At 41.9% G+C, this 116725-nt stretch overlaps 3 protein-coding genes and 1 long non-coding RNA gene across 7 annotated transcripts in view; 3 read left to right on the top strand and 1 right to left on the bottom strand.

Moving 5' to 3' along the window:
* LOC111957684 (uncharacterized) overlaps positions 1–7188 on the top strand; it is a 32192-nt gene extending 25004 nt beyond the window's left edge. The window contains exon 3 of the long non-coding RNA XR_002876432.2: positions 4673–7188. This is a non-coding gene — a long non-coding RNA (uncharacterized lncRNA). The remainder of the gene's footprint in view (positions 1–4672) is intronic.
* Positions 7189–45441: 38253 nt separating this feature from the next.
* LOC111960527 (glucagon receptor) lies at positions 45442–82028 on the top strand. 3 transcript variants are annotated; one of them, XM_023982554.2, is made up of 14 exons: positions 45442–45617; positions 67387–67551; positions 68035–68131; positions 68549–68656; positions 72968–73089; positions 74667–74773; positions 75237–75390; positions 75529–75688; positions 75800–75860; positions 75956–76025; positions 76969–77057; positions 77840–77978; positions 78196–78237; positions 78706–82028. In XM_023982554.2, the coding sequence occupies exons 2-14, from the start codon at positions 67504–67506 to the stop codon at positions 79060–79062; spliced, it is 1554 nt and encodes a 517-aa protein (XP_023838322.1). In that variant the 5' UTR covers positions 45442–45617; positions 67387–67503; the 3' UTR covers positions 79063–82028. The 3 variants fall into 3 exon arrangements, with proteins under 3 accessions (XP_023838322.1, XP_070294202.1, XP_023838323.1); XM_070438101.1 differs by lacking the exon at positions 45442–45617 and adding an exon at positions 47556–47896; XM_023982555.2 differs by lacking the exons at positions 45442–45617; positions 67387–67551; positions 68035–68131 and having other exon boundaries at positions 68549–68673.
* On the bottom strand, positions 81921–90237 carry LOC111960528 (cytochrome P450 2M1-like). Its single transcript, XM_023982556.1, has 9 exons — positions 89965–90237; positions 89076–89238; positions 88777–88926; positions 88349–88509; positions 84313–84489; positions 83963–84104; positions 83416–83603; positions 83176–83317; positions 81921–82376 (listed from the first exon to the last, which is right to left on the bottom strand). Exons 1-9 carry the CDS (start codon positions 90154–90156, stop codon positions 82177–82179), a joined length of 1515 nt encoding a protein of 504 aa, XP_023838324.1. The 5' UTR covers positions 90157–90237; the 3' UTR covers positions 81921–82176.
* Positions 90238–92172: 1935 nt separating this feature from the next.
* Positions 92173–107688, top strand: LOC111960526 (CAP-Gly domain-containing linker protein 3-like). Of its 2 annotated transcripts, XM_023982552.2 has the most exons (15): positions 92173–92262; positions 94760–94912; positions 95824–95963; positions 100997–101090; positions 101241–101402; positions 101964–102082; positions 104284–104520; positions 104802–104861; positions 105651–105786; positions 105975–106124; positions 106604–106738; positions 106860–106983; positions 107215–107282; positions 107405–107477; positions 107611–107688. In XM_023982552.2, exons 2-15 carry the CDS (start codon positions 94780–94782, stop codon positions 107663–107665), a joined length of 1686 nt encoding a protein of 561 aa, XP_023838320.1. In that variant the 5' UTR covers positions 92173–92262; positions 94760–94779; the 3' UTR covers positions 107666–107688. The 2 variants fall into 2 exon arrangements, with proteins under 2 accessions (XP_023838320.1, XP_023838321.1); XM_023982553.2 differs by lacking the exon at positions 104802–104861.
* Positions 107689–116725: the final 9037 nt, after the last annotated feature.

Genomic DNA, 116725 nt, shown 5'->3' with positions numbered 1-116725 from the left:
CTAACTCTTTTAAGGGGGGGGGTTAGAAGGATTACTTTATCCTATCCTAGGTATTCCTTAAAGAGGTGGGGTTTCAGGTGTCTCCGGAAGGTGGTGATTGACTCCGCTGACCTGGCGTCGTGAGGGAGTTTGTTCCACCATTGGGTGCCAGAGCAGCGAACAGTTTTGACTGGGCTGAGCGGGAACTGTACTTCCTCAGAGGTAGGGAGGCGAGCAGGCCAGAGGTGGATGAACGTAGTGCCCTTTGTTTGGGTGTAGGGCCTGATCAGAGCCTGAAGGTACGGAGGTGCCGTTCCCCTCACAGCTCCGTGGGCAAGCACCATGGTCTTGTAGCGGATGCGAGCTTCAACTGGAAGCCAGTGGAGAGAGCGGAGGAGCGGGGTGACGTGAGAGAACTTGGGAAAGTTGAACACCAGACGGGGCTGCGGCGTTCTGGATGAGTTGTAGGGGTTTAATGGCACAGGCAGGGAGCCCAGCCAACAGCGAGTTGCAGTAATCCAGACGGGAGATGCAAGTGCCTGGATTAGGACCTGCGCCGCTTCTGCGTGAGGCAGGGTCGTACTCTGCGAATGTTGTAGAGCATGAACCTACAGGAACGGGTCACCGCCTTGATGTTAGTTGAGAACGACAGGGTGTTGTCCAGGATCACGCCAAGGTTCTTAGCACTCTGGGAGAGGACACAATGGAGTTGTCAACGTGATGGCGAGATCATGGAACGGGCAGTCCTTCCCCGGGAGGAAGAGCAGCTCCGTCTTGCCGAGGTTCAGCTTGAGGTGGTGATCCGTCATCCACACTGATATGTCTGCCGACATGCAGAGATGCGATTCACCACCTGGTTATCAGAGGGGGAAGGAGAAGATTAATTGTGTGTCGTCTGCATAGCAATGATAGGAGAGACCATGTGAGGATATGACAGAGCCAAGTGACTTGGTGTATAGCGAGAATAGGAGAGGGCCTAGAACAGAGCCCTGGGGACACCAGTGGTGAGAGCACGTGGTGCGGAGACAGCAGGAATGTCCCTAGCAACTGCCTAGCAACAGATAAACAACTTAGCTAGCTAAGAAAACGGTATAATTTTATGAAAAATTGTTACTTTTTCAAAAGCCTTTCTTCTTTGTTWGCTGCTTGTTTGGTCTCCTATTCAGTTTGCAGTTTTCTTTTGATTTTTTTTCGATGTACTTTACTCAAAAAAAAACATTTAAATTTCAATATTTGTAGGAGCTCATCTTTTCAGCTGCTGCTGCTTAATTTGGAACTCCGGAACATTTCTCACACGACTGCCAGGATGTGTTCTTTTTACCTCCTGAAGGAGTCTGTTCTTGTATCACCACGAGAGAGGATAACAAGTCTATTCAGTGGTTCCATTAAGAGGGTGGTTTGTGTATSGAGGATGAGTGATGCTCCGATTGTGCTGGCTGCCTGGATGCAGCTGTGTACTGAGCGGTGGGCCTGTTTGTATATCTCCCTCACTGCAGACTTTTATTGGCAATGCACATGCTCTAATTATCCCTCTGCTGGCTGTTTGCAGTTATTTACTGTGTGTACCCAAAAGCCACAGAATTTACACCACTTTATATAAGGGGTGGGTCTAATCCTGAATGCTGATTGGTTAAAACCGCATTCCAGCCGGTGTCTATTCCACAGGTTACCACCGGCTAAATCTATGACTTTAAAATGCCTATTTACTCTGTTCCAACTGACTGCGCAATCCACTGTCTCATCAGCCTTTCAGGGAATTTATAAACTTGATCTCCATTATAAAAGCATCTAGACATTATCTCACATTTCCTTTAGACTAATATTTCGTTTTCAACAGCAGAGATTTGTATAAACCTTTTTGTCTGTCTCTACAACATTTGCAACATTGTTTCAATATTCAAATTTGTCCCATAGTAATGAACGTGTCGGGACAAGACAGACCAGCAGGCAGCATTTCTTAGCCAGTCAAAATCATGAATCAGCTGGCATCATTATTATGGATATATACAAATATATGTAAATTGAAAAAAGGTAAAATGAAACGAAATGCAGCTAGTTTGCAGTCTTTCCAGCTTCAGTTTCAATTGATTTTGTTAGCTGTGTTGTTGGCTAGCTCCTCTGAACATCAGTATCCTGACTAGTAAGCACATTTTCAATGCCAGGCGAAATTGCGCCTCATTAGCTCATTGTTATGGATGTATCCAAATAAATTCACTAGAAAACAGCTTAAACAAATGTAAATGCAGCTACTATGCTGACATTCTTGCTGCACTTTTTGATGTGACCGTAAGTTAGCTGTAGTTGGCTAGCTAGCAAGCAAGGGATAATAACATTTCCAGCCAGTATGGCAATGGAACATTTAGAACAAATGACTGGGTCACGGCCATAGATACAAAACAAAAAGACCGAACGACTGGGTCGCGTCTCTAGCAACCGAACGGATAGAACGAATGATTCTAGCAACCCTAGATTTGTGTCGGGACTACAGTTGAAGTCGGATGTTTACATACACCTTAGCCAAATACATTTAAACTCAGTTTTTCACAATTCCTGACATTTAATCCTAGTAAAAAAAATCCCTGTTTTAGGTCGAGGTATAGGATCACCACTTTATTTTAAGAATGTGAAATGTCAGAATAAATATAATAGAGAATGATTTATTTCAGTTTTATTTCTTTCATCACATTCCCAGTGGGTCAGAAGTTTACATACACTCAATTAGTATTTGGTAGCATTGCCTTTAAATTGTTTAACTTGAGTCAAACGTTTTGGTAGCCATCCACAAGCTTCCCACAAATAGTTGGGTGAATTTTGGCCCATTCCTCCTGACAGAGCTGGTGTAACTGAGTCAGGTTTGTAGGCCTCTTTACTCACACACGCTTTTTCAGTTCTGCCCACAAATGTTCGATAGGATTGAGGTCAGGGCTTTTTGATGGCCACTCCAATACCTTGACTTTGATGTCCTTAAGCCATTTTGCCACAACTTTGGAAGTATGCTTGGGGTCATTGTCCATTTGGAGACCCATTTGCGACCAAGCTTTAACTTCCTGACTGATGTTTGAGATGTTGCTTCAATATATCACATAATTTTCCTGCCTCATGATGCCATCTATTTTGTGAAGTGCATCAGTCCCTCCTGCAGCAAAGCACCCACAACAATGATGCTGCCACCCCCGTGCTTCACGGTTGGGATGGTGTTCTTCAGCTGCAAGCATCTCCCTTTTTCCTCCAAACATAACGATTCATTAGGCCAAACAGTTCTATTTTTGTTTCATCAGGCCAGAGGACATTTCTAAAAAAGTACGATCTTTGTCCCCATGTGCAGTTGCAAACCGTAGTCTGGCTTCTTTATGGGGGTTTTGGAGCAGTGGCTTCTTTCTTGCTGAGCGGCCTTTCAGGTTATGTCGAATAAGACTTGTTTTACTGTGGATATAATACTTTTGTACCTGTTCCTCCAGCATCTTCACAAGGTCCTTTGCTGTTGTTCTGGATTGATTTGCACTCTTTCGCACCAAAGTACGTTCATCCTCTAGGAACAGAACGCGTCTCCCTCCTGAGCGGTATGACGGCTGCGTGGTCCTATGGGTTTTATACTTGCATACTATTGTTTATACAGATTAACGTGGTTACCTCCAGGCGTTTGGAAATTGCTCCCAAGGATGAACCAGACTTGTGGAGGTCTACAATTGTTTTCTGAGGTCTTGGCTGATTTCTTTTGATATTTCCCATGATGTCAAGCAAAAGGCCCTGAGTTTGAAGATAGGCCTTGAAATACATCCACAGGTACACCTCCAATTGACTCAATGATGTCAATAGCCTATCAGAAGCTTCTAAGCCATGACAATCATTTTTGTTTAAAGCACAGTCAACTTAGTGTATGTAAACTTCTGACCCACTGGAATTGTGATACAGTGAAATAATCTGCTGTAAACAATTGTTTGGAAAAATTACTTGTGTCATGCACAAAGTTAGATGTGCTAAACCGACTTCCGAAACACAAGTTGTTTAACAAGAAATTTGTGAAGTTATAAAACAAGTGTATGTAAGCTTCCAACTTCAACTGTATATCTTGTGGAATGATGAAATATAGTATGATTAAATTCAGCCAAAATAATTTTTGAATATGTTTGGTAACCCGTTGTGTAAAGTGATAATGCCCTCGAAGCCAGCGTTTGGAGGATATTGGATGGCACGGTTTGGACGTTTGTCTCGGTCCTAACAACACCCGTGCCAATACTGTATATGCTCCAAACACCGGCTTCGAGGGCATTATCACTAATTGACTGCTTAACGAAAGCCTGCCGTCACAGGATACTTGATTTAGTTGTTTGGGAGAGGAGGCAGGTTCAGTGAAGGAACCAATTCCACTTCCCCACTTGGTTAGGTTAACATACATTTATTGGACTGTGGTCTCTGCTGTATTTTTGTGATTATTACTATGTCCCTACCTTTTGGCTGAACCCCATTGCTTGTACATGTTTAGTATAGGGTGTCAGTAGGTACACTATAACTGTACTGTCATGTAAGTTTAGTATAGGGTGTCAGTAAGGTACACTATATACTGTACTGTATATAAAGTTTATTATAGGGTGTCAGTAGGTACACTATATAACTGTACTGTATATAAGTTTAGTATAGGATAGGTTGTCATGTATGTTCACTATATAACTGTAGCAATGTTTTTTCCTTTCAGGACACTGCGGCACTCTCTTGGATTGGCTGGATCAGCAGTAGGGGACACAGAGACCACAGGAAGTAGAAGTGGGCTCCGAAACCAGACTTTATCTAACATTTCTTTATCCAATAAACTCCCCCGTTCATTCCATGCCTCTCCTTGTGCTGCGACCACAAACAAATCGGTTTCGTAAACCCTGTTGCATTTTGAGTTAATCTTAGTCTGTTATTGATGCTAATCATTTCAATCTGTTCAAAATTATGCTGAACAGAAAGGTTCAGGTTTATTTAAAAAGTGTTTTAGGTGTCAATATGCCAAAATGCAATAGAAATATTTGAGAAAAATTGCACCGGAGTGATGCTTTGTATGATGGAATGTGGCCCAGTGTCAGACGAGAGGACGACTCACTCAGTGAGATCAAATACTGTATATTGTACTGTATCTTGAGGAATATGACAATATCCTGTGGCTTTAGAGGGCAAGAGATGTTTTTGTGGAGCATTATCTTCGGAGGGGAAAATGAATGTTCTGGCGGAATAACTCATTTTGGCGTTGATGATGATATTATTTGCTCTTCCAGATCACTGTCTTTCATATCAAATCACAAGTGAACACAAATGTTTTTGTTTGTTTGTTTTTTGGTGCCTTTTCTTCCTGCCGCCAAGCCAACCCAGACAAAGCCACTGGTCCAATCACTTTGTGAAGCACCAACCGTGCTCAATGATCCATGCTGCCAGTCTGTTGATGAGGGCTGGACTAGATTAATTGACTATCTGTCCATTTCAAGGGAAACCTATCCCTTCCCATCAATATCAGCATTTAGAACAGTTAGTGAAAACAAAGCTGAAGCTCTTTTCTCAGATATCGGGTCAATGCCCTTCATTACGCAAGTGTACACTTACCCTAACCCTAACCAAGTGCATTCGGAAAGGATTCAGACCCCTTGACTTTTTCCACATTTTGTTACGTTACAGCTTTATTATAAAATGTATTACATTTTTGTTTTTCCTTCAGCCTACACAAAATACCCTATAATGACAAAGCAAAAACAGGTTTTTAGAATAATGTAAAAATGGAAATATCACATTTCTATAAGTATTCATACCCTTTACTCAGTACTTTTTTGAAGCACCTTTGGCAGTGATTACAGACCAAAAAGGTGCTTCAACAAAGTCTCCCTGACCAAAGTACCTTCTCCCCTGATTGCTCAGTTTGGCCCCGCGGCCAGCTCTAGGAAGTGTGTTGGTGGTTCCAAACTTCTTCCATTTAAGAATGATGGTGGCCACTGTGTTCTTGGAGACCTTCAATTGCATATAGTTTTTGGTACTCTTCCCCAGATCTGTGCCCTCGACACAATCCTGTCTCTGAGCTCTACGGACAATTCCTTCGACCTCATGGCTTGGTTTTTGCTCTGACATGCATTGTCAACTGTGGGACCTTATATAGACAGGTGTGTGCCTTTCCAAATCATTTCCAATCAATTGAATTTACCACAGGTGGACTCCAATCAAGTTGTATAAACATCTCAAGGATGATCAATGGAAACAGGATGCACCTGAGCTCAATTTCGAGTCTCATAGCAAAGGGTCTGAATACCTATGTAAATAAGGTATTTCCGTTTTTAAATTTTTCATAAATTAGCAAACATTTCTAATAACCTGTTTTTGCTTTGTCATTATGGGGTATTGTGTGTAGATTGATGAGGAACAAAATGTATTTAATACATTTTAGAATAAGGCTGTAATGTAACAAAATGTGGAAAAGGGAAGGGGTCTGAATACTTTCTGAATGCTCTGTACTACACTGAGTGTACAAAACATTAGGAACACCTTCCAAATATTGGGACAATTCGTCGGGACATGGACTCTACAAGGTGTCAAGCGTTCAACAGGGATGCTGGCCAATGTTGACTCCAATGCTTCCCACAGTTGTGTCAAGTTGGCTGAATGTCCTTGGGTGGTGCGCTATTCTTGATATACACTGGAAACTGTTTAGCATGAAAAACCGAGTAAGTAACATCAATAAGGGATCATAGCTTACACCTGGATTCACCTGATCAGTCTATGTCAAGGAAAGAGCAGGTGTTCCTAATGTTTTGTACACTCAGTGTACAAATTACAGTATGAGCCTGTCTTGACTGCAGCTGTACAGAAGACCCCCAACCTTACTAATGACAATATGCCCCGATGCATACACTCTATTGATGCAAGTCCACTGCCTTGGGTGTGATGAAAGTGCTTTGCAAATTAAATGAATTATTATTACTCACAGTTCTTTCCCTCCTCCTCATGCTCTTTTCCCACATGGCCATGCCACACTTCTCAGATGGCTGGTCAGAGAGACTATGCTTGCCATTGCTGGAGAGGGGCCAAAGGGACCCCTGAAGGACTCCCACCTGCAGGAAAAGTGCTCTAAACAGGCAAAAATAAATCTCAGCCTCATGTCAAAATGTGTAATAGCAAAATGTTCTCTCACTCATGGCAGGGTGTGTAGAATAGCAGGATATTGACAATAAAACTGCACATTTCTTTCTTTGGCCCATGGCAAAATGTGTAGAACTGCAGGAATTTTGCTGTTTTCTTTTGGGGTTGCCCCCCCCACACACAAAACTGTGCTACACCACTGGTGTGTGTGTGTGTGTGTGTGTGTGTGTGTGTGTGTGTGTGTGTGTGTGTGTGTGTGTGTGTGTGTGTGTGTGTGTGTGTGTGGTGTGTGTGTGTGTGTGTGCATAAGTGTGTGTCTGTGGGTGTGCATAAGTGTGTGTCTGTGGTGTGTGTATGGCATGTGAAAGGAACTGTAGCGAAGACCCACAGCTTAGAATGGAAATCCATTATTATGTGTGTTCAGGATACAGTATTATCTCACATTCACAGATACAGCGATAATGACACAATTGCTCTTTCTTTCATCACGTCATTAGCTACACTGGAGTGTTTGACAGGACCCCAGGCCTAACAACAATCCAGTGAAGAAGTGTGAACGTGAATAAGAATATGAAGTCAATGGAAGAGACCAGCTTCACCCACAGTGTTTACATGCTGGCTTTGTTCCAGCACTCCAGGGCCACTACTATGACTCTTTGCATTTGGCGTGGATGCCCCACTGTGCTGCTCCCGGAACACCGGACTGTCTACATTTAACATCCAGGAGCTTAACAGGGTTGCTGAAATGCCTCTGAGCACTGCTGCTCAACTCCACTCCAAAGCACCAACACCAGCCTGGTCTCATAGGCTGGACGTAACATAGTAAATGTAAATCCGGGACACTCAAATTAGTATGATATGTTACGTTTGGTATGGTTACATGAGACAGAAGGTTACTTAAGGCAAAAACAAAAGTTGTGGGGTTGGTTGTGTATAATGCAAATACCTAGCAACCCATAGGTTGCGTGTTCGAATCTCATCACGGATTACTTTAATATTTCAGCTAATTAATAACTTTGCAACTACTTAGCATGTTCGCTAACCCTTCCCCTAACCTTAACCCTTTAACCTAATGTTTAACCTTAACGTCTATTTATTTTATTTATTTAACCTTTATTTAACTAGGCAAGTCAGTTAAGAACAAATTCTTATTTACAATGATGGCCTACACCGGCCAAACCCAGACAACGCTGGGCCAATTGTGCGCGGCCCTATGGGACTCCCAATCATGGCTGGTTGTGATACAACCTGGAAAACCCCTAGCCTAGTTTCAAGTTTTAATGTCACAGTGAAATGCCTTACTTGCAAGCCCTAACCCTAATAATGCAGTAATCAATAACGTAACAATGTAACACTAAAAATAACAAGGTAGAACAAAAACACAAGCTGTAAGAATAAGAAGAACACAAAGTAAGTAAACATACTATATACAGGGTCAGTTCCAGTACCTTATTTACAATGTGCAGTGATACTGGATCGATAGAGGTAGATACAGTTGAAGTCGGAAGTTTACATACACTTAGGTTGGAGTCATTAAAACTTGTATTTCAACCACTCCACCAATGTCTTGGTAACAAACTATAGTTTTGGCAAGTCGGTTAGGACATCTACTTTGTGCATGACACAAGTCATTTTTCCAACAATTGTTTACAGACAGATTATTTCACTTATCACAATTCCAGTGGGTCAGAAGTTTACATAAACTAAGTTGACTGTGCCTTTAAACAGCTTGGAAAATGGCTTTAGAAGCTTCTGATAGGCTAATTGACACAATTTGAGTCAATTGGAGGTGTACCTGTGGATGTATTTCAAGGCCTACCTTCAAACTCAGTGCCTCTTTGCTTGACATCATGGGAAAATCAAAAGAAATCAGCCAAGACCGCAGAAAAAAAATTGTAGAACTCCACAAGTCTGGTTCATCCTTGGGAGCAATTTCCAAATGCCTGGAGGTACCACGTTCATCTGTACAAACAATAGCACGCAAGTATAAACACCATAGGACCATGCAGCCGTCATACCGCTCAGGAGGGAGACGCGTTCGGTCTCCTAGAGATGAATGTACTTTGGTGCAAAAAGTGCAAATCAATCCCAGAACAACAGCAAAGGACCTTGTGAAGATGCTGGAGGAAACAAGTACAAAAGTATCTATATCCACAGTAAAATGTGTCCTATATCGACATAACCTGAAAGGCCGCTCAGCAAAGAAGAAGCCACTGCTCCAAAACCGCCATAAAAAAGCCAGACTACGGTTTGCAACTGCACATGGGGACAAAGATCGTACTTTTTGTAGAAATGTCCTCTGGTCTGATGAAACAAAAACAGAACTGTTTGGCCATAATGACCATCGTTATGTTTGGAGGAAATAAGGAGATGCTTGCAAGCCGAAGAACACCATCCCAACCGTGAAGCACGGGGATGGCAACATCATGTTGTTGGGGTGCTTTGCTGCAGGAGGGACTGATGCACTTCACAAAATAGATGGCATCATGAGGCAGGAAAATTATGTGGATATATTGAAACAACATCTCAAGAGGTCAGTCAGGAAGTTAAAGCTTGGTCGCAAATGGGTCTTCCAAATGGACATTGACCCCAAGCATACTTCCAAAGTTGTGGCAAAATGGCTTAAGGACAACAAAGTCAAGGTATTGGAGTGGCTATCACAAAGCCCTGACATCAATCCTATAGAAAATGTGTGGGCAGAACTGAAAAAGCGTTTGCGAGCAAGGAGGCCTACAAACCTGACTCAGTTACACCAGCTCTGTCAGGAGGAATGGGCCACAATTCACCCAACTTATTGTGGGAAGCTCATGGAAGGCTACCTGAAACGTTTGACCCAAGTTAAACAATTTAAAGGCAATGCTACCAAATACTAATTGAGTGTATGTAAACTTCTGACCACTGGGAATGTGATGAAAGAAATAAAAGCTGAAATAAATCATTCTCTCTACTATTATTCTGACATTTCACATTCTTAAAATAAAGTGGTGATCCTAACTGACCTAAGACAGGGAATTTTTACTCTGATTAAATGTCAGGAATTGTGAAAAACTGAGTTTAAATGTATTTGGCTAAGGTGTATGTAAACTTCTGACTTCAACTGTATGTATAGGGGTAAGGGGACAAGGCACCAGTATATATGATAAACAGAGTAGCAGCAGCAGCATATATAAGGATTGTATGTGAGTGGTTGTGTGTAGAGTCAGTATAAATGTATGTGCATATTATGTGTGTGTGAGCAAATGATAGAGTGAATGTTTATGTGTGTTGGGGTATCAGTGTGCATAGTGTGTAGGGCCCTTTGTGCATAGATTAAAATACAAAGGTCAACTCAATCCATGTAGCCATTTTGTTAGCTATTTAGTTAGCTAGTTAGCAGTCTTGTGGCAATGTGATAGAAGCTTTTCAGAAGCCTGTTGGGATCAGACTTGATGCACTGGTATCGCTTGCCGTGCGGAAGCATGGAGAACAGTATGGCTTGGGTGGTTGGACTCTAATGATTTTTGCCAGTGATTAACTTCTTGTACGAAGTGCAATTCGCAACATATTGTAGGAATTGTAATTCGTAACATATCATACGAAATGGATGATGGACATCCACAAATTAATATATACCAAATGAAACGTAACATATCATACTATTTGGAGTGTCCAGGGTTTACATTTACTTTGTTACGTCTACCCTGGAGTCCAGGTTGCTAACACAAACAATAAAGCTTGTCTTCATGCATTATGGGCTGTAAAATGTGTTTTTCTAAAAACCATTAGCCGAGGCTGGTTATTATAGAGGGGGTTTGTATGTGTGGAGCAGAAGGGCTACCAGGCATGAAGGAAGACCAGATTCTAGACCCGTCACGCTCTCAGCAGGAGACTGGTCTGAAGCAGACAATACTGGTTTTAGGAATGCGCGTTTGTCAATATCTTCCCCCCTCTGTTGGTTCATTACTCTTTGATGGGGTGGGAGATACGTTACAGTAGCAGTGTGTGATAACCCATAATGGCCCTCCACCACATGAGCTGCATTAATACTGCAGAAGACGCAAGCAGTGCAAGGGGAAAGCCTAGAACACTGGCCAGTAGCTAGCTCGGTCAGTGCATCACAAAGGGAATGAGTCTGCCTCAGAAAACATGCAGGCGTTTTTTAAAGGGTCACTGTCAAATTGTGTACCTGAGCGCTGATAGTGTACTACGGTCTACAAAGAAAAAAGACTTTAAATTACACTACTCTCTTTAACTTTTACCTCTAACAAAATACCTGTGTATACTGTACGCTCAGGGCAAATTGAAATGTACCAAATTTTGGCACAGGGATGGTAATTTCAACAATGACTATTTCTGACTTTGACAAAGGTCCGAGAAATACTGCTACTCACTGACCACAGACACCAAATCCAGTCAATGAAAAAGATTTAGCTGGATTACCTTGTAATTGAAGCAAAATGTATTAAGCATTGTCTCTCGACTCTCTACATCATGGTTGACTGGTGGGCAATCAGCACGCGTAGGCCCACACAAATCTGCTCCATGCTGGACCCATACTAAGTTAACTAAGAGCCAGGTCTCTTTTGGACAGATGTGTTAGTTGGATGGTACGCTGTGTGATCACTGATCAGAGCTGGGCTAAGGAGATCTGGGGCAGCCCCGGATGAAGCCCTTAATTAAACCTTTATTAACGAAAAGCTACTGAGGGTTTCATGCTAATGTGAGCTGAGGAACAGGTGATGTTGAATAATGAGTGTAAATCACTTTTAATCCCGTTTTTCTCTTGTGCAAGTGAAGAATTAATTATAAATTATAAAAAAAGATTTTTGCTCTAAAGAATGCATGACAAGTAGGCGTGATTGTTTTTTGTAATCTGTAGCTATAGAGAGCAATGGTAATAGCATCTTTCTGTAGGCACTAACTCTGCCGTGGCTTTTTGAACAAAGCCTATGGGGAAATGAATGGGCTTTTGTAAGGGTTTTGGATAAACACTGAAAATACGGTCTGTGGTAAACACAGACTTAGAAAATCTTATGTTTTGTTCTATGAGATAATCTTCATCAGGGACTCAAATTTTGAAGCATTTATGTAATCAAAACAAGCACATAAAGGCTTCATATTTCATAATGGTCATGTTAACTGGCTGATATTATCTGGCGAGCATTTGACAGCTCGACTGTACAGTAGCTGTCAAATGCTATGTGGTCCTATGGCTATTCACATGCATAGATGTCATGACATACTGAACTTTTACTTAACTCCTAGTGGAGCAAAGGGCCTCTGCGTAGATGTAAACAACAACATACAAGTGATACCATGTGCCTAACCTCTTGATGTGCTTAACAGTTACATTGAGGACAACTAATGTCCAATTTCACTGTGACTGCTTATGTTGTTTGGCTGTTTGCTCTTGATTCCATATACACTTGAAACATATGGGCTGATTACATTTAATTAAGATCATTTAATGGCAAGTATTAACCAGTAAATTTAATGCGGGCAACAAGAGCTGTGGAGAGTGAAGTGGAGGACAGCACTTTAAAAACAAGATTTAATGACTGATAGCATAGTAGGCCCCAACTGATATCTGTTGAGCCACTGCCAGGCTCCATCTCATAACACTGTAGCTTTGTGGCTTTGTGTCAATGCCACAGTGACAATGAAACACTAACTCAAACATAAACCTCACCAGAAAGACAAAAGCTTCTCAGAGGGATTTTCCATGTGTCTGATAATTTAATGTGGGTATTTTGGTCTGTTCCACATTGCATAATGTACAGTAGACTATTATAGGAGACAAGGGCTTTCCCGTACATAGACAAATGACTGCTACCTTTCTCAATCATCATAGTGGGAGTCCATAAAGCTTGTGACTTTTGTTTGAACCTGTTCACTTCACAGCAGTGCATATTCAGATCAAACAAAGTGTGGTAAGGCGAGCTTGTAATTGAACATGTTTGCACAAAGAGGCTTGTCAACGAGTGGTTGAGTTGGTCACAAACATTCACTACAGCCGAGAGGCAACAGCTGAGAGGTGCTTGCCTGAAGACATATTCTTCCTGCGTGCTGTGAATCATTCTGGATTAGAGACTAATTGATCGCTGAAATATCTATAGCTTCTAGTCAGGCGAAGGGGGAATCCGTCTATCAGTAGGCTACATCCAGATATTTCAAATGGTTGCATTTCACATGAACATCCTGTCATTTTCTAAAGACTGCTTTTACAGAGTCAGGTCCTTTGCTGTTAGTTCATTCCTGCTTGCACTGTATGTGTGTTTGCTTCTGTGGAGCAGAATACAGGACAAACAGAATTTAGAGTATGCCGCTAAGAGGAGGACGTAGTAGTAGATGTTGATGGCTTGTAGTTGATGTTTACACAACTGAATTACTTTTCTGCATCTTTTGCTTTTGGGTCAATACATCTGTGTGTGGCATTAAGAGTTAGAGTTATGATTGAATGGCAAAGACACACCCAAGAAACACCCACATCAAACCACACCCCCAAGACAACTCTCGTTTTCCTTCAGTCATGGCCGCTAGCATTTTTAATGAGCATTAATGAAAACGAGGCCAAATCAGAAGTGCAGTGGCTCTTAAAAGATAATGGATTTATTTTTGACTGAGTCACTATGTTTTAGGAAAACGTAGAGGATTGGTTATATGGAAAAAAAGATTGTGGCTTCTTTCTGTTGAAATTCAAAGCAGATCTTTTTCCATGAAAATGTTTTGATAAACGTAAAATGGCTGGCACTCCATTGCAGACAAAGATTTGATTTGATTTTAAGTCATTCAACATGTTGTACACATCAGTACCTGATAGATACTCCATGAAGGCATGCTGTTTTTAGATACAGTAAATCAACAACTGTCCCTCTCTGATTGACCCTTGCCATGTACATGTGGTTAAATTCCGAAATGGAGCCTACCACATTGTTTTGGTGACAAACAGGACGTTAATGAGTTATAGGACATGAGTGAGGATCTTGACCTAAGAAATTATTCTATTCCATTTTCTTGCCACATTTGGTATTGCTCCACTCCCGTTTGACTACTATCCTTGGGTAATGATCAGAAGAAGTGTTTATAAATGGAAAAAAAGTGTCACAGAACATAGAAATATTTCTTATGTAGTGTGTTTGGTGTGACATTCCAGCCATTTTCTGTTTTGGCATCCCATTTATGAGGTGCATTATATAAGTATTGAGTCATTTCTGGAACAACATGGACACATACTTGCTCTCAGTCTTTCACATGTAGAAGCATGATTATAGAGCACACACTCTGCCTAAATACCCTCACACTGCTGGTTTTGAACTTCGACATATTGTAGAGCTGTTATATATTCTCTATCTCTCCCCTATAGTTTCCTACACACACACACGCCACTCAGACGCGGTTTCAGCTTTTCCTGAGTGGTGACACACCCATAGCTTTTCTCTCCTGTCACATCTGTTGCTAATGCCCAGGGAGCAGAGGGGGTTGGGAGAGGATCATAGGGTCACCCCGACAGACTGCACTCAGGGTCCCCATCCTCTCACTCTGGGTCCCCTTCTGAAAGGAGTACTGTGGCCCCTAGACAGTGGTGGCCATTATCAGCTCTGTCCATTTAGACACAGGGATGGAGGATGTACCGCGGGACTCTAATGTGCAGTGGTGTGATAGGAGTAAAAACTGGATATGGACCGAACCAGAATCCCCAGTAGTCTATACACGTCCTGGGACTGACTGTTCTGACTCCTGACACACATTTCATTAGAAGTGATTTGGTTATCTAGTGGAGAAACTCTATACTGTTAAATGGGTTCTTAGAGCCCTTGCTGATGTTGTGATGAACTAACAACTTACTGGTCATATGACATGAAAAAAGAGCTCTTCGACCAAGCACACCAGTGGTGGGTTTGGCCTTCGAAGGAACAATGCATCTGCAGAAAATAGCTAATACCTACTGTAAAATATGGTGGTGGATCTTTGATGTTATGTGGTTATTTTGTTTTCACTGGTCCTGGGGCCCTTGTTAAGGTCAAGGGCATAATGAACTTTACCCAGTACCAGGACATTTATATGTGTATATAGACTTTTTGTTTTCTTTTTTCTACTGTATTATTGACTGTATGTTTGTTTATTCCATGTGTAACTGTGTTGTTGTATGTGTCGAACTGCTGTGCTTTATCTTGGCCAGGTCACAGTTGTAAATGAGAATTTGTTCTCAACTAGCCTACCTGGTTAAATAAAGGTTAAATAAATCAAATAAATAAATAAAAATTGCCAAAAACCTGGTTGCATCTGCCAGGAGGCTGAAACTTGGCTATATTCTGTGTGGAGGAATGGTCTAAGATCCCACCCAACATGTTCTCCAATCTCATAAAACATTTTTTGAACTTTGACCCTTATCTTAAAAAAAAATGTATCACTTGTTAATCAAAATCTCTTTCTCTGGGCAATTGTGTTAGTATAAAATAATATCATAATATCATACAATAAAGCTAAGTATTTTTATTATTTATTTTGTACAGTTTTTTTTGCTCATCTTTATCAAGGGAGCCAATAATACCACGCCCCCATGATACACACTGTGTGTGTATCATGGTATCCAGGAACCCTGCGGGGGTAACAAGCTAATGCGTTTAAGAGGTTACCTGTCATGCTCTGCTTTTGCCTGTGATAACAAGGTGGGAACACACTTGCTTACCGGTATTCATCTTACGGTACACTGTGTTATAATCACTCAATATCACCGCTGGTCCCAACCCACAGGTGAAGGGTGGGGCATGCCTCAGTGTGTGTTCATGGGGGCGTGCTGATTGGTTATGTATGTTTGATGTTTGAACTGTGCCGTTGTGTGTGGTGTGTGTTATGCAGCCTGCAGTGTTTGGTCTTGGTGTGAGTCTTTGACAGCTCGTCACGGACACTAAGCGAGTTGTTGCACGGAGTACCCAGCTAGCACATAACTTTCTGAGAACCATACATTTCTTAGAGCTTGGTGAGAGCGTGGTTGTTATTTTGTATACAACTTTCCCACAACTTTCTGGAAATGGTGCAGGATAGTTGCTTAGCTATGGAACATTCTCTGCGCATTTAAGGAACTTGACAAAAAAATGCTATTTTCTTGGTATTTCATTACTTTAACAAAATGTTTCCTGAAAGTTCAAACATGGTTACATTTCATTTACATTTTGGTAATGTTCTAGAAACGTTTTCCAACTGGTTTGACATTGGGACTGTTCTCAAATAGATCAGAGAACGTTAAGAAACAACATTCTTCCGTGGGAATGTCAGTACTTCAGCATCCCGTATTTTACAGGTTTCCTCATGGTTCTGTTTAAAGTCATGTTCTCAAATTGTTCCAACAACATTAAAGCTGAAATATGTATATTTTTGGACGACCTGACCAAATTCACATTGAAATGTTAGTTAGAGATCTGCCATTCTCATTTAAAGCAAGTCTAAAAAGGGTATATCAAATCAAAGTTCAAATCAAAGTTTATTGTCTCATGCGCCGAATATAACAGGATTAGACCTTTTACAGTGAAATGCTTACTTACAGGCCCTAACCAAAAGTGCAATTTTTAAGTAAAAAATAGGTATTAGTTGAACAATAGATAAGTAAGGAAATGAAAAACAACAGTAAAAAGACAGTGAATAATAACAGTAGCGAGGCTATATACAGTAGCGAGGCAATAACAGTAGCGAGGCTATATATAGGCACCGGTTAGTCAGGCTAATTGAGGTAGTATGTACATGTAGGTATGGCTAAAGTGACTCTGCATATATGAAAAACAGAGAGTAGCAGTAGCGTAAAATAGGGGTTGGTGGGTGGTGGGACACAATGCAGATAGTCCGGGTAGCCAATGTGCGGGGGCACCGGATAGTRAGGCTAATTGAGGTAGTATGTACATGTAGGTATGGCTAAAGTGACTCTGCATATATGAAAAACAGAGAGTAGCAGTAGCGTAAAATAGGGGTTGGTGGGTGGTGGGACACAATYCAGATAGTCCGGGTAGCCAATGTGCGGGGGCACCGGATAGTCAGGCTAATTGAGGTAGTATGTACATGAATGGATAGTTAAAGTGACTATGCATACATGGGAAACAGAGAGTAGCAGCAGTGTAAAGAGGGGTTGGTGGACACACAATACAAATAGTCTGGGTAGCCATTTGATTACCTGTTCGAGAGTCTTATGGCTTGGGGGTAAAAGCTGTTGAGAAGCCTTTTGGTCCTAGACTTGGCGCTCCGGTACAGCTTGCCATGCGGTAGTAAAGASAACAGTCTATGACTGGGCTATGTGGGGTCTTTGACAATTTTTTGCCCTTCCTCTGACACCGCCTGGTGTCAGATGTTGCAGCTGTAGAACCTTTTGAGGATCTGAGGACTCATGCCAAATCTTTTTAGTTTCCTGAGGGGGAATAGGCTTTGTCGTGCCCTCTTTACAACTGTCTTGGTGTGTTTAGACCATTCTAGTTTGTTGGTGCTGTGGACACCAAGGAACTTGAAGCTCTCAACCTGCTCCACTACAGCCTCGTCGATGAGAATGGGGGCGTGCTCAGTCCTCCTTTTCCTGTAGTCCATAATCATCTCCTTAGTCTTGGTTACTTTGAGGGATAGGTTGTTATTCTGGCACCACCCGGCCAGGTCTCTGACCTCCTCCCTATAGGCTGTCTCGTCGTTGTCGGTGATCGGGCCTACCACTGTTGTGTTGTCTGCAAACTTAATGATGGTGTTGGAGTCATACCTGGCCACGCAGTCGTGGGTAAACAGGAAGTACAGGAGGGGACTGAGCATGCACCCCTGTGGAGCTCCAGTGTTGAGGATCAGCGTGGCAGATGTGTTGCTACCAACCCTCACCACCTGGGYYCGGCCCGTCAGGAAGTCCAGGATCCAGTTGCAGAGGGAGGTGTTTAGACCCACGATCTTCAGCTTAGTGATGACCTTTGAGGGTACTATGGTGTTGAATGCTGAGCTGTAGTCAATGAATAGCATTCTCACGTAGGTGTTCCTTTTGTCCAGGTGAAAAAGGGCAGTGTGGAGGGCAATAGAGATTGCATCATCTGTGGATCTGTTTGGGCGGTATGCAAATTGGAATGGGTCTAGGGTTTCTGGGATAATGGTGTTGATGTGAGCCATTACCATCCTTTCAAAGCACTTCATGGCTACGTACGTGAGTGCTATGGGTCTGTAGTCATTTAGGCAGGTTGCCTTAGTGATCTTGAGCACATTGACTATGGTCTGCTTGAAACATGTTGGTATTACAGACTCAATCAGGGACATGTTCAAAATATCAGTGAAGACACCTGCCAGTTGGTCAGAACATGCCCGGAGCACACGTCCTGGTAATCCGTCTGGCCCTGCGGCCTTGTGAATGTTGACCTGTTTAAAGGTCTTACTCACGTCGGCTATGGAGAGTGGGATCACACAGTCGTCCGGAACAGCTGATGCTCTCATGTATGCCTCAGTYTTGCTTGCCTCGAAGCYAGCATAGAAGTGATTTAGCTCGTCTGGTAAGCTCGTGTCACTGGGGCAGCTCGCGGCTGTGCTTCCCTTTGTAGTCTGTAATAGTTTGCAAGCCCTGCCACATAAGACGAGCGTCGGAGCCAGTACGATTCAATCTTAGCCCTGTATTGGCGCTTTTCCTGTTTGATGGTTCGTCGGAGGGCATAGCAGTATTTCTTATAAGCTTCCGGGTTAGAGTCCCGCACCTTGAAAGCGGCAGCTCTACCCTTTATATCAGTGTGAATGTTGCCTGTAATCCATGGCTTCTGGTTGGGGTATGTACGTACAGTCACTGTGGGGATGATGTCCCCGATGCACTTATTGATGACGTCAGTGACTGATGTGCTGTACTCCTCAATGCAATCGGAAGAATGCCGCAACATGTTTTCCGGTCTGTGATAGCAAAACAGTTCTGTAGTTTAGCATCTGCTTCATCTGACCAKCTTTTTATAGACCGAGTCACTGGTGCTTCCTGYTTTAAAATTTTGCTTGTAAGCACGAATCAGGAGGATAGAATTGTGGTCAGTATTACCAAATGGATGGCGAGGGAGAGCTTTGGACGCGTCTCTGTGTGTGGAGTACAGGTGATCTAGATTTTTTTCCCTCTGGTTGCACATTTAACATGTTGATAGAAATTAGGTAAAATTCATTTAAGTTTCCCTGCGTTAAAGTCCCCGGCCACTAGGAGCGCTGTCTCTGGGTGAGCGGTTTCCTGTTTGCTTATTTCCTTATACAGCTGTCTGAGTGAGGTCTTAGTGCCAGCGTCCGTCTGTGGTGGTAAATAAACAGCCACGAAAAGTATAGATGAAAACTCTCTTGGCAAATAGTGTGGTCTACAGTTTATCATAAAATACTCTACTTCAGGCGAGCAAAATCTAGAGACTTCCTTAGATTTCGTGCACCAGCTGTTGTTTACAAATATGCACAGACCGCCCCCCACCCCTCGTCTTACCGGAGTGTGCTGTTCTATCTAGCCGGTGCAGCGTATATCCTGCTAGCTGAATATCCATGTCATCATTCAGCCACGATTCCGTGAAACATAAGATGTTACAGTTTTTGATGTCCCGTTGGTAGGATATTRGTGATCGTACCTCATCTAATTTATTGTCCAATGATTGTACGTTGGCGAGTAATATTGACGGTAACGGCAGCTTTCCCACTCGTCTTCTCCAGATCATTACGAGGCACCCCGCTCTGTGTCCTCTGTACCTGCGTCTCCTTCTCTTGCCAATAACAGGGATGTCTGCATTGCCGGGTGTTCGCAGTATATCCTGTGCTTCCTGCTTGTTGAAGAAAATYTCTTTGTCTAATCCGAGGTGAGTGATCGCTGACCTGATATCCAGAAGCTCTTTGCCGTGAGATATGGTGGCAGAAACATTATGTACAAAATAAGTTACAAATAACGTGAAAAAAACACATAGTAGCACAATTGGTTTGACGACCATAAAACTGCTGCCATTTCTTCCGGTGCCATTTTAGCATCTTAGTTCTATATGCTCTATTTCTATGCTTTCCATTCTTAAGTTTTGCTTTTGCGTCTTTTACTTTCAGTTTTGTACACAGCTGAAAATACAATATTTTTGTTTATTCAAAAGATATTTCACAGCGGTTTAGATTGTACAATGATTGTTTTGTCACAAACTGAAATTAGGCAAACTATTAGGATTTTAGCAAGCAGGAAACGGTGGAGTGATTTCTGCAAATTACACCTTAAAGAAACAATGTTCTTCTGTGGGAAATTCAGTACTTATGTTTCCTTATGATTCTATTTAAAGTCATGTTCTCAAATTGTTCCGAGAACGTTAAGAAAACTTTCTATAAAGAATGCAAGGGAACTTTAGTAATGTTCAGAGAACATTCTAATAATGTTATTTAAAAACATATACATTCCGTTCTCAGCKWAAACAAAATGCTCTATCCTCTATCGTGTGTTCAGGTGTGTTGGCCACACCCACTAATTGGCCGCACCTGATCTTARTGAGAGCTTGTTTCCTTTGAAATGGGGTCTGTTTGAACAGACTAAAATGAACAACTTTGGATGCGTTAAAAAACATGGACTGCAAGTCCAATCCGGGGGTGCAATGGAGTAATTCCATAGATAGAGAACAGAAGATCATAGGTTCAAATCCCTCTTACGCTATGTCACAATGAAAAATATATATTTGCATGATTAATTCCTAAGGAAATGAATTTCTATTTATGCTTGGAATTCAAAAKAGTTAACAAAAAATAAGCTAGCAGTGTTATTAAAAGTCTTATTGAAACATTCAGTGAAAGTTTTAAGGAAGTTACTCAAAAACTCCAAATAACCGATAATTTCTGTTCTCAGGGCGTTAATAAAACTTCCCAGGAAAACTTTCAACGAACCAGAGTAACATTTCTCAGAACCTCCCTGCAGCCTAAAAATAAACGTTTCCAGAAAAAAAAAGAAAAAAGAAACGTTTCGGTTCTCAGAAYATTTTTAAAACATTCTGTTTTACCGGTCAGGAAACCCATGGCTTTGTTTCCATAACCAATGTGAAACCAAAAACATACGTTCTCACAACTTCCAAGGAACTAAATTTGCTAGCTGGGTAGGCTGCTTGTTAATACTGGAACATTTCCACGATGATGACTCACGGGTTTKATTTAGCCTCTACTCCTCTATGGTGGGGATTCTTCTAATTCCCCACAGTTTAATATTTTAAGAAGCAGCCTTTCTCAACAGTCAATCAGGAGTCTCGCTGAGTTTCTGCTGTGCTTGAATAATGTTAGTTGATCCCTGGAGTCCGAGATGTCCCTTGTCTTTAAACTATTATGTCTTATAGAACAACAACAAAAAAACATAACATTCTAGTGTTATAGTATCATGGTGGACCCATGGACAAATGAATCTATAGAATGATGTCTAACTCAGGGTCATTCATTGCTCAGTGATCTCTGTGTCCACTGAAGCAGCTCTCTGTGTCTGGACATAAACTCCACCATTGCATTCCTCGGAACAAGCAATATGTCTGCAATACGTCTGCTTTACCCATACTGCCTTTACACAACACTAATCTACAGAGACGCCAAAATGAGCAATTCTGCATGGTCAGAATAACTGCAGCTGGGGAGAGAAGACATGGCCAGAAGCCATAGATGCTGCACAGTTGAGACTGTTTGCTTGTGGAATTGTTCCGTTATGAACCAGGTTCTATAAATACACCTGCGTTTAAATGTTTTAAAAACACGATTGATACCACCCAGTGCACCGCAATAACTCCAGCTTATTGGTTTCCCCCTGTGCTTGTTTGCTCATTGAACTCTGGGTGAATGGAGGAAGAGTTGAAAGAGGAAGGCGGCAAGAGATTTAGTAGGTTGTGTGCTTGAGATAAATTTGGAAACTACCTTGCGTCTTAAACATGGAAAGTGGCCATGCCCATGCCTATGAAACGATGCCAGTGCCTGTCCCTCCAGTCCCAAAAGCAAGGCCATGACGTAACAGGCAGCATTTGGGACCCAGGCTGGTATGGCCAGATTTGAATGTTGACTTGGGGAGATATTGAGAAGGGTGTGGTCCGCCACGGCCATCTGCACACATCTAGGGTAGGATACTGAGGGCAGCTGCTTGGTCGAGTCAACAGACTTTCCAAGTCAGAAACGGGCAGCAAGGAACGTGCTGGGTAACCAGGCAGCATGCTTGAGTAGGCACAAAGTTCAGTGTCGTGAATGATTTACATCAAACTCCACAGCCCCTCATTGAGTATCCTTTACCTGTATGTGTATACACCTGGCTGTTAGATAATAACTACATAATAATTACAGCTCTTGCAGTGGAAATGTGTGGAATTGAGAGTTTCAGGAATAGTACACAGAGGCAGGTGTCCTGGCTTTAATGTTGACTTGTAGTGTATTTGTATGCGCTCATGCACTCTTGCACAGTATACAGTATGTACTTAGTAAGGCATGCGCAGGTAAGGGTGAGTATGTGCAAGCTCTTCTTGCAATGTGCAGGCAGTTTGGWGGCTTACCTTTCTATTCATACATTGAGCTGAATTCTGATGTTGTAGAGAAAGTGGTTAGGCTACATTCAAAGCTGTCACCACCTCGCTCTCATTCCCTGCCAAGCTTCCATTAAGGAAACATTAAGGATTTTTTTTACCTTCGACTAACAACACTGTTCTGACACATTCAAATACTACCTCTGGGCTATTTTCAAAGTACACCACCCACACAATCTACACAGTGTCCTTCGGTAGTGGTTAGAATCATAAYAATGTATCAAGACCGCTTGAAGACTAAACCAAAGGTTCTCGGCGGTACCTCTTTTACATTTAACAGTACCATGGTTCATTTGATGGGTATATTGCTCTCAACAATATAAGTCCCCATCAGCCTTGGGCTATATTTTTCTTTGCTATACTTATGTGCTATATATTAAGAATGTGTCTTTGATTTGTCCAATCCCATTTCAGTTGCAATGCAATATTTTGGGGTTTAAGGCAATTGTGTCATAATGTATTGCTTGGCTATTAGGATCCTTCCGGTTCATATGATCCTTTATAACATCATGGCCACCTAATCATCCCTAGCTTACAATTGGCTCATTCATCTCCCCTCCTCTCAACTGTAACTATTCCCCAGGTCGTTGCTGTTAATGATAATGTGTTCTCAGTCAACTTACCTGGTACAATAAGGGTAAAATATATATATATATATGTATCTAAATTCTCATCAGCAAACCGTTAAAGATTAACAGACACCTGGACATAGTGGTTTGACAGATGTAATACACTGCTTATTGCTCATCTGTTATCATTGGTTAGACTACAGTGGAATTCTTCCATCCTGTTATTTGATTTATGAGTRTAGATGGATGTTGTAATGTTGTGATGCACTACATTCCTCAGCACCTAAAACAAGCTCTTATCTCGATATTCGCCAGTGACCATCTATCTATCCATTAAGCGTTCCTCTTGTCCCATAGACAGTGTATCACCCATAGAGCCCCTCTTTAAACCATATGTGCCTTCCACACTGGCCTGGGGCCCCGCTATGGCCTGCAGGTGACACCCCTATGGTGTGGTCTAAGACGGGTGCAGATGATAGTTCCTTTCTGCCTCCTGGGAAAAAGAAGGGTGGAGGAATGTGTCCATCATGCTTTACCTACCGAGATCTTGAGAACTTGTGATAACAGGCTACAGGCAGTTCRAGAAATACCAGCGAGGCATATTTACTATGATATGTAAGCCCTTAAAACTCGGTTTTCACTACACCAGAAGYTAAGTACAGTATTAACACATGGGAGAATGTGCGAAGGAGGGTGTGAAGGAGAGAAAGAGAGAGAGAGAGAAAAAGAAAAAGGGAGAGAGAATTAGAGAGAGCATACTTAAATTCACACAGGACACCGGATAAGACAGGAGAAATACTCCAGATATAACAGACTGACCCTAGCCGCCCGACACATAAACTATTACAGCATAAATACTGGAGGCTGAGACAGGAGAGGTCGGGAGACACTGTGGGCCCGTCCGACAATACCCCCGGACAGGGCCAAACAGGCAGGATATAACCCCACCCACTTTGCCAAAGCACAGCCCCCACACCACTAGAGGGATATCTTCAACCACCAACTTACTATCCTGAGACAAGGCCGAGTGTAGCCCACGAAGATCTCRCCCACGGCACGAACCCGAGGGAGGGCACCAACCCGGACAGGAAGATTACGTCAGTGACTCAACCCACTCAAGTGACGCACCCCTCCTAGGGACGGCATATTTCTTGAGTTATTTTAGATTCATTCTGGGGATTTTGAGGAAGTGAAATACGCTTCCGCATCTACAGTGTTTCATGGGGGACAAACATCATCAACCGAACGCGGAATCGGTCAGGAAACTGTGTTGACTCTCTTTCAGTTTCATGTCTGTACGCTTTTCCTGTTTCTTGTTTTGTACTATGTTCTATTTATTTATTAAATTATTCACTCCCTGTACTTGCTTCCCAACTCCCAGCGTACACGTTACAGAATAACACCTCACCAAAGGGGAGCATCAGGGAGTGTATTTTTTTCTGGTGACTTCGGGTCCAAATGCCGTTGCCAAAGCAACCGGGGATCAGCAACATCAGGCTTTCATGCCTCAGCTGGCTCGTCAGGTTTTCAAGACTCGGTTCGCTCGAAAGGCTCCCCATGCCTCAGCTGGCTCATCAGACTCCCATGCCTCAGTTGGCTCTACAGGTTCCCGTGCCTCGGCCGAAGCAACCGGGGATGCCTCAGCTGGCTCGACAGGTTCTCAAGACTCGGTTGGCTCGGCAGGCCCCCATGCCTCAGCTGACTCGCCAGGCTCCCGCACCTTGGCCGGCTCGTCAGGCTCCCGTGCCTTGCCCGGCCTATCAGGCTCCCATGCCTCAGCCAGCTCTACAGGTTCCCATGCCTCGGCCGAAGCAACTGGGGATGCCTGGCTCGTCAGGCTTCCTTGCCTCAGCTGGCTCGACAGGTTCTCAAGACTCGTTTGGCTCAGCAGGCTACCCATGCCTCAGCCAGCTCATCAGACTCCCATGCCTCAGCCATGAGCCTGTTCGTCAAGCTCCCATGCCTCAGCTGGCTCGTCAGGCTCCCGCGCCTCAGCCAGCTCGTCAGGCTCCCGCGCCTCAGCCAGCTCGTCAGGATCCCGCGGCTCAGCCGGCTCGTCAGGTTCTTGTGCCTCAGCCGGCTCGTCAGGTTCCCGCGCCTCAGCCGGCTCGTCATGTTCCCGCGCCTCGGCCGGCTCGTCAGGTTCCCGCTCCTCAGCCGGCTCTACAGGTTCCCTCGCCTCAGCTGGCTCGACAGGTTTCCGTGCCTCAGCAGAAGCGACTGGCTCGTTCCTGGTCCTTGAGACTGTCCCTCTGATCYGCGTCCTGCAGCTGGAGCCGTGAGTCAGGGAGGGGGTACTGTCACATCTACTCCCGCTCCTCCTCTCTGGCGCTCGTTGTTGCCAGTTGTCTAATCATTACGCACACCTGCCACCATCGTTATGCACACCTGGGCATCATGACACTCACCAGGACTCCATCTCTTTCTTGATTACCTCCCCTATATCTGTCACTCCCCTTGGTTCTTTCCTCAGGTGTTATTGACTCTGCTTCGTTTTCATGTCTGTACGCTTTTCATTTCTCTTGTTTTGTACCATGTTCTATTTCTTTAGTCAATGATTCACTCCCTGTACTTGCTTCCCGACTCCCAGCGTACACGTTACATCGGTCACATCACTTCCTGTTAAAGCCTGATTGGACAGTGTTCTGAGGCAGGCTGCTGGCTAGGAACAGATGGTGATGAGATACCACTGGCCATTGGGGCATTATGGAACCCGCTGTAATTGTTTACTCATCATAAATAAAGAAGTGCTGCATAGACAACACTGCCTTAAGGGACACCTTGAGTGTTCTTTAGATCTGACTACACATGAGTCATTACATGAATAACCAAGCAGTAGCCTAGGCTATAGGTCATTCTAATCAGCATATCCCTCGACCTCTGTATCATCAAATGACTTTTGACTTWAAAAAATGCACTCTCAAACTTTTATATAATTTCAGCCACTAGTTTTAAAAGTGTGGATCACAAGCCAAAAAGGGTCCCCGTTTTTTGAGTACTAGGTCATCCATTTGTGTACTACGTCATCCATTTCACGTTATGTTAACGAATTTAGCAATTTGTATSATATCATAAGATTTTTGCAATTCTTGTGATATTTTACGAATCCAATTCGTGTAATATGATATGAATTTGTTGTGCTTAAGATCCCACAGTATATCTTTAAGTGTGACTCTATGCAGTATGTACATATGTATGCTAATGACAAAGGTTTCCCAGGGTGCAAACTTGCGTTAGTCAATAGCACACTACAACCTCTAAGACTGGTTCTTGTCCCCAACAGTGCCAGACTGTGCCTGACATGACTAGTCACTGTAATGATAGAGGGAGCCATGTTGATGGTTAAACTGCTAATATGCCRCAATAGAGGAGGGGTGTGTGCAAGGCTGACGGTCCAAACTAAATAGCAAAAGAGAACAGTCTCACGGTTGAAAATAATCATTTAATGAGGTAATTTGACTCAAGTAAATCAAAATCGACAAGCCATGACATGTTTTTATTCCTCTGCAATCCAGAATGTGTTGSTCTGTTTGGTAATGTGTGTAAATCTTTGAGATACATCAGTACAATTACGTCATTAAATGTGTTTTTTTAACTGTATCTTATTTTTCATGTGTAGCAGACGTTCTAATAGAGAATCTGACCAGCAGTTGTTAAGTCCAGCCCTGGTTTCAACAAGGCTTACATTTGTGTGTTTCTGGGAAAGTGAGGACCAAATTACAGTTACTATGGATAGATGTGATTATAACATTCCCAGTACAAAAATGTATGCACTAAGTCGCTCTGGATAAGAGCATCTGCTAAATTACTGAAATGTAAAAATGTAAGTAGACAATATTCGTTTTGTATAAGTCCTTGATATTGGATGTCAGACGCCTSCCAGCAAATCAGGAACGTTCCCAGAACAAGTTCTAGTTAGGGTTTTATCTACTGTAACYTTAGGATGATGCCAACAAATGTTAGCAAATTAATGTACATATGAATGCTAATGACAAAGGAATAACCTTGGAATGTTCTCCTGAGGTTCACTAAAATGGTGTGCACAACATCTGTAACAACCACCACCGAACGTTCCCCAAACGTTCTCATTAGGTTTCCAGGTAATGTAATAACACAATGCATCAGTTATGTTTTTAGGACATACTGTGACAACAAAATGTCAGAGCAATCAAAATGATTCTGAGAAAACACTATGGGAACGTTCTGCTAATGTTGATGGAAATGTAATTAAAAACGGCCATAACAACAAGCAGGGAATATTCCTACAATGCTCTCATAAATATATACTGTGACGTTATGACATGATTTTTCCAGTAAAGTTCCCCAAAAACTATTCAGCAATCATGTCTGGATGAAATTGGTTCTGAAAAAACATGACTGGAAAGTTCCGATCGCAGTGCTACAGGCGTCACTACAGACCCGGGTTTGATCCCGGGCTCTATCACAACCGGCGCACAATTGGCCCAGTGTCGTCCACGTTTGGCCTTACAAGTAGGCCGTCATTGTAAGTAAGATTTTTTCTTAACTGACTTGRCTAGTTAAATTAAGGTTAAATAAATAAACAAAATGTGGGAGCAATAGAATAACAAGCAGGGAATATTCCTACAATGGTCTCATAAAGTTATAGTGTGACATTATGACATGATGGCTTTAATAACATTTCCTGAGCATACTTCAGCAATAAAATGTTAGAGCAATAGAAGTTGTTCTAAAAAAACATATTCAGCTAATGTTGATGGAGATACTAACAGAACAAGAATAAGAACAAACAAGAAACATTCCTGCGAGACTCTTAGAGTTTCTCTGTAGAGATGGGAGAACCTTCCAGAAGGACAACCATCTCTGCAGCACTCCACCAATCAAGCCTTTATGGTGGTGGCCACACAGAAACCACTCTTCAGTAAAAGGCACATGACAGCCCGCTTGGAGTTTGCCAAAAGGCACCTAGAGGACTCTCAGAAACCGGTAGGCATTATGATAGTAATCTTATTAGACCTATTAGATGTCGCTCTCCTTTTGTTCTCCCTTCTCCCCTCTCCTCTCCTCTTCCCTTCTCACCCCTCTTCCCTTCTCACCCCTCTCCCCTCTCCCTTCTCCCCCTCTCCCCCCATGTGACTCCACATTAGGGGTCCAATCAATGCTGAAATGGTGAAATCTTTAAACCCCCCCTTTCTCACAGGCTGGAGTACCTTCCACACAGCCTACTTACAACCTCCGGACATTAATAACATGGGGAAAATGCATGCGTGCCACCCAGGAGAAAGGTATTTGCTGAAGGATAGGACGGCCTATAATGAACGGCTAGTGATTGGCCTTACGTCGTCATCTGGTGCCATGCCTCCACTGTCTGCCTGACATTAATTTCCAAAGGATTGAACCTTATTAGTGAGTGGTTTCTAAATGTAATACATCATCGCTAAGAGTCATATACTGAATATAATGCACCTGCTTCATCACATCCTAATGGACAACTTTCAGCAGTGCTCCATCCATTTATCTGGAGGGTTTGGCGTGTGGCTGTGGCTGTGGCCAGGACAGTGCCTTCAAAAAGCGATTGGCTGAGGAACACTTTTTACACCCCTCCTCCCCTTTCCCTTCTCACGCTTGCTTTTGAATTATGTGTTTATATTCACTTCTGAAAGGGAAAGGAGCCTGTCCTTCCCCCTCCATCTCCACTGAGAAAAGATTCCTCAGGGACTCTGGCCCTTGTTAAACCAATCCAGCAGCATTATTACATAAGTAGCAAAAGCACCAAACTGGCACATTCAGGAGTCATTCCTCTGCTTATTAATCACCCCACTAATTCCAATCACATGAAATGGGGGCTTAAACCGGGGGTGGGTGAGTTTGACAAAAGGCGTGGTTGGTTTGAGAGCCAAACTTGCATAAGCTCACTTACTAAGCAATGACATTTCTCTGGTACATTTAACGACAATGGTACGTTTTATGGCTCCAGTCCATGGCCAGTCTGTGGCTAAAGTCTGGGGAAGATCYGCTCTGAGTTCTCTCACAATGATTAAGCAGTTTAAACTAAGTTGTCATAAATTGACCAGAGTCTGTAGAACTGCTTATAGTACAGTGCAAGCTCCTGAAATGCCTCATTATATAAAACATTGTCAATCAACACTGAATAAGCCGCCACAATAATCCCAGTCTTAGAGTGGCAAACAAACACTTGACGGGGTTGACCTATGACCTCATTCTGATGAAAGAAACACCAGTAGTTTTAAAACCATCTTAGAGAACGTTGGAGAAAATAGAAGGTTGGTGTATATTTGTTTAACCTTAGTTTCAGTGGTGGTTGAAATGTGGTCCATGAGAACCAAAAATCTATCCAATCTCTATGTTTGTTTGTAAACTGACTAGGAATATAAAACTGTTGCAGGTATAAGACAGTGGTTATGGACTGGTGGTGTTCACATTTGCAAAAACTAGCACTCCTTGCTCTAAAGCCATATTATGGCTGTGCCTTGCTTTACATAATAATCCAGGATATGTGACAGAGAGGTGAAGGGAATTAGCCATGCAATGTGAAATGTTATATATATCCAGCCCAGTAAGCATGCCCCTGGATGACGGGGTATTTCGGCAGCCTGTTTGTGTTCATGAAGCTCATTAGGCTTACAGCAATCAAGGCTTGGATCACTTCCACCTCAGCCACAGCTATTATGCAATGTCATGGATTGTTGCAATGGCCACTTTTCATTACTTTTTTCACAGGTTATCCATTTGTTATTCACCTACCCCTTTAACGGCTTGGATAACCTTCACACTGTTTTTTATATTTATCAAAGGTAATATTGTGCCTTGCAAAAGTATTCATCCCCCTTGGCATTTTTCCTACTTTGTTGCATTATAACCTGTAATTTGAAAGGATTTTTATTTGGATTTCATGTAATGGACATACACAAAATAGTCCAAATTGGTGAAGTGAAATTAAAAAAAGAACTTGTTTCAAAAAATAAAAAATGGAAAAGTGGTGCGTGCATACAGTGGGGAGAACAAGTATTTGATACACTGCCGATTTTGCAGGTTTTCCTACTTACAAAGCATGTAGAGGTCTGTAATTTTTATCATAGGTACACTTCAACTGTGAGAGACGGAATCTAAAACAAAAATCCAGAAAATCACATTGTATGATTTTTAGTAATTAATTTGCATTTATTTGCATACATAAGTATCTATCACACACACAAACCAGTAAATTCCGGCTCTCACAGACCTGTTCGTTTTTCTTTAAGAAGCCCTCCTGTTTCTCCACTCATTACCTGTATTAACTGCACACTGTTTGAACTCGTTACCTGTATAAAAGACACCTGTCCACACACTCAATCAAACAGACTCCAACCTCTCCACAATGGCAAGACGAAGAAGCTGTGTAAGGACATCAGGGATCAAATTGTAGACCTGCACAAGGCTGGGATGGGCTACAGGACAATAGGCAAGCAGCTTGGTGAGAAGGCAACAACTGTTGGCGCAATTATTAGAAAATGGAAGAAGTTCAAGATGACGGTCAATCACCCTCGGTCTGGGCTCCATGCAAGATCTCACCTCGTGGGCATCAATGATCATGAGGAAGGTGAGGGATCAGCCCAGAACTACACGGCAGGACCTGGTCAATGACCTGAAAGACTGGGACCACAGTCTCAAAGAAAACCAATAGTAACACACTACGCCGTCATGGATTAAAATCCTGCAGTGCACGCAAGGTCCCTCTGCCAAGCCAGCGCATGTCCAGGACCGTCTGAAGTTTGCCAATGACCATCTGGATTATCCAGAGAGGAATGGGAAGAAGTCATGTGGTCTGATGAACAAAAAATTGAGTTTTTTGGTCTAAACTCCACTCGCCGTGTTTGAGGAAGAAGAAGATGAGTACAACCCCAAGAACACCATCCCAACCGTGAACATGGAGGTGGAAACATCATTCTTTGGGGATGCTTTCTGCAAAGGGGACAGGACGACTGCACCGTTATGAGGGGAGATGATGGGGCCATGTATCGCGAGATCTTGGCCAACAACCTCCTTCCTAAGTAAGAGCATTGAGATGGGTCATGGCTGGGTCTTCCAGCATGACAACGACCCGAAACACACAGCCAGGGCAAACTAAAGGAGTGGCTCCGTAAGAAGCATCTCAAGGTCCCGGAGTGGCCTAGCCAGTCTCCAGACCTGAACCCAATAGAAATCTTTGGAGGAGCTGAAAGTCCGTATTGCCCAGCGACAGCCCCGAAACCTGAAGGATCTGGAGAAGGTCTGTATGGAGGAGGAGTGGGCCAAATCCCTGCTGCAGTGTGTACAAACCTGGTCAAGAACTACAGGAAACGTATGATTCTCTGTAATTGCAAACAAAGGTTCTGTACCAAATATTAAGTTCTGCTTTTCTGATGTATCAAATACTTATGTCATGCAATAAATGCTAATTAATTACTTAAAAATCATACAATGTGATTTTCTGGATTTTTGTTTTAGATTCCGTCTTCACAGTTGAAGTGACCTATGATAAAAATTACAGACCTCTATATGCTTTGTAAGTAGGAAAACTGCAAAATCGGCAGTGTATCAAATACTTGTTCTCCCCACTGAATGTATTCACCCTCTTTGCTATGAAGCCCCAAATAAGATCTGGTGCAACAATTACCTTCAGAAGTCACATAATTTGTTAAATAAAGTCACCTGTGTGCAATCTAAGTGTCACATGAATCTGTCACATGATCTCGTAGTATATATACACCTGTTCGAAAGGCCCCCAGAGTCTGCAAGGGGCACCAGGAAGACCAAGGAGCTCTCCAAACAGGTCAGGGACAAAGTTGTGGAGAAGTACAGATCAGGGTTGGGTTATAAAAAAATATCAGAATTTTTTAACATTCCATGCACCATTAAATCCATTATTAAAAAAAGGAAAGAATATGGCACCACAACAAACCTGCCAAGAGAGTGCCGCCCACCAAAACTCACAGACCAGGCAAGGAGGGCATTAATCAGAGGCAGCAAAGAGACCAAAGATAACCCTGCAAGGCTCCAAAGCGGAGATTGGAGTATCTGTCTATAAGACCACTTTAAGCCGTACACTCCATAGAGCTGGGCTTTATGGAAGAGTGGCCAGAAAAAAAGCCATTGCTTAAAGAAAAAAAATAGCAAACACTTTTGGTGTTCGCCAAAAGGCATGTGGGAGACTCCCCAAACATATGGAAGAATATCCAAACATATGGAGACTAAAATTTAGCTTTTTGGCCATCAAGAAAAAAGCTATGTTTGGTGCAAACCCAACACCTTTCATCACCCCGAGAACACCATCCCTGCAGGGACTGGGAAACTGGTCAGAATTGAAGGAATGATGGATGGCGCCAAATACAAGGAAATTCTTGAGGGAAACCTGTTTCAGTCTTCCAGAGATTTGAGACTGGGACAGAGGTTCACTTTCCAGCAGGACAATGACCCTAAGCATACTGCTAAAGCAACACTAGAGTGGTTTAAGGGGACACATTTAAATGTCTTGGAATGGCCTAGTCAAAGCCCAGACCTCAATCCAATTGAGAATCTGTGGTATGACTTAAATATTGCTGTACACCAGCGGAACCCATCCAACTTGAAGGAGCTGGAGCAGTTTTGCCTTGAAGAATGGGCAAAAATCCCAGTGGGTAGATGTGCCAAACTTATAGAGACATACCCCAAGAGACTTGCAGCTGTAATTGCTGCAAAAGGTGGCTCTACAAAGTATTGACTTTGGGGGGGTGAATAGTTATGCACGCTCAAGTTTTCTATTTATTTTTGTATTATTTCTTGTTTGTTTCACAATGAAAAATATTTTGCATCTTCAAAGTCGTAGGCATGTTGTGTTAAGCAAATTATACAAACCCCCCCAAAATCTATTTTAATTCCAGGTTGTAAGGCAACAAAATAGGAAAAATGCCAAGGGGGGTGAATACTTTCGCACGCCAATGTATGTCATCTGTAAAAGGTTATTGTCACAATTATTTATTTCCCACAGAGTGTCTGACGTGGCATATTTTGCTTATGGAAAAGACTCCTGTTTCTTTAAGCACTCTTCATGTTACATTAATGTATAATCTATACATGTACTTAATGTATACTGCATCATATTGTTATTACACCTTGTATGCTTGCCATATTKATCCTTTAAGTAATAGCTACACAGTGCTATAATGCATTTGAATGTCACATTGTTCATGTTTGATTGTTCAATAGTACAGTCGTGGCCAAAAGTTTTGAGCATGACACAAATATTAATTTTCACAAAGTCTGCTGCCTCAGTTTGTATGATGGCAATTTGCATATACTCCAGAATGTTATGAAGAGTGATCAGATGAATTGCAATTAATTGCAAAGTCCCTCTTTGCCATGCAAATGAACTGAACCCCAAAATAATTTCCACTGCATTTCATCCCTGCCACAAAAGGACCAGCTGACATCATGTCAGTGATTCTCTCGTTGACACAGGTGTGAGTGTTGACGAGGACAAGGCTGGAGATCACCCTGTCATGCTGATTGAGTTCGAATAACAGACTGGAAGCTTCAAAAGGAGGATGGTGCTTGGAATCATTGTTCTTCCTCGTTCAACCATGGTTACCTGCAAGGAAACACGTGCCGTCATCATTGCTTTGCACAAAAAGGSCTTCACAGGCAAGGATATTGCTGCCAGTAAGATTGCACCTAAATCAACCATTTATRGGATCATCAAGAACTTCAAGGAGAGCGGTTCAATTGTTGTGAAGAAGGCTTCAGGGTGCCCAAGAAAGTCCAGCAAGCGCCAGGACCGTCTCCTAAAGTTGATTCAGCTGCGGGATCGGGGCACCACCAGTACAGAGCTTGCTCAGGAATGGCAGCAGGCAGGTGTGAGTGCATCTGCATGCACAGTGAGGCAAAGACTTTTGAAGGATGGCTTGGTGTCAAGAAGGGCAGCAAAGAAGCCATTTCTCTCCAGGAAAAACATCAGGGACAGACTGATATTCTGCAAAAGGTACAGGGATTGGACTGCTGAGGACTGGGGTAAAGTCATTTTCTCTGATGAATCCCCTTTCCGATTGTTTGGGGCATCTGGAAAAAAGCTTGTCTGGAGAAGACAAGGTGAGCGCTACCATCAGTCCTGTGTCATGCCAACAGTAAAGCATCCTGAGACCATTCATGTMTGGGGTTGCTTCTCAGCCAAGGGAGTGGGCTCACTCARKATTTTGCCTAAGAACACAGCCATGAATAAAGAATGGTAKCAACACATCCTCRGAGAGCAACTTRTCCCAACCATCCAGGAACAGTTTGGTGARGAACAATGCCTTTTCCAGCATGATGGAGCACCTTGCCATAAGGCAAAAGTGATAACTAAGTGGCTCYGGGAACAAAACATCAATATTTTGGGTCCATGGCCAGGAAACTCCCCAGACCTTAATCCCATTGAGAACTTGTGGTCAATCCTCAAGAGGCGTGTGGACAAACAAAAACCCACAAATTCTGACAAACTCCAAGCATTGATTATGCAAGAATGGGCTTCCATCAGTCAGGATGTGGCCCAGAAGTTAATTGACAGCATGCCAGGGCGGATTGCAGAAGTCTTGAAAAAGAAGGGTCAACACTGCAAATATTGACTCTTTGCATCAACTTCATGTAATTGTCAATAAAAGCCTTTGACACTTATGAAATGCTTGTAATTATACTTCAGTATTCCATAGTAACATCTGACAAAAATATCTAAAGACACCGAAGCAGCAAACTTTGTGGAAATTAATATTTGTGTCATTCTCAAAACTTTTGGCCACGACTGTATAATAAAGGGTTCACCCATCAAAATATATCCCATATTTTGTATATTTTTGTCTTTCCACTCTTGCTTGGATTGTACAGCAGTAATTAAATTATGTATTTGACAGATATAATACAAATGGAGCCACATAATTGCCTCATCATCTCCGAACGTTTCTCTTTTTTCTTCTGAGAGACATTCTAAGTGATATGGATCAGATTGGAAATGGAATCATTTGTTTTGGTTATCAAATGAAGAGTACATAGCATTAGCACCTGGCTGAGATGAGACATTCATACAGATGATTAAAAAGATGTTGCTTTGTTGTGAGCCTAGAGAGGTCATACTCCTTCTTCTCATGTAGCCAATCACGATTCATCATGGCACAGCAATGCACTCGAGACTGCAGAGACAAAGCTGTTTAGCATGCTTGTTGAATGGTTTGCTTCTTGGAATAAGTTATTTTTTATTGTTTTTATATTGTATTACTTAGTAATGGAATTGTTGTCATGCTAGAATTGTTGTCATGCTAGAATTGTTGTCATATTAGAATTGTTGCCCAACAAACCATAGTAAATGTATTTGCCCAACCTGTCACTTATCAAGAGACACATGATTTAAGATATCATTCACCAAGTACTTTTAACGGGACATTTCTTAGTCTTCACAAACCACTAGTTGATAAAGATTTCACATCCATCCATACGAAGTCTATAGAAATTGGATTATGCTACATACTGTGCCTGGGAGAAATTGGCTTGTCAAAACTGGTAGATGTTGATTCGAACATAACACATGCAGTATATTTATCCAGCCACGTCTATCACAGGTGTGTATGCATCTTGTCACAGCTCTGTGTAGCGCTATTGCTCTGTCTTTGCACTCTCTTCAGTCAGAATCCTCTTGTGGCCATCTCTTTGGTTTATATTGGCACAGTGTGTAAAAATGTCAATAGTGTGAGTGAGAGTCTATGGTGAACTGTGCCAAGCACCTGTCTCTGAACTCAGTGTCCCTCAATGTTGTGAAATGGTTATCCTCGTGGAAGGTTTCAGACCAAGTGAACCCTTGAAAACTATAGGCTGCCATAAGTCTGCAGGATAAAAATCTACCACTCCTCTCACAGCCCTAAGTCTAGATTTAAAGCTATGAAACTGGACTCTGGAGTCTGTATGCCTACATTATGCTATTTTGATAGCCCATGGACACTGTTTTTCTGCAATCTGAGAACGTGGTACAGGTGTGCTGTATTGACTATGGCCATGTCCGAAATCTGGCTTGCGTTTACTTAAACTGCATACTGTTTACTAATTTTACTACATACTACTTAGAACGTCCTGTTTAGTACAAAAGTATGCAGTAAGCAACAAATATCAACATACTTCTCATCCATATTGAGAAGGCGTCATCGAGCGTGCAATTGTGCTTGTTCCCCACCATTTGTTCATTTTTGTGGAGCGCATCCCCTATTCTGATGATCAGCTGTTGTTGAACACACATCCCGCTGGGCACAGACGTTAGTTCAACGTCTACTTTTGATTTACATTTACTTGAGTTGTCAACTAACGTCAATTCAATTTGAAATCAACAAATACATTTACCATGTCGTTGGACTTAGGTTAAAAAGTTAGGGGAGGACCTTTTCAAATCCAATCAGTTTTCTACATTGATTCAACGTCATCACATGACATTGTTTTGTTGCAACGGCGTGAAAACAACGTTAATTCAACCAGTTTGATTCCCAGCGAGGTGGTGTGGAAAGATGGTTCTCTTCCTCAATAGTCAAATCAAATGAAAAAAATGTTTTTTGTCTCATGTGCTGGATACCACAGATGTAGACTTTACTGTGAAATGCTTACTTACGAGGCCTTTCCCAACATTGAAACAGTTAAAAAGTATTTTTTATTTGTTTTGCTAAATAATGGTAACTCAATAAAATAACACCAGCAAGGCTATGTGTGTGTGATATGTAGTGTGTGTGTGTGTGTGCGTGCGTGCGTGCGTGCGTGCGTGCGTGCGTGCGTGCGTGCGTGTGTGTGCGTGCATGTGTTGGAGTGTCAGTGTAGTATGTGTGAGTGTGTGGGTAGAGTTCAGTGAGTGTGCATAATAGAGTCAGCGCAAGAGAGTCAGTGAAAAGAAAATGTGTGCAGCGAATTCTACTAGATGAAAAGCCGAAATGCGTATGATATTTCAACAGGAGAACGGCAAGATGACAGAAATCTGTCAGTCATTGTGAGAGGACATCATTTCTGTATGTGAATCCATGACAACAATGACGGAAAAATCGGATTATCTCGAGGGACAATCAAGGCGGAAGAACATTGTTGTGGACGGAAAACCCACCACCGGCCCAGGTGACAGGCCCAAGCCAAAAGTGGTCAAGTTTCTGAGGTCCAAGGACAAGGTAGCTGTTCTGGAAAGAGCCAAGAACTTGAGAGGAACGTACATAATCCTCAAAGAGGACTATCCTGAAGCTGTGCGCCAGAAGAGGAAAGAACTTATCCCAGCCATGAAAACTACCAGAGCGCTTGGGGACATTGCTTACATCAGCTATGACAGGCTCATTGTCCACCCTCCCTCCCAGAAGCCTGGAAGGGATGAGAGAGCCAAGCCTATGGGTTCATAGCTTCAACCCCGCAGCACACACACACAACCACACACTTACACACACCAACTGATTATTGGACTGCTGAATGTATATTTATTTTCTCTTGCTTTGTCTGCTCTTTTCCATATTATGTCTATCTCTGATAAACTACCCAGGAAAGGGCTAAAAATAGCCCATATGACAATAAGAAGATTGTGGGAGCTGTATAGTTACATTTCAGTGCAGCCTTTGATATTATTGACCATAACCTGTTGTTGAGAAAACGTATGTGTTATGGCTTTTCAACCTCTGCCATATTGTGGATTCAGAGCTATATATCTAATATAACCCCTTTTCTTTAATGAAAGCTTTTCTAATGTCAAACATGTAACGTGTGGTGTACCGCAGGGCAGCTCTCTAGGCCCTCTACTCTTTTCTATTTTTACCAATGACCTGCCACTGGCATTAAACATTATTCAACCATACTGTATATACCCATCAGCAACCACAGCTAATGAAGGCACTGAAACCCTTAACAAAGAGTTGCAGTCAGTTTTCGAATGGGGTGGCCAGTAATAAACTGGTCCTGAATATCTTTAAAACTAAGATAATTGCATTTGGTACAAATCATTCCATAAGTTCTAGAACTCAGCTGAATCTGGCAATGAATGGTGTGGCTGTTGAACAAGTTGAAGGGACTAAATTACTCGGTGTTACCTTAGATTGTAAACTGTCATGGTCAAAACATAAGGATTCAATGGTTGTAAAGATGTGGAGAGGTCTGTCCGTCATAAAGAGATGCTCTGCTTTATTGAAACCACACTCCACAAAGCAGGTCCTGCAGGCTCAAGTTTTATCTTATCTTGATTATTGTCCAGTCATATGGTCAAATGCTGCAAAGAAAGACCTACAGTAGTTAAGCTGCAGCTGGCCCAGAACAGAGCGGCACGTCTTGCTCTTCATTGTAATCAGAGGGCTAATATTAATACTATGCATGCCAGTCTCTCTTGGCTAAGAGATGAGGAAAGACTGACGGCATCACTTCTTGTTTAAAAAAACAACATTAATGTGTTGGAAATTCCAAATTGTTTGCATAATCAACTTATACACAGCACTGACACACACACTTACTCAACCAGACATGCCACCAGAGGTCTTTTCACAGTCCCCAGGTCCAGAACAAATTCAAGGAAATGTACAGTACTATACAGAGCCATGATTGCATGGAAATACCTTATATCTCATATTGCGCAAGTGAACAGCAAACTTGATTTAAAAAAACAAATAAAGCAACACCTCACGGCACACCGCCTTTCCCCCGCGTGACCTACTTGTTGTGTGTATGTACTGACATGTATGTGTAACTGATAGATGCGCACACACACACTACATGTTACTGTTTTTAAATGCATTTTTTGTTATTTGTCGGACCTCAGCAAAACTAGCAGTCGCCATTGGTGTCGGCTAATGAGGATCCTAATAAATCAATCAAATCTAAAGTATACTCGATTTTCTACATTTCATATACTATAACACTTTGTTTCTATGGGGTATTTGGGTATTTGGACATGGCCAATTCCATGAGGAATTTCATCAGTGCAGTACCCTTTAGACTAAATGGATGAATTTCCTGTATTTAGTCCTTATGTTTGTTCTTTCTCCATCTGTGTTGCACTGTCACATTGAAATCCCACAGGGAAAAGTATGTTTATTGTTGACTTCAACACTGTTGTTGGCTAAATCCAACAAGTTGAAGGACCAATCGATATGGCCTGTCACTTGAAATTATATCAACAAATTTGACATCCAAATGTCATGACACCTTGGGACCACAACTTGTCACATAGTTCATAGAACTGCAGAGTCTAATGTGGCGCATTCCTAATCTACATGGCTACAGCTTCTAACATAAATTCATGGTCATTCGTGTTCCAGGCTGTATCACAACCGGCTGTGATTGGGAGTCCCATAGGGTGGCGCACAATTGGCCCAGCGTCGTCAGGGTTTGGCCGGTGTAGGCCGTCATTGTAAATAAGAATTTGTTCTTAACTGACTTGCCTAGTTAAATAAAGGTTACATTTAAAAATGTAAAAATTAAAACTCCATCAACAAAGAACAACCAATATTTGCATTGTTTTTCAGTCAGAGGTTATTTAACAGTACAATGGCATTTTGACTTGGTAAAACCTGACAATAAATCAATTTAGGATCTTTGTTTCCATTCGCAGGTATTATATAATGGTGTTTGTTTGCTTTATCCATGGTTTCTTCCAGGGGACGACATGAGAAATGTAAACCGTTCTTTACTGTACAAACACAGCTTAATCACCATGAACACTTGAGATTCAGGGTCTAGGAAGGTGCTACAGTTCAATATCTTTGAATATGAGGCATGAAGGGTAGACATGGCTGGGGAGGCACACAGCACTGCCACTTTATTTGTTTCATGCGTTGTCCCCCCTGCTTAAGATTTATCACTTTTACTCTGCTCACTGGCTGGTTCCTATAATGGAAACCTCAGGAAGGGAAGGAAAAGAGAAAAGAGAAAGGAAAGGGGATACCTAGTCAGTTGTACAACTGAATGCATTCAAATGAAATGTGTCTGCCGCATTTAACCCAAGAGGGAGATGCTTTAGTAGTTTTATCTCTGTTGTTAAAGGAAGTCAATCGTCTGGATTCTGAGGATCCAAACTAGAGAAGTACCATATGTCTAATTGGAGAAGAATTGGTTTGTCTTTTTATTTGTCTGAGTTCGACACATGGTTAAGACTTTGAACAAACAGCAGAGAGCGACAGTATGTTCTCATGGGTAATTCATAGATTGTGCTTTGTCTTACATTAGGGGTCTTGTATGCCATCGCAATGAATAAGGAATGCACTACACTGGATTGTCATTAGTGTGGCAACGAGACTCATTGGAAAAATGCCTCCCCTGCTGTGTTCTTACAGCAGGGGAGGCAACGAGACCGACTGTATGCTAATGAGGTCATTGTCACCATCTGTTGTGTGTCAGGTAGGATGGGCAGCACTTGTACAAGAGACCCCGAGAGGAGCTTTTCCTATCCAATTTCCTTGAATGGATCTGAATCTCGAACATCTAGAGTCCATTTGAATGTATGGCACTCAATCTCATTTCAAATGAGGCAGAAATGGGAGCGGCTGCTGCTGTGTGCTCTTACACTTGCCCCGGAGCCCAAACGRTGTGCAACCAGCAGTGTGTTTAATAACCTGCAGCCGACATGCTGTTTTATGGGCGAACAGGGGTCAATTGCCCTATCTTTCCCTTGACTATTAAGCATGAGCACTCCTGTACTTCGTTTTGGGACATTTATGAGACAATGTCATTGTAGAACCTTGAATAGAGTCAGTGAGGATAACATACACTTTGTCATGTAGCCATGTCACATAGACAGGATGTCATTTATTCATTAGGTATGATAAATAGATATTCCCTGGATTTCTCATGGGCCAGTGGAATAATCAAGTGAAACATTTCTCAAAGAAAACACCAGAAGAACCATAACCACACACCATAAAAGTTGTGTCAACCCCATGACATGTATGATTATGGAGCTGAATATCCCTCTTTGTGTGGTGCATCTAAAAATAACAGTGACTTAACCCTGGCACTTTAAATAGTGGTGACCTCAATTAATCTCATCATAACTCCGTTTAAATACACCTGATTAACAGCTGTATTTATTTTCCTACGAGGCACTGTTGACGGCATAATCTTAAGCAACGCAGTTGCCTTATTAAGAAAATACTGAAAAGAAAGCGTGAAAAATGTCCGTGTTAAAGGTTGCTTTTAAAACCTCTGATCAAAACACAACTATCCTACTGTCTTTTCCTAGAGCGGGGCTGTCCAACCCTGTTCCTGGAGAGCTACCCTCCTGCAGGTTTTCACTCTAACCCCACTTGTAACCAGGCTGATTCAGCTTTTCAACCAGCTAATTATTAGAATCAGGTGCGCTAGATGAGGGATGAAGTGAAAACCTACAGGACGTTAGCTCTCCGGGAACAGGGTTGGACAGCCCTGTCCTAGAGCATTTATCTCCTGCGGCAGAGGTCAAATTCCAGAAAAAGTCTGAGGCATTTTATTTAAGATTGCAATCAATGAGAAATGCCACATTTCCCTGTGACAGTACAGTCCTGGATTTGCGCGAAACATAAACATTTTGGTCTTCACATGATGGACCACTCTTTAACGTCTGAGCCCTATTTACGAAATATCTGAAGTATGTACTGTGTACATGTACCACGTTGACCTGTGAGTACTGCATTTTCTCACACAGCAATCAATGGTACAAATTCCCATCTCCTGCAGGTTTAAAACTTTCCGGAAAGCTGTTATTATACAAGCACTTTACATTTAAATATTCCAGCCATCCCCGGTTCAATATGGTTGGGTTGATTACCATTTCTGATAATACCTGACTGCTTTTCCTGATAAAAGTCGATATAATTTCCCCAACACTGACGTCAGTACATTAGTAGAGTCAATGTATTGACGTAAGGTTATGATTCAAGCTGGTTTAATGCCAGAAAGCGCTTGACAAAAAGGATGGCTATCAGCCAACACATTCATAATCCACCCAACAATCCCCCTGTAGCCAGCTCAAGGACAGCCTTCCAATGGTTCCTGGTCTGCTGGATTTTACTGCGCTTCAGTGCCTTATTGATTAAGTTGATAATTTACTGAATGTGGTAAAAAGTCACCCTTTAGGACAGGGATCATCCACTAGATTCAGCCGCGGGCCAATTTTATTCTTGAGGGCATGGTCAGGGAGCCAGAACATAATTACAAATAATTAGTAGACTGCAAATTGAAGCCCAAACAGATATAATGTTTGACTAAAACATAATCATTTCAAAACATTCCTAAATTTTTATACAATCACGTGTCTCTCTATTATGGTTGGGAATACTTGGGAACGGATTTCTTGAAATTAAAATCACGAGCTGATGTGTTTTTACAGTCTTTCATGTCCAACAATGAAAACTTACTCAGAAAACTTGGGGGGCCAAAAAACTCAGCCCGAGGTCCGCCATTGGTTAACCCTGCTTTAGTTATCCAGGAATGGAACAAGTTCGTCTCAGTCAGGAGGATGTGAGTTCCTGGAGACAAGAGAAAAACACATGCCGCAAGCCTCAATTCTTTCATTCCAATCACTCATTGAATCATTTGTCTCATGATGGTTGGAGTGGGCCAGATCAGAGCTCCAAAAAATTCTGCTGCTATGAAGCTCATGCATGCAGCAGCTGCCAGACTGCCACTTGCCAGTTGGAGGACTTTGGCCTGCAGCCACACAGCAACATTTAGCCTGCATCCCTAATGATCCCTGACAAATGATCCCGCCCAGCAATGGGACGTTTCCACTTCTGATGTCTGACATGGTTCTATGTTTCTCATGTGTTTCTCTGCATTTCCTGATCTTGTCATCTTTCCAGCCAGAGGATATGATATCCTTCTATTACTATGTCTCCCAGTTTGTAATACTGGATCACTCTCAAGGCAACATTTATCGAAGCTTAGTGAGTTATTCAGCTGTCTCCTGTGCTAATTTATAACGTGCTTTCTTGACAAACACTATGACTGGTGTCATGTCAGCTGTCAGCAGCACCAGCCTCAGCAGCAGGAGTAACAAGACACATCTTGTGAAATGCTTGAACCTGAGCATTGTGCCAAGAGGGCTTCTGTGGGCTGCCGTTGTTACAGTGTGTTCAGGCAGAGACTTAGCCACCAAAGTCTCTCCGACTACTGTCGCAGGTCTTGTTTCTTAAACATGCATACTCCACTCGATGTCACAGTATCCAACTCTATGTGTACATAATATCATAATCRTCTCATTATTTCTCTCTTGCTATTTCTCTCTAGCTACCTGCCGCTATTCCCTTCCTTGCACCCCGCCTTCTCTCCCCCTTCCCTTTCTCCTCTAATCTGCAAAGTAAGAACTTGGCAGATCTCTTCTGACCTGGGTGAACCCTCTAAATTGTGATGCACTGGTTCCCTTGGATTGTTGTGCAGACATATGTGAGGCTCTGTAAATCAGGTCTGACTCATTTTCCCTTGTACTGCTGCAGGATGTGATACTGTAGGTTCCTTTTGCCATGTGATGGTTATGGTGCTGGGAATTGCTACAATGGTTTGTTTCTGTTTATCCTGATACACCCCAAGGTTGCTATTGTTCGAAATTAGAGATGGTGGCTGAATGAGGATTTGGGAAGTAAGCCATGCTGCTTTTGTGCCATCCATAACATTAATTCCCGCACCCCAGCAATGAAAATGATATTTTGAGAATGTTTCCTCTCTCCTTTCCTCTCCTGACATAGCTATGCTGCTCTTATGTCTCATATTTTAAATATATGGTTTTACACATATAGCATGTTTAACCTTTTATGTGGAGGCTGCTTGTGGGTTTTGATGTATAGGACAGGAATTGGGGGAATTGGGGGAAAATGCATGGGTAATGAATTCCCAAAGTCTTGTCATACACAGTCCTTGATCGATATGCCTGGAGATTAAACAGTGGAGTTACCACTTCACAGTCCTCCCCCCCACCCACCTCTGACCCTTGGGATAATCTGTTTGGGAATGAGTGGGAGTCCCCATCAGATCTGTTTATTTACGATGAATGGACTCGTGCTAAGGGTGAATGATGGCTATTGAAACAAAGCTCAGTCTTTCATTCATCCCCACGAGGAAAAACAAACCAAGAACCAACAGTAGGCTAAGCTAGCTGGGTGGTTAACCGTAATTGACTCGGGGTCCCTTCTCTCCCATACATCCCAATCAGCGTTGGAGCCCCAGAGCAGTGCTGGAACCTGCAGCTGCAATCCATCACTTAACGAAGCGCACTGTATAAACAACAGCAGAGACAGCTTATCAGAGAATCACCCAGAGGTGTGCTGAGACAAATAATGGCTGTCAGAGATAATGGTGGTCACACACAAAGCATGTTTCCTGGTAGAGGGCTATAGACAGAATACAGGGCAATAGGTTGAATGGATAGATAATGATCTCATTGATAAAGAGAGGGAGTTACTCATATTACTCAGAATACCTATTGGTAGCTTTTGCTAGTTGGGAGTGTTATGACAACAATTGTGTGCTGGCAAAACAAGCAAGGTTCATGGACTAATTAGTCACTTCTTTACCATGAGGGGTGGAGGGCCAACTTCACAATAAATATAATTCCTTGGCAATACACGGAGGTATCCCTGTATGCCCAAGAATGTGAGGGTGGAAAGTCACCCAACTGTCCATTGTAACCCTGAACGAGTTTGTTGCTGGTATGTTGGGTCTAGTGTGGGCGGTCATGTGGGATTGGAGAGATAGGTTTGGATGTGTAAACAGTCACATTACCTTTGTGTGGTCAAGTGTGCATGAGAACATGAACAAACATCGAAACAATAGGTTGCGAAACAAACAGTGTGATTCTGGCACAGTTAATATTCACTGAATTATGGTTTGTTTAGTAAGACAGTAAAGATTCAAGTATTCTTGTCTTTTGACCTCTGAATATCCTTAATCCAGGGTCATTCTCTGATCAATTTAGAATATAAAATACTTCATATAAATGTTTGGTCTTTCCAATTTGTTTTGCTTTGAAAATGAATACTGTAGACCAATCGCTGTACCTTTTTAAAGGGGCGATCTGCAGTTACTACATCAATTTTTGGTTAAAATGGTTAAAATGGTTAAAACTATCATTTTGATATCATGGATGGTCAGTCCTTGCACCCATAGCTCGGGCTATGCATTTGAGTGTGGTTACATTTCTACAGCCAAATATCTTAACCTTTTACCAAAACAGTGAATTGTGAAAATGCTTTGTTATGGTTTCAACTGCGTGAGCGACATAATGTTCCAATTGTATAGTGTTTCGTGCATTTCTGAGCGCCCAGCGCAGTCGACAGGGAGTGGGCGAGCCGTGTGCTAATTTGGTTCAATTCCCTGCAGAGTGGTTTTAAGCTTCACAAGTATTTCAGCGCTACGGGTGGAGGCGCCTCTGTCTCACAAACCTTATTGATTCCTTTACATACCTGTAATTTTGAAATACGCTCTGTATTTGCCGTTTAAAGGCCATTTCACATGCGCACGGGATCTAGACAAGTAACCTTCACTGAAAAAAATGATTCCCAGAACGGTAAGATAATGCTTTCATTATGAATTTCAGTGATAGTGTTTATTAATGGTCTAAATTACATTGGCTGCAACTTTGTAGTCTGCATTGATAGATGCACTTTTGCGCATAAATTATCTAAAATAGATATATTTTTTAAAGTGGTTTAGCTCAGTGTGAGGCACATGAGCCACTTGCTAATAATTGTACATAATTTGCCCAATTATGTGTAACGTGATTGTCGTTTAGCGACTTCAGGCGTCCAGGATTATGCAATGCTATTTAACATGATCAGAAAGCAGATTTGCGCCTGGAGAAATGTATATTCGGCCTAAATAAAACAATGAATTGATCATTATCACAGTAACAATTGATTAGAAATAGTAGGCTATATTATTAGTATTATTATTATTTGTAGTAGTAGCTGTAGTAGCAGTAGTAAGCCGAGTGATATTTATATGGTTATTATCCTATTATGTAGAGTAGACTTTATATTTATATGTTATACTTTATATTTTATGCTGCTGCATGTTATTGGTTTTCCTATTAGGCCTTTTCGTTTTGCTTTCCATTAGGCCTATATTTATCTGATATGGTATGGTTACATGTTTGTTTAATTTTCAAACGGACAAGTTTGCAAACGCCAGTAGGCCTGTTGTCACATCAATATTATGATAAGTGCTCGAAAGTTACTACGTTGGAAATAACAAGTCATGGTTGTGCGTGCAGACTGCGGGTGTGCTTCACGTCTGTGCCTTGCGCACAACTAGCGCTCTCTACCCATGACTTTGCTCTTGACAGCTGTAGTGCAGCACGAGGGCGCGCTTCCTGAAAAGAAAATGGAAAGGAAAGGGAAAGGGGGATACCTAGCCAATCGAAGGCGCTAATCTAATGTATTGACAGTTGGGCAAACAGCTGAAATCTTGTTGGTTTGAGGATTAACCTATTTGCTGTCATAGACTGTACAACTATTTGTGTGGCGTGGTAAACAATATTTGAATATGTAGGTCTTTCATCCTATAAAGAACGGAAACCTCCTTTTACGAGAAAGCATATAAAACAATATTGCTCTTTTGAGGTTTGAGGTGAGTTCTGGGGTTATTGAACACAGGACCTCATCAAAAAAACAAATAAGAGTTAATTACAGATGTATTTATGTGATGTGTTCGAAATTGGTTGGTCAAGTTCTCATAGCAAGTAGCTTCAAGTAGTCCTATCTACAGGTGAATTATTCTTCAAGAGACAATGGTGAATTCCTGACAAAAGACAACTGGACACAGACTTGCATCATTTGGATTAGATTAGTTGTTATAAGGCAGCTCCAAAATGCAGGTGTTTCAGCCTAGCTCGGTGCTTTCTGTGGTGGTGGGGCAGCCATCTGAAAATACGGAGCATAGGGGTTGGTAATGTTCTCTAGTTGTGCCGTGTTTGGCTCAGCGTTCTGTCACTTCATGGGGACACTATCACCGCAAAATCTACGCGGAGAGCAAAAAAATTCAAGCCCCTTGGGAGCTGCCATGGAGTTAAATTAGAAGTGCCCATCCAAGAAGGCTCAAGGTCATTGGCCACAGATAAAATGTCAAATCACGTTATATCTAGAGTAATTTTGATTGGACTGACTTTCAAAATCTTAGCTAGCAAGCTAGCAGTCATCATCATGAATCAAGTCGACAATCTACTGGTAAATTATTTTCAACCCTTGTCATATGAAGTGAAATTATTGATAAAACGTATCGGTGCTCATCGGCCTTTGGACATAAACATTGCACAACGAGTTGGAAATCGCAAATTCAACAATGGAAGGAGGGAATCTGGAATCAGTGGCTAACTGCAAGCATTGCAAAGCAATCACTAGCTTGCTATTCAGTGGAGTGGATGTGTGGTCCAAGTCTGGGTTTAAGGGTCTTTTTTACAAGCTTGGAAGGATAAACATTCAACAATGGCCATGCTGTCAATCCAGCATGATTTATGTCGCTTTCAAAACAACTGAAAACTCAGAACTGGGAAATCTCAGACCTCAGTGAGTTCAAGACAACTGGGAACTCTGTGGGAAAAAAAGTGCTCAGACTGGGAAAATAAGTTTTGAAAGGTCATCCAACTCAGAATTCCAAGTCGGGAACTCAAGAGCTCCGACCTGAAGGTCACTAACGTCATGATTTGACCTTGTTTTTTTCAAGTTCCCAGCTGTCTTGAAAGAACCATAAATCCAGAGAATGCCAGACTTTGACAAAGTTTGATGACAAAATGTGCCCACAAAGGAACGCAGTGCCACCTTCCTGTTCAAGTGAGCACAGCATAACAAGGTGAGTCCAAAAATGTCTTGTATGCTGCTGCATAAATTATGTAATATGCCAGGGATGTGTGTATACCATAGCTAAGAAAGTAATACTAAGTGTAGCTTGTGTAGTAAGCTGTTAGTAGCCATTTCCCCGTCATACTTTAGCCTATTGTTCTGACTTGGTGGTGCACATGTAGCCTATAGCCTGTTATAGAGAAATGTCATCATTGAATATTGTAAGAGCTTTCATTGTATGCCCTCTTTATTTATCCTACGGTTCTGACTTGGTGTACAGGGAGAATACTGTAAGAATGGCCCATGTTCTAAATTTTGTCGCTGTACATTTCAAAAGTGCTGAACAAATAGTTATATTGACTACGTCCGTCCTAGCTCGCTCATTAATGTCTTCATCGAAATTGCCTCTAATCTGCTCTTGTCCCCTTATGCCATAGTTTGTGACAGACCGCCTTGATCCGGTCTTACGTAGCAACATTTTAAATTTTGTTTTTTACATTGGATAAAAGCAGAGACACAGAGCTACAAAATGGTATATCATACACTGCATTTGAGGAGCAATAATTCTGCTTTGAAAGTTGATAAACTTTTAACCTCACTTTTGAGAAAATGGCCTTTGAATTTTTGGTGCCTACTGGAGAGCTCTTCTTTGTCTACACCCATTCAGCATCATTCACACCCTCTTAAGCATTAGTTCACCCAACTCTTTAAGGGTTGATCCGAGCATTCTGTCCTATCAACAACAGTAAAACACCCAAGCTAACTGGCTAACATTGGCTAGCTTGCTAGCTACTTCCAGACACAAATGAAAAAACGTCTCACTGACCATTTTACTCCCCCTAGCAGCTGGTTAGGCTGTTTTTATGTTATCCAGAGCGCTGGTGACTGCAACTGTGCTGCTGGCAACAATTAAAACATTTTTGCCAATGTTTACTGACAAGACACCGGCCATATTCAACGGATGTCAGGCGTTCATAAATTCATCAGTTATTAGAGAGAATTTATCAGCTACGTCTATCAACAGTTGTCGCAGTGACATTCTATTGAAATGGTTACTTGCATAGTCTTTTGTTAAGAAGTGTAGCTAGCTAGCTAGCTAGGGAAACAATGAATCATAATCCCAACTCATGACGTTACTACCCTGCATGAATCTGCAGGTAGCTAACCAACCAGGTTCAATGTTAGCTAGCTAACATTGGGCTATATCTAGCAAAGCAAATGGCTCTGAGATACAAATAATAAGATCATACACGTAACGTTAGCTAGCGAGCCAGACAGCCAGCTAATGTTAGCTAGCTAGATAATAGTACACTTTAACTTGAAATGAAAATTACTTTCTGTCAAAATTAGAAATGGGTAATATCTGAAAATGTAGCTACCTAGACTGTCTTACCCATATACATAATGGATGGACGCATATCCCTGTCACGGATGCCATGGTTGCCCTTAGTTTGAGACAGGTGTTTTCTCCATCTCCTTAGCTATCATACTCTAATTCCACTGATTTCAAAACTCAGTACTACAGAAAGTGGAGCAACAATTATGCAGTTCTACTACGTGATACATAAAAAAAGAACAGTACTGTTCATCATTTTTTTTAGACCAGTGCTGTTTCCTAAACATCATCCCCAATCACCCCACTACCGTTGCCTTCTACTGGTAAGCATGCAAGCAAGATGATAGTTCTTTTACTTTTTGAACTTGTGAGAAGAAAGCACTGGGTAAGTTCAGCATGGCTTATTGCTTCTTCTTTCGTAGCAGGTGCTGTCAGAAAGTTACATGCAGTGCATATACACATATTTGGTACTTGGACATCCAGATGTATTCATATTCACAGAGATTCACCACAGGCTACTCAGACACACATCAGCTTAGCAACTCACACGCACATATACTGACTCTCTCTCTCTCTCTCTTTCTCTCTCTGTCTCCCTGAGAGACGTGATCACGGAGGCCAGCTGTAGTAACAGTCCCGTTACGTAAAATGAGAGCTCTTTCTGTCGGGTGTGTGAGTGTTAATTGGGCCGGCACCTAATGGCTCTGTGTGCTCCTCTGTTAGAGACACAGACAGTTGTGTCGTGTGTCTGTCAATGCACTGGCCCACGCACCTGACACCACTCAGAATGACAGGGTTGTGACATCAGGCACTCCAGGGATGTGGTGCTAATGGGTTCAGTAATCACTGTTTAGAGCAAAGGAATTTTATACCAGCAGGGGCGTCTGGTTGCTGGGATATGCCAAAACTCCTATACTTTACAAGGAGTCCAGGAGTGCATTGCTGTAATGCTTTGGTTGGCTTGGTAAATATCAGTGGCTTGCAATTTGTGTAAAGAGAATCCGCAGAAATACGTGCAGACAGACACAGAATGGATGTCGTGAGCAAGTAAACAGTGTTATCTGAAGTACAAAGTAAAGTGTGTGTGGGCATTACCCTAAATGCCCTGAATGAAATAGATTACTGCCTTATTGTGTCCTGACCTATTTGTGCTAACAGTGAGCCAAAAGCCCAATATGTCTTATTTGATTTAATGGATTGTATTAAAATATGTGCACCTAAAATCTAGGAAGATTGGTCAATGCTTGATCAAGGTGTTCTACTTTTGAAGATTATAAAATGTATCTGAATATTATCAATGATCTTCCAAACATGTTTTTCAGGATTTGTTTGTGATTTTCCGTATGTACCGATATCAAGACGGGGAATTTCCTTTTTATCTGTTTGCCATCTTGAAAATATAAGTAAACAACACAAACATCTTGAAGGTTGTTAATTGATTACTTTCCTATTTCAATTACACATGCAGTATAACTTTCCATTCAGTCATACCCATGATCTGATCAAGCACTCAGATTTAAAAAATCTAATTTGGTCAAAGAGGTCAGCATGAATGGGCAGAAGTCTATGGAGTCCCTAAGTTGTACAGAAAGTTGATCATGGCAGGATAAAGGCCAGTAACACCAACTCTCAGTCAGACAAGCATACATAAAGCATCTATGACCATCTTATGAGACACCACCCGGCATAGACAACAAAAAAACAACCCGACAGCAGACAACAGACAACAACAAAAAACAGAAAAGTTGCTTTAAACATCCTATCCTGTCATTCACTATGGGACGTTCGTGTCTCGATTTGAAGGGAATACCTTAACTGGTATGCTATTGTTGCAGGTCTTTCTGTTGGCACTTCTACAGTACATGGGAACCCCACGAACAGTTCTCCCCTCATTTCCTTCACCCTCTAACTTAGGTAGACTTCTAAATTGCCTGAGGGGTTTAATTTGTTTCTAATCCTCCTCTATGGGGATGTGCCAAGGCATTGCCCCGCTGTAGCTGGGCTGAAGATAGACAGCGCATAGAGCTTTTCTTATTTGCTTTGTGTAGAGAGGGAATCTATGAGGTGTTAGTGCAAATATGATATCTGAATCTCTTGACCATTTTAAGGACGATATTGAGATGTGAAGCAACTCGCAAAGGTCCAGCAGTCCAACCTTGGGTTTATTCTTATAAGCTACAGAGTTCTCATGAATGTACTGGGTCTTTTACAACCTATTTTCTTGTCGCACCAATTGTTCATGTTAGATTCTTCTTTGATATGAGTCTTTGGTCTTGACAGAGTAGGTGAAGTCCTATTTGTTCTGTTTACAGTAAGCAGGCTATTGCATTTATAAGGAAACATTTCTCGTGTTTACTCAGTCCTCCATATTTCACCTTTGAACTTACTGACCTATGATTTTGACAGCCTAAGTTACTTCCAGGGAATGTCTGCTTAATGACTGATTAACTGTCTTGCCAAATCATGGCTGTCATGTCATGTGTTTAATTACTAATTAAAAGGACTAAGGCGCCACTTATGAGGAAATGGGAAAAATGTGCCTATCATCAAGCATTCACGACAGAGAAAAATAAACTGGGGATTTTAATGACGCCTTCCTCTTTTATTTGGCAATGTTGTTGCCTCGTGATTTATCAGGGAAAGATCGTAACGTAACCTATCTGTTATGAGATGTCAGACATGGCTATTGTTTGTTTTAGCATTATTGTGTGTGTGTGTGTGTGTGTGTGTGTGTGTGTGTGTGTGTGTGTGTGTGTGTGTGTGTGTGTGTGTGTGTGCGTGCATGCGTGCGTAATAATAATACATGTAATTTGTATAGCGCTTTTAATTACAGAGTTAAGCTCTACTGAGGATATTTTTTACAATTATATAATAAAAACAACATTTAGAATCAAGGCAAGTTAAATAGCGATAGTGGGCTGGGTGCTAAATACATTTTAGATTGGGACAAGGACTATCAAAAATACATAGGCACGGGAGCAGAAGGCTCGGTCCCCCATAGTTTGGAGATGTGTCTTGGGGACTTGAAGCCTTAGGGGAGCGGCTGGAGTGGAGAGTGCGAGGTGGCTCGCTGATTGAGATGAGGTCGTTGATTTAGGTGGGGCTCAATCCACCAAGGCTTTAAATGCAAGCATGAGGATTTTATAGTTGATCCTGTAGTTGACCGGTAGCCAGTGGAGTTGTGCCAGGATTGGGGTGATGTGGTCTGACTAGGGCTGTTGCGGTGACCATATTACCGCCACACCGCTGGTCACGAGTCATGAATACAGTCAAATTCCACGTGACCGTTTAGTCACTGTAATTAGCTTCTCCAAGCTCTGATGCTCCTGGCAGTCATTAGTAGCCGACCAAACATTCTAATTACCTGGTACTCAGCACTCTATTGTCCCTCTAATCACTCTGACATCAATGCAAATTGCAAATCTAATCAAACACTTCATGAGAGCCCATGAGCTCTGATGGAGGGTCCCATCAGCTTTCTATAGGCTAGGCCTACTATATTTATTTCTCAACTTTCCGAATATTGAGCACATTGCTTCTTTTTAAAACTGGAGTATAGCCTACCTAGCTGGTATGAAAATTAACCACGGGAAAAGCATCCTCTATTTAAGTGCATTGATGACATGTATTTTTTCCCGCTGACCCTGTTTCGAGACAGGTACATGATAATGTTCCATTCTAAATCAAAACAAATTTCACACATATATTATTTAGTATATGTAAAGACAAGATTAAGTCAAGAATAGTTTGATGGGTGAAAATATTAGCCTATCACTTGTGAAAGATATATTATCACTTGATGCCCAGCATAAGGCAAGAAACTTTTTTACAACTTTTTCGAATCATAGTCACACACCTCATGTAGCCTAACCCATAGGCCTATAGGCTTTGATAAGGTTTGTATCACAGCTAAAGTGGTCAAATAACTTCTTAAAATTAAGCACATTAATCTGCTTTACAAGGGGTGTAGAGCCTAACTGGCATACATACATAAGTTTGGGAAAGATAATTTTCACCATAAAAATGCACCTTTAGCCCCCCGAGTGGCGCAGCAGTCTAGGGCACTGCATCGCATGAGGCATTACTACAGACCTGGGTTCGATCCCAGGCTGTGTTACAGCCGGCCGAAACCGGGAGACTCATGAGGCGGTGCACAATTGGCCCAGCGTCGTCCGGGTTAGGGGTTGGCTGGCTGGGATTTCCTTGTCCCATGGCACTCTAGTGACTCCTTGTGGCGGCCCGGGCGCCTGCAAGCTGACTCCGGTCACCAGCTGGACGGTGTTTCCTCCACACATTGGTGCGGCTGGCTTCCGGGTTAAGCGAGCAGTGCGGTCGTGTTTTTTTTCGGGGGATGCATGGCTCTCGACCTTTGCCTCTCCTGAGTCCGTAGGGGAGCTTCAGCGATGGGGCCAAGGCTGTAACTACCAATTGGATATCACGAAAAAGGGGTACAAGTTTTGTATTTTTTATAATGCAACTTGTGGCGAATTCCTGCATGGAGCCTTCACCGTGCGCTGCGACTTTAAGAGCGCATCAGCATTCAGAAAGTAGGAAATAAAGATGGCTCTCCCGGCTCTCTGGGAGGTAGTTTGATTGGGGTGAGCAATGCTGCAGAAGTCTCTATTTTCAGCGTGCTGAGTTTGTAAAGTGTTTAACTCGATCATCGGTATTACCTCTCTAGATCGGGGTTGTTATCTTTTGGGAACGCACCAGTTATTGATCGCATGGATTAGTAGTAACATTGTTGCGAAGCTTTGACATACAAACAAGCAAACCATCAGACGGACAGACAGTGCAACTACAAGCCTGAAGTCAACAGCTAAGACCAGTCTCTCTCTATCTTCCCTCTATCGTTCCAGTGCTTTACACTGCAGCAGACTTTCTATTTTTTCAATGTGCTTCGCTTTGATGTTCAGTGTCGCTGGACTATTATTGCCAGAAGTATTTGGGTTTACATTGTAGTTAAAAGGGAGGTTGTGTAAGGAGTCTAGGTGTAGCAGGTAAGGCGGAGTCAGGCGCAGGACTCAGAGATGAGTAATTCACGTAACTTTACTCAAAACAACAAATATTCCAATAAGGAAAATAATCAAGCTCACAAATACAGACCAACTTACAACGAACAAACACGCACAAAACCATGGGGGAACCAGAGGGTTAAATAAGGAACATATAATTATGGGAATGGAAACCAGGTGTGTACAATGTGTCAGGACCCGGTGTGAGAAACAGTCACTAAATAAATCGGCAGAACCCAGAAGATGAGGCAGACACAGCAGTACAAGAGACGGTGGTTTAATCAAAGAAAAGATCTTCCGGCAAAAATATAAATCCACAACGTCCAAAGAAAAGCCAAGAGACGAAAATAGATATCTTCCAAAATACAAAGAAAATCCACAAAGTGGTAAGAACAGCAAGGAAAAAACAAACCTCAAAAGACTAATCCAAAATAAACAAGAACAAAACCAGCGAACCTCTGGAAAATCCAACAAGAGAAAAAGTTTAACAGCATGGCTGGGGCTGGGTGCTAACTTACAAACACTGAGCAAAGAACTGAGGAACACACGGGGTTTAAATACTAACAAGGGAACGACACACAGGTGCAAACAATAATAGAGCAAGGAAAAAACAAAAGGTACAAAAAAGGTGCAATGGGGACATCTAGTGACCAAAACCTGAACAGTCCTGGCCAAAACCTGACACAATGAAGACAAAACAAATGGATAATGAAAAGTGGATCGGTGGCGGCTAGAAAACCGGTGACGTCGACTGCCGAATGCCGCCCGAATAAGGAGAGGGACCAACTTCGGTGGAAGTCGTGACAGGTTGCTTGCAAGTTTATGGTGTATTGCTATTTGAACTGTAGTGATGTGGGGTGATACTATTGACATGTGGCCAAGAAGATTTTGGACATTTTAAGGCCTTTGTTTTGTCTATGAACACCCCCCSCCCCCCCCACTCATACCCTCTGCACTCCTCTATGTTGATTATTGCAAATCCTCTATGTTGATGACTGGGTTCTTTCTTGTAAATTGTTTCTATGAAGTTGCTGTTAAATTGCTCTGCCATTCTTATTGTATGAGGTATTATTGGTTGGGTTACCCCTGTGCTGTGATGATTGTTTTATGTGGTGTGTCTTATCTTTCCTCTCCACTGGCCAACTGGTAAACAGGCTACACTCTAGGCAGTCTCTTCTGCTGATGTGTGTGGGTCTGGTAGTGGTACTCTCTCTATCCTACTCTTTTCCTTTCGGCAGGATTAATACCTGCCTGGCGCAGGTATTTTTACCCCTCTCTATCAATACCACTACAACCTTTATAATAAAAGCATTACATGCATAATCGCATGTGCGGTCACTTTTGATAATGGTGTTTTCCCACTAATGTACCATTCGCGCTTATAGCCTACTGCCATGTGCACATTGCTGCGCTTATAATGTGAAGAAATAGCCTAGTACTTTATCAACATTGAAAGCTAAACGTGTTGATCTGTTGTGTCAGCCACATTGCGTAAAACCTTTTTTTTTATGGTAGTGTTTGTATTAATTTGGGATCTATCGCATCCCACAACTCTCCTAGACTACGTTTGGAATATTTCTTTCTCACACAGAATAGAATAGGTAAACTTTTATACTATGGGGGATAGTAGATTGACAGGCTAGTGCTTTTCCTGTTCAATAGGCCTACTCATCTTGTTGGCTGACGAAAAGTAAATGTGTACAGTTCTTCCAATATCTTCAATATGCACCTTGGAATTGGTTAAAGAAATGCGCAGTTGCGTCCCCAATGTGTCTGTCTTTACTTGTAGCCTGTGAGAAAGAACTGATCACCTTTTGGAGAGCCATTTGAGTGACAGGTGCTTCGGACAGTGCAGCACTCAGGGAGAAGGGCACAACGCAGCTCTCCGGGCCAAGGGCACAACGGCCGCTGGCCGCAAAAGGCATGGATTTTTTTACGGTGCATTACGGCCACACAAAGGGTATGCCGCTGTGAAATTCGAGGGATTATCAAGTGATTGTGAAATTGTGAATGAGAGGCTGATGAAGTGTGTACAGGAAACAAAGCAGAGATCATGCCTTTCAAGAGCCTTTTTTCAAGTCATCATTAGAGTCGCATCATGCCGCGTTACAAAGTATTAAAAATCAAAACATATAATCCAACGTTTGTAGAACAGCTAAAGTTACATTAATAACTCTAAATTAAGCATATAGGAGTACCCATTTCTTTGTTAACCACTCAACAAAGAATAGCCACCTGTGCGCACTTCCCTCAAATCGTTTGGAGAAAATATCCTTTCTATTTTATTCAGCTTTGTTCAATTGTATTCTTCAAACTATAGAATAAAATAATGCCAAGGAATTCTAAGCAAATCTTGCCTGCTAAATTAACTAGTGTAGCCCACAGCCATATGGCAAAGCCAGATCAGGGTATGCTATTCTGTTCTTCTGAAATTGACTATTTAAACTTGTCTAAAATAAATCATGGTTTATTGTGAAGGTGTAGGTTATATTTAAATGTAGATGTTCCAAAGGTCTGCATCAGTGGCTTGTAGGTCAGGAGATGCTAAATGTGTTTGTTAATTAACGCTCAATTACCGTGAGACCAACAGTTATTTGCTTGACAATCACTGTCTAATGAAATTTCATGCCCTAGGTCTGACTTTTTGGTCCTGGTCAGGCCATTGGCAGCACTCTTCTGGATTAGTTGAATCCTCTGGAGTGATTTGGCTTGGAGGCCCCCAAACAGCGCATTGCCGTAGTCAATCTGAGAGAAGATGAAGGTGTGGATGAGTTTCTCTGCATCTGGCTGCGAGAGTGATGGTATGACCAGGGCAAAAAAACATGTTTTACATTTTGTTGGCATCGAAGGACAGAGAAGGATCAAACTTGACTCCTAAGCTGAAGATGACAGAGGACAAGTGGATGGCCTGGCCACTGATTGTAGGGCAGATGTTTCCAGCACTGGTGACCTGCTTGAGTGTCCCAATAAGCATAGCCTCAGTCTTGCTACTGTTCAACTGGAGGAAGTTTTGACTTATCCCCAGTGGAGGCTGCTGAGGGCAGGGCGGCTCATAATAATGTCTGGAACGGAGCAAATGGAACGGCATCAAACACATGGTAACCATGCGTTTAATGTATTTGATTCCACTCATTCATTTCCAGCAGTTACCACAAGCCCGCCCTCCCCTATTAAGGTGCCACTAACATCCTGTGATCCATACCCATGCGTGTGTGTGCTTTTGTATGTGTGCCCACATAGCCGCCTATGCGTGTGTGTGTCTACAGTATGTGCGTGGGTGCTTAGCAGCCTACTGTTTGGGTGTGCACAGGACCTCCATGAGATGTAAGGAGAGTTGCATCTTTAGCCATCTTTGTATACATTCTCTTGGAATGTTATCAGCCCTGGTGAACTTTGTGTGGAGACGAGTTTTATAAAAGCAGACAGAGAGGAATCTGTATATGTTACGGCTGTCTAATTCCTCCTCCTCGGATGAGGAGAAGGAGTAAGGGTCGGACCAAAACGCAGCGTTGAATGAAGACATAATGAATATTTATTAACGACAAGACGAACACGAAAAAANACGCAGCGTTGAATGAAGACATAATGAATATTTATTAACGACAAGACGAACACGAAAAAAKACTTGGAAAATACAAAACAACAAAACGASGTAGACAGACCTGCACTTGAGYACTTACATATACACGAAGAACGCACGAACAGGTACAGACTACACAAACGAACGAAAACACGAAACAGTCCCGTGRGGTAGACACAGACACAGGAACAATCACCCACKAACAAACAGTGAGAACAGCCTACCTTAATATGGTTCTCAATCAGAGGAAACGTCAAACACCTGCCTCTAATTGAGAACCATATCAGGCAACACATTTAACCTAACATAGAAACACATAACATAGAATGCCCACCCCAACTCACGCCCTGACCAACTAAACACGTACAAAAACAAGGAAAACAAGTCACGAACGTGACAGTATATCACAGTCCAGTTCTTTTTAGCCTACAACCTCTGATGTCTTGCCATCCTGTGTAGTTGAAATTGTAATTTAACCACACAGTCCTCTTTGGCATTGGGTTGTCTTGTGATTTATCAGGAAAATAATGTAAAGTAGCCTCAATCTATTATGTATGCACAGACACAATAATGATCTCATAATTAGGGCCAGGAGTTTTGGGGCACTTTTTGAGGCACTATGCTTTTACTGGTAATTCCAGCATTGTCCACTAGTGTTGCTGGTTGTGCGTGTACAGTATGTTCGGTAGGAGGGATTGTCTAAGCCAGGGGAAGGCATAGCTCTGCAAACCTTAATCCCACAAAACCTATTATTTGTCAGGGAATACTATTTGTAGATCAGTGATTCTTCTTCTCAGTTTGATCAAGCTGATCCTATCCAACAGACTCAGAAGTTGTAGCTAAAAAATAGGTCCGTTTTGGGCAGTTAAAAAATATATTAATATATATATTTTTTTATTATAATTATTTTTACCTTTATTTAACTAGGCAAGTCAGTTAAGACCAATTTCTTATTTTCAATGACAGCCTAGGAACAGTGGGTAATTACCTTGTTCAGGGGCAGAAAAACAGATTTTTACCTTGTCAGCTCAGGGATTCGATCTTGCAACCTTTCAGTTACTAGTCCAATGCTCTAACCACTAGGCTACCTGCCGCCCACAGTTAAAGAGGTGAGTCAATGAAACCAACCATGGAAGTACATTGGAGCGAATTCAGGGGGGTAGCCCCGACCGGGACTCGAACCGATGTCCAGTAACTGTCAAGCCAACACCTTAACCATTACAGAACATTTCCTAGGATTTCCTACTAGCAGCAACACTAGTGGACAATGCTGGAAATACCAGTAATAGCAAAATGCCTCAAAAGTGGCCCCAAACTTTTTTATGGATGTCAGACACTGTGTTTTATCATTATTGTGTGCCTGTGTGGGTGTGTGCTTGCGTGGGTATGCTGGCTTGCGTGCCGGTGCATATCTGCATGCATGTCTTTGCCCATTTCTGTGTACTTTGCCATATAGTATACCGGTATGTGTGCGTAAACATGTGGAAATTACAGCTCTCTCTCTGAAGTAAAAATCACAGTGGTTACTATGTGGATCCCCCCATCCCTCCCTCCCCTCCTCTACACAACAACATGATTGAAGATGGATGTCACACAAGGAGAAGGGCCAACGGGTCCACAGCTTCCTGTAACTTTCCTCTGCTCATCAGAGCTCTGATCTGCCTCAGAGATACTACAAGAGCAGGAATTCAACAACAATTCCTCTCCTCTTCCTTTGTAAGCTATAGTACTGAATCTGACCCCAGCTTCTGAGTTTCAATGTCTGAATTTTAAAAGGCATTAATTATTCTTATCTCTGTAGCTTACGCCATTCATGCACCACACATTTCATTTTTGAAATATGCTGCCGGCGTGTCAAAGTGCTAATGCATGGAGAACGTTTATTTTCCCCCCGCTGACTGTGTCTACAGCAGTGGCGACCCCGTCATTCGGGGCAGATTTTTGAGCCCCACCTGTTTAGCTAAAAATATATATACAGTACCGGTCAAAAGATTGTTTGCTGCTTTTCCTTCACTCTGCGGTCCAACTCATCCCAAACCATCTCATTTTGGATGTGGTCATGTGATTGTGGAGGCCAGGTCATCTGATGCAGCACTCCATCACTCTCCTTGGTCAAATAGCCCATACACAGCCTGGATGTGTGTTTTGGGTCATTGTCCTGTTGAAAAATAATTATAGTCCCACTAAGAGCAAACCAGATGGGATGGCGTATTGCTGCAGAATGCTGTGGTAGCCATGCTGGTTAATAAATCACAGACAGCGTCACCAGTAAAGCACCCCCACACCTCCTCCTCCATGCTTCATGGTGGGAACCACACTTGCGGAGATCATCCGTTCACCTACTCTGCGTCTCACAAAGACACGCTGGTTGGAACCAAAAAGCTCAAATTTGGACTCATCAGACCAAAGCACAGATTTCCACCAGTCTAATGTCCATTTCTTGTGTTTCTTGGCCCAAGCAAGTCTCTTCTTCTTATCGGTGTCCTTTAATAGGGATTTCTTTGCAGCAATTCGACCATGAAGGCCTGATTCACGCAGTCTTCTCTGAACAGTTGATGTTGAGATGTGTCTGTTATTTGAACTCTTGAAAGCATTTATTTGGACTGCAATTTCTGAGGCTGGTAACTCTAATGAACTTATCTTCTGCAGCAGAGGTAACTCTGGGTCTTCCTTTCATGTGTCGGTCCTCATGAGAACCAGTTTCATCATAACGCTTCATGATTTTTGCGACTGCACTTGAAGAAAGTTCTTGAAATTTTCCGCATTGACTGACCTAGGGGCTATCTTCTATATACCACCTCTACCTTGTCACAACACAACTGATTGGCTCAAACACATTAAGAAGGAAAGAAATTCCACCAATTAACCTTTAACAAGGCACACATGTTAATTGAAATGCATTCCAGGTGACCACCTCATGAAGCTGTATACGAGAATGCCAAGAGTGTGCAAAGCTGTCATCAAGGCAAAGGGTGGCTACTTTCAAGAATCTAAAATATATTTTGATTTCTTTAAACACTTTTTTGGTTACAATATGATTCCATATGTGTTATTTCAAAGTTGTGATGTCTTCACTATTATTCTACAATTGTCACGAATCCCGCTTCCTGAGTCTGTTTTTGCCTGTGTTCTGTCCTGGAGTGTTTTTCTGGTGTCCTGGAACGCACCCTGTCTGGTTGCCGGCGACGTAGCTAGTTGGGAGATCTCTGATTACCCGCACCTGTATCCCATCAGCTATCTACACACCTGGTCCTGATCATCACCCCTCCACTTCATAAGCTCTGACCTGACATCCATTCCCTGCCGGATCGTTAGCCATGAACAGTATGTTGTGCCAGCGTATCAGCCTCCAGTTTGATAGAGTTTGTTTTGTTGTTTTGTACGTCTTGCTTGCCTTGAACTTACCTCCGTTTGTTCTGTCTACAGTCATTCACCCGGAACACTCACCCCATCCCTGCCTGGTCGTCGGTGGCTTCTGTTACTCCCTTGGATCTGCCTATTCACTCCCATCAACTCACCTCCGCTGCCCGCTCCGCCACCTGGATCTTTCTACCTCTACGTTTACACTTGTAAATAAATACTCACCTTCGTCCTACTCTCCTTGTCCTGGTCTGCTTCTGGGTTCTATTTTAGAAAACCGTGACAACAATGTAGAAAATAGTAAAAATAGAGAAAAACCCTTGAATGAGTAGGTGTGTCCAAACTTTTGACTGGTACTGTATATGTCATGCCTGCTCCCGCTCCCCCTCTCTGGCGCTCATTACGCACACCTGTCACCATCGTTTCGCGCATCAACGCTTCATTGGACTCACCTGGACTCCTTCACGTTTTTGATTGCCTCCCCTATATCTGTCTATTCCTCAGTTTCATCCCTGTCAGCATTAATGTCGTTTTGTTTCCCCTGTTCTGTTTCATGTCCGTTGTTTACTAAATGTTCACTCCCTGTACATGCTTCTCGTCTCCCAGTGTCTGTCCTCACAGTATATACAGTGGGGAGAACAAGTATTTGATACACTGCCGATTTTGCAGGTTTTCCTACTTACAAAGCATGTAGCGGTCTGTAATTTTTATCATAGGTACACTTCAACTGTGAGAGACGGAATCTAAAACAAAAATCCAGAAAATCACATTGTATGATTTTTAAGTAATTCATTTGCATACATTATGTAATATGCCAGGGAGATATGTATACTGTAGCTGGGAAAGTAATACTAAGTGTATGTTGTGTAGTAAGCGGTTAGTAGCCCATGTGCCTCACCCTAATAATTTGGTCCCTTTCCCCCTCAGAACTTAGCCTACTGTTCTGACTTGGTGGTGCACATGTAGCCTATAGTCTGTTTTAGAGAAATGTCATCATTGAATATTGTCAGAGGTTTCATTATCTGCTTATATGCCCTCTTTTTTATCCTATGGTTCTGACTTGGTGTACAGGGAGAATATTGTAAGAATGGCCCATGTTCTGAATTCTGTCGCTGTACATTTCAAAAGTACTGAACAAATAGTTTGACTACGTCCGTCTTAGCTCGCTCATTAATGTCTTAATCGCAATTACGGATGGCCTCTTATCCACTCATTGTTCCCTTATGCCATAGCTTGAACAGCTCAACAGTCAGTAGAAACCACATTTGTTAATCAAGTCAGCCATATCAGCTATGTTTTTTAAAAAGGCAGTAAATGAGGCTGAATGAACTGTTTTGTTGCCAGACAAGGCTCTGCTCATAGCCGGGTGTAGCAGTGGTAAGAATTCACTCCATGGTGCTGAAAAGAAAGCTCTGGACAGCATTATGTAGGCCCTAACAGTTTGTGGGCACCGTTTGTCACAGTTATAGTGCAATTAATGTATTGTTTAGTGTTGTGTAGTGGCTTTGCTGACATGCATCTAAAAAAAAAAGAGTTTGCCCCACCAAGATTTACATGCTAAAATTGCCACTGGTCTACAGCACTATAAAGTGAGCAGTGTGTTATGCTGGCTTGCCCCAGCTTGCCGTAAAGACGGCCTCTGTCTGTCTAAAACTGGTCGGGTTAGGTCGCACCCGTCCATTGCCCTAATTATGCACATAAACTCAAATCCCCAGTTCTAATCTTTCCCCTATTTGAAGCTGCCGCACTTCCAGGCCTTAGTGTTATTACCTTAGTCACAGATGATGAGTTGGAGGGGTCACCGAGGGCCGCTGGACTGACCTGAAATAGCCCTGGTGTTAAGGAGATCCAGTAGCCTAGCTCTGATCCTCTTACACCCTCTGCCGAAACAGTTTCCCGTTTGACCAGGGTGGAGAGGGTCACACATCATCCACCCTGTTTTAAAAGCATGTCTGCCCTTGATGACAGAAAAACTGTGACAGCACTGGTCAGAGACAGTCCCTCTACTGCAAGTTACACGCAACCAGAACCCCTGGCTCATGTGCTTCCTATTACTGTTTGTGATCGGTGAGAGATGCCAGCTTCCATGGACACAAGATTAACTGTGTTGTAAAAGCTTGGGAAATAGGAAAAACACAACCTGAAAAATTGTGGCGCAGTTTAGATAACACAACTGACTAGATATCCTTAAACCTTGTGTTGGTTGGTGAATTACTTGCAGTTCTCTCTTGTTCTCTCAAAGACTGTGACTCTACTCTATATCACCAGGTTGGCATTGATACATGAAGTCATTGACATGGTAAGTAGACCTGAAATACAATAAATAAATAACCGTCTAGATCTGTGCACTATAGACACTATATCAGCCAACTCCAGGCTGTCATTGGTGAATATTACTCCACTTCTTGACAGTCCCATTTTACGTCTTTCTTCAACATCTTCATCTGCTTATATTTTTGTCTATTTAATTCCAGACGAAGTGCCATTCTGTCCCGAAGCGATATTCTGTTTTTCATAGTCATAGTCATTTGGGCTTAAAATGCGGTGTAGTCTAAGCCTTTTATCATTACAGGGTGACGGAGGTTTGCCAAAGACACATGAATAGAATCCGTTTTCTCCTTCAAAGCGTATCGTCAGTTAAAATCTGAGCCAATGTTTTGAGGGAAGCATAGACGGAGGACATTTCTCACATCATTTCATCTGGTGGATTGAAGCATGTATGTTTTCCTTCACTGGGCCAAGCTTGTCACTGCCGACACGGTACAGGGATGGATTAAACCTACTTAACCTACACACAAATGTCAAAACATTGCTACCTTATCACCCGTCATGAAAGGAGGCATGATAAACATACCATTAATTATTTAAAATACTCTAGATTATATCACTTTTTGAAAATCACATGTGGTACCTTGATGAATAGTGTCTGTACTGTAGCTTGGTTTTGAAAAGTAATTTCTTTCTTGACATAAGTCATCCGTGCTATGTTGCCTTTCTCCCTATTCCTCATGTCTCACAAACTTTGGCCAAATCTGTTACGGCAGCCCAGGTTGTCTCATGATGCTGCCTCTTACCTGTCTACATTCTGGCGTCAGATAGGTTCGAGTTTGAGTGGTTTCCTGCCAGGTATGACTGGCATTGAGGCAGGTAATCCTCATCATCACTCCCAGCTCATGCCAAGAGAGCTCTTTGTATAGATACAGTCTATGTGCATACTGTAGCTGTACATTCCACTGAGAGCCTACAGAAAATACCTCTTTTTCAGATAGGTCTGTAATTGTTTGCCTAAAACCCCAGCAGCTTTAACGGTAGGATCCTCTGGATGTTTTGTGAGATGAATTCCAATAATGAGAATTCAACCCTGAATATTCTGGCAGAACGTAAACTCTCGTGAAAAGTATTGTTTTATTCACCGTGGTGCACTGGAATTGCCTGAGGCCCAAGGCCTCACTAACGAGTTGGGTTTTCATTAGCATTCATTACTGTGCAAATATGACCTACCACATAATGAGCAGGCTCTCACCCAGCAGATGTGCAATCCTTTCCTCATATGTTATAATGTAACGTATTGTCTGTTGGATAATATGGATCTTCCTTTTCTGTTTTGCACGGCCATAGTACGTGTAAGGGGTGGATTAGGGTTCAGTAGCTTGACTGGCATGTTGACTGAAACGAAGATATGTTTTTTATGATGAGATGACATGGTAATAATGGCCTGTCGGGCTGTTATATGTCAGTTCTTGGTTTTAGTCCAATACCTTCACGGGTCAAGAAAACCCTCACAGTTCGTCTGCTTGTTCAAGAGTTACTGAATAAATTAATCCAGTGGCATCTCCAGCTTTGAACCTTAATCGTTTTTTTTTCCTGAGCGTTCTTCTGAAGTGAAGTCGAGGCTTTTCGGGGTGTTTTGAAATGGCTGCTCATAGTTTGTGAAGGAATAAAGTACCGACAGTGTACTTTGGATCACAATCTGTGTTTTGAGTAGCTGCTCTTGATCTTGTGTGTATGCTACAATGTTTGACTGCAGACTTACTGGATTTTCTTTTGTACAGAGGAACAACATGGAGACACCTGCTGGGAATTGGCCCCTGAAAAGAAAAACAAGCTAGATGAAGGCAGGATACTGTGCAACTCCCCCTCAACTGTTTTATGCCCTAAAACTCAAACATGTCATGTTCTATAAATGTACACAGTTGGGGTTATTTTTGTAGATGTAGAACGTTTTTCAAATCATGACATCACAAGAAAAWTTGAATTCAGAGAAAAATAAGTCTTGTCAATGTGACTGATGTTATGCATACAATTTCCAAATCCCTTGTGCAGGAAAAATTCTCCGTCTAAAAAGGATCCTCTGTGTGCATGAAGCATGAACTCTTTGTAAACAAAAGCCCAAACTCTTTGTGTAAAATGTTTGATCCCCAACAATGAGGTCAGTACAGTACAGCATGTACATTGAGGGAGTTGCTGTGTAGACCAATGTGTTCCAGCTCTTTAAGTAACATAGCAGGCACAATGGGAACAATATTTTATGTTCAGTTTTTGTATTATTTTATAAAAAATCAAATTTTGTGGTTTCCACTTGGTAGTTACAGTCTTGTCTCATCGCTGCAACTCCTGTACGTACTCGGGAGAGAAGAACGTRGAGAGCCGTGCGTCCTCTGAAACACAACCCAACCAAGCCGCACTGCTTCTTGACACAATGCCCACTTAACCCGGAAGCCAGCCGCAGGAAGGAAACACAGTGTCGGAGGAAACATCGTGGCGTCCGTGTCAGCGTGCATTACGCCCGGCCCGCCACAGGAGTCGCTAGTGCGCGATGGGACAAGAACATCCCTACAGGCCTAACCCTCCCCTAACCCGGACGACGCTGGGCCAATTGTCCACCGCCGCATGGGTCTCCCGTGTGTCTACCGGCCAGCTGCAACAGAGCCTGGACTCGAACCAGGATCTCTAGTTGCACAGCTAGTGCTGTGATGCAGTGCCTTAGACCTCAAAACCACTCGGGAGGCCGTGTTTGTATTTTTATAGATAATTCACACAGTTTTCCACACTGTTTAGCACAACACCCCCCACAAAAAAAACATTTAATAATTGACCACAACCCGGTCATACATGACTGAACAGAACACTTTGTCTCTAGATACAGGCATGCAGCTTCTTCAGAGCTATATTTAGAGTTAGGCCAACTTTTAGAATTTTGAGTATTGTTCTAATTCTAGACATTCAGTTACATAGCATTATACCATGGCATTGTTGGATACTCGTTTCTGATTGGCTTGAAGGGCATTCTAGATTGTGCATTATTTCCCCATAACAGTGTATTTGCACGGTAGAATTCAACGGCTATAGTTCATTCTTACTAGTTTGAGCTGCTTTTGAAAGCAGAAGTCGAATTGAAAATGTTATTGGCATTGTTGAATTCAATTTTCTTAATAGCAAGCTAGGACTGATGGTTTGGTTAGCTAAACTAGCAAGTGTGTTTGTTTGGTTACCAAGGCAACTACTGTAGCTATCTAGTAAACTTGCTAGTTACTACAGCAGCCCCTCGTTGATGATCTGTTTCTTGTTTAAAGTTTCCCCATGTAATATTAATGGGGAGCTAACATGGCTGGCATAATTATGTTGTAGTGACATGTAAATGCATCATAATGCAGAAACCTCAATGTCCTAACTCTCTAAATACAGTATATGGCTCTGGGCTTCTTTATGTAGATGTTTCCAAGATTACAACGATTGGCCCTCCCATCAGATTGTTAGATAGCACTCTGGTTAGATTTCATTGAGATGTCTTTGGGAGACTTGGGTGTGGACATGCTTTCAATGCTCAAATTAGCCTACACTACAGTAGCAACAAAATAGTGGGCCCGAAACCTCACATCCTCTAATCAGCTACATGGCCTCATTGGCCTTCATGGATTCATTAATGATTACATGTTGATTGGGCTCATTAACATTTGAACTAAGTGGTTACATCAGTTGACGAAAATATAAATTCTCATCTGCCACAATTATTGGGCCGGCATCATTGATCCCGTGCCATTACGTTTTTACTTCCTTTCCACAAATCAAATGCCAAATCCTATTCCCATTGTGGACCACAAGCTTGTTTTAGCGTAATATGTGATAAGAATTGTAACCCAAACCCATATTGTGTGATTGCTCTGTTCTGTACACGGTAGGTCTAACTGATTGTGTGTGTTGTTTTGCAGGGTGTGGGCTATGGGGTGGAGGTCTGAGGCAATGCCTGGTTCTGACCCCCCTGGGTCAAAAACACCCAGCAGCCCTGAGATGATGAGTGGCCCTCCACCCTGGCACTCCTCTAAGTGATGAAGACCCCTGCCATCCTCATCCTGTCTGTCCTGTGCAGAACTGTGGTAGGCACATTTCACTTTGTTTCTGCTCATTACGGCAGTAGTGATTGTACTTCACATTACTTTCCACCTTCAATCCATCCATAGAAGTGTGTCGTGTCATTAGAGGCTTCCGTCGTGAGTTTATTTGATTGTCCTCAGGACTTACACATGAAATGTAAGTCATGTGAAGATGATTCACCTTTCTGAATCACTGCAGGTAATAATGGTCTGTGTGCTTTATAGAACACAATCAGAGTGCTGGGAAGCTGCTCTTAACACCAGTGTCAGTTTAATGTGCTTTGCATCCTCAATCAATGCAGCTGGTTTAGTGAATGTATGTGTCAGCTTTTATGGAGAATTTCAGTTACAACACTACACTAAGCCAAGGTATTAGTGCTTTATATCCAGTCAGGTTTTAAACCCAGTTAGGTATTGTAGGGCTTACCCAGAAGAACCCGCTGGGGTTGACCCCTGACCCTCAATCTTGTGAATTATGACGGGCAGCTTGTGTCAACGAAGACGGTGAAGCACACGGTGGAGGAATGGAACAGATACAGGAACGAGTGCCTGCTGAGAATGAGCACGGACCCCACAGCCCCAGGTAAGACTCAAAAACAGACGCCTGTCCTAATCAGACACACCCCATTATGGATTTATAAATCGAATAACATCTAAAAACGTTATCGTCTAGAGTAGACAGTAGAATTATGCAGTTGGCTTCACAATTATAATGGCTTCATAACCCCTCTCCCTCAAGCAAATATATATTTCAGAGTCCACAGAATCTACCCAATTCTTAGAATAAGTACCATGAGTCAGGCTTCGACTTAACATCTGACCCAAAGGACTGCATCCATTGCAAGGCAGTATCCTCATCATTACTACTGTTTTCCCAGGTGTTCTTCATCCAAAAACTAAAGTCTCTATCCTGTTTAGCTTCAGACAAAAAATTAAGGATTCAGGGTCTGCTGTCTGCTTACTTACTTACTTACGGCTTATATCGTCTCTTCTCCCCCAGGCTTGTTCTGCGGCCGTATGTTTGACATGTATGCCTGCTGGCCGGAGGGTGTCCCCAACAGCACGGTTAAAGTACCCTGCCCATGGTACCTCCCCTGGTACAACCAAGGTACTGGTGTGGCATTGGTTAGTGCTTTATGGTTCGGTAGGATCATTGAGATTTTGTTTCATCCGACTTCCAGCAAGAGGTTAATGCTAACACTGTTTCTGTCTAAAGCCTACAGAATTAGGCCCCGGTGTCTGGTCTGGAGCGTGAAATCACAAGCTCTGATGGTCGGTTGCTGTGTAGCAACCTAGCGGCGCCAAAAGCCCTGGGGCCGTATTTATAACCGTGCCCATTTCTGAAATAATATTGATTTTTATTAACTTGGCGCATGACATACATACGCATGTTTCCCATTATAAATCAGCCTTGTCTTAAAACTGTGGACGCTTGAATGAGCATTAAAACTTTGCCTGGAAAACGCTTCTTTCCCCTTTTATGATGACAATAATGCCCTTTATTTGCAGGATTATTTGGAACTATTGTCAATAGACCACGTAATGCAAAAGACTAATTGTTGTTCAAAAGTTCATCAATAGATTGTTGGGTTTTTGGATTTCCTGCCTTGGTATGGACTCTGAGATGAAATAGGCAATGATGTCGCGCTCCTATCGACACAGCAATACTGTAACCTACTCATACTGTCAAATATTACATAAATATGACATAATCTACCGTTCTATTTACTGTGTTGGCAGAATGCTTTAATCTTAACCAGTAATTTATGCTGTATCTGGAACAGGATTGTGTCCGTTTCTGAACGAGAAAACAATGGCAAATTGTCGGAGATCTGTCAGCAGAACATTTGAATTCAACAATGTTTTATGATGGACTGCCCACGCATTCTGGAACATTGTAGGGCTACAAAACAAATTACAGTGCCTACAGTTCTATTTCTTGTGTGTTTTTGTTCTATTTGGCTTTTTATTTATTTATTATAGTACTACTGATTTTCATTAATGCATTGTTGTGAAAGAGCAAGCAAGAAAGGCATTTAGCTGTACGAATCGTGGCAAAAAGTTTTGAGAATGACACAAATATTAATTTCCACAAAGTTTTCTGCTTCAATGTCTTTAGATATTTTTGTCAGATGCTACTATGGAATACTGAAGTATAATTACAAGCATTTCATAAGTGTCAAAGGCTTTTATTGACAATTACATGAAGTTGATGCAAAGAGTGAGCCCACTCCCTTGGCTGAGAAGCAACCCCACACATGAATGGTCACAGGATGCTTTACTGTTGGCATGACACAGGACTGATGGTAGCGCTCACCTTGTCTTCTCCGGACAAGCTTTTTTCCAGATGCCCCAAACAATCGGAAAGGGGATTCATCAGAGAAAATGACTTTACCCCAGTCCTCAGCAGTCCAATCCCTGTACCTTTTGCAGAATATCAGTCTGTCCCTGATGTTTTTCCTGGAGAGAAATGGCTTCTTTGCTGCCCTTCTTGACACCAGGCCATCCTCCAAAAGTCTTCGCCTCACTGTGCGTGCAGATGCACTCACACCTGCCTGCTGCCATTCCTGAGCAAGCTCTGTACTGGTGGTGCCCCGATCCCGCAGCTGAATCACCTTTAGAAGACGGTCCTGGCGCTTGCTGGACTTTCTTGGGCGCCCTGAAGCCTTCTTCACAACAATTGAACCGCTCTCCTTGAAGTTCTTGATGATCTGATAAATGGTTGATTTAGGTGCAATCTTACTGGCAGCAATATCCTCGCCTGTGAAGCCCTTTTTGTGCAAAGCAATGATGACCACACGTGTTTCCTTGCAGGTAACCATGGTTGACCGAAGAAGAACAATGATTCCAAGCACCACCCTCCTTTTGAAACTTCCAGTCTGTTATTCAAACTCAATCAGCATGACAGAGTGGTCTCCAGCCTTGTCCTCGTCAACACTCACACCTGTGTTAATGAGAGAATCACTGACATGATGTCAGCTGGTCCTTTTGTGGCAGGGCTGAAATGCAGTGGAAATGTTTTTTGGGGATTCAGTTCATTTGCATGGCAAAGAGGGACTTGCAAATTAATTGCAATTAATCTGATCACTCTTCATAACATTCTGGAGTATATGCAAATTGCCATCATACAAACTGAGGCAGCAGAATTTGTGAAAATTAATATTTGTGTCATTCTCAAAACTTTTGGCCACGACTGTACATGTGCAAGTGACAATTAAAATGTGAAACTTGATTCATAGGCCTACTTCAATGTAACCTTTATTTAACTAGGCAAGTTAGTTAAGAAGAAATTCTTATTTACAATGACGGCCTACCATGGTCAAACCCGGACGATGCTAGGCCAATTGTGCGCCGCCCTATGGGACTCCCAATCACGGCCAGAAAGATCAGCTGTTAAACTTGACTGTAGCCTATTCCGGTATTATAAACTGTCCTGCCTATAACTATACATATAGCCAGGAGCACAACTTTCACTGGGGACAAGTCCCCCCCCCCCCCCCCCCCCACACATTATGAAATAAAATGTTTGTTTCCCCCAGTTTTATTATTGTAATGTCATACAAAACAGGCAATGATATGCTTTAGGACCATGCAGACGCCTCCGAGCGGTCAGGTAGGCTGTTTGGAGTGATTATCCAGCTAGATTAAAAAATATATAATAATGATGTCCCCCCAATTCTAAAAGTTGCACCCCTGCATATACAGTTGAAGTCTGAAGTTTACATACACCTTAGCCAAATACATTTAAACTCAGTTTTTCACAATTTCTGACATTTAATCCTCGTAAAAAATCCCTGACTTAGGTCAGTTAGGATCACCACTTTATTTTAAGAATGTGAAATGTCAGAATAATAGTAGAGAGATTGATTTATTTCATCTTTTATTTCTTTCATCACATTCCCAGTGGGTCAGAAGTTTACATACACTCAATTAGTATTTGGTAGCATTGCCTTTAAATTGTTTAATTTGGGTCAAACATTTCGGGTAGCCTTCCACAAGCTTCCCACAATAAGTTGGGTGAATTTTGGCCCATTCCTCCTGACAGAGCTGGTGCAACTGAGTCAGGTTTGTAGGCCTCCTTGCTCACACACACTTTTTCAGTTCTGCCCACACATTTTCTATAGGATTGAGATCAGGGCTTTGTGATGGCCACTCCAATACCTTGACTTTGTGGTCCTTAAGCCATTTCGCCACAACTTTGGAAGTATGCTTGGGGTCATTGTCCATTTGGAAGACCCATTTATGTCCAAGCTTTAACTCCCTGACTGACGTCTTGAGATTTTCCTTCCTCATGACGCCATCTATTTTGTGAAGTGCACAAGTCCCTCCTGCCACCCCCGTGCTTCACGGTTGGYTTGGTGTTCTTCGCCTTGCAAGCCTCCCCCTTTTTCCTCCAAACATAACAATGGTCATTATGGCCAAACAGTTCTATTTTTGTTTCATCAGACCAGAGGACATTTCTCCAAATGTATGATCTTTGTCCAGTTGTGCAGTTGCAAACCGTAGTCTGGCTTTTTTATGGTGGTTTTGGAGCAGTGGCTTCTTCCTTGCTGAGCGGCCTTTCAGGTTATGTTGATATAGGACTTGTTTAACTGTGGATATAGATACTTTTGTACCTGTTCCTCCAGCATCTTCACAATGTCCTTTGCTGTTGTTCTGGGATTGATTTGCACCAAAGTACGTTCATCTCTAGGAGACAGAACGCATCTCCTTCCTGAGCGGTATGATGGCAGCGTGGTCCCAAACACATTCTCATGTCAAGTAAAATTTGAATAAATGCCCACTTTTGTGTGAAAACTGGCGCACACTCTTTTTTATGCTATATTTTGTACATATGCACGGTTTATAAATGAGGCCCCTGGTCTGCCATAGAAAGCCTATATAAATTACACGATCGGCCACCCCCCCAAAAAACTGACGGACATTTTGTGCTCTAAAATGTGTTTATTATGATCAAGTTTGATCCCCACTGTCAATTATTTTAAAGTCCGCTACAAATCGCGATATTTAATTAAATCGTGATCCATTCTGACTGCTACATACATTTTGTCGTCACACAGGACCACGTGCGGACACAGACTAATCATGGGCGGGCAGGCTACGAGACGGCGCCCGGTGACTCTCATGCGGGATGAAAACCACTACATCGACCATGATCCTTTGCTAGTTATGCTAGTTACAGATACTTTCACCATGATGCTTAGCAATTTTGGGGTGCCATTCAGTCCTATTCAGCAATATGGCGCGCTTCAAATTCAAATAGTTCCGGCTTTATGCGCCACCTGGGAGTTTTCCATAGGAATACGTGGATGACTTCAGCGCTTTCACCATCTACTGGTTTTAATGTCTATGTACAGAATTTAATTTGTCTCATCTGTTTGACTTCTTCCTTCATCTCTCCCTCCCCATGTCTGTGCAGTTCGTAATGGGTATGTGTTGCGGGAGTGTGGGCCTGATGGCCAGTGGGCCGTTAACAACACCAGTAGCACATGGAGGGACCACTCCCAGTGCAACGCAGACAACAACCAGCAGGTGGCACAGGTAATACCCATCATGCACCATTCCTGAAATAGACCCTCTTCTCAGAGCACATAATAACACACATGGCTAAGAGGAGAACAAGATACTTTCAAAGGGTTAATGCTTTTAATTACTGTATGTGATTTTTTGAAAACTTAACCAGTAGTCTTAGGAGACCCTCCAAGTAATGACAGATGCTTAGAGAGGTTAACTAATTCATAGCCAAATAGCCATTCAAAAAGCAATGAGTAATAGAGTAGGTATTCCAATGGCATACCACTTGTAGGGGACATAGAAATGCAATTACCAGAATGGCCATTCTTTTACAATAATGCCCGAATGCTCTGATTGCTTATGGATGTTGAGGTGGGCTAGCAGCAGCAGTTGCTGTCCCCTCGTGTTGACTTCCAATCATCCCTATCAGCATGCTCAACTCAAGTCCTCCTTACCCTCTCTTAATTTTACATCTAGTGCTGCACTCCATTACGAGCTCAGTAATGAATGGTCCATTTACTACATCAATAGAAAAGATGTCATTACTTAGTCAGTGTAATGAATACTCAGGGAGAAAAAGGTGTAGATTCACGCGCAGAGCGCGGCAGGTGTTTATTCGCCTTCACAGAAGGCAGGAGTCGTGGTCATAGGCAGGCAATGGTCATACACAGATAGGCAAACAGGCAGGTTAATCAAAACTAGGACTGAAGGCTATAACTGGTTCTCACAAACGAGCTAGGAAAAGGCTTAGTAGAGTCAAAACGAACAATACCTCACAAAGGAACAAACAGAATGAACTGAACTAAATAAGGAGCTGATGAGACCAGGTGAGTAACTAACAGGTGAAATCAATGAACAAAAATGAAAGACAGGGCTACGTTCAAGAACACAAAGAAACAGAACACAAGGTTGACTAAAAATAAATACAGAACCTTACAGTCAGTACTACATCCGGGATTATAGATCTGCCAGGGCTTCAGAGTATGAGGGTGAGCTCTGAGAGACACACAGTCCTCTCTTTATGAAGAGGGAGACAGCCGTCACCTAGGGGTTATGTTTTTGCTGGCAACCAATGATGCAACGCTGCTTTGCCTCATTGGCCCCACAGCTGAAATGTACTCCAGTCTGCAGCCAGACTCCCTGATGATAAGAAAAATAGGTTGGTAAACGCTGATCGCCGTTCGCAGTGAATTAAATAACGGTCCCTATATTTCCAATGCATTTTTCCACGATAGGTGAGTAAATGTGCATTTACGCTCCACTTCATCACTGTTTGACACCTGTTACCCTCACATGTTCCAATCTGTGATATTCATAAGCCTGGAGTGTACATTAATGCATTTTTAATAGGAGTTTATTATAGTGTACTGAGCATCATTCAAGTGTTTATGAACATTTTCCAAGGCATAATAGGCAACAAGACGACTTTTTGCGGTCAGTGCATCTGCTTTGTCTGTATTTGTCTCTGTTTGCACTCTACCAAAAGGACAGGACATTAGTACAGCACAGCACATCAACAATAGAGTCAGAGAGTTATAGGTGAAAACAGGGTCATGTTCCCTCGTCTACTTGGGATTTGAGTGCAGGTCTTTGTGTGTCCACAGGAGAACCAGATGGTGATCTTGGCCTACTTCCGGGTGATGTACACTGTGGGCTACTCTCTGTCCTTGGCCAGCCTTTCCCTGGCCCTCATCATACTGCTCATCTTCAGGTAAATACTGGCTCTGACCACAGTCATAAACATCATACAGTCCATATTTATATGTCAGGATTTGACTCTGACTATGGGACTGTTTGTTTGGACTAAGGCTTATGGCTTCACTTCTAGTCATCTGATGTGAATTAGGTGAAGGTAAATCATACAGATGTAGGATCTTAATTTGAGCCAGTTTGCTACAGCAGGAAAATAATCCTGCAGCAACAGGAAATGTGAATTATGTGGATTATAATTCATGGAAATTTCTTGTTATGGCAAGTTCTGAAATTTTAAAGTGGAAATTACAAACTTTAGAAGCCTTTTTAAACTTTGAATACACTCTTGCTGTGCATGAAAATTCTCATCAACAAAAGAGTGATCAAATTAAAATCCTACAATTGTACATGACATATACTGTACATGATGCTGGAAAGAATTTTGTGATACAGTAATCTCATTGTCAAGTGTTGTACCCTAGGAAACTAAGGTGCACCAGGAACTATATCCACACCAATCTGTTTGCGTCCTTCATCCTGCGAGCCATATCCATCCTCACCAGAGATGCTGTTCTCACCAGGGACACCCCKGAGTTCAGAGACAACAGAGACGTGTCCAACGTCCTCAGTGATCAGGTCGGGAACTAAAGGCTATACACACTAATGCAGGTTACAGAAATACACACACACACAAACGAACAGTTTACAGACTCAATTCATCATTCGTACTTTAGACAGCCATCCTTGACCTCTTCCCCTGACCTTTGCCCCCAGGCTCTCTCTGGCTGCCGTGTGGCCCAGGTGCTGATGCAGTACTGTGTGGGGGCTAACTACTACTGGCTGCTGGTGGAAGGCCTGTACCTTCACAACCTGCTGGTGCTCATGGTCTTCTCTGAGAACAGCTACTTCTGTGGATACCTCTTCATCGGCTGGGGTGGATACACACGCACACTCACACATACAGATGGACACACACACACATATGATAAATTATATAAATGCTGTTTCCTGACAGTAATGTATGGGTTTATGACACTGTGTGTAGGATCCCCAGTGTTATTTGTGGTCCCCTGGATTATAGTGCGGTACCTGTATGAGAACGCACGGTGAGTCCCTCTCATTTCCATTCAATCTTATTTCCTCATCATCTGTTACTAGAAACAGAATTCCGACTGAGAGATTGTGACTCACCTCCTCCCAGGTGCTGGGAGATCAACGAGAACATGGCGTACTGGTGGATCATCCGCACACCCATCCTCCTGGCCATTCTGGTGAGTGTGTGTAACGTGTGTGTGTGTCGACTGTGCTGTGTGCCCTAAAGCAATGAGGGTCCAGGGGTTACTCATTCGTCAACCCAGCGCTCCTCTCCTCTTCCCCCTGCAGTCTTGTCTCTTTGAAGTTAGCAGACCGTGACAAGCCTGGGGAAATTGTGCGAATGTGAAAGCTGAGTGGGCATGTTTTGGTTCCGGAATGCACTGTACATTAAAATGAATGGATGACTCATCAACCCAGAAGACGAAATTAATGTCATTTGGTTTCTTTTCTTTTCTTAGTAACACTTAACATGTTCCTTGAAGCTTGATCTAAAGAGTGTTTAATTAGCGTCTCTCGGTGAAACTCTGAGAGGAAGAAAATATCATTTTTTTCCTACGGTATTTTGCATCAGAAGCAACATGCCAGAAGAGATGAGGATTCTCCTGTCACAGATGATTTGTAATTTGTCCCACAACTCTCACATTTCCTTAAGGACTAAATGCCTGACATGTTTTGACATAGTTAGTAATGTCAGACATAGACTGTGTTTTCTATCTCTGTTTTACTTTTCATATTGTATTGATGTGTATATTTTTATAATTACAAGGTTCATCTGTAAAATAGCATGGCAGCCTGTCAAAATAAAGGTTAAGTAAATAGGAGTAGTTCACACGTAATATGACGTGCAGTTGCACTCTGTCACCTGAACTTTGCAGTTAATACCCCTAACATGTTGCAGTCTGACTTTGGAACTCAAACTTCTTGTGGAATTCTCACATATTCACCCTGCTTCAACAGTAGCAGTTATCCTTGTTTCCTTTTCTTATATAATACTGAAATGCCAGAGAACAGAACAGATCCATTTGGATACACATCCTTTTATTCTCTCTGACATTAATAAAGCTAATACTTGGTGGTTTGATGTTGATTGTGTTTTATTGATTTTTTTTTTTATTCCAGGTCAACTTTTTCATATTTATTCGGATCATACAGATCCTTGTCTCCAAATTAAAGGCAAACCAAATGAGGTACACCGATTATAAATTCAGGTAAGAAAGATACAGCAGCTTCTAATCCATGAATGACATAAACGCAGATCAAAGTAAAAACACAAAACAAACACTGTCCTATTCACGGAACATTACTGTACCTTTGGCAGCGTCGTTGTCACCTATCCTCCAGCCTAAACACACAAGGACTCTACTCTTGTGCGAGTCAGCAGACATTATGATGACATAACACTATCCACACAATTCTTTTTGCTTCAAACTCCATTGACATCCATTACCTCAATAATCCATCACTAAGTTAACTTGCACTTCCACTAGCCCTATATGGTATACAGAGTAAAGGGAGCTGTGGAATCATTTGATGTTCCTGTGGTGTTCAAGGGGGCTTCCCATCCTTTGATTGTGAGCCGTGGTCCTTGGAGACGGTATAGACTTTTTTTTAGGAAACCAGCCACATTCAAGAGACCAGTTGCATGCATAATCCTCTGGCCTAAGCCTGGCCTCGAGGCACGCTGGATAACATGAGTCTAATTGGAATCTAAGCACAGGTGCAGCTGATGCACTGATTCTGAGCCACCAAAGAGTCATGGGAAGAGAATGCCTTTCTGATTTCCCAAGATGCTTTGAAGCCGTTACTTAACATTCCTGCTCTGAGTCCAGGTGTGGAAGTTGTGGCTTCCTTTGTTTGGCGTTTTATGTGTGTGTGTGAAAAGTGAAGCATCCATTGATGTCATTGATGAAAGCGATTCACCATATAGGACCAAACAGACCTCTAATAGTTGCCCTTGCTTGGCTCTGTAAAGGATGCTCTGTGTGTGCAGGTTGGCAAAGTCCACTCTGACCCTCATCCCTCTCCTCGGCATCCATGAGGTTGTCTTTGCCGTGATGTCAGAGGAACAGACTGAGGGCGTCCTCCGAAATATCAACCTCTTCTTTGAACTTTTCTTCAACTCTTTCCAGGTAATATGATGAGATACAAAAGTTATTCGTCTATATGGGGGGTTTTTTGGATATGCATGCTGTGTGAGTGTGCATGTGTCCCGTGGCCGCATGCACTCTTGCTTGTTACTCCATGAACTTTCTCTCTGTGGTGCTTCTGTTTGGTACTGTATGTGTTAGATGGGGGAAGATTGATTACCTCTCTTCTTCTGATACCTCTCACTCTCTCATCCCACAGGGTCTACTGGTTGCCATCCTGTACTGCTTCGTCAATAAAGAGGTGAGTAAGGAAGTGAAGTGTGCTCTCAACAAAGCCCAGGGCAAAATGAGTGCACTTGAACATCCGTAGCAAACACCTGAGTTTACGACACGTTCGTCTCTGTTTGTTCCTATGAGAAGCCAGCGCTTTCTGTGACCTGCTGGGTATGTCACCCTGTCACTGTGGGTTAGCTGTCACACAGAGAAACTCACTACCTAAGTCCACAGGGCAACGGGTATGTCACTGAGGGGTCCAGCCATGTCTAGAGTCAAGAAGTGGTTAGGCCCCTGTGTGACATGAAAGGTCTGATGTATTTCCTGTTGAGATATGGCCTAGTTTGGTTGAGGTAGCCTACATACTGTAGTGCTTAAAGAGAATAAAGATAAAATTTAGATACAATTTGTATTGTGAAACGTTTTTCCTGGTCAGATCATAAGGTGAGGAAAAACTCATTACCTTCCCTCGTTCATCTCTCTCCATCTCTCCCAGGTGCAGTCAGAGATAAAGAAGAAGTGGCAGCGATGGAAGCTGGGCATGACCGTCCTGGACGACCTTCGCAACACCGGCAGCAACACGCCACAGGGGGGCACCGGCGGCGGGCAGTGCCACCACGACCCGCCCTGCCAGCCTGACTGTCCACAGGAGGATACCCACAACCTCTTCTCGGACGCCTCCGCCTCGGGGCCGCATCCTCACCCGCACCCACACAACCACCCAGGGGCCAAGAAGGGCAAGGCCTACTGCTACATTTCCGCCCGCAAGCAGGTGCTGAACGGCCTTGATGGAGCTCCGCTGGGAAACGGGGGCGGAGAGGGAGCCATCAAATACTCTGAGAGCTACTGCTGAGTGGCTCGGTGAGGGGGCTAACGACTAGCTGGCTACCTTTGTAATTTCTAGTGGGTGGAATCCAAAGCAGACAACCTGCCTGCTTCAGTGGTGTACTTCCAGATCTATGTGGCCTACTGTAGTTGGTGTTTCATCGAACCCATGTCTTAATAGCTATGTGAACATGATCCGGGACTCATTGGATGATTGCCAGAATGTTTTTTCTGCACTGGCCAATCAGGCTGTGTGTTGTGACTCCTATAGGTTTTCAGTGGCAGATAAGATGACCCATCCCAAGTGCAATATCGCCTCAATCGACCTAGATTAACTTTTTACATTTTATTTAACCTTTATTTAACTAGGCAAGTCAGTTATGAACAAATTCTTACTTACAATGAAAGCCTACCCCGGCCAAACCCAGACGAGGCTGGGCCAATTGTACGCCGCCCTATGGGACTCCCAGATGTTGAGGAAAGCTAATTCAATCAGGAAATGAACACCGTCCAACCTTGATCTGCTCTGATTCGACTGTTTTGGGGGTTTGCTTCTTTTGTTTTCTACCTCTTGCTCTACTTGTGGACAAAATGGAAACGTTATGTGCCAACCGTGGACCGTCTTTTCATGTGCAATGGATAATTCTAACAATAGTGTGTTTATATGTTGGTATTGGACAAACTCAGTGAGGGACTTAGAGAAGGCAAGAGGTGAGTAAAAAACAATATTGTCTTCCCCAGTGAGCTAGCCACACAAACACTATGGTTTCCCTTGGCAACACTGTATTTTGAATTCTTCTCACCCAATCGTTTAACATCGCTAACTAGTCATACATTTACTGCAACCTTATAGGCGTAACTGAATACAGTGAGCAAAGGAACCGTGTTCTTACGCAATATCGTAGACCTTAAGGCAGGCACATTACTATCATGGTGGTTGCTGTTTGTGAGGCAGACTTCTGCAAATTAGAAAGATGGATTCTCTGATTACATGCCCTATGTGGAAGATAACTGGCAAGACATTTATTCCTCAAATGATGTCAGTGGGGGAAGGGGAGATTCTTTACTGCACTGTCAAAATGGGTTGAATTATTTGTAAGGTCCTATTGACGTAGTTTTCACTATCACAGAATGGAAGGTGAACGTAATCCAGAGGTCTTTTAAGCACTGTATCTACATGCAAATGAAAAGACGATAACTGGAATGGCGTAGTCTGTGTCACCTTCTTCTTTAATCTTCTCGATTTATCACAGGCTTATGCAATCTGAAATGCAAATGATCTCTATCGTGGTGAGTTCTGGTAGCCTGTTACCCTCCACAAATAGTTTTTTCTTGTAGGTTTTCCAGACTAACCATAAATCCCCTTACCACCCAGCTGACAGTTTTATATTCCCCTGAACACAGGTCGTAACATGCCTAGAGGGAATCTCTCTTCTGCTTCTGGGAATTAAGGTCCCAGTCCCCAGTACCCCTGCTGCCATGTGGCCTAAACACTATGGTGCAATAGGAAATGGCTCTCTACATGATAAACCACAGCTACAAATTACACAAGTATTCTACTGTATGTGTGTTGATGGTAGGTAGGTCTATGTGTCTGACAGCATGTTTGCGAAGCTAGGATCCATTCTGTTCATCCTGTGTGAAGACGTCTGTTACATTACATATATCTGTGTAAGGATGCAACAAACTCAGTTCTCCAGGCTGGAATCTGTGACAAAATATTTTGCCCTGATTACACACTCACCCTTAGTGAAGATTTGAAATACCAATCACCCAATATGAGTTTCGCTAAAGGCCACTTTTTTTGTGTGAACCCAGCTAACAATCCCCTACTCCTATTTAAAGACGGGTCTCAATCTAAAACGAACACAGCATAACCCTAACTTCTCCAGATATAGCTTGACTACTCGGTGTGTATGGATCTGTCTGTGTRCAGAGCCCCTCAACTCATTTTACGGTTTGTCATTTGAGGGTCACATTGCACCTAATGGCTATCCACCGGTTGAACAGTGGTTCTGTAGGCAATTAAACCAGGCAGTTGTCAACTTCCCTGTATTTCTGTCTTCCCATACACTCCAAATGGGACCAACCCATTACCCAAGCATGTCCACCATTCATCTCTCAGTGTCATACAAATGAACTGACATTTTTTTTCACTAGCAGTATTCCTACTAGGGTCATTACTGGTGCTTTCCTCGATGCCTCTGGTGGCATAGATCATTACTCGAATGGTGTGTGTGTGTGTGTGTGTGTGTGTGTGTGTGTGTGTGTGTGTGTGTGGGTGTGTGTGGGTGTGTGGTGTGTGTGTGTGATAATATCTTAATTTCCAAAGTGGCTTGGCTGAACCTCACAAATTCTGAAATAGCATTCACAAACTGAGCGTTGTACTTCACAAATATCTTCTTGTATAATGTACCTTTGGCAACAGCACATGTCATTTCTTTGGCCATCATTACAACATATTGTGTTGTTTGTAAAACTGCTTATGTCAGACATGGACTCTTCAATAAAAAAAACGATCAGATGTAGCATAGAGTTAGTTAGCATTGTTGGTATGTGTTACAGTGGTGCCGTGACCTGGATCTAGAGAGTGGACAGTAAAACTGTGGTCAAAGGGTGGTGGATTCCATGGATGCCTACGTTAGAACCATGCAGTGAGTTAGTACTGGACTGTGACCCTGGACCCATAATGCATTGGGTCCATTGTGGCATGGGTGGAACTTATTACATAAACGGACAAGACCTTCTGACTTAACTCGACATGTTCTATATACTGTACCTGTCAACAGGTAAACTGGGTGCACTGACACTCAAGTGATACTTCACTGTGTGTGAATATGTTATCACGGGGCAATTACAGTACAAAGAACAGCACCAAATCTCACATACTGTATAAGTCTATGTAACATGAATGGACACTATTTTTATTCACTTTTTATGTACATGTTTGTTATTTTCACAAGTAATTTAAATTAAATTATTCTTAATCTGCCAGTTTAAGTATTTGTCTGTTTTTTTGTTGTTGTATCGAACAAAAAAATAGACATTAATAATGAAAGATATGACCACTTTGCTGTTGAGCCTCCTTATTCAGAAAATAAATCACATTGAATTTCATCAAGATTAAAAGTTGTTTGATCAATTAAATATTTGCTGTCCTGAGTTTGACATAGCAGGTGTAGGGGCYCGCCAGGCGGCCAATAAAGTAGGATACTACAGTATCGTCAATTTCCTCTGGAGGTTTTGTGCCCCTGAAGGTGAAGCGCTGAAGAAGGGAAGTAAAGAATAGGAAGAGCACCATCCTGGGAATCCCCATTCCATCTCCCAGGCAGGACCGCTTCCCTGAGGGACAATGAGAGAGGTTACCTTCAGTACTCAATCTACAATCCTGGGACTGAAACCTACACATATATATTTCACTGTTCATCCCCAAAGCCAACACCTGCTTTGGCCGCCTTTCCTTCCAGTTCTCTGCTGCGAATGACTGGAACGAATTGCAAAAATCACTGAAGTTGGAGACTTCTATCTCCCTCACTAACTTTAAGCATCTGCTGTCAGAGCAGCTTACCGATCGCTGCAGCTGTACACAGCCCATCTGTAAATAGCCCATCCAACCAACTACCTACCTCATCCCCATATTTGTTTTTGTTTTTCTGCTCTTTTGCAAACTAGTATTTCTACCTGCACATCCTCATCTGCACATATCACTCCAGTGTAAATTGCTAAATTGTAATTACTTCGCCACTATTGGCCTATTTATTGCCTTACCTCCTTACTTCATTTGCACACACTGTATACAGATTTTTATATTTTGTTATTGACTGTACGATTGTTTATCCCATGTGTAACTCGGTGTTGTTTTTGTCGCACTGCTATGCTTTATCTTGGCCAGGTCGCAGTTGTAAATGAGAACTTGTTCTCAACAGGCCTACCTGGTTAAATAAAGGTGAAATAAAAAATCAATCAATCAAATAAACACATTGTCCTTGTTTGATATGCAAAACATATCAAACAAGATGTTAGCAATGTGTATGTATATTGTGTGATGATGATGAGGCTTTTTCTCTGAGAGCTACTACGGAGTGGCTCTTGTTTTCACAGTCTCATATTATTTTATTAGCCACTTGTAACATGATCTTACCCAGTCCAAAAGCAAGAAATCCATTGTTTTCCTTAAAGCGTCCATTTTCATCCAGGAAGTTCTCTGGGTCAAACTCATCTGGCTTCTTGAACAGTTTGGGGTCAAACAGCACAGAGGACAACAGTGGAAACACCGTGGTTCCCTGGAAGAATTACAAAAGAGCACTTACATAAAACAATTGGCGGTTTAACAAGTCAAAATAATAGACGTTTGGGATAAGTTTCCAGAAATGGTGGTCACCTTTGGGATGTGGTAGTTGTGGAACGTTGTGTCTCGGGTCATTTGGTGAGGGACAGCAGTGGGAGCAAGACTCATACTTCTCTGAATTTCGTGGATGACAGCGTCCGTGTAGGGCATCTTACGTCTGTCGTCAGCCGTGGAGACTCTGTTCGAGCCAATCACCTCGTCTATCTCCTTCTGAACTTTCTCTGAGGAAGAGAGACAGTCATAGACGTTCATAGCATTTGGGTTCTGTCATGTATGTTTATATACAGTGTTTATAGTGTATTGAGAATGAAGAAATGCCAGCATGTATGTGCTGCTTACATGGTATGTAATGTAAACTCTGTTTCAGCTCTTATTTGGCTGGTTTTCCAGACCCATATTATTCCTCTGACTAATAACATGTTCAATAGGGAATCTCCATTCATTATAGTGGTTTTTAGTCCAGGAAAAGGCTTAATCTGCGTCCTGGAAACTGMCCCATTAAGTTGGGTTGCAGTATTATTTGCTATTTTTGCAATAAATTAGTATAACTTCAATAACAGTGATACAGAAGAGAGGATACCTTGGATGTCAGGGTACTTGATCATCATCAGACAGGCGTGTGATAGGGTGGAGGACAGGGTCTCTGTGCTGGCAGCAAACAGATCCCACACACACGGAAACAAGTTGTCATAGTTGAACTCAGTCCCGGGCTGATCTTTCTCCTAAGGAAAGTTGGAAGATACCTCTAAATCATTCACTGATAGGAGATTTATGAGAAAGTTTGTGAGAAAGCTAGACTTTGCAAAAAGATTCAGACACAAGTAATCATTGATCATATATTTAGGAAAACAGTGCCTTCTGGTGGCTAGTTGGTGCTATTACATATTTTTGATACTGTAAGAGGTTTAACATTAAATTCCACTGTTTTACCTCCAGCATTTTAACCAAGAATACATCAAAGTAGTCCTGGGGGTTAGAGGTGTCCAGGCTTTTAAGGCGACGATCTGCTTCCAGTCGTATGTAAGCTTTGGCCTTGTCTATGGCCTTAAACAACTCTTGGTGTTTTCCTGGAAAGCACTCAACGATTCTGGGGGAAATGTTGTACAGCTGGAAGAGGAGCAACATAGGAAACATGGGAAGGAAAGGGTGGTTGTTATACTTTTGTTATCATTATCCATTTTGGCAGGCAAGCTTATAAGACACAATCAAGCCATGCTTTGGAAGAGCAGGTGTAGATAAATAACAGGCCTACGGTGCATATCATAAGAAATCACACCCCTTGGATTTCTTCACATTTTGTTGCATTACAAAGTGGGATTGAAATGGATACAATTGTGATTTCTTTGTCACTGACCTACACAAAATACCTCATAATGTCAAAGTGAAAAGAACATTCAAGAAATGTTTTCATAATAATAAAAAATAAAGAACTAAAATGTCTAAGTTAGAAAAGTATTCACCCTTTGTTATGGCAAGCCTGATTAGGTTCAGGAGTCCAAATTTGCCTAACAAATCATATAATAAGTTGCATGGACAATAATAGTGTTTAACATGATTTTTGAATGACTACACCATCTTTGTACCCCACACACACAATTATCTGTAAGGTCCCTCGGTTGAGTAGTGTTTTTCGAGCACAGATTCAACCACCAATGCTTTGCAAAAAAGGGCATTGATTGGTAGATYATTATTATTTATTTAAACAGACACTGAATATCTCCTTGACCATGGTAAAGTTATTAATTAGGCTTTAGATTGTGTATCAATACAACCAATCATTTAAAAAGAAAAGTGAAATCGCTGAGCGGTTTCCTTCCTCTCCGTCAACTGAGTTAGGAAGGACACCTGTATCTTTGTAGTGACTGGGTGTATTGACACACCATACAAAGTGTAATTAATAACTTCACTATGCTCAAAGGCATATTCAGTGTCTGCTTTAAAAAAAAGAATGACACACCTACCAATAGGTGCCCTTCTTTGTGAGGCATTGGAAAACCTACCTGGTCTTTGTGGTTGAATCTGTGTTTAAAATTCATTGCTCGACTGAGGGACCTTACAGATAATTGTATGCGTGGGGTACAGAGATGAGGTAGTCATTCAAAAATCATGTTAAACACTATTATTGCACACAAGTGAGTACATGCAACTTATTATGTGACTTGTTGAGCACATTTTTATTCTTGAACATATTTAGGCTTTTGAATACTTGKCTCAAGACATTTCAGCTTTTAATGTTTAACCTCAAATGTAATGGCAAAATTTAGGTTTCCGTCTAAATAGACATACCCAAAAYTAATTGCTATTCATGTGTAATTACACGATTCTGACATGCCAAAACGTGGTATATTTGGAAAGAAGACATCTGGGAGATTATGAGGAAATTATCAGAAGATAGATAAGAGTTATAGTTCAGAATACACAAGATCAAGCACATATAAAATAACTGTTTTTTTAGTTTTATATTTTGAAAGTCATCTTTCATTGACAAGCTATAAGTGAATTATTGATGCCCAGAGCTGGGAACACATCAGACGGCTTCCACAACATGTGAACAATATCAGAATTTTTTTGTTGATTGATCGACCTAACAACTAGAAATGGGCAGATGTTTTAGTAAGTGGTGTCAGTTGTGGTCACGGGTCGTTTCCAAGTGTACCTAAACCTCTCCAAAATGGCATATGTCTGTAAATTAGATAATACCAGTGCTATTACATATTTGCAATCCCTAAATGCTATTTGTTCGACATATAAAAACAATTTCTACCATGTCAACCTCACTCAAACATTGTGGTGGTGTTATGGGGTATCCAGACCACTCCAAAGTGTCCGAATGTGATAATTGCACTGGTTTTGCACACTGGATGTGCCTAACAGTTATTGTTCACTATAAAAACTAAATTTCTACAACATCAACCTCTCTCAAACATTGTGTTGGTYTCCGGGGACATACAGGGGATATCCAAGTGTTTTTTCAACCTCTCCAAAGTGCCTGAACGTTTAGCCTAGGCATATCCAATGTTTTGGTCCCACACACAAATGAACTGTTTACAAAAACAATATAAAATTAACAGATATACACAAAAAATATATAAAATGTTCTTATGGCTAGGGGTTTCTGTCTCGACAACATTCAGCTGAAAAGGCAGCGCACGAAATTCAAAAATATTTTTGGGAAATTTGTAACTTTCATACATTCACAAGTGCAATACACAAAATTAAAGCTTAACTTCTTGTTAATCTACCCATCGTGTCCGATTTCAAAAATACTTTACAGCGAAAGCACACCATATGATTATGTTAGGTCAGAGCCTAGTCACAAAAACACACACAGCCATTTTCCAGCCAAAGCAGAAATACAAAAAGCAGAAATATAGATAAAATTAATCACTAACCTTTGATGATCTTCATCAGATGACACTCATAGGACTTCATGTTACACAATACATGTAAGTTTTGTTCGATAAAGTTCATATTTATATCCAAAAATCTCAGTTTACATTGGTGCTTTATGGTCAGTAATGTTGTGCCTCGAAAACATCCGGCGAATTTTCAGAGAGCCACATCAATTTACAGAAATACTCATAATAAACTTTGATAAAAGATACAAGTATTATGTACAGAATTATAGATATACTTCTCCTTAATGCAACCGCTGTGTCAGATTTCAAAAAAGCTTTACGGAAAAAGCAAACCATGCAATAATCTGAGTACGGCGCTCAGACAAAAACAAGCAATGCAGATACCCTCCATATTGTGGAGTCAACAGAAGTCAGAAATAGCGTTATAAATATTCACGTACCTTTGATGATCTTCATCAGAATGCACTCCCAGGAATCCCAGTTCCACAATAAATGTTTGATTTGTTCGATAAAGTCCATCATTTATGTCCAAATACCTCCTTTTGTTAGCGCGTTCAGTTCACAATCCAAACTCACGAGGCACGGGCAAGTTCAGACGAAAAGATCAAAAAGTTATATTACAGTTCGTAGAAACATGTCAAACGATGTATAGAATCAATCTTTAGGATGTTTTTAACATAAATCTGAAAATAATGTTCCAACCGGAGAATTCCTTTGTCTTTAGAATTGCAATGGAACGCAGGTCGCTCTCACGTGTGCACGCGTGATCAGCTCATGGCACTCTGGCAGGCCTATGGTTGATTCAGCTCTCATTCGCCTCCACTTCACAGTAGAAGCCTCAAACAAGGTTCTAAAGACTGTTGACATCTAGTGGAAGCCTTATGAAGTGCAATAAGACCCCATAGACACTGTATATTCGATAGGCAATGAGTTGAAAAACTACAAACCTCAGATTTCCCACTTCCTGGTTGGATTTTTCTCAGGTTTTCGCCTGCCATATGAGTTCTGTCCTACTAGACCAAATCGAAGCATAACTTGTAAGATGTTAGGTGGAAAGGTTGTGTAAAATAAACATTTTGACTCTCGGGGCTGGTGATCAATAACGGTAGGTCACAGGCAGACAAAGAATATATCTTCATGATCTGTGGAATCCCGGCTTTCGGTGTGAATCGACGTATTCCGTGTTTATTTCGRTTATGCTCCACAACGCTAACCAGKATGTAGGTGGCAGCCATCTTGAAATGAGGTCATTGGCTCGGCCTGCCCTTATACATTCGCATACCCATATTTTAAGGACCAGATCAATAGCCAATATATTCAGCTTTCCGCAGACACCCTGCTTTTGCAGATAGGGGCTACCGTTCTCATATCAGACTGAATTTAATACAAAATCTAATAGGGTCCCCAAATATGGGGACTTTACATTTAAGAGGTTAATTAATTTGTAGAAATGTATAAAACATAATTCCACTTTTGACATTATGGGGTATGGTGTGTAGGCCAGTGACATGMGTTGTTTTTTWAAATTCAGGCTGTAACACAAAAAAAAMGTGGAAAAAGTCAAGAAGTGTGAATACTTTCTGAAGGCACTGCATGTGCTACCATACCGTTGACACTTTGCTTTTTAGCATGTCGAAGTATGTATAAACAGGCTTGTAGAAGATCTGAAACTCTGGGTCGTTGTATTCAAACCTGCGCCCAAAGACTATGGACCAGAATAGGTTGATGATAGTATGGAACAGGAGCTCTTTGGGGTTCACAGTGGAATCTGGAAGAGACAGCAGACAAGCATAAATACGCATGCATGCACACCACAGGAGGTTGGTGGCACCTTAATTGGGGAGGACAGGCTCGTGGTAATGGCTGGAGCGGAATTAGTGGAACGGTATCAAATACATCAAACAGATGGTTTCCATGTCTTTGATGCAGTTCCATTTATTCTGTTCTAGCCATTATTATGAGCCGTCCTCCCCTCAGCAGCCTCTTTTGATGCACACACACACACAAACAGATGTCACAGACAAAAACAACATACCTCCATATTCACTGAAGGCTTTCACTAGACTCTTAGCTTCCTCTTGGACCCTCTCCTCGAGGCTCCTGCATCCTATTCCGAGGTTTTTCAGGGACATCAAGGAGAAGCTGCGAAGAGTTTTCCATCTCTGCCCATTACTTGATCCCACCCCTAGATTTATGAGTATGACAGGACAGAGGCACAGACAGATAGGATGAATATAGCACAGTAGTACCCTCTTTAAAGCAAAGTCAATTTTCACACAGATTGACTATGACACATGTATGTCACACCATCCCTCTTCCATTCATTTCACTCACCGTGCTCGTTAAGGAGTTTCAGGGTAATGGCAGGGTTGGCTCTTCCATTGAACTCTTCTCCTTGGTCTACCAGAGCTTCCTTGATGGCCTGATAGCCAGAGACCACCACTACAGGTTTGGGGCCCAACCACACAGTAAACACTGAGCCGTATTTCTTACTGAGCTGATGAGAGGAGGTGAGAGGAAACCATTGATTCTTGAAGAATATAACTTATAATTGCTTCATGATCTTAGTAKAACTGTCTTATCCCCTCACAACCCCAAATAAGGCTGTTTAATCCCATTGTCTCTAAACAAACGATCAGGGTTGGGTAGATTACTTTCTGAATGTTGCTAGTTACCTGCCCAAAATTATAATCAGTAATGTAACTTTTGGAATACACAAACTCAGTAACATAATCTGATTACTTTCAGTTACATTTTGGATTACTTGCCCCTTTAAGAGGCAATAGAAACATATAKAAATTTGGTGTGTCATCATATTGGTCTCTGATTGTTCCACTTGCTCAGGTGGAACATACTTAAACTTTTGCCTTTTTTAAACGCTGAATTGAATGTCATTGAGGGGGGAACAAATGTAATTTTTTTCTCGCATTTATCTGAATTTAAAAGTAAACCAATAATTAATAATCTTGTTTTTCAAAAATTGCTCTAATCTGATTACAATAATTTGGGTGGTAACGTAACTGATTACAGTTAGTTTTTGTTGTAATCAGACGACATGTAACTGATGACAGCACATGTAATCAGTAACTCCCCAACCCTGCAAACAATGTATACTGCAGCTTCAAATTATTAAACCTATCATATTGATCTATGACTGTAGCGCTTGCCTCCATAGCTCCATCTATGACTGAGAAAATCAGACAGCTTGTGGTTTTTAACTGACCTCCATGTAGGACTTGTCCGGTCGTTTCAGATCCATTTGTAACAAGTTACCAAGAAGAGGAATTAGTGAAGGACCCGGTGGCAAATGTCCATAACTGCTCTGTTTCCCCATGTACTTCCAAAGTAAAATAATAACCGCTATGGACATTATTATGGACAAAATGTCACTCTGCAATACATGTTGTAAATCCATGTTCAAGTCACTTGAGGATTAAGATGTGTCAGATCAACGTGGCAGTTACTCTTAGCTATGTAGGCAGAGAGAGAAAGACCACATGAAACCTAATTCATAAAAAAAAAGCTGCTACAGGTTAGCTGTGGTTGGAACCTGAACAAGAAAGACGTGTTCCCACAATACCCTTAGGGTATGTACACCCTCCTGCACTGTATATAGCCTATTTTAACAGACGACTTGCATAACTGTTTTGTAAACATTTTATGCAGACAAAATCATTGAAGAAAATACCCGCACAATAGACAGCTTCAAATCTAATTGTATTGGTTGCCTACACATATTTTGCAGATGTTATCACAGATGCAGCGAAATGCTTATGTTTGTAGCTCCAAAAGTGCAGTAGAACCTAACAATACAAAACAATACAAACAAATACAAAATATAAAAATAAAGTAATTTAAAAATATCGTAACGAGCAATATCAGACTCCAGAATATGAATGTATATGTATATGATTGTGTGTATAGAGATTATGGACAGTATGTGAATAGAAGAAGTGTGTAGTTGTAGTTATATAGGAAATAGGAGCCTTGACTAGAATACATTAAATACATATGAGGTGGGTAAAACAGTATGCAAACATAATTAAAATGACCAGTGTTAAATGACTATATATAAAGGGCAGCAGTTTATAAGGTGCAGAGTAGTACTGGTTGGAGCTGGCTAGTAACAGTGACTAAGTTCAGGGCAGGGGACTGGGCGGAGGCTGGCTAGTAACAGTGACTAAGTTCAAGGCAGGGTACTGGGCGGAGGCCAGCTAGTGGTATCTATTTAGGAGGCCAGCTAGTGGTATCTGTGTGAAAAAGTAATTGCCTCCTTACACTCAATAACTGGTTGTGCCACCTTTAGCTGCAATGACTGCAACCAAATGCTTCCTGTAGTTGTTGATCAGTCCCTCAAATTGCTGTGGAGGATGTTGGCCCACTTTTGCATGCAGAACTGCTTTAACTCAGCAACATTTGTGGGTTTTCAAGCATGACCTGCTCGTTTCAAGTCCTGACACATCTCAATTGGGATTGGGTCTGTATTTTGACTAGGCCATTCCACAACTTAAAATGTGTTGCTTTTAAACCATTTTCATGAAGACTTGATTATGTGTTTTGGATCATTGTCATGCTGCATGACCCAGCTGCACTTCAGCCAGTCCTCGTGGAAACATTACAACTTGTGTCGTCAACAGGTACAGGTGTTAGTACTGCTGGTAGTAGCAGTACTACCAGTAGAGCTGGTATGTGTCTCTTACTTTTTTAACCATTTATCAATTTTCGAGCAAACGGAATGAGCAGCAGCTACGTTTGGCTACATATGGACCATTAGTGGAATTCCCGCAAGAGAGTAACGGTAATGTGATTGGATGTTAATTATTTGACATGGTGTTGTTATTTCGCTGAAAACGAATTAGATGGTTTCATTTTATTTTTGGCAGTGAAACGAGGCTACTCAGGCGAGAGAAAAAACTCACCCAAATGTATATTCCCGTTAGAAAATATAAATGGACTGTTAGAAAATGTGAAGAATATATATCTTTTTAAAATATGTATATATATATATTTTTTTTGACTGTTGGAAAATGTGAAAAATATATATTTTAAAATATGTACTGTTAGAAAATGTGAAGAATATGTTTTTTTTAAATATGTATATATATATATATATATGATCGTCACTAGTTACCACTGCCACAAAGTCATAAACCTCGCCCATTTATACAATTTATTTTCTTAAAATGCGATTTTAAATTTAACCCTAACCTTAACCACACGTATACCTAACCCTAATCTTAAATTAAGATCAAAAAGCAATTTTTTACCTCATTAATTTTTAAGTTATAGCCAATTTTGTGGCTGTGGTAACTAGGCGAATTCCTGTTCCAAGGAAGGACACTCACAATTGTGCTCGTAGCCTACGTTGTGTATGGTTGTGGTCCGTGCGTGTTCACGCCCGTGACGCAGTCACAGAGAAAGACCTTCGCAGCATTTTAGCAGCATCCTCAGCACCATTGCTGTTCTCATCTAGCTGAGCCGCGAGGAAAAGCTTGAGATAATCAAAAAGGATTGTTTTGAGGTAAGATGAATATTATTCATGCATATAAGATTCAAATTATTGGATATATTTGTTTGATAAAATGTATTTGCTTCCTGTGTTTTTCACAGCATGTGTGTTTGTCTTGATACCGAGCCTAGAAAGATGGATGCTCTGAAAACACTGTTCCATGAAATCTCACTGGCGGATGTTTTTTTCTCTCCCATTTTATCATATAGGCGCATAAAAATATCAGCGCAGATATTATGCGTCTTCTCATTGTTATTGGCTCAAATGAATAGTTGCACATGTGATCTGTATATACCTCCTCCAGCATCTTTCTCATTGTTTGTCAACGGGGCGTTTTTTCTATTTTTCCCCCCTTTTATTATGCAGGTTGTAGAGCAATGCAATATGCACATTTTGCGTTATTGCTCATTGCAACACTAATATATTGTTTTTATTTATTGTCAATGACCCAAACATACAAGCTCTGGCCTATTGTTTTTGTCAAATTCAGTAGGATGGCATTAGTGTGACCCAGCCAAATGGTAAAACACTATTCATTCCATTACAATAGGTATTGAATAGAAGATTAACATCTGTAAGGTTGGTTGCACCTGTTTTTCCTCATATTTTGCTATCTGAATGTATTTGCCTCCAGGTTTTATACATCTTGTTGACTCATATGAGCACTGTTGCATAAGACTTAGTCATATAAGGTACTCAATTTAATTAAACAAATAATATGCTCTTGCTAATTATACACCACATMTATTCCAGTGAAAATGCTGTCTGTGACTGAGACTTCATTTATAAAACACACTACTGTCAGATCAGGGGTAGGAACTAGGAGGAGCAGGGCAACTCAGAAGAGAAGATGGTGGCTGCCATTACTGGACTCTGTTAGTAGAATAGTCATAATTGGTGACAGGTATTGCACAGCACAGGTATAGTTATCTACCAGTCATCGGACCCTATATCTTGGATACCCTTTGTTTCAACATAATCCTTTTGTGATGTCAGGCAACTTGTTGTATCACCCATTCTGCAGTGGCTATTGATTCAGCGGCAAATCATGGGAAGCACTTAAGAATGTCTATAACTAAAGGAAGAAATCAAAGTCAAATGTAGGAGCTTGTAGGTAAGGTGACTCACTGCGCAGGGACAGTTGCTCCCAAATCATCCAGGCTATGATTTCTCTTGACTATGTATCCATGGTATGTATCCATATCCAAACACGACTAGGAACCCCCTCAATGTGATGCAACTGAAGGAAACGGGCAACTCGTAGAGTTTCAGGAGGATGGTATCTGCCTGGGGGGGGTTGTTCACTTGGCTTTGAGTCTGTATCGCAGCAGAATCGGTCTCTGTTAATGTAGTTTCCCTAAGCGTAATGAATACAGCACAGACCACTGTATGGCCTCTGTTTTTGCCTCACTGTTTGACCCGATAATGCTTGAGTTGGTAGACTGATACAGTAGCACAGCTGCGCAATACGATAAGGCTTTTACTGATTGTGTGATGGGCTCTCTCTCTCTGCCTCTCTTTCTTCTCTCTCTCTCTCTGGATTTATTTCAAAATCCTAAAGGATTAGCAGAGGCATGGATGGACAATATAGTCTGTGTATTAGATTACTTGGCAGCGTAATAATTTTCAGGCCGGATGGATCTGATTTAGATACATGTGGTGTGCTCACCGTGCAGTCAGACTTTGGAGGAAGCAGCCCTTGGATGTGACAAAAAAGACCCAGTGAATAATTTACGCTATCATAGACTGTTCCCATTTCAATGTTGGGATAAACCGTTTCTCAGTTGTGTTAATGGGTCTGTTCTAAGGAGGTATTTATAATACATACATATAGCTTATTCTCTGACCCTAGATTGAACATTTATTTCACGATGTAAATCCAGTCAGGCCATATCAACGTAATAGGCTAAAGGGTCCATTGTGTTGTATATAAATTGCATTAGCATTGACATCCTGATACTATAAGGCTTTTACATAGATGTTTTACTGTTTGTTCAGCAGCACCTCAGAAATGAGTGCTGCCATGTCCAACACATACTGTACAGTACATGCATCCCTGATTTCCCATAGTCAGGACGGATGTGCGAAATCTGCTGCTGCATATACTATTTGGAAAATATAGCTCAGCCCTTTAGCAATGTCCAGAGCAATGATGGACATTAAGGCTTAGTATTAGCATGCACTGACATGGTACAATAAATTAGACTGCCTGTTAGCCTGTCTGCTCTCTGAGCCTCCTCATCTCTTGTCAGTAAGTGCAGTTATCAGTGAGTCACTACTGACCGTTTCTCACAGGCCCTAGAGCCAAACATAGAGCCTGTCTGCTCTGAGGGTATAGACTTGCCAGAGTAGATAGGCTGCCATGGGAACAAGACTCTTGTAAGCAACTACTTCATGTGACTCTTGGCTGAGTAACAGACGTATGAGAACTGTTCAGAAAAACCTGCGATGGAGCTGTTTGTTTTGTAGTGCCACTCAAGGAATGTTTGTCATCCATCTTGTTTTCCAGGCCCGCCAACGTCTAGCAGAATGACTAAAGAGCAGACTGCCGAGGTGGAGGAGGAGGCCCAGCCTGCCTCTGAGTACCAGAGCCCAGTTCACGAGCCCCGGAAGAGGCCCATGGTCCACCCATCTGCCCAGGCCCCCCTCCCCAAAGACTATGGTGGGTCCTAGGCCTCAGGCTCCAGGGCCCGCATTCACAAGAAGTGTCTCATAGTAGGAGTGCTGATCTAGGATCAGTTTTGCTTTTTAGGTCATAATGAATAAGATTATATGGACAGGAGTGACCTGACCCCAAATCAACACGTTGGGACGTTTTGTGAATACAGGCCAAGTCCCTTTGTTATCATGCTCCCTACTCAACACTACTTTATATGTAACAGTGGATTTTGGGCTCTGGGCCATGTGCTGCTGTAGCCTCGGTCCACAAAGAGCCTTTCACCAAGCACAGACCACTGCCTGGTCAAAACAACCTCTGCAGATTCATAGAAACATAATGAAAAGATGTAATAAAATGTATATGATCTATAAATAAGTGAACAAGGCCTTTTATGGCATGTTATTGATCCTTTTAGTAGATGGATCTTGACTTTGGGGCTGTTATATGCAAATAGTATGGTATTGCTGGACACTATGCCAATGAATGTAAGTGGTTTCTGCAGGCTAAAATGATGTGAAGCTATTTATTTCAGTTTGCCCACAAGCTTTAATGCATTTATTTTGATGGTGTATTATAAAAACAAAGTAAGATCAATTGTGTTCCCACTTCGGTAGGGCTTCAATCTACCAAATGCTGCTTTTAGAAACGGTGCTTTTAAACAGGACAGAAATATTGGATGTCCCACAGAGAACTCCATAAGTAATTAAATAGAGTGCACTAACAGGCCTACTGAAAAATACAACCCAAAATATATGTATATTTTGTAATAATAAAAAAATATGATATTTAATATCACACATTCAGAATGAGTCAATATGCTGTCTGACAAAGAACAAAAAATAGCAAGAGAGGCACATGTAATACTGATTTGATGAGGAGGGTAATTATCTTGTTGGCATTCCCTACCATTCCAGTCTTCACATTCTTTGACCCAAATGATCCTGCGTGTCTGGAGATCCTGCTGGACCCACGCACCACCATCCCAGAGCTGTTTGCCATCATCCGTCAGTGGGTCCCACAGGTCCAGCACAAGATCGACCTCATCGGAAACGAGGTGAGTTACTGCCGGTCGGATTTTCAGCAGACTACAGGCCTGAATACAGCTCAGACACAACACTGGCAGAAACATACAGATATATGTAGAAAGCTGTAGGCCTAGAGCAGGGATGGGCATCTTTGATGTGGGTGGAGGCCACAAAAAATCTGAACTCAGTGGCTCATGGATCTGCACCACATTCATACCCACACATGCCGTCAGAGCCGGCCCTAGCCTTTTGTTGGGGGGGGGGGCCTAACTTGCGAGCAAAACATTTTGCTGCTCTTGACACCGGAAAGGAACAATTGACGTTTTAAAGTACATTTCCTCCAATTCTACACATTTTACCATGGAACGTAGAAAAAATATTACAGTTATAAAGCACGTTCCCTGCTATTCTACAGGATTTGCCATGGGGCGGAGAGAAGATTTAGCAGTTGTATAACTCATTTAATGCAATTCTAAACATTGTGCCATAGGGTGGAGAGAAATGTTTGCAGTTTTTAATGTGATATCTGAATGAGAGTGACTAACAAAATCAATAGGCGCCACCCAGTCGGTAATTCGGCTATGATTAATACAAGTTTAGATAGCTGGTTAGACTAATTTACTGATCTAAAAAATGATAGCTGACATGGGCTAGTTGAGAGACTGTCCGACTGACATAGCAGGAGAAAAATTGCTGATGCACAACCAAATTTGCACCTTGTATATTCTAATATTGTAACTCTCAACAATAAGTTGAGATCCCGACTGAGTTCCTTTTATGGAAATGTATCCGCGAGCCTACAAAAGAGGTGGGACGCCAGATGCCTACAAAGTTGAATTTGGCGTTTCACAAGGCACTGTGCTTGYACCCATATCATTGGTTTCTTTATTTCTACTGCACATAACAGACAGATACAGTATATTACTGCATAGTGCACCAAAGATACAGGTCTCCAACCAAAATACAATACACACAGGGAACAAAATTCACCATGCAGTCATTAGTTGAAGAGAACATGGAAACGCTCATCAACATACTGTAACACACAACAATGCACACCTTTTAGCTCAAATTCATTGAAATCTCATGAACAATATCAATGTATTAAATCCCTTACTATCTAAAGAGCAGTGGCCTTTCAGCTGCATGCAACCTTCTAGAGTTGGTCACCATCACCATATGCTGCATTTGCAGTAAGGAGAGAAGTCCATTGGTCTGTGCTCAGCTTGCTACTCTGCTCTCGTGCTCTTAAGAGCTGCCAACGGGGCAGACGCATCAAGTTCCTTGATCCCTGGAGGAATGCAGTCGATGCAGGCCTAGTAATTGTGTTGTTCGACCGCTCTTTGTGGTGAACTCTTGCGGCTCTGAGCCGGTCAGCAGCGGTACACTGTTGTTGTTGGCCAAGGTCCTGCTAGAAGATTACAGACTCGTTATCACACTAACCTAGTAAGAGAGTGTTTTTTGACAAACCCACTAGTTGAGCCTCAACGTCGGTAAGGCACCACAAAGGGAACCCATTAAGGCACAAGGCAAGCATAAGATGAGTATTTCCCAGTCCCATGCCCATACACAGTATGTGCTGTTGAATAAGCATGTGTATGTGTATGGCATGGGATTGGGAAATACTCATCTTGTGTTTGTCTTGTGCCTTAATGGGTTGTCTTATAATGGGATCTGTATTGTGGGAGGCTTGGTGGCTTTGGCTTCAGTTGGAGGCATGACAAACAACCCCTTGGGGCACTTTAGCAAAGTTGAAGCTCTACTAGTGAACTTTTCACAAAACACCTTCTTACTAAGGATGTTGTCATGTAAGGAAGGTGTGGTTTATGTTTCAGTCGATTCCCTTTTATATTGCTGTTGCTCAGATGAAAGAGCACAGCTTTAGCTCAGGACTAACCATTACTGCAGTTTGAGTAGTGTTATTGTGACCATGGGAGTAGGAACTCTCATAACCCTGAAGAGGAAGAGTGATGAGGGTGGGATGTAAATCAACAAAAAGTATGTGTTGTGTCTTTGGCTYTGCCGGATTAAGTGATATGACATGCTATTCTATAAAATCATCTCTCTGCAATTAATATTACCTGATTTAAGCTAATCAGGTGAATGTAATTAACTAGAAAGTCGGGGCACCACGAAATAATGTTTATAGAGCTGTTATCTTCCGAAAAAACTCTTAAAGACCTAGTAATCTTTTACATCAATAGCAGTCAATATTTAATCCTCGCCTTATTTCAGTCTCATCTGAAAGTTGTAAATTCTTATCTTCACGAACCCTGGCTAACAAGTTGAATCAGCAATACAAAATTTGGTTTAATTATTTATTTACTAAATACCTAACTAATCACACAGAATTACATATACACAGAATTAATCATACATTGATGGACCTGGTGAATGGAGCCGATATAGCGGCTGGTTACACAAAGAAAAGGGGGGGGTTTGAGTGAAAGAGCGGGAAGACTGAGGAACAAAGGGAGAAGCTATGCTATCGTAAATACAGTATCTTATGCATTCTAAATTACCGCACATTTGAAAAAGGAGAATGCAATAAATATTTACTCTGAGCTGCGCTTCGGTAGATTGGTCGTCGATGGAAGGCCGGTTTGTCTTTTGAAGAGTGTCTCTTGGTGAACTGGAGCGTGGTAGAATGGATACTCTGTCCATCCTCTCCTAGCCCACGTTTACAGCGACTGCTGCTAACTCAACGGCTAGGAGGTATCACTTCGGGAGTGAATAAGAGTTCAAAGTTCATACCAAGTTGCCATACTTTTAAGCTCATGCTATATTCTGGCTGGTGTAGTCGAAATTCATCCTTTCGACGTGTTGACCGTCATCTTCACGTTGAAATTCGATGCTGATTTCGTTAGGTTATCTGAGCCCTTTTAACGTAGGACCGTCGCCCTAACGTCCTCGGAACAGAAAGTTACATTTTCGTCAAGGGGCTTATTTAGGATTGGGGGAGAGGGCTCTGTTTCATAGTTTACAACCCATGTCTGTTCACTTGGGCGGGCCCTCTGAGTGAGCACAGTGGTGTTCTTCTGACAAACCGTTTTCTCATTAAGAAGCTAAAAAATTACATTTAATCTTTTCACAAATAGGTTCATATTTAAACATTTAAATTGCACAACAATTCCATGTGAATCTGATAACTATAATGTGTAGACTTTCCAAGATACAGTTTATGTCGTCCTATCATCAGTAATCATGTCTCAGACGCCAACTGAACTGACATCATATTCATTAAGTCCCAACGCATATTTTCAACTGGTTGGATTACCGAAATATGGTTCCGTTACCCATCTTTTGATGTCACCAGACTCTCTATGTTAACAAAGGGATTTTCAATAGTCACATCGGTAGAGTAGAGAGAGGAAAAAGGGGAAAGGTATAAACCTCCCCCACTCAGGCCAACGTCATGACATATGCATACTTCAAGTTTCAGACTAATTTCCTAATCCCGCCCTACTGTCTTGGAGAGAGGGAAGATATGCCCCATAAAAACACATGTACACACACCAAGCAAATACACACTCTTAGTTAACTCGGTTTCCTCTTAGCCATGCAGCTTTAGTGTTAGGATTGATCGTAAAGTCAGCCTCAGTTCCTGGGTGTCCCCCGGGACGCCATGARGGCTGTGATTGATGGCTGAGATAATAGGGTCTTTCCATTACCCAAACAGGCTCTGCACTAAGACAGACTCTAAATCAGACTAGGATGTCAGATATGGGCAAAGAACCACTCTGCTGCACTTTCAGTAAACAACCTCAGCCCTCTGGCAAATAGTCAATGTCTTTTTGACAGTATTTGAGAGTATTTTCATTAACAGAGATGCATTGACTTATCTGCAAAAGGCTTATGTGGATGTAGGCTTTTGGTCCATTCAAATCAGTAACGCACCTGATTCAACCTAACAGAGTCCTAACTGAAGTCGAATCAGAAGTGTATGGCTTTGGCGCATACAGATTGGCCACCGCTTCTTTACAAGCTACTTGGACAGTAAGAATTTCCACCAATATCAGTTACTAGCCCCAAATTCCTTTTCGACAATGTTAGCCTCGTGTTAGCATTGCAGCTACAGGGATCCATCTTATAGAATCCATGTTGAATTCATGTTGAATCCATGTTGAATTCATGTTGAATKATGAAAGTGTGCATGGTGGTGTCCTCGTTAAGCCTCGGGAGAGGACCTGTCTGATAATATCATGTTCGTTCAGTTGGACTACATGTCTCTGTATGAAAAGGCATAATCTCAGGGCTTGAGGAGAGTGTGCTCATTTTGTCTCTCTTGATTGACACTGGTGGATATTGAACTGTCCCGGGATAGTTGCTAGTCCAGTTCAGGAATCAGGATGGGTCCTTTTTCACCTGTCACTCGACACCCGTCACTGCTGTCTGCTGGCACTAGAGGAGAGAGCTAATTAACTGGAGTTTCACTGCTTCTTCAAATCTTCACCGTTGGGAATATGGCTTTACATAGCACATCTGACACTCAGCAAGACATTGACGGAGGTTATTCGACGTTGTAAAGGATGCCATGAATAGTTTGCTGTTATCTCCTATTGGTACTGTTTCCAATGTACCGAGTACAAGCTTAGATATTCAGTTGAAACAGCATAGTAAATGAATGTCACTTCCAGTAACGACTGCCATCATTTCAATATGTGTCCCTCAAATGTTTTACCTATCCAAAATGGATGCCAGTTCCTCATGTTGATGTATGCTACTCAGCAATGATAGCCTCTGATGAAGTTGCAATGCAGTGAAAATGACCGTAGTGCTTAATTCATGACTCAGCAGGATCTCATGACTCCCCATCATTAGACTTCACAAACATGTGTCGTCTGTGCGAATTGGGTGTGAATGGCTCATCCTGCTAATGTGGCTACGATAAGCACAGGAAGCATCTCTCAGAGAGATGAGAGGCTATGGCCCTGAGGTGGTGTGGTCTGTATGTGTGGTGTGTTCAGTGTTTCAAAAGGCATATGATACTAATGCTCTCTCTGCCTTTCCCCTAGCATCTCTCTCTCTCAGTTCACTGAACAGTTCTTGTCTCCTTTTACAGATCTTGAAGCGTGGTTGCCATGTCAACGACCGTGACGGGCTGACAGACATGACCTTGCTCCACTATAGTTGCAAAGCCGGGGCCCATGGAGTTGGTGAGACTCTCAAACCTTGAACTGATTGTTCATTGCAAGTGTCTGATTTCTCAATAAATCTTTCATAAAATAAAGTGTTTTTAGCCTAAGATTCAATGTAGATTTACTGTAGTTTCCTACCAGTTTTGTCCATCTTGTGACCCCATCCAGGTGACCCTGCCGCTGCCCTCAGGCTGTCCAATCAGCTAATTTCCCTGGGGGCAGACGTCAGTCTCCGCAGCCGCTGGACCAACATGAACGCCCTGCACTACGCAGCCTACTTCGACGTGCCAGAGCTGATTCGCATTCTCCTCAAGGCCTCCAAACCCAGAGGTGAGTAGCGTCAACACAACCCATGTAGCCTACCTAGCCAACTAACAACATAGTCAGTCCTCAGGAGCTGTTGGAGACTAATAAACCTCCCCAAACGACTTTCCTCACCCTGTTCGCACACTCAGTCATATACTGTATACACACACTCACACTCCAAAGCTCCTGCTTGGGCATGTCCTGTCAGTTCTAGCACGCTCCTGGTGTATGTCCTGTATGTCTCCTCCCTCCCCTCCCTGGACTTCCAATCAGAACTAACACTGCATCCAGCCCCTACCAGCATTGACCCAAAGCCATTTCATTAACTCCTACATTGATTTATCATCGCTCCACCACACTGACCATTGATTGTGGCCGTTTTGTCTCATTGTTATTCTCCTGTCTACGGACCATGGGGCTCAAACACAACACGAGACTCTTAAGAGATTAAATTGGTAATGCTTTCAGAGACCCCTAGGAGAAGGAATTGGTTTACGCTTTTAGAATAAAACTAAGATTATAGCTGACATTGGCTTTACAACTCAGATTGATTTGATCTGAACCTGGTTGTATCTGTCTCTGTAGTGCTGAATTCCACCTGCAGTGACTTCCACCATGGCACAGCCCTGCACATCGCTGCCTCCAACCTGTGTCTGGGATCAGTCCAGTGTCTGCTAGAGCATGGAGCCAACCCCACTGTCAGGGTAAGAGCACTATTGACTAGACCTCTCTTTTGTACGTCTCTCATGGTAACTAACTACAAACAGAAATGCTGAAATTGAATATGGCATATACACTCACTGGACAGTTTATTAGGTGCTTGATCACTCCTACAGACAGTGAGTCTTATGGCCTGCTATATAAAGGCAGACAGGCATCGAGSCATTCAGTAACTGTTGGATTGAACGTTAGAATGGGCAGAACAAGTGACCTAAACGACTTTGAGTGTGGTATGATTGTCGGTGTCAGGCGCGCCAGATCCAGTATCTTAGAAACGGCTGCCCTCCTGGGCTTTTCACACACAACAGTGTCTAGGGTTTGCCAAGAATGGTGTGGCAATCAAAAAACATCCAGTCAGCAGCTGTCCTGTGGGCGAAAACAGCTTGTTGATGAGAGATGTCGAAGGAGAATAGCAAGAATCGTGCAAGCTACACTCTTTGAAAAAAGGGTTCCAAAAGTGTTCTTCGGCTGTCCCCATAGGAGAACCCTTTTTGGCTCCAGGTAGAACCCTTTTGGGTTCCATGTTGAACCCTCTGTAGAAAGGGTTCTACCTGGAACCCTTTAATTTTCTAGATAGCACCTTTTCTTCTAAGAGTGTAACATGTGGGCAGCAAACACAGAAATAACGCCACAGTACAACAGTGGTGTGCAGAACAGCATCCCGGAATACACAACTCGTCTATCCTTGTCATGGATTGGCTATTGCAGCAGACGACCACACCGGGTTCCACTCGAATCAGCTAAAAACAAGAAGAAGCTGCTCCAGTGGGCACGCGATCACCAACACCGGACACTTGAGGAGTGGACATCGCCTGGAACATGACAGCGAGCTCAGTTTATTTGAGTGGCCTGCGCAGTCCTCAACCCAATAGAGCATCTTTGGGTTGAGATGGAACGGGCTGTTCGCAGCATGAATGTACCGCTGTCCATTCTGCAGCAACTGCGTGATGCCATCGCGTCAGCATGAACCAACATCCCTGTGGAACTTTTCCGACACCTTGTGGAATGCTCCGAAGAATTCAGGCTGTTCTGAAGGCAAAAGGGGGTCTGACCCGGTACCCCAGTAGATAGGTGGACCTAATAGAATGGGTGTGCATCTGAGGTTTCATGTCTGTTTGATATGATTTCTTGGCAACTTAAAAGGGAGCTGAACTTCCTGATTTGGCCTCGTTTTTCAGCTTGGTCATTAAGAAATAACTGAAGCCAAACGAGAGTTGTCTGGGGGGGTGGTTTAATGTGTGTGTCTCTTTTGTGTGTGTTTGCACGTGGCAAGCAGTCTTTGGTTTGTACATTCACTCTCTCAAAACAGTACACGGTTACAGTCACTCACCCTTCTAGATAACGTGAAACAGTCTAACAGGTCTTGAAGTCGCCTAGGAAAGCTATTGCTAGCCAACTTCTTTCACCAATTAGCTTTAGCCAGCTGGTGTGCGACCGTGGCAAGTTGGTTTGACATTTGATAGCACTGAGGCTTGTTAGGGACCATAAATAATTTACACAATGTAAATGGCGCAATATTTTTTATGTTGCCCACCTTTTAGTTGTCTCATTAAATTATTTCAATATTTGTATTTGAATTTCTACAATTTATAGTTGTTTTGAGGTTGTTAGGTCATTGAAATTTGGATCTATTGGCATTTAAAAAATATTGTCCCATGTACATTGTGTATTTTACTGATGGTCCCTAACTAGCCCCATAGGGCTATCGAATGTCAAACCAAATTGACCATGGACATTATGATCAGGTCTCATGCAGCTGTGCGCTGAATTGATGATTACTTGGGTGCTGCCAGGTGTAGGCATGTGGGCAGGCTTGAAATAAACCCAATCAAAGCTAAACTGTTACAGTACCCTTTTATTCCGTGACATACACTTTATTTCTATCATCTCACAAATCTCAGACTGACTTTATGACCAAAACTATCCTATTTAGACTTTGTAGTCAATTTTGACAGTAGAATAAATGTTTTATGGCTCATATCAATGCCACATAGACCATTTTCAAAATGAGATGTTGCTTTTTAGGGGCAGTCGCTCTTTAAAAACACTGTTTCAGATAAAACAGATTCTGTTTCTGTTTTTATGTGGGGATGACTTCGACACAAATATGCCAATTTATTTCTGATGTCCCTTTCTCTCTCCCTTTTTCTCTCCCTCCCTCCTTCTCTGTCTCGCTCTCTGACAGAATGATAAGGGCCAGGGGCCGGCCGAGGTGGTCCCTGACCCAATGGACATGACTCTGGACAAAGCGGAGGCGGCCATGGTGGCCAAGGAGCTGAAGCAGCTGCTGCTGGACTCTGTGCCCCTCAGCTGCAACCTGCCCCGCGCCACCCTGCTCAACTACGACAACATCCCTGGCAACCTCATGCTTACCTCCATCGGCCTGAAACTGGGCGACCGTGTGGTGCTGGACGACATGAAGGTGTGTGTGTGCGGTTTGTCAGGATTGGGAGGCAAAGGGTAAGAAATGGGAGCCTCAAAGACTGAAAACAGTGAATTAAAATAAACTGCTGAATTTTGTGAGCGCGTTTATGTGCCTAAGACCATTTAAATGGCTTTCAATTATCTTTATATCTTTTTTATAGTGGCCAGTATGAGGTATCATTCATCCTATATGGTGGAGCCCTGCTGCTTGTTGTACTGTGTGAGAAGAGAACGTGAATTCTAGCAAACATTTATTCCCACTTGTGTTAACACATATAGCTTCCCAAAAAATCGAGCAGTGATGAAATTGACATCTCAGCTCTGCATCACCTGAAGCAGGTGGGTAGCCCTCGACCTGTGTGTCTACTTGCATAACTGAACACATTTAATCGTGTTTTCAGGTGTATTTCCATGACTGACCGCATTACTGACTGCACTAAACGACGTAGTCTCCCTTGGTGCATTCATTTGGTATTTACCATGCATCACTAACTGCACTTCAAATGCATTGGAAACCTATGTGTGGCCTACTGTATGTCAGCAACTGGAATCCACTAATTTGAGATGGTGTCCACATACTTTTGTATATATAGTGTATGTCCTACTGACCACAACATAATCACTTAAAACATGTTATTGTGTTGAGATGGGTAGACTACTAACCATAGCCTAGTTACAGAGCTGCCCAACCCTGTTCCTGGAGAGCTACCCTCCTGAAGTTTTTCACTCCAACCCCAGTAGTAACTAACCTGACTCAGATGATCAACCAGCTAATTATTAGAATCAGGTGTGCTAGATTAGAGTTGGAGCAAAAACCTTCAGGACTGTAGCTCTCCAGGAACAGGGTTGGCCAGGCCTGGGACCTAGTATCTCAGTAGTAATGAATGACAGAAAAAGACCAGATAAGCATGCTGCCCTGGTCTAGAGATGTCTGAGACTAGTCCTACCTCAGTGCTGTGGAGAAGTGTTGTTAACTATTTAATCCTGCCTGGTATCACCTTCAATAATACAAGAATAAAAATCACGTGTTTTGTTCGATGAGCCCCTGTGGGGATCAATAAGGTTAATTCAATTTGATAGTCAAAATCCAATATAAATGTCAGACCTCACACAGTCTCTCCTCCACAGACGGGCACGCTGCGCTTCTGTGGGACCACGGAGTTCGCCAGTGGCCAATGGGTAGGGGTGGAGCTGGACGAGCCAGAGGGCAAGAACGACGGAAGTGTGGGGGGGGTGCGTTACTTCATCTGCCCCCCCAAATTGGGTAACCACCTGTTATTTCACTCACATTTTGGGAATTCTTACTTAAATCTATTGAAATGCGCTAAGATTCCCCGTGAGAAAAGAGCAAAGAGAAGACTTGATTTCATAACTTTTTTTGTCAATTTTATGCAGGTTTTATGCAATGCAGGTTTTTCAGGGTTTTCTCTAATCACTTCTATTGTCCTGAAGGTATCTTTGCTCCAGTGTCGAAAATCGCCAAAGCTGTTGAGCTGGCCCCCTCCTCTGTCACCTCCACACCCAAGACGCCCCGCATGGACTTCTCCCGCGTCACAGGAAAGAACAAGAAAGAAAAGAAGGAAATAATGGAGAGAGAGAAAGGTACAAGAAAGGGAAAGGGGATACCTAGTCAGTTGTACAACTGAAATGCCGCTTCCACAAAAGAGTTTCCCCATCAAGGGCCATGGCATTCATTCTCATAGGAGCACAACAAGCCATCTGTTGATTCACAGACTTTATAACACATAAATAACACATGACTCATAGACTTATAACACATTATAAACTGGGTGGTTCTGCTGAATGCTGATTAGCTGACAGCCGTATACCACGGGTATGACAAAATATATATTTTTACTGATATAATTACGTTGGTAACCAGTTTATAATAGCAATAAGGCACCTCGGGGGTTGGTGGTATATGGTCAATATACCACGGTTAAGGGCTGTGTCCAGGCACTCAGCGCTGCGTCGTGTGTAAGAACAGCCCTTAGCCATGGTATATTGGCCATATACCACACCCCCTCGTACCTTATTGCTTAAAAATAACATGTTAACTAACATTTGATTTCCTCCATCAGCTCTGAGGAAGAAGTCTATGTCCGTAGCCAGTCTGGACCCAGATGGGGTGAAGGTGGAACTTGGAGACCAGGTGCTGGTTGCTGGTGTGAAGCAGGGAATCATACGCTATTACGGAAAGACAGACTTTGCCCCAGGTAGGTCTGCTGTGAAATCAAGTCACTGCAACACTGGTGGTGATCTTTTCAAGAAATGTTTGACAAATGCTTAGAAATGTTTAATCAAGTTGAACTATTGATGATGTGTGTGTGTGTCCAGGTTACTGGTTTGGTGTGGAGCTGGAGCAGCCCACAGGAAAGCATGACGGGTCTGTTTTTGGTGTCCGCTACTTCACCTGCCTGCCCAAGTACGGCGTCTTTGCACCCCCATCTCGGGTACAGAGGTAACATAACACCTATTTTAACACCTGGTTCAAAAAATGACCCTAAGATAACGTAACGACTTTATTGATGAGAAAGCATTTTACTGTTACCTTGTGTAACTATGCTTATCATTCATTCTCAGACGGAGAGCTAGACAATATACAACGTTCTCTGTTGTGATTGTAAAGGTTCATTCTGAACAGACTGACCGTCTTGTACAATACTAAGCACGGCTGTTAATGATCTCTCAGAATCTGCGGATCAAAGGACGGTCAGAGCGGCGACGGCACGATGGTGAAAAAAGTCCACCAGGTGTCTAGTAAGTATCTACGGTCAAATCCATCCAGCCATGTTAGCCAGCGTGCCACGCCACCCCATGTTATGATGTACCTTCTACTCCCACGTCTGTATTCTATCCAAAGAGTTCTTTGTTTCTTCTAGTGAACCAGCCAAAGCGTAAATTCAACGCGGTGAGGTCACCTAAGGACATCACGTCTGAGAGTTCAATATCCAGGTAGAGTCTCTTCTTTTCCTCTCTGTGTTGTCTCTGAGTCAACAAATAGCAGCTTAGAAATAAGCTCCTGTTGATGAATGTGTCCAGTGACGTGAATCCCTCTCCTCTTCCTCCTGCTCATCCTCTTCCTCAGGTTGCTGTTCTGCTGCTGGTTCCCCTGGATGCTGCGAGCTGAGATGCAGTCCTAACGACACTCTCCTTCCTCCTCCTCTTCCTCCTCAAAAGATCTACTGCTCTCCTCTTAGTGTCCATCTTTCATTTGTGCTTTTCTCTGGCTGTTGCTGTCAGAATTACAGTAGTGAACCACTGCCCCCCCCCTCCCTCCACTCTCCATTCCCCTTGATTGCAGTCAGTCCTATAGCAAAACCTAGTGCCTTGTATGTTAACTAACATCCTGCATTCCGTTTGTAACACTAGTAATGAGACAAAATAATTGTAACTCGAAATCTGGGACACAAACTCTACAAAAGCAACGATCTAATAGATATATTCATTTAGTTTTTGTACGTTTCTCTATTTTGGTGTTGATTGCTTGGTGTTACCCTGTCAGAAGTTGCCAAAGCCCTTAGACCAGTCAGCCAACTTCTCATGCCATGTAGCTTCTACTAGGGAACCTTTCAAATGACTAAGTACATACTGATATACTTTGATTTGCTGCCGCTTCATCCTAATTCCCAGTATTTCAGAGGAGACCAACACATTATCTGTCGTACTAAAGGGATTGATCCAAAATGTGKATGTGTGAGTCAAATCGTGTTACTCATTTATTTTCCCATAAACATGCCTTTTTATTGTGAAAAGATGTGACATGAATATATGGTCATGTTCTTCTAATGTCGTATGTCCAAAAGAAAACAGGGTTTAATATTATTCAGGATTCCTACATCTACTATTTCTCCACTTGCACTCTGAGAATTTTCCCAAATGTGCAATTGGAAATTTGTATATAATATTGATTTGCTTGTTAATGGGCTTGTGTAATTGTAATATGCTCACACATGGTTCGAAAATGAAGTTCCCGGTCTCCGGAACTAAATTCTTTGAGAGATCCCTGTTAAATACTAGTTACACGTTTTAGGAAATGTAATGCCAGCACGTATGTATGTCAATCATAATGTCCCAAGTTAATTGCTGAAGTACATCTTTATCTGCACAGATAGCTTCTGTACCCTTGAAAGACAATTTTCTAGCAATGGTTTAAATCGTAGTATTATAGACACCTCTATTTGTCCATAACTGGGTCAAATAAGACTTTCATAACTTGGTTTTAGGTGTTTATTGCACTTTTGAACCAGTTGGTCTCAGATCCAAGTTACGTTAACCAAAATAGCTGCTCACCCCAAAATGTAATATAAGGGTAAACCACTTAGGTTAATATTGTTAAAGCTGTTTTCTTTATTGTTTAGCATGAAGTAGCAATATCTTTTGCTTAACTTTAATTTAAACGTAATGTTAAAAAAAAGCTTTATTTGCCCACATTTTAAGTTTTGTTTATAGAAATAGGAAATCTACAAGGGTACCAAAATATACTTGTTAAAGATATGTTTCTTGATAAACTAGTACCCTCCTTCCAATCTGTAGGTTCCTTGTTGCACCAAAAGTGTTCATCTCAGGCTAAATCTGCACAGACGGAACACCTGCTAGCTCAGTGCTACCACAGTTTACACCCTCTGTTGGCTATCCTCTCATGCTTCTCTCTCCTTCTCTCTCAAAGTTAGGCTTTGGTAAGTTTGTGGGTGTGAGCATTAGGGGGAAAACTTGTGTGCGCTTAATGTCAAAATCTATGAGTGTGCATAAAAACAGCAATATTTAACTGTGTACTTTGCAATGTGGATATGGATAGTGTCTTTGTCTACTCAACACTATGTAAGAACACCATGAGGAGGAGAGAAAACACCTGAACTTCCTCCTGCACTCTCTGAACACCGTTGTGAACATCCTGTGTTAACAACACCACGGAACAACAAAAAAATACTCCTTATCAGGAAGTGTCTAAATACTCTTGCACCATGTCGTTTTCCGAAATCGCCCCTTGTGGAACTGAACGCAACAATGTGTGGTTGTTTTTGATATTGCTAGTGTACGGTTATGACTAGGTCTGTAAGAGAGCTGCTGAACAACAAGGATACTATGAGGGAATCAGCTTCAGCTTCATTTGATCTGAATAAGGGAGATTAGTATATCCAGTTTGAGAGAAACTCATCCATTAAACCTCAAAGTCATTTAATGGGATACTTAAGAACCTGTGGCATTTGGAACCTTTTTTATTTTATTTAATGACTATCTCAACACAAAAGGTTGCAAACTTTATCAGGACAGCTCGCTTTGTTAAAACCCTCTGTTAGCCAAGAAAGGCTAAAATTATACTGTGTCAAGAAGGACTGTGAGTTTCTTTACTAGTAGATAACAAACAAATCCTCGCCCCATACTGAAGTGCTTGATAATGAGTACGAATACATCAGAATGTCTTGTCTGTACTACTTATGCTGGAAAAAAGTTCATTAGAAATAAGTATAGCGTGCAACATTGTTCATACTTACTACATGGTTGAGTTCAATAGTTGGTTGACTGGCAGATTTTATGCTCAAGAAAAGTTGTTTGATGCCAAGATTGACCAAAATGGTGTAGTTGTCGCCGAGATGTTACACTCTGGTAGCATAATGTGTACCATAATATGCCAGTAGATGTCACTAATGTGTCACTTTGTTATCATCTACAACTAACAACTTGACAAGAATCTACTTTGATGAGTCCTCTCTTCAAATGTTATGTTTATTCGAGGACACTATGAACATGTATATAATCTTATTAAGTGGTGTACTGTCATTATAAAGAAAAAAAACATCTTATTCTAAAACTCTATCTCAACAATGGTTCATTTTCTTCATAGACATGTCGTTGCAGTTTGTTAAAAAATATATTTTGATAATTTCACAAAGTGTACTTTTATTTTCCAGTTTTATAGTGTGTTGGTGTCTGTGTCCAAAAATAGTTAACTGGGGGGGTGTACTGTTGGATGTATTATAGTGTCATGAATAATATTCATTGCATGCTCTTTATTTGCTGAAAGTTTCTTTTTACGATGGTGTATCTCAGCATGAAAATGCTTATAATTACAACTCTGACTATGAATCTAATAAACGTTGATGTTGTTTTCTACATTTGCTGTTGCTTGCTTTTGTTCAAACAACTTTAGAGATAATACACTCAGACACTTACTGTAATTGCTCAAATGTGCATTTATTGCAGGTCTAACAATTGAATTTAGTTTTTACATTAAATGCCCACCAATGAATTGCTATCTGGGGATATTTACGCGTGGTGACTGGGCCTAAAGGCTTATGAACTCAAGTGAACATAAATAAGTGTTAAGAAATCATATGTTCTTGCTATCATCAGAGGAATCATGAGAAGCTGTTTCCCTGGAAGCTGCGCTTGTTGTAGACTGTTGGCCAGTCTCTTTTCGAAGTAGCCAGGTCTGGGGATTCGGCCTTGGTGCCGCTTTTCTGCCTCTTTCGGCGCGCACGACGGTTTTTGAACCATACCTAGAGAAATAGAACAAATGATGTCAAGTCCAGAAAATAACTTGTAACTTAAATAGTTACACAACCACTTTTCTAAAACAAACGTATCCTTCTCTTACCCTAACAATTTCCTCCGTGAGGCCCGTGTTCCTGGCTAGGTCAGCCCGTCCCTCGACGCCGGGGTAATTCGTTTGTTCGAACAGCTGATCCAGTTGTTTGGTCTGGCTGTCTGTGAACACTGTACGCATTCTGCCCCGATTTATTTGGTTTCCACCTTGGTCCAAGTAAGTGCACAGAGGCTGAGACCCTGAGATTTAAAAAAAAAAAAAAAACGTTTAAAAAAAACATGGATAAGCAGTCGAAAGCAAGCAAAGAGAAGAAGAAAAAACGGTAGGCCTAATATTTTGTAACAATGTAGCACTACAGTTAAATACTTTGTGGCCTCAYCATACAGTCTATGTAGTGACATAATCAAATATAACACTATTTCACCTCTTTCGTCGTTGAAAACTCTGTTTTGAGTTGCAGTAGGACACCGATTTATATCTGCATGATGACAATGAAATGATCCATAGCTGAGGTAACTGCTACTATAACCAATAGTGTGTGATATGGTCGGAACCTGCAGAATGTGGGCGGTTGTCAAATCCCTAGGCATACCATATTTCCAGTTTTCATTATGTGGATTTGAGTGTCCATGGAGGAAGGTGCCAGACAAATATCCAAAATATTGTGAAGATTCGGCTCCAGTTGTATACGAAGGTCCCACTTCAGTGCCTAAAATGCGTTCAATGCTGAAGTTTGAGATTTTGTTCGCATCCATGCTCAGAGCTAAGAGTCCCTCTAAAATAGTTAGGTACGTGCTCAGGGCTACTTTTTTGTCTCACCTCTCCAACCAAGGACACTGTCCTCCTTCAAATGTCCAGTCTTATGATCAACCCCAGATTATATACTCATCCATTGACAGTTCAAAAATAAGATAAATTGTCAAATGTAACCCCTCATTATTATGCAATTTACATTCCTTTTGTACTAAAGAAAATGCCTAATGGCCCATAATAGCTTTACCTTTTTTGATGATGTCCATCTCAAACGGTCCATGCAGATTCATCATAAAATAACATATACATATTTGGTTCAAAGGATAATGACTTTGATGTCCTTGAATCAAAGTAATATACGCAGTGATTGATTGTAATTCGTTTTTTGACTGATTAGATAGTACGATCGAAACGGATGATACTAACTTTATGGTGCTTCTGGGATTATAAGTGGACAAACATGTCAAGCATTTCTGTTAAAATGGTGTCAGACTATAATGACAGATGTGCTATCAAATTAAATCATAGGCTACGTTATTTACAGTGCGTTTAGGTGTCACTACGCACTACAGAGAATTCAGAGAAAGAAAGGCCTTTACTGTTTATTTTACGCATAGATTTATGGGTTTTACGCGCTCTGGGATATAATAGGATCTTAATTGTATCATCCTGTTGCAGGAGAACTTTCCTGCAATGCAGGACATGTTTAACTTGTAGTGTATTTGAGGTTTAAAAGGCTTCTGAAGTTTGTAATTTTCACTTTGAAATGTCATACTTGATTTTCCCTTACGAAAATTGGATCAACTCCAACAACAATATCTATTAATTATAGTCCACATAATAATTCACATTTCCTGTTTCTGCAGGATTATTTTCCTGCTGTAGCAAACTGGCTCAAATTAAGATTTTACACAAGACATTTGCATGAGTGAGTTTTATGATCTTTCGTATATGTGGGCTACACAGACGTCCATTTTCAACGTCAAAATTATTTTGTGAGCATTCACAGCAGCCTTGTTAAGGCATAGTTATTCATAACTGTACACAGTCAGCCAATAACTGTACACAGTCTGTAAATAGAACACCCAACTACCTCATCCCCATATTGTTACTTATCCTCTTGCTCTTTTGCACCCCAGTATCTCTACTTGCACATCATCATCTGCACATCTATCACTCCAGTGTTAATGCTAAATTGTAATTATTTCGCCTCCATGGCCTATTTATTCCCTTACCTCCCTACTCTTCTACATTTGCACACACTGTACATAGATGTTTCTATTGTGTTATTGACTGTACGTTTGTTTATGTGTAACTCTGTGTTGTTGTTTTGTCGCACTGCTTTGCTTTATCTTGGCCAGGTCGCAGTTGTAAATGAGAACTTGTTCTCAACTGGCCTACCTGGTTAAATAAAGGTGAAATAAAATAAATAAAATAAAAAATAAATAACCCAGTTATGTAAGATCTTTGTCTGATATATGCTGCTATTGTCTTTGTAACCAGCTGGTGGAGCCCTTTCCCTAAAGACTCAAAATATTTACGTTTACTTTGATCATTAGAGGCGTAAGTAGGGCACGAGCACAATTTATTGAACAAAGCGAAAATACTTCCCAACGAGACAACGAAACCATCAACGACTGATACTAGCACCCGAATCCTATTCACGAACAACGTTTGTTAAATATTTAATGTCACAATTGTCGTGTTTAAAACCTTTTTGATCCGTGGTGTGAGACGGCACATGTCACTGTTTACGCACTGAACGGATCAAGAGTAATGCGCCTAACCTACTCCATTCCAGTCAATTACCGGAGCCAATCAGAGATGCTTTGTAAATCCCTACGTAAATAACCGAATATAGGTTAATATTTCTTGAGTTTTTTTATGTACGRTGTTCATATCTGTCCAATAGACTAACATATGATTATTTTTGTCCATAGAAGGCAGTGCATCCCCATAATCATGAGGGCATACTATATATTAGTATCAATAATATTTGGAATWAAAAAAAWAAAAAAAAATCATACTGTACCTTTAGGAATACATTATGTATGGCCATTTAGACCTTTGACCAAAGGGGGTTGCATGTTCAAAGAAAGATGTTGGAACTAGAATTTTTATTTCACCTTTATTTATTTAACTAGGTAGGCCAGTTGAGAACAAGTTCTCATTTACAACTGCGACCTGGCCAATAATGACCAATAACTGCAACCCTGGATAATAGTTATGACACAAGTATCCATATGATATTTAGATGGCACATGATCTGTGTAGGTTATATGTAAATCCATGTTTTAGATAAAAGAGGTGTCATCTCAGGCATTTTAGACTTGCAAATGCTGACAGGACTCAAAAGGGACTAGTGTACAGATCAATCATCCTACTCTCTGTGATCCAACATCAATATAAAGAAACTCAATTGGACATCAATGAGGGAGATTAGAAACCAGACCATAGCTGGCMCTTTGATGTTAACTCTGGATTAACTATATGTAACAATGAGCTTTAAATGGAAGAGTATGTATAAAAAACAAAAACTTGAATGAAGTGATCTGTCTCCCAGTGGCTGTTTAATGAATGGGATTATATGGTTAACATAGTAATTTATGTGTTTACATTGTCTTGCCAATTGCAGTATCCTACAATGTAACATTTTACATACTGTGAAAGAAAAGCATATGACATCCTTGCATGTGAAACCTGACATCATTACACAAACACAGTCAGACAGGAGAAAGAATCTCAGGCCTGTGTTACAAGGATTCATTATTACTACCGAATACTGTAGTTTCAAGGCTCAACCTCTGAGAAAAATATTACTCTTCAATGTCAATTTACTTCACCTGACTTCCTCTGCCCGGCTGTGAATGATTTGGACAAACATTCCCTTAACAAGACTCACGTCATCACTCAGCTTCCCTGTCTGCATGCACTGAAAGTTTACTATTCTAGAGTTTGGGGCTTTAACCCAGAAATGACCTAATTCTCAGAAAGACGACCTACATGAAATACAGAAATAAAATGTGCATATTGTGCAATATGGTACCATCAGGGTCAATCTCGTTAAACTGAATAATCAAAATACAGGGAGTCTTTTTTCCCAATGAGATGCCTCTGCACCAATCTATCAGTCATACATAGTCTGTTTGTGTGGCAAATTGAGAAACATCACTGGTCAGCATCAGTATTCCTCCCTGACAAAGAACAGCATTGACATGTTTTTCTTTTAAATCATTGACTCCTCTAAGATTCATTCAGCTAGGTTAACCAAGTCTTCTTCTACCTGCCCTGCTCCCGCTAAGTGTAATGCTAAAATATTTACTCTTGTCTGAGATGAAGACTGGAGCTGACAACTGCAGCTTTTTCCAATGGGAGTAAGAAACTCTACAATACGGAGGGAGGGTTCATGTAACAGAGATATTTTTTGTGTTTACAATTGGGTTTAATTTGTGGAAATTATAGCCACTTGGGGTTATTGAGATGATGTGACTTATTAAACCTGGACCTTGAAAACAATCTTAATGCCTGAAGAATAGCTTACATTCTGTCAATTGTGTCTCACACTAGTAATATATACGTAATGGCTCAGTAATGACAGTCTTTTTCTCATGTTTTGAGCTCTACAAATCAATGCCGATGACTTAATCATGATTTATCTTCAATTCGTCACCATACAAGGAATGTGAATATTATATGAGTATCGCATCAAGTATGCATTGAAAAGCAGCTCAATTTGCCAGACCACTTACATAATGATTTGACTTATCAAAGATTCAATGTGCCTACCTACTATCTGTCTTGTGTAGTGCAAGCTATGGGCAGTAGGAGGCAATACACATGCCCCAAAATTATAATACTTCCACAGCCATTACATAACATTCCATGCTTTAGAGAACTCCTATAGATGTGCTAAGTCTAACAAAGGCACCAGACAACGGCAGTCACAAAGATAAGGCTGTGACTTACATTGGAGAGCCCAATTAGCATAAACATCAACAGAATAGGGGCACCATTTCATGCTAGGTTAATAGGCCAGACCAGGGACGGACATGTTGTGCCCTCCTGGGAGGGCTCTCCGTAAATGGAAGGGATATGAGTGTCCCATCTACTCTGCCATTGGCTGCTTTGCTCCCACCCTATATATTGTATGCCATGTCACCCGAGGCAACGCAGTGTCCAGTTCCTGATACTATCTGTACACTACATATCTCAATGGAATTAATTAAGTTGACCACAGAAGACTAGGTTTCTTCCTTCTGTCTCTACTCAGGTAGAAAAATGATCCAGTCAGGGCTGTAACCTTCCTCTCTATTGACTACTGCGATGCCATGTCATTCTGTCTGTGGAGCTCTGATGACGAACCTCATCCCTGCACCCTGTCGAAATGAAATGAAGCCTCACCTTTCCGCCTCAGTGGCTCTGTGCTTTTTTGCTACTCCGGAAAGGCCAATTGGAGAGCCCACTTCCCTTCCCACTCCAAAGCATAATTAAAACAGAGAGAGAGGACGGAGAGTAAAACCACTCTGATGCATAATTACAGTGTTTTTTGTTCATAATTAGCAGAGTGGGTAATCCATTCAGACGTGCTCACTGAGTTATCTCGCACGCCTCGCCCCTTTCCCCATCTCCCCCCTCCCCTTTTTAAAAAGAGATTTGACGTTAGCTTCGGTTGGAGAGCGGGAACGCGGTAAGCATATAATCTCTCTCACTCACTCCCCCTGTTTCTGCTGAAGCACTACAGAGAAAATCTCTGACTGAGCCCCCTCTAAGACATGAGCTGAGAGAGTGAAGCCATCATCTCAGAATCTGATGTGCAAGCCTGAATCTCTTCTCTCTCTCTCTCTCTCTCTCTCTCTCTTCTCTCTCTCTCCTCTCTCTCTCTCTCTCTCTCTCTCTCTCATCT

The sequence above is a fragment of the Salvelinus sp. IW2-2015 genome, linkage group LG4p, assembly GCF_002910315.2.
Source record: "Salvelinus sp. IW2-2015 linkage group LG4p, ASM291031v2, whole genome shotgun sequence".
NCBI classification, from domain to species: domain Eukaryota; kingdom Metazoa; phylum Chordata; class Actinopteri; order Salmoniformes; family Salmonidae; genus Salvelinus; species Salvelinus sp. IW2-2015.
The sequence above is the reverse complement of the archived record's forward strand: the minus strand, read 5'-3'. Positions and strand labels throughout refer to the sequence as shown.

Coding starts and splice junctions, on each gene's coding strand:
- LOC111960526 (XM_023982552.2), top strand. CDS start 94,780: ATGACTAAAGAGCAGACTGCCGAGGTGGAGGAGGAGGCCCAGCCTGCC. Junction 94,913..95,823: donor CCCCCTCCCCAAAGACTATG/GTGGGTCCTAGG, acceptor CTACCATTCCAG/TCTTCACATTCTTTGACCCA. Junction 105,787..105,974: donor CATCTGCCCCCCCAAATTGG/GTAACCACCTGT, acceptor ATTGTCCTGAAG/GTATCTTTGCTCCAGTGTCG.